Below are 129,075 nucleotides of genomic sequence, written 5' to 3' on the forward strand. Positions count from 1 at the left end.
GTGCTCCGGTGAGAGAGTGCCATTGCAGGTTTTCATGATCAGAGTGTCTGAAAAGGGGCTCAAAGGGGAGCGTTTTACTAATCTCTCACCTTCCTGATGTGTACCTTCTGTCTTAAAACAGGCACCATAAGAAAGCTCTGAGGAGCGTGGCCTACCACAAGCACTACCCTTTGTTTGCCTCAGGGTCAGATGATGGCAGTGTTGTCGTCTGTCACGGGATGGTGTACAAGTGAGTGTCTCGTCTCTTTCACTCATTCTTTGATATCTTTTGCTCCGTTGGTAATTCATCCTCTCTTTATCCCTTTCTCTCTTCTTCCTTATTCTGTCTGTTCACACACTGAGCTTGGATCCAGTGCATCCACAGAATCATGAGCAGGCAGGGATGAGAGTTTTCCGCTTTTCAGCGGATTTCTGCTTTTTCTGAGCGAAAATCGATATTATGCCAAATCTGTTGAGATGTTTTTTTTTCATTGAGGGGAGTTGGGGTATGTTCCTTCGTGATACTCAAGCGTACGACGATGTTACATGTTTACATTTTCGCTATCTTTAGTCTCGCTAAGTCTCATCTCATTATCTCTAGCCGCTTTATCCTGTTCTACAGGGTCGCAGGCAAGCTGGAGCCTATCCCAGCTGACTATGGGCGAAAGGCGGGGTACACCCTGGACAAGTCGCCAGGTCATCACAGGGCTGACACATAGACACAGACAACCATTCACACTCACATTCACACCTACGGTCAATTTAGAGTCACCAGTTAACCTAACCTGCATGTCTTTGGACTGTGGGGGAAACCGGAGCACCCGGAGGAAACCCACGCGAACACGGGGAGAACATGCAAACTCCACACAGAAAGGCCCTCGCCGGCCCCGGGGCTCGAACCCAGGACCTTCTTGCTGTGAGGCGACAGCGCTAACCACTACACCACCGTGCCGCCCTCGCTAAGTCTTGCAGTAGAATACGTGTTATCTACAATGTAATTGGCCAAAACATCGCTGGCGAGAGCATGATAGCCAATCATAACAGTTCTTACAAGAGTGTGGGAGAGAACAAAAGCCAATCATAACAGTTCTTACAAAAGTAAGAAACGTATCTGTTCTATTTTATTTAAACGTATCCCGCATCTGTTCTATTTTATCGAAACTTGCACATGTTCATCGTCGCTGCGCTTCAAAAATACGTTTCTGTTCTATTTTATCGAAACTTGCACATGTTCATCGTCGCTGCGCTTCAAAAATACGTTTCTCTTTCGTATCGGCTTTTTTACTCAAAATGCCAAATACAATTGACAAGCGAGACGAAGCGAAGGTACGTGAAATCGATGCTGGTATAAAAAAACAGAGAGAGGACTGACAAGCTCTTGTCTTTGGCCAAAAGGCTGAAGAAGTCGTCGAAATGATTAAATGAAAATGAGAAGTGACTGTGAACTATAAATAATTGTATAAAGTGTACATAGACATTATCCCATAAACTTAGCATTCGTTTGATTTAATACATTGAACATGTACATGATGGTCAGTAAATCTGAATTAATGCTGACAGTTTTGAAAACTTAAATATTTCAAAAGACTTTGAAATCATATGCAACTAATGAGGACATAGGGTGACTGACCTTTTCTCCCTAAGAAATTTTATTTAACATATGAACATTTTGATAATTTAATAAAACTTAAGTTTAATGTGAATTTAGTTTGTCATTTTTGTTGATCATAAATTATAACCATACCCTTGAATGTAGAATGTGATTTTATTTTGAATTCAAACAATACTCCTATTGATTTGAAACATATTTTCATGTAAATATATAAAAAAGACAACAGATTTTTTATCTACTACAGCTCAGATTGCAGGAAAAGTGGTTTGTAAGGCCTTATTTTTCAAAATTTTCCTGGGGGGGTATCACTCCCAGACCCCCGGCTTCGGGCGCCATCTTGTTTTCTGCTTTTTTGGTGACCACCCACTCTCATCCCTGAGCGGGAGAAATGGTCCTTGCATGCTTGAAGGCATCAGCTGGACTTTTAATAGACCTGTTTATACCCAGTCAGAGGGTTGAATGTTGGGGGCATCGTGGCTCAGGTGGATAAGGCGCCATACCATAAATCCGGGGACCTGGGTTCGATTCCGGCCCGAGGTCATTTCCCGATCCCTCCCCCTCTCTCTCTCTCCTGCTCATTTCCTGTCTCTACACTGTCCTATCCAATAAAGGTGCAAAAAGCCCAAAAAAAATCTAAAAAAAAAAAAAGAGGGTTGAATGTTGTGCTATTTTACCATCAAGTCTAGCTGTCAGTGATTTATACTGCAAACCATATTTCCAGTAATGTCGATTTTATTGTACTGATAAGCTTCTCAACCATCTCACTCCATATAAGGAAAGAAAACACTCACTCATGTCCTGTATTTTTGCACTAACCTCATGCTATCTGCGTTTTCCTTTTCTTTCCTCTCACAGTGACCTGTTGCAGAATCCCCTCATCGTCCCAGTGAAGGTTCTGAAAGGTCACACCATCACACACGACTTAGGGGTGCTTGACGTGGCTTTCCATCCTACCCAGCCCTGGGTCTTCTCCTCGGGAGCAGATGGAACAGTCCGTCTCTTTACCTAGTCACCACGTTTCGTCTCGGTGAATCCAGCTGGATTAAGAGTGAATGTGATGATGATTTTTTTTTTTTTTTTTTAAATCTTCATTTGTACGTTGTCATACATCTTCATCTTGTTACTCCCAGAAAATGTATTTGATCAGTATAATTTTCTTGCTTTGTTTGTCACTTTTTTTTTTTTTAAACAAAAGAAAGAAGAAAATATCATGCTAATTTCAGAGAGCCATGAGCTTGTTCACTGCGTAAAGCAGAAACGTGTGCGATTTCTACAACCTTCTCCGGAACAGCGAGTGGTCCGGAAGGCCTGTTCCCACACCGGACTGAGCAGCTGTCTCATGGTGAATCAAGACCGAACCACTAATCCTTGGACAAGGAGACATCTTGTGAAAAAATATAAGTTCAGCTGTTAGTCATGCCAAAAGAAACAACAAAGAACAAAGTTGAAGCTGTGAGCTTCAGGAGTCCCATCCTGCCCAAGCTCATTTTTCAATTAAACCCAAACTTGTTTTACATCCTGATTCTGAACTGCAGTTTCACTTATTTGCCAGTATTCGTGATCAGGCACGCTGCACTGAGTCATTAAACATGTTGAGTTGTGAAACGTTAACTGAGTGAAATTTCTGAGAAACGTTATTTTTAATTAAAACTGGTGTTCCTTGAAGGGCCTTTTTGGCATTTTCTTTTGCTGTCTTTTCTTCCTTCATATTGCCAGAGGTCAGTGAGGGTGATTTGAAAACTCCTGAAATATATGCAGCAGGAGACTGGGGAATGGGGCTCTTTTCCTGTGTGGGGAGGCCCAGACGTGAGCGATCAGAAGCCTGTGTGTATTATAGATCAGGTTTCACTCAGGCAGTCCACCTGCAGGCGTCTCTCTCCCCTCTCACCATGAGTCTCAAGTCTGCACCCCTGCCGATCTTCATGTAGGGGCAAACCTGTCAGCTTTTTTCAGACCCTTCACAATCAGAAACGCTGTACTTTAAAACTGAAATTTACATCTTCACTGATGTTTTGAAAATGTGTGTATCAAACCCATATATTGGGATCTGTCTGCACACTGTATCTAAGTAATGGCCCAAAAAATGGTATCTGGATGGTATATGGATGACTTCAGTTGTGTTTCTGCTCCCTGGACCTTGAAGCTCATTATACAGTGGTGCTTGAAAGTTTGTGAACCCGATATTTCTGCATAAATGCAACCTAAAACAATATCAGATTTTCACACAAGTCCTAAAAGTAGATAAAGAGAACCCAGTTAAACAAATGAGACAAAAATATTATACTTGGTCATTTATTTATTGAGGAAAATGATCCAGTATTACATATCTGTGAGTGGCAAAAGTATGTGAACCTTTGCTTTCAGTATCTGGTGTGACCCCCTTGTGCAGCAATAACTGCAACTAAACATTTCCGCTAACTCTTGATCAGTCCTGCACACCGGCTTGGAGGAATTTTAGCCCGTTCCTCCGTACAGAACAGCTTCAACTCCGGGATGTTGGTGGGTTTCCTCACATGAACTGCTCGCTTCAGGTCCCTCCACAACATTTCGATTGGATTAAGGTCAGGACTTTGACTTGGCCATTCCAAAACATTCACTTTATTCTTCTTTAACCATTCTTTGGTAGAACGACTTGTGTGCTTAGGGTCGTTGTCTTGTTGCATGACCCACCTTCTCTTGAGATTCAGTTCATGGACAGATGTCCTGACATTTTCCTTTAGAATTCGCTGGTATAATTCAGAATTCATTGTTCCAACAATGATGGCAAGCCGTCCTGGCCCAGATGCAGCAAAACAGGCCCAAACCATGATACTATCACCACCATGTTTCACAGATGGGATAAGGTTCTTATGCTGGAATGCAGTGTTTTCCTTTCTCCAAACATAACGCTTCTCATTTAAACCAAAAAGTTCTATTTTGGTCTCATCCGTCCACAAAACATTTTTCCAATAGCCTTCTGGCTTGTCCGCGTGATCTTTAGCAAACTGCAGACGAGCAGCAATGTTCTTTTTGGAGAGCAGTGGCTTTCTCCTTGCAACCCTGCCATGCACACCATTGTTGTTCAGTGTTCTCCTGATGGTGGACTCATTAACATTAGCCAATGTGAGAGAGGCCTTCAGTTGCTTAGAAGTTACTCTGGGGTCCTTTGTGACCTCGCCGACTATTACACGCCTTGCTCTTGGAGTGATCTTTGTTGGTCGACCACTCCTGGGGAGGGTAATAATGGTCTTGAATTTCCTCCATTTGTACACAATCTGTCTGACTGTGGATTGGTGGAGTCCAAACTCTTTAGAGATGGTTTTGTAACCTTTTCCAGCCTGATGAGCATCAACAACGCTTTTTCTGAGGTCCTCAGAAATCTCCTTTGTTCGTGCGATGATACACTTCCACAAACGTGTTGTGAAGATCAGACTTTGATAGATCCCTGTTCTTTAAATAAAACAGGGTGCCCACTCACACCTGATTTGTCATCCCATTGATTGAAAACACCTGACTCTAATTTCACCTTCAAATTAACTGCTAATCCTAGAGGTTCATATACTTTTGCCACTCACAGATATGTAATATTGGATCATTTTCCTCAATAAATAAATAACCAAGTATAATATTTTTCTCTCATTTGTTTAACTGGGTTCTCTTTATCTACTTTTAGGATTTGTGTAAAAATCTGATGATGTTTTAGGTCATATTTATGCAGAAATATAGAAAATTCTCAAGGGTTCACAAACTTTCAAGCACCACTGTGATTACACAAATAAAATGACATGTTCAGTTGAAGAGCAGGCTGTGGTGTCACAGGGAGGCTTCAGCAACCCTAGGAGATTTAGGATGATAATCCTGTCAATTATTGGGTGGCATGGTGGTGTAGTGGTTAGCACGGTCACCTCACAGCAAGAAGGTTCCGGGTTTGAACCCAGCAGCTGGCGAGGGCCTTTCTGTATGGAGTTTGCATGTTCTGTCTGTGTGGGTTTCCTCCAGGTGCTCCGGTTTCCCCCACAGTCCAAAGACATGCAGTTAGGTTAACGTGGGGCGGCCTTGGGCTGAAGTGTCCTTGAGCAAGGTACCTGACCCCTGACTGCTCCCCGGGCGCTCTGGGCTGCCCATTGCTCAGGGTGTGTGCACGCATGTGTTCACTGCTTCAGATGGGTTAAATGCAGAGGATGAATTTCACTGTGCTTGAAGTGTGCATGTGACAAATAAAGGGTTGTTTTTGTTTGGTTTTTTTTATACACATTGGTGCAGTGTTGATGTTTTCATTATTTAAGTGCGATTCTGTTAAACATGCTGCCAAATTTCCTTCTAAAAGAACATGCTTAGGAACGTATCCTTCACTTGTCACTGACCTCTTTAAAAAGTATGTTAGTGTGATGCTGAGAAGTTGTGTGTGGACGTAACCCTATACAGCGAAAACTACGTGGACACTTGACCATCACGTCTATATGTGTTTCTTCCCCAAACTCTTACCAACATGGTGGAAGTGCACAGTTGTATACAGTAGTATGTCTCTGTATGCTGTAGCATTGCCATTTCCCTTCACTGGAACTCAGGTTACAGTGGAAGAACTCGAGTGTCCTGCACAGAGCCCTGACTGAACTCAACCCCACTGAACACCTTTGGGATGAACTGGAGCCTCAACATCAGTGTCTGATCTCACTAATGGTCTGGGCACTGAATGAACACAAATCCCCACAGCCACGCCCCAAACTCTAGTGGAAAGGCTCTGGATCAGTGTTCCAGTAACAATATAAAAATACAATTCAACAATAATCATTAAGTATACGAGATGGATTCATCTTTCATTTTGTGACTCTGGAAGCGTTAAATATCTGGGGGAGGGTCACTGATGCGCATGATATGAGACTGCATATGGCAAATAGCAGCAGTGAAACGGTTGTTTTGTTTGTTTGTTTTTTTCCAAAATGAGGCAACATTTGCATAGAAAATCATGGATGTGCATCTGGACTAAAATGGTGAGACAAGCACTGAGTGTGGTGAAAAACAGGAGATCCAGTGCCTTGCAAAAGTATTCATCCGCCTTGGTGTTTGTCCTGTTTTGTTGCATTACAAGCTGGAATTAAAATGGATTTTTAGGGGGTTAGTACCATTTGATTAGGCCATTCCAAGACATTTTAAGTGTTTCCCTTTAAACCACTCCAGTGTAGCTTTAGCAGTACATTTTGGGTCATTGTTCTGCTAGACTGTAAACCTTTGTCCCAGTCTCAAACCTCTGGTTGACTCAAACAGGTTTTCCTCCAGAATTGCCCTGTATTTAGCGCCGTCCATCTTTCCTTCAGTCCTGACCAGCTTTCCTGTCCCTGCAGATGAAAAGCATCCCCACAGCATGATGCTGCCACCACCATGTTTCATTGTATGAATGGTGTTCTCAGGGTGTTGGGTTTGTGCCACACATAGTATTTCTCATGATGGCAAAAAGTTCAAATTTTGTCTCATTTGACCAGAGAATCATCTTCCATGTGTTTGGGGAGTCTGCCACATAGTGTTGGGCACATTCCAAACATGATTTTTTTTTTTAAGCAATGACTTTTTTTTTTCTGGCCGCTCTTCCATAAAGCCCCACTCTGTGGAGTGTACGGCTTAAAGTGGTCCTATGGACAGATACTCCCATCTCCGCTGTGGATCTTTGCAGCTCCTTCAGTGTCACCGTTGGTGTTTTTGTTGCATCTCTGATTAATGCCCTCCTTGCCCAGTCTGTGAGTTTTGGTGGGCGGCCTTCTCTTGTCAGGTTTGTACTGGTGACATATTCTTTCCATTTTGCTATAATGGATTTAATGGTGCTCTGTGGGATATTCAAAGTTTGGGATATTTTTTATAACCCAACCCTGATCCATACTTCTCCACAACTTTGACCTGTTTGGAGGCTCCTTGGTTTTCATGTTGCTTGCTTAGTAGTGTTGCAGAGTCAGGGTCCTTCCAGAACAGGTTGATTTATACAGACATCATGTGACAGATCATGTGGCACTTTGATTGCACACAGGTGGATCTTAATCAACTAATTATGTGACTTATGAAGTGAATTGGTTGGACCAGCTCTTATTTAGGGGTTTCATACTAAAGGGGGTGAATACTTATGCACACTGCAGATTTCTGTTTTTTCATCTTAATTATTGTTTGTGTCACAATAAAACAACAATGCGCACCTTTAAAGTGGTAGGCATGTTGTGTAAATCAAATGGTGCTAACCCTCCAAAAAAATTTTTTAATTCCAGCTTGTAATGCAACAAAACAGGACAGACACCAAGGGGGATGAATACTTTTGCAAGGCACTTTATTTCAGGCTGTACTTTTCTCAGAGGAGGACTGAGAAACAGCTGAAATAAAATCACAGAAAAGCACTGGTAAAAGTAGTAAATGACCCCATGTAATATAATCCCATCTGAATAGGGCTAATGATCGAATTTCATTAATCAGTTTCATCCAGGGACGCAGGCTGGTGGCACTGAACCCATTTCATCATTCCTTTTTTTTTAATTTTTTAAATAATTTTTTTTTTTTTTTGGGGGGGGGGATTTTCTCCATCTTTCTCCTTAATTTAGTCATGGCCAATTCCCAACCACCAGACAGCTCTCCCCGTCACACAACAGCGACGACCCAGGAAGGTTGAGGTGATCACTGATCTCACTAATGCTCTTACAGCTGAACGAATACAAATCCCCACAGCCATGCTGCAAAATCTAGTGGAAAGCCTTCGCAGAAATTGGAACTTATAATAAAGGGGGAATAAACCTGGAATGAGACATTTTTATGAGGTTTTTACTTTTATGTGGTGTGAGCTTGAGCAAAGTTCATCAGTGTGAGTCGGCCATGCACTATTCTTTTGTTTGTTTTGTAGCCTGACCTAAATGCTACTTACTGTGGCTCCAAAATAAAACTCTGTTTCTGTCATATTTCCGTATACCTGGCTCAGAATTCACACAAGATATGTACTTTTATTTACAGAGCCCCCACTCCATAGTGCCCACGAAGACCATGAGGCAGCATTTTTTTAAAAACATTTTTTAATTAGAAAATAATTAACTTGTATGTTGGTGGCACAGTGGTGTAGTGGTTAGCGCTGTTGCCTCACAGCAAGAAGGTCCGGGTTCGAGCGCCGTGGTCGGCGAGGGCCTTTCTGTGTGGAGTTTGCATGTTCTCCCCGTGTCCGCGTGGGTTTCCTCCGGGCGCTCCGGTTTCCCCCACAGTCCAAAGACATGCAGGTTAGGTTAACTGGTGACTCTAAATTGACCGTAGGTGTGAATGTGAGTGTGAATGGTTGTCTGTGTCTATGTGTCAGCCCTGTGATGACCTGGCGACTTGTCCAGGGTGTACCCCGCCTTTTGCCCGTAGTCAGCTGGGATAGGCTCCAGCTTGCCTGCGACCCTGTAGAACAGGATAAAGCGGCTACAGGTAATGGATGGATGAATGGCTAACATGTACATTCATTGCGTTTGTTTTTGTCACTCATACACAAATGGTTCTCCATCATTATTCAAAGAAAATCTTTTAACAGAAAAGTCAAAGTTATTATAATGAAATGCGAAAAGGACTCCATTTTGATTTGCAGCAGCACCGTGAGCTTTTCTGGTGTTTCTGTAACATAACAAGCCCAGAAAAATTTCCCAAAAAATTAAGAATACATATTATTATCTTATCTCATTATCTGTAGCCACTTTATCCTGTTCTACAGGGTCGCAGGCAAGCTGGAGCCTATCCCAGCTGACTACGGGCGAAAGGCGGGGTACACCCTGGACAAGTCGCCAGGTCATCACAGGGCTGACACATAGACACAGACAACCATTCACACTCACATTCACACCTACGGTCAATTTAGAGTCACCAGTTAACCTAACCTGCATGTCTTTGGACTGTGGGGGAAACCGGAGCACCCAGAGGAAACCCATGCGGACACGAGGAGAACATGCAAACTCCACACAGAAAGGCCCTCACCGACCACGGGGCTCGAACCTGGACCTTCTTGCTGTGAGGCGACAGCGCTAACCACTACACCACCACGCCGCCCCCATATTATTATTATTATTATTATTATAGTTCTGATTTGGGAAAGAACTCCTTGGTTCCCCAGCTGGCTCAGTCACGTTTGGTAGAAAGGTCCACAGGATGTCCGTGTGAGATCAACTGAACTTCTAGCTCCACTGAAGTAGTGACAGGAAAATAAAAATCACCCGGTGTTGCCACTAGCTTTGACCAATGTTTGTCTGACCATCAGAATACTGCCATATCTAAGATCAGATATCAATGTCATCCTAATAAAGTGTTTCAATATTGTGTCCATTTGCTGTGAAAGTGACACATATCTCTGTTTTTGGTCTTGAAAATCTAAGAGTTACTTCTATAATGAGAATCACTGAAGACTGGAGCCTTATGGCCACACCCCATCTATAGACCTTCATTAAAACATCCACATGTCAAATTATGATGCATGTTGTTATTAATATTGTGTCTTTTACGTCTGTTATTTCTTTGCTAAGGGTTAGTTTACATGTTTATGTATCCTCCTCCTCCTCTATGGGACCTCATTACTTATATTATGCAATATAATACTCACAGAGTTCAAAGGTCCTGTGAAGAAGGGTGGTGGTGGTGATGGTCAAGTCAGTTTATTTGTATAGCGCTTTTAACAACAGACATTGTCACAAAGCAGCTTTACAGAAAATTAAAGACTTTAAACATATGAGCTAATTTTATCCCTAATTTGTTCCTGATGAGCAAGCCTGTGGTGACAGTGGCAAGGAAAAACTCCCTCAGATGACATGAGGAAGAAACCTTCAGAGTAACCACACTCAAAACCTATCCTCATCTGGGTGATAACAGATAGTGTGATAATAAATAACTTGCTTCTATAACTGTGTCCTATGTAGTTACAAAGTATAACTGTGTAACCAGGAAATTAAGTATAGTTTTAGCCTGAAGTCTGTTTTGTTGAAGTTATAAACTGTTCATTGATGGAGACTTGAGTGCAAAACTGTTCATGATAACTGCAGTCCTAAAGTTATCATGGCAACTGTAGTCCTTAGCCATTGGAACAAGACTGTAAGTGTCCAGAGCTTCTTCCAAGTGTGACTTTTGACTGTCCATATGGGGCCGTCCTCCATAGGAGCAATGTGATGAGACTCCAGCCAGATGTAGGGCATCAGGATTGATCAGGCAGCTCCGAGGAGCAGAAGGGGGGGGATCTTGACGATGGTGGTGGTGATTAGTAGTGATGATGATGGTGATGTTAATGATGGTGATCGTGATGACGATGGTGTGGGTGGTGGTGATAGTGATGATAATGATGACGGTGATAGTGATATTAATGATAATGATGGTAGTGGTGGTGATGGTGATAGTGATATTAATGATAATGATGGTGGTGGTGATGGTGATATTAATGATAATGATGGTAGTGGTGATGGTGGTGATATTAATGATAATGGTGGTGATAGTGATATTGATGATAATGACAGTAGTAGTGGTGATGGTGGTGGTGATGATATTAATGATAATGGTGGTGGTGATATTGATGATAATGACTGTGGTGGGGGCGGCACGGTGGTGTAGTGGTTAGCACTGTCACCTCACAGGATCTTTCTGTGTGGAGTTTGTATGTTCTCCCCGTGTCTGCGTGGGTTTCCTCCGGGTGCTCTGGTTTCCCCCACAGTCCAAAGACATGCAGGTTAGGTTAATTGGTGGTTCTAAATTGATCATAGGTGTGAATGTGAGTGTGAATGGTTGTTTGTCTCTGTCAGCCCTGTGATGACCTGGCGACTTGTCCAGGTTGTACCCCGCCTCTCGCCCGTAGTCAGCTGGGATAGGCTCCAGCTTGCCTGCGACCCTGCACAGGATAAGCGGCTACAGGTAATGGATGGATGGATGATGGTGGTGATGATAGTGATATTGATGATAATGACAGTAGCGGTGATGATGTTGATGATGGTGGTGGTGATAGTGATCTTAATGACACTGATGGTGGTGGTGATCATGACGATAATGATGGTGGTGGTGATAGTGATATTGATAATGACAGTGGTGTTGGTGGTGATAGTGAGATTAATGATGATTGTGAATGTGATATTGGTAGTGATAATGATGGAGGTGGTGGTGATCGTGATATTGATGACGATAATGACGGTGGTGATAGTGATCTTAATGATGATAATGGTGGTGGTGATGCTGATGGTGAGGATAATGGTGGTGATATTGATGATAATGGTGGTGGTGAGGGTGTAGGATGTGAGGCTAATCTGGGCCCACTTCATTTTACCACAGGAAACTGCCGTTTTTATTATTAAATCAGTGCTTTAGGAGTTTGGTTGAATACGTAATATACAGAAACTTGAAAGCTTTAAAACATCTAATCGTCTATTGATTTGAATGTTTCATATAATAAAACTGAGTCACTGGTGCCTAAATTACAGTGCTGAAATCTGGAAAAATGGAGACGGGATGTCCAGACATGCTAGACACTCTTATTCAGACTGAAAATGGCACGAGACAGATTCCAGGGCAAAACTCTTGTCTGCAAGATGACATCGTAAGCGCTCAGAAAGATGTGGTGACCTCTTAATGACTTCCTGTAGTCAGCTTGTCTTTGCAGGCACAGCCAAACTATCAGAGGTACAGCTTGATGGGCCATCACAGATCCTTGTCCCAGTAGTAAAACTATTTTATTAGCTCTGCTAGACAGCGTACAGTGAATCGGGTTTTATTATATTCAGGGTTTTGTGCTGTTAAATACATAAGTTGCACCACATATTTTGCATCTCGCCTCTCCATGATTTGAGTATGACTTCAGACAGTGGCACTGAAACAGTCTGAAAAGAAACCCCTTTGGAGGCTTTGAATGTCTGTCATGGCCTGTCTCGCCCACAACGTGTGTGTGTGTGTGTGTGTGTGTGTGTGTGTGTGTGTGTACACACGTACCTGTGGTTTTCCTGTAAGTGAAACCCAATAACAGTCCCATTGCATCACTCTGAATACTTTTAGAGGAAAATGGATGCAATCTTGGCAGTCACTGAGTGTTTCCATTGCTTTTTCAAAATCTTTTTCCTCCTTTACTTACTTTCCCCACAGAGAGCGCGGTCAAAACAAACAGCAAATATGTGGTGTAGAGAGACTGGGCACAAGGAAAGCCACATTCCACTCTAAGTGGAAAAAATTAGAGTCCAATTCTACCCTGTCTGAGTTCTAAAGCTCCTAGCGATTTTGCTTCCATAAATTAATTTGGGAACGTTGCTAAGAGGTTGAGCATTTTAGACGGCTCATAATCGTGCTGTCAGCGTTTCTTTCACTGGAATACCCCCCTATAGGAGAAGCGTACAGAAAATGAGGACCAAGGCCCTACAAGTTGAGTAATCAGTAGGTTTGATGCATGACTGGGCCACATTCTGGTTAGAGACTGAACACACGGATTGACGTTTGGGATGTAGAAACAACTGGACAGCAGTGTGACGATTTTGTGTTGGAAATAGTAAAATGTAAGATGTTAATACATCCCACTATCAATCCCCTCGACTGATGTATCCGTTATAGATAGAGAAAAATCTTAACTTGTGGCCTTGTGTTTGGCAAAGTGAACAGGATCAAAAAATATACACAGCTGCAGTGTTGCTAGCAGAACACATCCCAGTACATCAACACAAACACTTCAAGAGTCAGTATGCAAAGTTTTAGTTGAGAAAAGGTTCATTATTAAGCGGAGACATTGATGAAATGTGTCTTCTGCAGAAGCGAGCGAGCGAGTGCCCTACTGAGCAGCACCGTGCTGTTACCTGTATAAATCCTATGATATATATATATATATTTTTTTTTTTTAACAACAACAGCAAAAAAGTCTACCATACAAGTGTTGCAAATCATTCATAATGGTCTGTTCTTGCACTGTATTCATTACTCACACAAGGGCTTTGGCAGAAGATACCTGTATCATACTCTCACTTTCCTCCAGAGGTCTTGGGCTTTTGAGCGTTCTAGTACATGGAGAAATGAAATAGTGCCTCAAAAGTGATTTGGCAGTTCAATAGGATTTTTTTTTTTGCTTCCATCCAAAAAGAAGCTTGTCTTTGTGGAAAAACACTCCAAGCCTTGAAGTATTTATTGTATTGTTTTCTGTCAAAATGTGATTTTTACTCAACATGCTAATGTGTGCGGTGTGAACACGATCAAATCTAACCACAGAAAGAACATGCAGATTTAACGGCGTGTCGTTCTGCTGCGTCTCTCACAGATGCCTGTATCTCGACACAAATTCATGTCTGACCAGAGATGAGGTAAATCTTCGACTGCAGCATTTTAACAACTATAATTTGCAGCTATATTTCCATCGTCATTATCTGTTCCATCAAGAATATCAGCAATAACACTAAACATGGTTTAAAAACTGTTTCTAGGCCGATAATAATAATTCTCATCTCATCTCTAGCTGCTTTAACCTGTTCTACAGGGTCGCAGGCAAGCTGGAGCCTATCCCAGCTGACTACGGGCGAAAGGCGGGGTACACCCTGGACAAGTCGCCAGGTCATCACAGGGCTGACACATAGACACAGACAACCATTCACACTCACATTCACACCTACGGCCAATTTAGAGTCACCAGTTAACCTAACCTGCATGTCTTTGGACTGTGGGGGAAACCGGAGCACCCGGAGGAAACCCACGCGGGCACGGGGAGAACATGCAAACTCCGCACAGAAAGGCCCTCGCCAGCCACGGGGCTCGAACCCGGACCTTCTTGCTATGAGGTGACAGCACTAACCACTACACCATCGTGCCGTCCACAATCATGTTCATTTGAGTTTCTAATATCAGTGGGCCTAATACATATTCTGTGCACTCCCCCTTACTTACATTTATAGCATAACTTAAAAAAAAAACCAAAAAGAATCTTGTGTGTATTTTGCGACAGTTAGAAATGCACTGTCATAATGCACTCTTTATTTAATCAATCACAGATTAAAATGACCCAACAAAACCCATGTTCCAGGCACTCACTGCAAAAAAAAAACAACCCACATCTCATCATGGAAAAACATCCTGAATATAGTCAAGTGTATTGTGTATTTTCTATTTTAAACAGACATTTTTACTTACTTCAAGCTTTAAAGGTAGACTGCCTTTCAGATTTTTCAAGTGTAGGTCATAAAAAGAATTTTCCCTGACACCCAGTTATTTTTGCTTAGTGGACTGAAAGCTTCTGAATTCAAATCACAGACTTCCAATTTTATTAGTTTTTTAAATAGAACAATTAATGAATTTAGGGCCATGTGGCCCTAAATTCTCTGCTATTTTTTCCTGCTTCACCATGACCCAATACAAGATACTACGTCATGCATCACGTGGTGAGCTTTCCCTGTTTACACAAGGCATTGTGGGATACAAATTTGAAACAGGAGAGAAAAATGGAGGACGTGAGTGTGCGAATGAAATGTGAAAGACCGAATACAATAACAGAAACCGAAAAGAAAATACATTGTTATATATGAAGGAAAGGAAAAGCAGGACCAAACTAATAAATATTGGCAGTCAGCGAGCACCTCGGTGTGATCAGCTGTTTGTTTAGCGACAGAAGGATGGAACTGTCAGCGCATGCTCAAAGGTAAACCTGTAGATGGCAGTAATGCAACACTGGATGCCAGCTGCCGTAAAACCCAAAAGAAGAAGACGGTAAACCTGCGCATGCGCACACGGACTTCCTCTGTCTGCTTGACTGCGCAAAGCGAGCGATTTCATGCACATTATTTGCTTTCATCCCCTCAAATTAAATAGCTTCCCAGCCACAGAATGGTCTGATTTTTTTTGTGTGAGATATTACAGAAATAAACGTATTTATTTTTTTCGCCGTGCTGTTTCCATCAAATCCTGCGCTCTGATTGGCTGGCGAGTGGGTCTGTATCCTACGATATGGACCCCGGTTACGGACATCTGGTGACCCGCTCGTTCACAACAACAAACAACTTGGTAGAATTTTTTGTCAACATTTATCTTTTTTTTTTTATAAGATTTATTTATAAGATTATTAAAAATCTTATAAATGTTTGCCAGCATTTCTCAGGAGAATAGCATTAATTTTACAGCATGGATAGCGATAACGACAGTGTTCACAGCGAAAGCGAGTTTTACTACCCTGAGGAAAAAGAAATAAAAGAAAACATTTCAGGAGAAAGCTAAAAACCTGTAACTGTTGCTAACGCCGAGCAAAAACATGGCTGAATCCTGAATGACTCCTATTTGTATAAATATGGGACTACATAGGCGGCAAAATGTAGTTTTTTTTCCTGCCATGGAAGTGCACTTGTATACCGAGGAGGAAGCAATTTGCATTACAGCCGTGAATGAGGATTCAAAATGGCGGCTCGGCTCGGTTTTCCCTTTCGGGCGCTCTCGTTTTCTGTTAGAATTTGGTAAAGAAAAAAATAAATATATTATTTACCAGCTTAAGGTCGGTCCGTATGGTGAAATACCATGACCTCGGCCTTGAATACTGACCTCGGCCCAGAGGGCCTCGCTCAGTACTTTCAAGACCTCGGTCACGGTATTTCACGATACAGACCTCCCAGCTGGTAAATAACATATCACAATTACCAAATTTCAGAGGGAACTAAATTTCACTGATTTTTATGAAATCGAAAGCCCTCCAGCTTTAAATTTTCTGGTTCTACTGGTATTTTGCTTCTTTGTAGAAATAAATACTCAAAATTGGGTTTAATAGTCTTGTAATGGGCTTACTGGAATCTTATAATATGAAACTAGATGTATTTTACTATATTCAAGATATTTTAACTTCCTGTCGTTTATTTCACAGCTCTGGTCTTCAGTCAACTGCAGAATTTAAACATTTATGCAACAGAAAACTGATCTCCTAAGAAATTCTCAGAAATGAAAATGGACTAGCATGATGTAGATGGATGTTCTTTGAGATAATTAAAATCACATTATATACAGCACAACCCTGCAGGAACGCGTGTTCATTCGTTAGTGTAGCTTTTAATTTCTACTATTAGGTGTTCACATTGGGCAGAAATGTAAACTGCACAAAAAACACAACTGCACAATGTTTCTGGCACTAGTTCTGTCTGGTTTCTTCTAAACCACGACCTAATGGTTAGAGAAGCAGTTTTGGAACCAAAAGGTTCCTGGTTCGATTGCCTGGACCCAGAGGACTGGCTGAAGTGCCTTTGAGCACAACACCTAACCTCCAACTGTTCCTCAGGGGTATGGTTATGTTGTACGTCGCTCTGGATAAGAGCGTCTGTTAAATACCTGTAATGTATGAATAAATTCAGTAAAATAAGTGCGACATTTATGATTACTGGCTATTTAACATGTTACTTGCTGTATGTTGGGTGATCTGTCAAAATCTGAGCTCCGACTCCTTAATAACTATAAAAAGAGAGCGCGATTTCTAATTTGGCTGTTTTGTGTTGTTTATAGAAAGGGTCACACTGCGAGGTTTTCCTATTTAAAACCGGGACCAGCTTTGTCTCCAGATACACCGACCAAACGCTTTCCTGGTGTGATGTATCCTTCAGTAATGCTGCATCCTACTACTATCCTACTGAGACGCATCAGCACACAGTCTGGATTTGGCATTGACTGAAGAGAACTTAAGGCCAACATCTCACTGCCAAGAGGCTGTTTTTTCTTTTCATTCCAAACGGTAGCAGCCAAGCACATTATTGACGTTGTGAGGGCACGTTAAAGTTATTTTCCTAGCATCACATTTGAAGAAGCCTTTGCCCTGCCCCCCCCCCCCCCCCCCCCCACACACACACACACACAGAGACTGTATCTCTCTAATCATAACCGCAGTCAAGAGATGAGGTTTTCACTGTGGAATCTGGATGACAGTAATTCCAAGACAATTATGGTTTTGAATGGGTCTGGGTCTAGGTTTACTGCGTATTAGACACAGTCACGCTTTTAGTATTAATGGATAAGCAAACGGACACAAATCTCTTCATAACCGCACTCCCCTGATAATACCACTAAGCTGCCTTTGCTTTTTTGATGCTGTGGACTTGTAGCAGATGACAGTCACCAATTTAGGCTCTGAATAATGTCTGAATAAGCAGCAGTCTGTAATCGCTTTCCTTCCAGTGGTGATAAAAGTTGTGATGATAAAAAAAAAGATGCTTTGAGTTGCACTTTTACATCTTCAGAGAGGATTTTAGATCATGGCTGGTGTTCAGACGCATCCTGTAGCTTCCTGCTTAGACGTACAGACGCACACGATCCAAACGCGCAAGGCTGCTGTCCCAGACGTTTAGGGACACTGTGGCCAACACAAGCTGAACACAGAGCACCAGAGGCAGGAGCAGGCCAACCTGCTCACTCACAGATCCTCAATCTTATTCTGTCTGACTCTGACTGTGTTGTCCTTCTTGACAATGGAGCCCTTCTTCAGCTTTGAAGACTTTGGCAGATGTCGCCCAAAAAAACCCACACTCCTGCATAACTGTCTGTTTTTTTCTACTTAGTTATGAATAGCCAAAAGGAACTGAAGCCCCTGTATGTCTTATTGAAATGGAGTATCATTTAGCGAAACGCAGTCAGGTTTGATACTCTTTGACCCCAATTTGGAGCACCTGCAAAAATCCAAACTTCGGCAGTTTACAATCTCTTAATTGGATGGAAAACGGTCCTGTGAACTTTTGGCAACTGGCTTAATTCAGATCTGTTACAAATTACTGCTAAATAGGGGAACCTTTTTTTTTTTTCCTCCCACCCCCCTCCACATGTGCTTACAACCCAGCAATGACATCATGGTGCTCTAGCTGTGCAGACGTTGGTGGAAGTGAAACCGCACCAAAATTGAGTTGCCTGAGCTAATTTAGAGAAAAGTAAAAGCCTGCTCTCTGGTTACTTTAAGCACCACATTTGATATGGAAGGGGTGGCTTTGAAGGAGAGGCCAGAGAGGCAGACTCCTGCCCTCCGTGTGCAGTAACGAGGACTGGCGGCACCCAGCAGCAGTCTTTTATTATCCGGACACACACGGACCTCTTCCAGTGTGTGTGTGTTAACAAAAGTTCCAGGACACCCTCACACCTACACTAGCACATGTCGTGCTGGTTTCTTGTGAGCGCAGGGACTGGGTTTGGGTTTGTTTTTGTATGATTCTAAGGCAGTACTCTTGGGCTTCTTACTGCTGATCTGGTAGGATCATTTTACTTATCACGTCCAGCTCTGTTCTGGTCAGTGATGGGTTTTATTTAAGAAAGGACTCAAAATACCAGCTTCATCGTGTCATTAACCACAACAGCTGAATACTGAATCGCTGATGGTTTGTTTGCCATGCTGACCCTTACACTATTCCCTTTTTTCCTGATTCCTCTAAACAGTAAAATGTAATTGCTGTTTATACTGTATATTGGCTTATGTCATACATTTATGTCATATCCTGTGTTATGCGTGGTACATGAGTAGATAATGCAGTGACACAGCACGCAGAAACATACTCTGGTTTTCCACTTTAGAGCTGACTCCCTTCCAATATTTGTATAAAAGTGGAAGCATGTTTGTGAATGTTTAGTAGATTAATAAGATTAATAACCCCATTTGGGTCGTACCTTGAACTCTTGATGACTCCGTGTGGGTTGTGAAGGATGTACTGGATGCAGGTGATTAAAATGCCTCAGTGCCCACGTCTGGGCATGTATCCTGTTCCACTACCATTTCTTTCTGAAGATTGACATCGGCATCTCTGAGCAGGATGAGAAAGTGTGCCAGCAAATGCTATTATACCCATTTCTCCTACTGCTTTTACGCTCTGGTGTTTCCACAGTGACGAGAAAAGAAAGGGGAAAGAGCCGAAAACGGAGACTTTTAAATGTACAGTAATGCGCACAAGGCTGAGGCCCTAATTTTTAATACAAACAATGTTTGGATATGTATAATATATATATACTGCATAAAGTTATTCCATGAAATCAAGTCATATATGAGTTGATAGCTGACGAGGCGTGTAGCACCAAGTCGGCTAGAATCCATGTACGACGAGATTGAGTGGAATAACGGTGAAAATCCACATTCACTGGATTTTGAGAAATGGAGCATTCTTATTTTTTGCAAATTTGATAAATAAAAACTTTATACAAAACATCCGAGAAAACCATTCCCGCTTAGAATGTAAACAAACCGACGAAATGACAGGAGCAATTTGTGAAAAATGTTAGAATAATGATTCTTGCGAAAAAAAGATATGTTCTTACCATCAAATACTTTCATTCCATATTTTGGGGTTTTTTTTTTATTTTTTGGGGGCTTGTTTTCGGGTAGAGTTTTTATTTCGTCCTCAGTTGGTTCAGCAACACCAACTGAGGACGAATTTTGTTTTTCTCTACTCACGGTATATGAGCTAATAGCCTCGTAGTAGAGTAGCCAATCAGAGTGTGCGATTGCTTATATCAAGTGAATGTGGATAGAATATATATAACTAAACTGCCTTTAAAAATGTCTATATACACAACCCTGATTCCAAAAAAGTTGGGACAAAGTACAAATTGTAAATAAAAACAGAATGCAATGATGTGGAAGTTTCTAAATTCCATATTTTATTCAGAATAGAACATAGATGACATATCAAATGTTTAAACTGAGAAAATGTATCATTTAAAGAGAAAAATCAGGTGATTTTAAATATCATGACAACAACACATCTCAAAAAAGTTGGGACAAGGCCATGTTTCCCACTGTGAGACATCCCCTTTTCTCTTTACAACAGTCTGTAAACGTCTGGGGACTGAGGAGACAAGTTGCTCAAGTTTAGGGATAGGAATGTTAACCCATTCTTGTCTAATGCAGGATTCTAGTTGCTCAACTGTCTTAGGTCTTTTTTGTCGTATCTTCCGTTTTATGATGCGCCAAATGTTTTCTATGGGTGAAAGATCTGGACTGCAGGCTGGCCAGTTCAGTACCCGGACCCTTCTTCTACGCAGCCATGATGCTGTAATTGATGCAGTATGTGGTTTGGCATTGTCATGTTGGAAAATGCAAGGTCTTCCCTGAAAGAGACGTCGTCTGGATGGGAACATATGTTGCTCTAGAACCTGGCTATACCTTTCAGCATTGATGGTGTCTTTCCAGATGTGTAAGCTGCCCATGCCACATGCACTAATGCAACCCCATACCATCAGAGATGCAGGCTTCTGAACTGAGCCCTGATAACAACTTGGGTCGTCCTTCTCCTCTTTAGTCCGAATGACACGGCGTCCCTGATTTCCATAAAGAACTTCAAATTTTGATTCGTCTGACCACAGAACAGTTTTCCACTTTGCCACAGTCCATTTTAAATGAGCCTTGGCCCAGAGAAGACGTCTGCGCTTCTGGATCATGTTTAGATACGGCTTCTTCTTTGAACTATAGAGTTTTAGCTGGCAACGGCGGATGGCACGGTGAATTGTGTTCACAGATAATGTTCTCTGGAAATATTCCTGAGCCCATTTTGTGATTTCCAATACAGAAGCATGCCTGTATGTGATGCAGTGCCGTCTAAGGGCCCGAAGATCACGGGCACCCAGTATGGTTTTCCGGCCTTGACCCTTACGCACAGAGATTCTTCCAGATTCTCTGAATCTTTTGATGATATTATGCACTGTAGATGATGATATGTTCAAACTCTTTGCAATTTTACACTGTTGAACTCCTTTCTGATATTGCTCCACTATTTGTCGGCGCAGGATTAGGGGGATTGGTGATCCTCTTCCCGTCTTGACTTCTGAGAGCCGCTGCCACTCCAAGATGCTTTTTTTATACCCAGTCATGTTAATGACCTATTGCCAATTGACCTAATGAGTTGCAATTTGGTCCTCCAGCTGTTCCTTTTTTGTACCTTTAACTTTTCCAGCCTCTTATTGCCCCTGTCCCAACTTTTTTGAGATGTGTTGCTGTCATGAAATTTCAAATGAGCCAATATTTGGCATGAAATTTCAAAATGTCTCACTTTCGACATTTGATATGTTATCTATGTTCTATTGTGAATACAATATCAGTTTTTGAGATTTGTAAATTACTGCATTCCGTTTTTATTTACAATTTGTACTTTGTCCCAACTTTTTTGGAATTGGGGTTGTGTATATATCATAGGGTGTTTCCAAAAAATGTGATATTATTTGAGATGTAAATAACCCAGAAACTACATAGTCTCAGCAAATGAAACTGAACAAGCTTAATGGTGAGCAATATGAGATTTATTCCTCAAAATTTGAATGAGAAATTCTAAGGTATATGGATTCCACCAACGATTTCACAAATCTTCAATATGCGCGCCACCTGAGACACAGGCACACGTCAAGTCGGTAGTCCAGCTCCTGCCAAACACCCTGCAGCATGTCTTTGATAACGGTCTCCAGTGCGGCAGTGATTCTCTTCTTGAGTTCCTCTGGGTTTGCAGGAAGAGGAGGGACTGTGAAATGTGGCCTCATCACTGAAAATAAAACATTCATCAAACTCATCTCTTTCAAATTTCTCTTGCATATCAACACAGAATTGTTTGTGCTTTTGCTTGTCATCTGCCCTTAAGGCCTGAACGAGCTGCAACTTGTAGGGTTTCATTTGCAAACGTTTCCTCATGACACGCCAAACTGTCATTGGAGAAATCTGGGTCTCCAGGCTTGATCTTCTTATGGACTTCTTGGGGTTTTGCGAGAGTTTTTCACAAACCTGCTTGACCGTCTCTCCTGATGCTGGTGCTCATCCAGATCCTTTTGCTCTGCACACACAGCCTTCCTCTTTGAACTTTTTGGGCCATGTCCAAATCTGCATTGCAGTTGGTACATTTTTAGAGAATTCTCCCATAAATGCACGCTGCACAGTCTTGTTCGACTGTGTTCAAGCGAACTCTAACATACACAGCACCTTTTCTTTTCCACAGGGTGGCACGGTGGTGTAGTGGTTAGCGCTGTCGCCTCACAGCAAGAAGGTTCCGGGTTCGTACCCAGCGGCCGGCGAGGGCCTTTCTGTGTGGAGTTTGCATGTTCTCCCCGTGTCTGCGTGGGTTTCCTCCGGGTGCTCCGGTTTCCCCCACAGTCCAAAGACATGCAGGTTAGGTTAATGTGGGGCGGCCTTGGGCTGAAGTGCCCTTGAGCAAGGTACCTGACTCCTGACTGCTCCCCAGGTGCTCTAGTGTGGCAGGCCAATGCTCTGGGTGTGTGTGCGTGTGTTCACTGCTTCAGCTGGGTTAAATGCAGCGGATGAATTTGCTTGAAGTGTGGATGAGACAAATAAAGGTTTCTTCAGTGAGTGGCATTTCTATACTTAAAAACATTAAATATAAAATTTTGACCTGTTTCCACACATGCTGTTAAAATTTGAGGTCAATTGAACAAGAATTGGTAAAGTTATTAGATTGTGAAATGATTTCAAATTTTTTTGAAACACCCTGTGGCTATTATTTTTAAAGGCAGTTTAGTTATTACTGGTTACTGCCCTTAGTAAAAAAATTTTTCAAGTAGAAGCATTTAATTTCATTATTTTTGAACACATCTTTGCTTTACAGCATTGCAAGACTTTGAACGGCATTGTATATGTTGACGTAAACATAGTCAACATTACATCCCACCAAATAAAAACTTCACTTTGCCATCTTGGCTCATCATGTCCGTCACTCTTCACCACAATTGTCGCATTTTTCAGTTTTTTGCTCATCTCTCTGTTCTGTTTCAGGTTTTTTTTTAGATGTTGTGAAACCACCTGATTTATTCCCACAAAAACCTTCCTGCCCTGACTCAGAGATAATCCCCGCCCCATCTGTGAGGTCCCCCTCCCCCGGCTATAAATCTAAGCCCCTAAATCCTTACCTGGATGTTATTCAGAAAGTGCACTTCGAACAGGAAGCTGGAGGAGGAAGACGGTTCAGAGAGCGGCGACGTGATCCCTGAGCTCCTCTCTCTGTGCAACACCATGTGGAATCCCAGCTGGGGAGATCACTTTAATGTACACATATAGCATTAACCAAGCTTCTCTTGCCTTCATGTCCTCTTATCCCGACGTGTTGATATTGTTCAGGAACCAACTCTTCATTCTGAGTGAGTCTCTATAGGCTTCAGTGGATTCTTAATGAATCATGCAGAGGGTCTGGAAGGACAGGAAGAAAGGTTTCTATGACATCCTTGCTGTTTGTTTGTTTTACTCTTGTGCTTTGGAACTCCTCTTTTGGGCTTTGCTGTATTTGACTAAAGGTCGTAACTCGTAATTCCTGATTACTGACCAGGAAAAATCTTACAAAACACCCCCTGAAGTCAGAATTCCTACTCGGGACCTCGGGATGGTCTCCTCAATTCCATGATATCAAATCAACAAGTCTGCTCACATCATGAACAGTAAACAAAGTAGTTTTTGTGTATATCCTGTACATGTATTTGCTTTAGATTGAGGTGTCCGGCTCTCCTCAAGAAGCATACTATGATCAATTCAATGTTTTCCTTTATTTTTATTAATTAAGTCACTTCATGCCTAAAAGGAATGATGGATGTCGTTTTTCTTTACTTAGTTGAGCGGTTCTTGACATAATACTGTATAGGTGACTACGATTGTAGAATAGGGCTATTTACTGTATTTTTATTCAAGATTCAAGATTTCTTTATGGTCACTGCACCGTACAATACAGTACAATACTATTAAGGACGGGGTCAGATCTGTACAAGATAAACATTCAAGTAAAAAACATAACAAATCTATCCAAGATAAATAGATTAGTCAATGGAAAAAAGATAAACATATGTATACAAGAACTACTTTAAGAAGAAGAAGCCTTTATTTGTCACATGCACACTTCAAGCACAGTGAAATTCATCCTCTGCATTTAACCCATCTGAAGCAGTGAACACACACACACACACACACACACACACACTCAGAACAGTGGGCAGCCACACCAGAGCGCCCGGGGAGCAGTCAGGGGTTAGATACCTTGCTCAAGGGCACCTCAGCCCAAGGCCGCCCCACGTCAACCTAACCTGCATGTCTTTGGATTGTGGGGGAAACAGGAGCACCCGGAGGAAACCCACGCAGACACAGGGAGAACATGCAAACTCCACACAGAAAGGCCCTCGCCGGCCGCTGGGTTTGAACCCGGAACCTTCTTGCTGTGAGGCGACAGCGCTAACCACTACACCACCGTAGTTCTATGTATCTAAGGTGTGTCCTATGATACACAGTAATAAGTGAATTTATTTTTTTCATGGTGCGGTTTCCATCAAATCCTGTGCTCTGATTGGCTAGCGAGCGGGTCCGTATCCTACGATACAGACCCCAATTATGGACCCCAGTTACGGACCTCTGGCGACTCGCTCGTTCATAACAACAACAAACATAGTAGTATTTTTTATCAACATTTATCTTTTTTTAAAAAAAAATAAGATTTATTAATCAGATTATCAAAAATCTTATAAATGTTTGCCAGCATTTCTCAGGAGAATAGCATTAATTTTACAGCATGGATAGTGATAACGACAGTGTTCACAGCAAAAGTGAGTTTTACTACCCTGAGGAAGAAGAAATAAAAGAAAACATTTCAGGAGAAAGATAAAAACCTGTAACTTGCTAACGCCGAGCAAAAACATGGCTGAATCCTGAATGACTCAGTTTTGTATAAATAGGGGACTACATAGGTGGCAAAATGTAGTTTTTTCCTGCTATGGAAGTGCACTTGTATACCGAGGAGGAAGCCATTTGCATTACAGCCGTGAATGAGGATTCAAAATGGCGGCTCGGCTCGGTTTTCCCTTTCGGGCGCTCTCGTTTTCTGTTAGAATTTGGTAAAGAAAAAATAAATATATTATTTACCACCTTAAGGTCGGTCCGTATGGTGAAATACCATGACCTCGGCCTTAAATACTGATCTCGGCCCAGAGGGCCTCGCTCAGTACTTTTCAAGACCTCGGTCACGGTATTTCACGATATGGACCTCCCAGCTGGTAAATAACATAAATGTATTGCACAATTAGGTGTGAGTATACTGAAAATATACTATTGGTTTACTTGTTACACACTTCTAGTCCACTTTTTAGTTTATAAAAGTATACTTTATAGCATATTCGAAATATACTATTAGTTACTGGTTATATACATCTCGTCCACTTTTTCATTTTGAAGTATACTGCAATTACCCTTCTAGGTATACTATTAGTTTTCTAACCCTTACCTCATGCACACTACCAGTAGACAACTTAAGTGTTTTGTACCTTAAGTTACAATGAAGTTATAAAGGTAAGAATTCAAAAAATAACAACAGATACTCAGGATTAAGAACACATTCATTTTCTTTAAAAATCAACATTTAAAGCGACATTGTATTAAATGCCAAAGTATAAAAACATGGCAATGAGAACTGAAATTGACATCCAAGCTCTAAAGACAAAGAAATACATAAACAATTTAATTATCCCACTCAGGAGAAATAAAAAAAAAAAAACTTATATGGAACCACAGACATACCTAAGAATCAACAATGCTGAAGCACAACTACAGGGCAAGTACACTTAAACATAACGCGCAAATATTTAATACTTTATTACACTTTTGTTAAGTATATCTTGATCAAAAGTATAACCTTAATATACACTCTAAAAAGGAATACTGCATATTCCAGTTCCCAAGAAGAACCAGCCCAGCGAGCTTGAACGACTTCCGACCAGTGGCACTCACTTCACATCTGATGAAGACATTGGAGCGGCTCTTCCTCAGCCTCCTCAGACCCCAGGTACAACATGCCCAGGACTGTCTGCAGTTTGCGTACCGGACAGGTGTTGGTGTGGAAGACACCATCCTCTACCTGCTACACCGAGCCCACTCGCATCTGGATAAGGGAAATGACACAGTGAGGATCCTCTTCTTGGACTTCTCGCGTGCCTTCAACACCATCCAGCCCCTTATGCTTCAGGAAAAACTGAATAGGATGTGAGTGGACCCCTGCCTGGTCACCTGGATCTCCAGCTACCTCACCGACAGGCCGCAGTACATCAGGCTGAAGGACATCACGTCTGACACTGTGATTAGCAGCACCAGAGCACCCCAGGGCATGGTGCTGGCCCCTCTTCTCTTCACCCTGTACACCGCGGACTTCTGCTACAACTCGGAGCTGTGTCACATTCAGAAGTTCGCCGATGACACAGCCATCGTTGGGTGTATCAGGGATGACACAGAGGATGAGTATAGGAGCCTGGTGAGGGACTTTGCCGTTTGGTGCAACAGGAACCATCTGCAGCTCAACACATCGAAGACCAAGGAGCTAGTCATTGACTTTGGGAGGTCCAGACCAAGGTCACCACCAGTTCTGATCAAGGGAGTCAAGGTGGAGGCTGTGGATTCCTACAAGTACCTCGGGCTGTGGCTGGACAGCAAGCTGGACTGGACTTGCAACACCAATCACTTATACAGGAAGGGACAGAGCAAGCTGTACTTCCTGAGGAGGCTGCGGTCCTTTAACATCTGCAGGAAACTCCTGTGGATGTTCTATCAGTCTGTGGTCGCCAGTGTCCTGTTTTACACCGTGGTGTGCTGGGGGGGCAGCACATCCAAGAAGGACACATCCAGGTTGGGCAAACTGATCAGGTGGGCCGACTCTGTGGTCGGCATGAAGCTGGACTCTCTGGTGACGGGAAGGAGCAGTAGCCTAGCCTGACAATAAGCAATACTGGACAATATGCAATATAAATGTGCAATACCTCTCCTGCTGGCTTTTTCCCCCCATATCTTATTCTTTTTTATATTTGTATATGTAAATACTTTAATTTAATTTAATTTAATTTATCGAGAAGTTTTTCTCTATTTTCTATTCTCTGTTTATCCTGTAATGATGCTGCTGGAATTTTAATTTCCCTAAGGGAACCCTCCCAAAGGGATCAATAAAGTTCTATCTAATCTAATCTCATCTCATCATCTCTAGCCGCTTTATCCTTCTACAGGGTCGCAGGCAAGCTGGAGCCTATCCCAGCTGACTACGAGCGAAAGGCGGGGTACACCCTGGACAAGTCACCAGGCTGACACATAGACACAGACAACCATTCACACCTACGGTCAATTTAGAGTCACCAGTTAACCTAACCTGCATGTCTTTGGACTGTGGGGGAAACCGGAGCACCCGGAGGAAACCCACGCGGACACGGGGAGAACATGCAAGCTCCACACAGAAGGGCCCTCGCCGGCCCCGGGGCTCGAACCCGGACCTTCTTGCTGTGAGGCGACAGCGCTAACCACTACACCACCGTGCCGCCCCCTAATCTAATCTACTTAATTCAATTAGTGAAACGCTTTTACACTTAAAAATATTGAGTTGATTTGAAAGCTTTCAAATCTGTTCAAACAAAACATGAGTCATGAGCAAATCTAAGTAATATTTTCAATTACGTCTGAATGAATTGACTTGCAAAAGTACTACATAAATTGAGTAAATGTAACAGAAATACTCTGTGAACCATATGGAAAACCTGAGTAGAAAGAACTAAAGAAACTGAGTAAATATAATTGAAAACATTTGTAGGAGATAACTGCAAATTTGCGAATGCCTTACTAAAAAAAATGTGTTATACTTACTGATTTTTTTAAACTTGATTCACTACATGCTGGATTTGATTTGAGAAAATTCAGTACTATAAACCAAGATCTCACAATACATGAAAACTTTATTTTAAAAAATTTTTCCCACAGAAAATTACATTTGTTTCCAGCATATGCACATACCAGCAGCAACATTATTTACGCTGTATAAGTAATAACCAAAAAGTGCATTTTAATAAGGATTTTTTTAAAAATACTTGGCTCGGCAATTTCTCCACAAGAACTGGAGCTATATCACAACAACAGAGGGGTTTCAACTGTGTTTTTCATCTGAATCATCACCAACTAACATTTAACTAATCAACATGTCAGTCTGGGCGGCACGGTGGTGTAGTGGTTAGCGCTGTCGCCTCACAGCAAGAAGGTCTTGGTTCGAGCCCCGTGGCCGGCGAGGGCCTTTCTGTGTGGAGTTTGCATGTTGTCCGCGTGGGTTTGCTCTGGTTTCCCCCACAGTCCAAAGACATGCAGGTTAGGTTAACTCTGAGGTGGGCAAACTACGGCCCGCGGGCCACATCCGGCCCGTTGGCGTTTTTAATCCGGCCCGCGGAAGACAATCATATAAACGCGATTGAGCAGATCTATAAACTATAAGCGTCAGTGTTATCACGTAGACAGGTGTTCTAGAGATCCGTCTTTCCAGTCAGTCGTATTCACGCGAGATTACATTTGCAGAGTGGTGCAGCGTGTGCCATGGAAGTCATTCTGGCGCCCGTGCCACTGATGATCTCGAGAACACAGGATAAAACTTTACAATGAGTGGTCCTAAAAAAAGAAAAGTGGACAGTGAGTGCAGGGTGTTCAATAAAGAATGGACAACTAAATATTTTTTGCTGAAGTCCGATCAAAGGCTGTATGCCTTATTTGCAAAGAAACCGTTGCAGTTTTAAAGGAATATAACATCAAACGGCACTTTTCCTCCAAGCATGCTAATTATGCTAACAACCAGTCAGCGCAAGCACGGACGAATACAGCTCAGCGGTTGCTGAGTGAATGTGAGTATTAACACTTTCTCTTTTTAAAACTATGTTGGAGCTGTAATAAGATGGTAGTCACATGTTTACAGACATAATAATATAAAAAGTGTAACTCTTAATAATTTTGGTTGTCGTGGGTGGCTGCTGTAGTGCTGGTGTTTGTTTTTAAAGCCTAGGTCACAACCGGCCGTACGTGCTCCTACGGCCGGTCTACGTGCAAAAAACGCAAGAAACGTACGGAGGGCGCGCGTGTGACGTGCTGATTTTCGAGCCGTAGACTGGCCGCAGACCGGCTGCAGAGGTTCTTTGTCATGTCAAACAAACTCTATGGGCGCTTATGTTTTTTTCAGGTTGCAAGACAAACTTGCAGCCAACGCGCGTCTTTCTCCACGAACAAAACAAAAAAAAATCGCACGCCCAAAAAATCGTACGTCCGGTTGTGACCTAGGCTTAAGTACCATGTGCTTTTGGGTGTCGGCTCCGCCCCTCATTTATGTCCCTGTCTATTATGAGCAGCTGACCTTGCTTCTGCTTATATCTGTTCCTGGACTTTTGCCTGTGGAGGTTATTCTGATCTATGAGTGGCCTTTTGGAATATGAAAACCTGTTTGGAACCTGTGTTTTGATTTTTTGAGGACTGGAAATATTTCAGTGAGTGACTTTGAACCTGAAAACCAGTTTGGAGTTTTTTGCTTTCTTGAGCTGTTTTGTTTGATTTTGTGGGCTGGATGGATCCAGTGCCAAACCACTGAACTGCAAACATTTTGGAATGGTGTGGTACCTCTCCTACTAATGGTGGTTGGTTGGACTGGCAGGCTGGAAGTGGATGGTTAAAAAAAAAACACTCAGGTGTAAATCTACGAGTTCAGTGAAATGTACAAAAATGATATGTACTGATATGTAATTTAGTTCAATTTAATGATATGCAATTTAGTTGTATGTATAAAATGATACAAATATACAAATACACTGGCATCCTACTCATCCTGGCAGCTCAAAGATGTAATTTAAGAATTAAGTGTGCTACTTTTCTTACTGTCACGTGTGTGCGTGTGTGTGTGTGTGTGTATTACTTTTCTGGATGGATCCAGTGCCAATCTATTGAACTGCAAGCATTTTTCTGCTCTGTCTTTGTTGACTGAGAACTAAAATAAATGTCAATCTGATCTGCATTTGGGTCTCTGTCAGTGAAGGCCTTACAATAACACTAAAGCTTTTCCGGTTTATGTTCGATATGTATGAATTTGGTGCTGGCCCGGCCCGCCTGGCAAATTTCAAAAGTCAATGTGGCCAAGGAGCCAAAAAGTTTGCCCACCCCTGGTGACTCTAAATTGACCGTAGGTGTGAATGTGAGTGTGAATGGTTGTCTATGTGTCAGCCCTGTGATGACCTGGCGACTTGTCCAGGGTGTACCCCGCCTTTCACCCGTAGTCAGCTGGGATAGGCTCCAGCTCGCCTGCGACCCTGTAGAACAGGATAAAGCGGCTACAGATAATGAGATGAGATGAACATGTCAGTCTGTCTTACCACCCAAGTGTGGACACAACCTACAGCAGCACACTCGAAGCTGTTACAGGAAAAGCAACTCAGGATACCCAAGATCAAATGCCTCTGAATTAAAATGCTTCTTGCTAAATGGCCATAAGATGCATATTAATGCAAGGTGTAATCTAGTAGCTAAGCCTATCACAATCTGTAACATAAGGGCAAAAATCATCTCCACAGCAAATTTGGCTTCACGTTTAGATAGAACAATACACTGGTCAACTCGTATCCTTTTATAAAAACCTGCATTTCTCACAATTACAGATAATCCAAATTGAAAATACACAAACTACTTTCTTCTTTAGAAGTACAACATTTAAGTCACTTCTGGTGAAACTGCCTTGAAACTCGAAATTAAAAATTGGATGCCTCATGCCTCACAGGAATGATCTCATCTCATCTCATCTCATTATCTCTAGCCGCTTTATCCTTCTACAGGGTCGCAGGCAAGCTGGAGCCTATCCCAGCTGACTACGGGCGAAAGGCGGGGTACACCCTGGACAAGTCGCCAGGTCATCACAGGGCTGACACATAGACACAGACAACCATTCACACTCACATTCACACCTACGGTCAATTTAGAGTCACCAGTTAGCCTAACCTGCATGTCTTTGGACTGTGGGGGAAACCGGAGCACCCGGAGGAAACCCACGCGGACACGGGGAGAACATGCAAACTCCACACAGAAAGGCCCTCGCCGGCCCCGGGGCTCGAACCCAGGACCTTCTTGCTGTGAGGCGACAGCGCTAACCACTACACCACCGTGCCGCCCCACAGGAATGATCAAAGAAAAAAAACTAAAACGCATATTAATGCAAAATGTACAATCAAAAAAAACCATCAGATCGCATGATGTTCAGAGTCAGACAACAGCTGGAGATGTTTTGATGTAATAAAGCCATAGATTGTCCAAGTTTCTGCCCAGAAGAACCTCACTAATTACTGAGGGTACAGTCTGTTTTTTGCCTTACACGCATGGTCCAGTTGGGCATGAGTCTCATCTGTGCTCATCTACCCTACAGCCAACTATATCATTACATTGTTTTTCAGTCTTTGCACCTTTGTTGACAGGTTTCCAGCATCCATTTCAACAAGCATCTTTTGAAATACTTCAAAAGTGTATTTTAGAGTTTTGGGGTATTTAAGGTCCAAGGCAGAAGTTAGTCCAAGCAAGTAGCAGCAGGCTCTGCTGAGATCCCCAAGGTGGTTGAAGACGATGGAACCCTCAACGACGAGCCCTACATCTGTGACTTGTCCACTTTCATTATGCACAAGGTACAGGGCCAACATCTCTGCTGCCAGCTCTTCTTCCACATTGATGGGTGAATCATGAACATTCTGTAGACAGTGTAAAGGAAACTGGCTATAACAGGCAGGATGTCACCAAAATAAAATAAATTACCAAACTAACAACTATTATCTTAACTAGCATACATATAACAAATTTGAATGATGTGAACAGACACATGCAAATCACAATAATAATGACTTCACCACTAATGAAGGTATTCATATCGAAACACCATACGTTTCAACAGGACTCATTCAGCGGAAACTCGTTCAAATTTACAGATTACTGTAGGGAGAACACTGAAAGCCATTTATTGCACTCACCTCAAACTCCTTGATTAAGGCACCCACACACATCTTCACCCAGGTAATCAATGAGACATCGGATGACAACTTCTCTGGTTTTCTCAATGGGAATTCCACTCTGTTAAGGAGAAAATGTATTCAAACAGCTGACAAGATACAGCAGTCACTCTCCTCAGTGCACATTTTGGCCCTTTTACTTTAAATATTATAACAGGTTTGACCACACTGAAAAAATGAAACAGAATTTAGTGAAGCAGTTGTTAAAACATTGCAATTTCTATTAAAATTCATGATATAATTCAGCCCTTATCTGGAGTGATCACCGCAACCTTGGAGTCATGTTTGCCATGTGATATATTTTTTAAAACTCCACTCAGAATATACTCACACTGAAACAGAGGAAAAAGGAATGAAAGATAAAACATTCTGGTAGGCAGATGGTTAGAGGAACAATAATGTGGAGAGTGTACACTACCGTTCAAAAGTTTGGGGTCACTTTGAAATGTCCTTATTTTTGAAAGAAAAGCACTGTTCTTTTCAATGAAGATCACTTTAAACTAATCAGAAATACACTCTATACATTGCTAATGTGGTAAATGACTATTCTAGCTAAATTCTACTAAATGTCTGGTTTTTGGTGCAATATCTCCATAGGTGTATAGAGGCCCTGCAGATGAGCAGCCTCTATAGAGTCCCATTAGAGTCAGGTGTTTTCAATCAATGGGATGACAATCAGGTGTGAGTGGGCACCCTGTTTTATTTAAAGAACAGGGATCTATCAAAGTCTGATCTTCACAACACATGTTTGTGGAAGTGTATCATGGCACAAACAAAGGAGATTTCTGAGGACCTCAGAAAAAGCATTGTTGATGCTCATCAGGCTGGGAAAGGTTACAAAACCATCTCTAAAGAGTTTGGACTCCACCAATCCACAGTCAGACAGATTGTGTACAAATGGAGGAAATTCAAGACCATTGTTACCCTCCCCAGGAGTGGTCGACCAACAAAGATCACTCCAAGAGCAAGGCGTGTAATAGTTGGCGAGGTCACAAAGGACCCCAGGGTAACTTCTAAGCAACTGAAGGCCTGTCTCACATTGGCTAATGTTCATGAGTCCACCATCAGGAGAACACTGAACAACAATGGTGTGCATGGCAGGGTTGCAAGGAGAAAGCCACTGCTCTCCAAAAAGAACATTGCTGCTCATCTGCAGTTTGCTAAAGATCATGTGGACAAGCCAGAAGGCTATTGGAAAAATGTTTTGTGGATGGATGAGACCAAAATAGAACTTTTTGGTTTAAGCAAGAAGCATTATGTTTGGAGAAAGGAAAACACTGCATTCCAGCATAAGAACCTTATCCCATCTGTGAAACATGGTGGCAGTAGTATCATAGTTTGGGCCTGTTTTGCTGCATCTGGGCCAGGACGGCTTGCCATCATTGATGGAACAATGAATTCTGAATTATACCAGCGAATTCTAAAGGAAAATGTCAGGACATCTGTTCATGAACTGAATCTCAAGAGAAGGTGGGTCATGCAGCAAGACAACGACCCTAAGCACACAAGTCGTTCTAGCAAAGAATGGTTAAAGAAGAATAAAGTGAATGTTTTGGAATGGCCAAGTCAAAGTCCTGACCTTAATCCAATCGAAATGTTGTGGAAGGACCTGAAGCGAGCAGTTCATGTGAGGAAATCCACCAACATCCCAGAGTTGAAGCTGTTCTGTACGGAGGAATGGGCTAAAATTCCTCCAAGCCGGTGTGCAGGACTGATCAACAGTTAGCGGAAATGTTTAGTTGCAGTTATTGCTGCACAAGGGGGTCACACCAGATACTGAAAGCAAAGGTTCACATACTTTTGCCACTCACAGATATGTAATATTGGATCATTTTCCTCAATAAATAAATGACCAAGTATCATATTTTTGTCTCATTTGTTTAACTGGGTTCTTTAAGGACTTGTGTGAAAATCTGATGATGTTTTAGGTCATATTCATGCAGAAATATAGAAAATTCTAAAGGGTTCACAAACTTTCAAGCATCACTGTATGTATAACTTTATTAAGTATATCTCTCATAAGTAAATAAAAAGTAAACTAAAAGCATACTCTCTTATTTTTATTAATTAAAAGAAGTATACTGGAAGCACACTTGAATAAACTTCTTTTTTGTAAGGGAAGCAATGGAACATGAGCTTGTGTGCGCTGTACAATAGCAGTCGCAACGCTATGGATCTGTGAAAGTGCTGAGAAGGCGTGTACTGTTGGTCATTTCAGTACCGTATTATTTTTCCAAGTTCACGTGGGTTGAATAAAACAAGGCTGCAGTTAGCTGGCTAGCTTGTTGCTAACAAAAGGCAAACATGGAAGCTATGTTCATGTTTTTTCCCGCACTTTGTTGCTCGAATGCATGGAGGTCGAAAAATACATGATTCCCACTTTCTGAGGTAAGTGGATTGTAGTATCTGACTCAGCGCTGGTGCACACTCAAAGAGCATCACATCAGTGACAGGTTGCAGCCTTCAGGACCAGCACTTGGATCACAAAAATAAACTGGGAGAAAAGTGGAGCATGTTTTTGAGGACCAGGCACGGCTCATCTGTTGCACATTAACTGGAGTGGAGCAAACTAACAGTTTAATTTCCAACTGACTATAATTATAGGACTGGTGAGGAAAAGGCCCATTTCACCCCATCATGACTGAGTTTGTGGGAGTTGATCACTGAAGTCGTAAGGTTGTAAGACCATGTAACCAACTATCAAATTTGTGTCTCCAATGGGAAAAGAAGGTCTAATGATGTTCCAGATATATGGGTTCTCTATGACATGATGTAGTACCATGAGGATTACTGTTAATCCTGCAGTTAAATGGATTTAACTGTCTAATGTAAAAACACTCTTCTAATTTATAACCCCTCGCCGGTTCATTACTTAAATGTCGCAATTACTATCATTTACATTTTCCTAAATCCCTTAATGCAATCCAACCTAATCAAGTCATGAAGTGTATTATTTTACTACTGAAGTATTAGCACACATGGGGAAAAATATATTTTGTATAATTTTTTTAACATTTGTAATATATAAAATGACTATAATTTTATTTTTATTACAAAATGTTTAATCACCTCCAAGTCTGAGGCCGGAAAACGGTGGAGTGCTCCCTCCGGGCTGGGAGTGAGTTGCTGCCCCAAGTGAAGGAGTTCAAGTATCTCAGGGTCTTGATGGTAAAATGGAGCATGAGATGGACAGGCGGATTGGGGCGGCGTCAGCAGTAATGTGAGTGTTGTACCGATCCGTTGTGGTGAAGAGGGAGCCAAGCCAGAAGGCAAAGCTTTCGATTTACCAGTCAAACCACGTTCCAACCCTCACCTATGGTCATGAGCTTTGGGTAGTGACCGAAAGGATGAGATCACGGATACAGGCAACTGAAATGAGTTTTCTCTGTAGCATAGCTGGGCTCACCCTTAGAGATAGGGTGAGGAGCTCAGACATCCGGAGGGATCTCGGAGTAGAGCCGCTGCTCCTTCAGGTCGAAAGGAGTCAGCTGAGGTGATTCGGACATCTGATTAGGATGCCTCCTGGGTGCCTTCCTTTGGAGGTTTTCCAGGCACGTCCAACTGGGAGGAGACCTCGGGGTAGACCCAGAACACGCTGGAGAGATTATATGTCTCATCTGGCCTGGGAGTGCCTTGGGATCCCTCAGGAGGAACTGGAAAGCATTGCTGGGGAGAGGGACACCTGGAATACCCTGCTTAGCCTGCTGCTACCACAACCCAACTTTGAATAAGCAGAAGAAAATGGATGGATGGATGGATGGATGGATGGATTAAACATTTTTCAATAATACTGACTAGTTGTCTAAAACAATTTCTCATCAAATCTCTTCATAGGCATTATCCATTAATCCTACCAGTGTAAATGAACAATGAGATGATTGTTAATTGAAGTTCTTCAAATAATTTGAAGGACACCTGTGTATTGTTATCAACTTTGAGACGGAGGGGGTTTAGTCTGAAAGAACAAAAACAGAGAACAATAAATTGACGGGATTAAAATAAATATGAGCCAGAGCAATGAGAGCAAGAGAACGCTCAACAATTATAGAAATTTATTACAGTCATAAACCTTTATGGAAATCCAACACCTGATGTATGGCTAAATGAAATACAGTTCATATCGAAGGCAATCAATCTGGCCATCTTAAGAGAGTCATGAGGCCTATGCTGAAACGAGCCCTGCTCTGGAGGCCTCTCGAGGGCTTTTAAACTGAGTATCACACCCGAGGTGGTCTGCTTGAAGGCTATGTGCTAAATGGGAGGCAGATGCTTGTCTGTGACCACACGTCCCGCTTGTTCCCTCCAAGCATTCTCAGATACGACTCATGCTAAAGCTGTCACTGTCCCACACTTCTCTGATAAGTCACTGTGCATGTCACACCGGTTCCTGCTGTGAACATGATGCTGGAATACGGACCTTTGCTCCCGTGAGAAGCTCTTCATTCACAGATCAGGTTTTATCACTTCTGTGGAACGTATTGGACACATTATATGAAATAAAATCCTTGAATAATAAAATTCAATGACTAGAAATAACAGTCCAGTTCCTTCTCAGTTTCTAGACGGAAGGTTATGTGCTGTCCATCCATTCGGACTGGAGCTCAGGTGACTGACACGGACGACAGGTCAGGATGAGGGGAAGTGGTCCAGGTGTCTGAAGATCAGTTCTCTCCTTCAACTTCTGTCACTGAACTTCCGCTCACTGTTCCACACCAGATATCTTGGGCTGGTCTGAAAGGGACACTGACCCCCACACCTACCCCCGCCCCTTTCCATTTAAGAGTGAATCTCCAATGTCACAAGGAATGTCATAAATGGAAGTTTCTTGGCCCTTCTACAGCACCACTGGGTTTAATAATGTCAATTACTTTTGCTTGCCCTCACATTGACCCTCCCAGTGTAGCTGACCCTCAATCTGTCAACACACTCAGTGACCAAACAGCTTACATATTAAACCAGTGCTGTGGTGCAGATAGCGGACCAGCAGCGTTATCATCAGCTTGATTGAGACACGTACTAATGCACAGTTCCTAGCTTTATCTTGGAAGCAATATACAGTTTATTTACCTGCACTTCTGGAAAAATACTCTTGAGTGGTTTGGCCATTTGGTATTGAACATAACATAACACGGCTTTTTCGAGACAGCTTCTAAAAGTTAACTTCGGGTCGTGGGAATAGAGGAAACACAGGGACGGCTTTTCTGCTCACTCGACTCAATTTAATGTCCACCACAACCGTAGGACAAATGACAACTCAACAACAGACCTCCTTACCTTACACCATATCACTCCGCCAACCTTAACCATCACTAACCTCACAGACAAGGTGTACCATATTAAGTAGTTCCTGATCTAAACAAAGGAACAGAACAGAAGCTCGTATGCAGTGTGCTGTAATTACCATTAAAGGTCCCATGGCATGAAATTTTCACTTTCTGAGGTTTTTTAATGTTAAAATGAGTTCCTCTGACCTTAAGTCACCCCAGTGGCTAGAAATTTCATAATGTGTAAACCAAACTATGCCCAACATTTGAGAATGGCGCGTCAAAACGGGGCGTTGATAAGCTCTTCCCTTTACTACGTCAGCAAGGGAGATGATCCCCACGCCCCCCCTCTGGATTCCCACCCACTGTATGAATTGCCCACCCAGTTGTAGTGAGGAGACCATAGAGGGAGGACACAACAACATGGCATCACCTAAGCGAGCAAAACATGGAAATTGCGCTGTACATGGATTTGACAACACAGAAAGGAGTCTGTTTTTACTGCCGACGGGAGAGCCCCTGAACACGCAGTGGCTTAATTTTATTTACTCCAATAATACGCCGTCGAGTCTACCTAAGACGGTGTATGTTTGTCGGAAGCATTTTCCTGAGGAATGTTTCCACAACTTGGGACAGTACAGGGCAGGTTTTGCACATCAACTGTCACTGAAGCCTGGGTCCGTACCAAGCATCCCTGCCGCATCAGCCACAAACACCGAACAAGTAAGTGTAGAACTGTTAAGTCGTTTTGCCGTGTTTTAAAATCGGTGCCACGTTAGCCTTGCAATGGCTACATTAGCTGTGCAGCTAACCGCTTCCTGCAGTTAGCCAGGTAATCTGTGCTACAAAACCAAAAAGCATGCAGCATGCTCTGTTAAACTGAGTTTAGTCTGGAAATTGACTGTAACTTATGAGCTTATGTTTTGCCATGTCTTAAAATCGGTGCCACGTTAGCCTTGCAATGGCTACATTAGCTGTGCAGCTAACCGCTTCCTGCAGTTAGCCAGGTAATCTGTGCTACAAAACCAAAAAGCATGCAGCATGCTCTGTTAAACTGAGTTTAGTCTGGAAATTGACTGTAACTTATGAGCTTATGTTTTGCCGTGTCTTAAAATCGGTGCCACGTTAGCCTTGCAATGGCTACATTAGCTGTGCAGCTAACCGCTTCCTGCAGTTAGCCAGGTACTCTGCGCTACAAAACCAAAAAGCATGCAGCATGCTCTGTTATAATAGCCAATCAAAACAGTTTTTACAAAGACACCCACATTCTTTTTTTAAAGTCACTCGTTCATTTTATTTGTTTGTTTGTTCAGTAAAAACCCAAACATTTGTTGAATTTATTTTATTTCCTCACGTCGCACCTTAATGACGTCAGCGCGCGGTATTTTTCCCTTCGCAGTTTGTTCCTTCTCTCTCGCCATAGTAAGACACCCACATCCGCTTGTTCTGACCCACTGGAGGTAGCGTCACAGTGCTGTTAACCAATCAGCGGTAACACGTTTACATGTCATGAATATTAATGATAAGACCCGCCCCCACCCTCTACCCTTCCCTGCCTCCTGCTTCTCATTAGCAAAACGACGCACTGGGAAAAGTGCTGAAATGGGGCTTTCTCCCAGGAGGCTATATCTATGTGCCGAGGGTTCATTTCGAGAAAGGCTGCGGATATAACATCCGGAAACCTCCACGAGCCCATTTAAAGCATCAACAAACCGCCATGCCATGGGTCCTTTAATGAAATTATACCAGCTCTTTCATTAAAAGAGGAAAATTAGATAATTCACTAAACAAAAATAAATATCATCTTACAATAAAGAAGAAGAAGAACAACATTTTTATTCATCGCACGTACACTTGTGAAATTCCTCTCTGCATTTAACCCATCTGAAGCAGTGAACACACACACTTACCCAGAGCGGTAGGCAGCCATGTTAACAGTGCCCAGGGAGCAATTGGGGGTTAGGTGCCTTGCTCAAGGGGACCTCAGCCTCAGGCCACCCCATGTTAACCTAAATGCATGTCTTTGGGGGAAACCCACGCAGACACGGGGAGAACACGCAAACTCCACACAGAAAGACCCCCGTCGGCCACTGGGCTCGAACCCAGAACCTTCTTGCTGTGAGGCGACAGTGCTAACCACTGTTATGCCTGAGCCATGATTGATTTTATTCATTAATGCACTCATTTACAGTGTAGCCTCCATCAGTCAGAAGAATACAGTTGGTAGAAGAACCTATTTTATTCTTCATCTCCCCCAGTGTGTTAACTGAACACAAGAAATGCCATATTGTCATACAGATGTTAAAGGAAGGTTTACATTTGACTGTAGTGAATAAGAAAAAAAATAGGCAGGAAGGCTGAACCTTTGGGGTTACAGGATTATCCAAATCAATGTGCTTGTGTGATTGCCAGAGGTAGCCATGGAGCTATTTGGCAGAGGCCCACAGAGCAAGAAACAGGAGCTCTATCTTCAAGTCCAAACACCGCTGTTTCCATGATTTATGAACGGCAAATTTTATGATATGGGACGTGTCGAATGTAGGTCAAATGTGAAAGCGAATTGAGAAATACATCACCTATTGTGGTTGCATGAAATTTTTTTTTAAGTTCACATAGGATGCTGAATTTAGAAATCCAGCTTTCCGAGAACAAAATCCGCTGCCGTATAGCTGAAAAATCTATACTGCTGTGTAAATGGCTCTCTTTAACGTCATGGGAGCATGTTGGGAAAAGTAAGTATATTTCAAAGCAAAAGTTATTATGATAATGTCACACAATGAAAATTTGTTACAGATCAAGTGATCAAGTGCAACTGCCGGTGTGCATTTTTATAAGATTTATACAGCATCAGTGAGTAATTACTCGTAATGTCTATAGTGTAGAGGTGCTCCTCAGAGGCTTGGAGCAGTGCGGGTGTACAATTTACATGATGGATAGCAAATTAAAGGAAACACTGGTGGCTTCGTTGTGCTGTGGGGTCATGGTGTAGGTTCACTTGTTCACTTCGAGGGAAGAGTCACTGCCAATCAGTCCAAAGTTATTCTCACTGATCATCTTTATCCTGTCCAACGTTTCAATCCTGATGCGAGTGGCCTCTTCCAAAAAATGGTTTGATGAGGATGAAAATAATGCCGTCACAGTCATCGGTCATCATGTCAACCCAAGTGAACGGCTATGGGAGATCATGAGTGATGTGTCAGACAGCTTCTCCACCAAATGAAGGAATATCTTTCGGAAGAACGATGTTTATCTCTCCAGTGCACTTCCAGAGAACTAATCTGTGCCAAGACACACTGAAGCTGTTCTGGTAACTCATGGTGGTCCAAGACATTACTAAGACACTTTAGTAAGTGTTGATTTTTCCTTTAATTTGTCACCTGTCTGTATGCACTTATGGAAAAAAAAAAGTCACACGTACCTTTATTGTGATTAATAGGTGGGCTGGGTAGAGGCTGCATCAGCATGGTGGAGTTTTGCTAGCTTTGGCAAGCCAGGTGACTGCTGTGTGGGCTTCTTATTTGTTCGTTAAAGAGCTCTATTCCTTGCAACAGCTCTGTATAAACCTTTTACAAGTAAAGGCTTCACACAGAACCTTGGTGGTATGACAACACAGAGTCTGTGGTCTGCACATGTATAAGTTAGGCCTATATGCACATGGAGATATATAGATATATATAGATATATATAGATATATATATACGCTTGACATATATAGTTTGGATTCATATAGTTTTTCTCTCCATGGACTATCCCAGAGTATTTTAGGGAACCTCTTTTGCAGTGTAAGACGAATATCAAAGACCTGTTCAGATCTGTTGATATGTGACGATCCGTCAGCCGGACGTTTATTTAAGCAGTAGCTTGATTTTGGCTGATTTCACATAATTTGTTTTTCTTCCTCATTTAGGCTGCCCTGCTGTATGAAGCGTAGGAGGCTGTTTCCAGTGGCCCAGGTCCATCTGGTTTCCGTGTGCTTCCTGGTTAATACTCTTACCACCTGTTCGACATCGTGCCTCCCCACACAGTGCACACCAGAGCACCTAATCAAACAAGAAGGTGTACTTTTAAACTCTACAATCCTTCAGCAATGAACCGTCAGAGGAAGTAATATTACCTGGCACACATGTGACTTCACTGAGAAATGGGATAGAAGAACTGATTTTTTTCATTGTTTTCAAAGCTCATTTACAACTCCATCAGTCAGAAGATGGAGAGAGAAAAGAGAGAGACTGTTTCTGTTCTTTAGCAGTCAGAAGGATAGAGACACAGCCTTTATTTAGTCATAGTATTCTTCATTATGTATCTAAAGAAGCGTAATGGAGATTGTGGGTTTTATCCAAGATAAAGACAGAGTTTGTCTACTAAGGAGGGGCTTTTGAGATGAATGAGTTCATTTAAAATAATTAACCAAATCCACAAATAACTATGGAAATGACCTCGTGTTTCCCAATTCGTGTGAACCATTCTCCTTCCCCTCTGCTAAATGACTGGGGTGGGGTAAAGGGGCTCAAGGGCAGAACTCCACCGCCTTTGGTTTTTGTGAACCAGAAGATGAGCTGATGTCCAGTACTATAAAGTCATTTGTTCATCTTCAATAGCTGCTTTCTCATGGGAACTCTGGGCGTGAGCTGAGAATACACCCTGAATACCCTGGAACCAGTCGTTAAAATTCATACCCTGGGGCAATTTATGCTCACCAATCTCAGGAATAACACAAGTGTCAGCTGAAGCGAAACCCAAATTTGTAATGCTTGAAGAAAAAAGTTTCAGTGTGATAAAAAAAAAAAAAAATATATATATATATATATATATATATATATATATATATATATATATATAGGTGAACATTAAGATATCTGAATATATTAGGTCTGAATTCAACTATCTGAAATTTTGGTCTTGAATTTAGGTTTAAAAAATCAGTATGAATTCACATTTTAAAAAAATCCAACCTCTTGAAAATTCAGGTTAAAGGTCGACTGTCTTTCAGATTTTTCAAGTGTAGGTCATTAAAAAGAATTTTCCCTGACACCCAGTTATTTTTGTTTAGTGGACCGAAAGCTACAGAATTTGTAGTAGTATCAAACACGAGAGGCAGCAAGGCAGCCACAGCGCAGCGCCATCTTCCAATTTTATTACGTTTTTTTTTTTTAAATAGAACAATTAACCTCCTAAGGCCCAAGCTGTTTTTTTTACATGCATTTTTTTATTTCTCTTTGCTATTTGGGCTTATTAGAACCTGATTAGAATAAAAACTAAGCATCATCTTTTGATAAGATGTACTTTTAGAGAAAAAGTATGTCCACATATGTGGATTCTTGTTCCGAATTTCTAAAAAGTGCTGTCCACGCATGTGACCGCTAAGCCCTAGGAGGTTAATGAATTTAGGGCCACGTGGCCTTAAATTCTCCACTATTTTTTCCTGCTCCACCATGACCCAATTCAAGATACTATGTCATGTATCATGTGGTGGGCTTTCTTCATTCACACAAGGCAATGTGGGATACAAATTTGAAACAGGAGAGAAAAATGGAGGATGCGAATGGAACGTGAAAGAGCGACTACAGTAACGGAAAGAGAGAAGAAAAGACGTTATGTTATATACGACTGAAAGGAAACGCAGGACCAAACTAATAAATATCGGCGGTCAGCGAGCACCTCGGTGTGATCAACTGTTCATTTAGTGACAGAATGATGGAACTGTGAGTGCACGCTCAAAGGTAAACCTGTAGATGGCAATAATGCAACACTGTGGCTGCCAGTTGCCGTAAAACCCAAAAGAAGAAGAAAGTAAATCTGCGCATGCGCATACGGACTTCCTCTGTCTGCTTGACTGTGCAAAGCGAGCAATTTCATGCACATTATTTGCTTGGGAATCCCCTCGAATTAAATAACTTCCCAGCCACAGAATGGCCTGATATTTTTTAGATATTACAGAAATAAAAATATATCACAATGACCAAATTTCAGAGGGAACTAAATTTCACTGATTTTATGAAATCGAAAGGCCGTCTCATATTAAAATCAGTAGAACTCGATGCCTCCACCACCAACACATCTGTTTCTTCTTGTGAAATTATACGCCTCAAAGATCCTTACAATATACTTCAGTCAGGGAGAAAGCTATTAAATAAAAAACTATTTCAGACATAATAATAATAATCTCATCTCATTATCTCTAGCCGCTTTATCCTGTTCTACAGGGTCGCAGGCAAGCTGGAGTCTATCCCAGCTGACTACGGGCGAAAGGCGGGGTACACCCTGGACAAGTCGCCAGGTCATCACAGGGCTGACACATAGACACAGACAACCATTCACACTCACGGTCAATTTAGAGTCACCAGTTAACCTAACCTGCATGACTTTGGACTGTGGGGGAAACCGGAGCACCCGGAGGAAACCCACGCGGACACTGGGAGAACATGCAAACTCCACACAGAAAGGCCCTCGCCGGCCACGGGGCTCGAACCCGGACCTTCTTGCTGTGAGGCGACAGCGCTAACCACTACACCACCATGCCGCCCCAATAATAATAATAATATGGCTTTAGGAGCACCACACTGAGTCTCAGTGCTCTTACAAGCATAAAAATAAAAGAAACTCAAATCAGCAGTATTTTACAAACAGAAATGTTTTGAGCAGAGATTTAAAGTTGTTTCAACTCTCCGCACTGCGAGAGAGTGCACACCATACCGAGACTGATCTTGTCATGTCGCTTGTACCTGTACATAAGATGGAGAACCTCAGTTTTGTCAGGGTTACACATGAGAGCATTTGCAGTACACCAGATGACAATATCCTTCTTGCACAATTCAATAGCTGAAGGTGTTGTCGGATGACATGCTTGGTGTCGGTGGAAATATATAGCTGAGTATCATCTGCGTACATCACACATTTAAGACCGTGAGTAGTGATTACTTCTTCCAAGGGAGCATAAAAAGAGCGAAAACAGAAGCGGGCCTAGGATAGAGCCCTGAGGAACACCACAAATCAATGTTCTGTCAGGCGACATAACATCAAGTTTCACTGACTGGGTGCGGTTAAGAAGGTAAGATTGAAACCATTGAAATATTGTACCACACATTCTGAAACAGTCATGTAGTCTTTACAATAACAATGAGTGGTCAATTGTATCAAAATATTTAATTTAGCCTTGCTGTGACCTTGACCCTGTTTGGATTCATTCCAAAATCTAATCAGTTCATCTGCTGGATACGTGATAATTCCATATAAATCAGACAAAATTTCAACCTGTCATTCTTGAGATATCAAAAAATCAATCCCATACCAGTCCACCTACCTGCATGTTCTGGAGGAACAGTAAGAGGAAACAAGAGAACATGGAGGAAACCCTTGCAAACATGAGGAGAACACGTGAAACTCCACACAGATGGCAAGCTGAGGGACCCTGGAGCTGTGAGGCACCAACGCTAACCTCTGCGCCGCTCACTCTGAATGAATGGAAATGTAAATTATAGCATGCCATAATGATAATAATGATTCTGTCATTCACACTGATTTAAAGGCTTTCATTTCAAAATGGTAAAATGTCTTTATTCAGTCAAGGCAATTGTTCCCTGCTGTGTTTGCATTTGATCAGAACAATATGTACCGTATGCCTACATGCTTGTCTTGGCTTTCCTTTCCTTCCTTTTCCAGAAAAGGATCAGAATATATTTCTGACACCAAACAGCTGATAAACAAGGAAAACTGAAATCTTAAAGTCAGACCACCCAATAGGAGAAGCCAAAAGAAGCACTTGTGACAGGGCTTTTATTGAAAAAAATAATAATAATGAATTATATCAACTATCCAGGCTACTAATACACCCTACATTAAATTACAGGACTGTTCCTACATTTTTGGCAATGAAGACAGTAGCAGAAGCAGCGTCCATGACCTGATCACATGAAACATATCTCACTCTGAGTGAAATAAACTTATGGAGACATTTTGGGCTTGAATATAGGGCCAAAGAAAACAGCTTCTTCTATCTATTATCATCATCTTCAGGAAGGACAGGAAATAAAATAGATGTTCACTGAAAATAGATTGAGGCCTTCTGTGTTAGAACCGGATGTCATGCAAGGAAAGCACAACTCTCTCCAATGATTTTCTCAGAGGTCATCTTTTTGCGCCGGAAACCTAACCGCTCGTATCGGCTACTGTTCCAAACCGCATTCTCGCAGTCCGATGATAATTGGTTTTTTGACAGCTCCAAACCGCCTCCTTCAGCTGCTGTCAAAAGAATATATTAGCCAGCCATATCCCTCAAAAACTTTAAGATCTCTCTAGGTAATTTCCCCTTTTCGACCGCTGGAAAGTCTTCCGCTGAGGGATCGCAGCCGTTGCTGAAAGCAGCCTGAAGATTAACTGTACCTGTCAGTTATACGCTGAAAGGCTCCAGAGCCAGTAGGTTCCTAATCGCCACACTTTAAAACAAACTGTCACTTTGTCTGGTGTTTCAGTGCCAAAGAAAACACACAGTGTGGTGATATGAATGATGTGATGTCGTGTACCTGCAGCAAGTCTGTGTTCCATGCTTCTTCTTTCTTTAACCTGGTTGTTGTCACGTGCGAGTGCCGTTCGATCTGTTTTCCCTGCCAGCTGCCCTTCAGTGCGTGAGGAAGCGCTGCGTCGTACCACGCAGGCCTCGGGGAAGGCCAGGCTTTTACACATGTAATTACAACTAATCATGTAAATGTTTTAAGGACGATTGGAAATTCTGTTTTCCATCTCCTGGATATTTTAACTCGATTCGTGTTTGTTTGATGTCATCCTCCTCGAACGAGGGACATTTCAAAAGCCTACATGCAGGTCTTTGCTCCAAGGTGGTCATGACATTAAGGCGCTGTTGTGTTTCGCGCTCATGTTGAGAGCAGCCATGTTGATTTGACATTACTTGCTGAACTCAGAGGTGAAATTCCTCCAAAAATTGTGAGAGGAGTTTATTTCAGAAGGTGAGTACCTTTCCCAGGACAGACGGATGGACGGACATCGCCACGACATAATCCCCTTCGGGCCTTTCGGCCAGCGGGGGATAAAAATTGCGAGGGAAGTTGATTTTAGAAAGCAAGCACACCTTGATGAAATTGCCAAAGTACAAGTTTGTTAATAATCAAGGGCATAACTCTGGGAAAATTTTGCCCAAATTGAGTGAAATTTCAATATGTGTATCACGGTCATATACCAAGACCTTTTGCCAAGTTTGGGGAAATTCCTCCACAAACTGTGAGAGGAGTTGATGTCAGAAGGCAAGTACACCTTCATGAAATTGTGAAAGTCCAAGGTTGTTAATCAAGGGCTGTAACTCTGGTAAAATGCGACCGAATTTAAAGAAATTAGAACACGCGTATTACTGACATCTAACAAAGAATCCTGCCAAGTTTCGTGAAATTCCTTCACAAATTGTGAGAGAAGTTGATTTCAGAAGGAAAACACACACTCATGAAATTGTCAAATTATAATTTTGTTAATCAAGGGCTGTAACTCTGGTAAAATGTGACCTAATTTAACAAAATTAGAAGATGTATATTACCGACATATAACAAAGAATCCTGCCAATTTTTGTGAAATTCCTCCAAAAATTGTGAGAGGAGTTGATTTCAGAAGGTGAGCACCCTTCCCAGGATGGATGGATGGATGGATGGAAATCGCCATGACATAATCCCCCTTTGGGCCAGCAGGGGATAAAAAGTGTTCAGCAACAAATCCGATGTATGCTACATGCATGTTCTCTACACTGATACTAGGATTTTACTTTTTTATTCACTTCACAAAGAGATAAGAAATTTTGGGTCCAGCAGATAGCAGTAGTAAGTGAATGTCATGGTGTCGTCATGTTATGCAGTAAGAGTCTTCAGGTGTATCTCTTTTAAATAACTGAATATACCTGAGCACACCATCTTATTCTCCCCATTAACACACCTTTACACTGTGAAATGCCATTAACTATCATCTTCCCAAGCAGATGTAATGCAGTGGTAACGTTGAGAAGCCCATTAATAATGTTCATAACAGGTCTCTGCAGCTGAAGTGGTAAATGGTGTCCACATCACAAAAACTGACGTCACAGTCAAGATGGACTGAAAGGGATTTTAATATAAAATGTTGATGTTATTAAATCTGTGTACAAAAAAAACCAACACCCCATCACTCCACAGCTGATATTCTCATTAGTCTCTTGTCATCCAGACCCAGTTTTCTCCTAAAACGAACGAGGTGTATCATAAAGACATGCCTTTTAATCAACATTATCCACTTTACAAGCTCATGTAATATTAAACCAGCCAGGACCGAAACTTTAACAACAGGAATTCGTTTTTGGATGATGGGGTTACAGAATTGACTCATTAGGAATCAGTGATGTGTGTGAGATGTGTGTGTGGTGTCCATGGTGCTGGCCGTTCATCATTCCAGCCCTTCTGGAGTTGAGTTGCGACACTTCTCACTTTCCACTCGGAGCAGCTCTTGTTGCTCTTTCTCAATCTGCTCCTGCTCTTTGGCATCCAAATCCTTCAGCTTCTGCTCAACGTCCTCAGGAATCTCCACCTCCATTAGGTTCTCCATCCCTTCCTCCGGCTCGTCTCCGATCAAAACCTGCCCATACCCACAAACGTCATGAGTAAGTCTGACATCATGGACGGAGCGCAGTAGAACCCGATTAATGAGCTTCCAGACACCAGTTAAGTTTTATAAGACTGCCATTAATTAATCAACTTAACAAGACACTGCAATTGTGTAACACAAAGCCAGGAATCCGAAGTAAATATTCGGTTTATACTGAGAGTCGCACGCTGAATGGTTTACGATGGTGATTAAAACAATTGGGTAGAAACCTAAAATGGCTCCAGTTCTGTTTGTGGATTGAGATCAAAAGGGATCTCCCACATATTATGGAGTACACCAAGCTTTATGAGAAGACCTTGTGACATTTTTTCCATGGAATTATGCTCTCGTGTTAGTACTGTCATCGTGCCACAGTGACAAAACCAGGAGTTTTCCACTGAATTTGTGCATCCTGTCTATTTTTAGCTTCCAGTTAAGCCAATAAATCTGGTTGGTGTAATTCCATCTGCCTGCTGTCTGGGGTCATAGCAAGAACAACAACCAGACAGGAACCTGTTGGCACGCTCGTCAGGTAAAGTTCACCCACAGGAAGGGGAAACTCGTTTCACACTGTATGATTTTTTTTCAGAGGTCAGAAATAACAAGAACAAATACGTCCTTACTGTACTTCAGTAGAGTTTTCAGATGGCTGTACTTTACTTGAGTTTATTTTTCTGACAACTTTTTACTTTTACTCCCTACATTTTACATTCCATTACGTTAATGGTCTTTAGCAGACGCTCTTATCCAGAGCAATGTACAACAAACCCAGAGCAGCCTGGGGGGCAGTTAGGGGTTAGGTCCCATCCTCAACGGAACTTCAGCCATTCCCCTGCTGGTCCAGGGAATCAAACCGGCAACCTTTTGGTCCCAAAACTGCTTCTCTAGCCATTAGGCCATGACTTCCCCAGATTTTAACACACACTTTCTACTGTGTACTTTCTACTCCTTACATTTTCAAATCAGACTCGTGAGTTTAGTTTTAATGCACTTGAGGGGAATTATCGATCTCATCTCATCTCATTATCTCTAGCCGCTTTATCCTGTTCTACAGGGTCGCAGGCAAGCTGGAGCCTATCCCAGCTGACTACGGGTGAAAGGCGGGGTACACCCCGGACAAGTCGCCAGGTCATCACAGGGCTGACACATAGACACAGACAACCATTCACACTCACATTCACACCTACGGTCAATTTAGAGTCACCAGTTAACCTAACCTGCATGTCTTTGGACTGTGGGGGAAACCGGAGCACCCGGAGGAAACCCACGCGGACACGGGGAGAACATGCAAAATCCGCACAGAAAGGCCCTCGCCGGCTACAGGGCTCGAACCCGGACCTTCTTGCTGTGAGGCGACAGCGCTAACCACTACACCACCGTGCCGCCCCCAGAGTTATCGATTTCGTTTTTAATTTTGCGTCATTGCTCACTTTCCCACCATCGAGACTGATTTCAGTCTGAATATCTGGAAATAATTAACACACAGAAAAGAAGGTACTGATTAAACCATCCCTGACTCTGACTCCGCATGATCTGTGTTCACGTTCCGCAAACTGAGGAACAGGTTTTGAACTTGTAAAGGTTTTTGTGTAAACGTATCGAATTGTTTGGTTTAAATATCTTGTGCTTTAGCTTGGGGGGGTGGCACAGTGGTGTAGTGGTTAGCACTGTCGCCTCACAGCAAGAAGGTTCTGGGTTCAAGCCCAGCGGCTGACGGGTGACTTTCTGCATGGAGTTTGCATGTTCTCCCTCTATCTGTGTGGGTTTCCTCCGGGTGCTCCGGTTTCCCCCACAGTCCAAAGACATGCAGGTTAGGTTAACTGGTGGCTCTAAATTGACTGTAGGCGTGAATGGTTGTCTGTGTCTATGTGCCAGTCCTGCGATGACCTGGTGACTTGTCCAGACTGTACCCTGCCTCTCGCCCATAGTCAGCTGGGATAGGCTCCATCTTGCCCATGACCCTGCACAGGATAAGCGGTTACGGATAATGGATGGATGCTTTAGCTGTATATGATGTTCGCTCTTCAAAGAATTCATTATTAAGCATATGAGGAGCCGAAGGTAAGGAGAGCTATAAATTACTGTTAGATACAGCTGAGGAGTCGATCAGCACACTGTACATCGGTAATCAATATCCACGGCATGGGAAAGTGGATTATTTATTCATTCACTCACAAAACACTTGGCAATTAAAATATTTGCAATGGATCCCCTTATATATAATCAATCAATCTATCTAAGTTTGTTTCTCTCCTGAAGGAGGAACCTCTCCCCACACTGCCTCCAGCCATCCTGATTGGTCTCCCTCTTGGTCTTGTCCATCTCCTTGGTGTCCGTTCTGTCGCTTTAGCAGTCCACCTGTTATCTGGCTATGTGTCCTGCCCAGCAGTGTAATGATGCGGTCTACCACTCCTGCTTTGTGTCATCCGTGTGTTGCTTTTCTTGTCTCTTAGCGTTATCCCTAACATAATGGGTTCCATCTTTCTTTGTGCTACTGCCAGCATCTCCATTTGAGCGTTTGTTTGGGCCCAAGTTGCGCTACCGAAGGTCATCACAGGTAGGATGGATTCGTTCAAAGCTTTTCTTTTTCTTATCATAGTTGCTTTTGATTTTTCATGATGTTATTCATGGGAGGAGACCTCGGGGTAGACCCAGAACATGCTGGAGAGATTATATATCTCATCTGGCCTGGGAGCACCTTGGGATCCCCCAGGAGGAACTGGAAAGCGTTGCTGGGAAGAGGGATGCCAGGAATACCCCGCTTAGCCTGCTGCCACCACGACCTGACCTCGGATAAGTGGAAGAAAATGGATGGATGGATGGATGGATGGATGGATGGATTATTCACTTTGCCAAAAGCTGCCCAACCTAGTACGATTTGTCTCTTGATTTCAGGTAAAAAAAAAATCTCCATTTCTTGTTCTAGTCTTTCCCAGGTATACATATCTGTCTACTAATTCTATAATTGAGTTGTTCACAATAACATCAGCCCTATTGGCATTATCATTAATCATCCCATTGGTCTTTCCAGTGTGCACGTCGAGTCCGATTTTCTTGCTGGTGTTGCAAATATGGAGTTTGGATGGTGAGTGAGCTGTTAAAAGAATATCATCAGCAAAGATCAGGTGGGACAGGTACTCGCCATCAATGTTTATTCCTTTCTTTTCCCAGCAGATGTTGTTGATTATCGCATCTTGGAGACATAATTGAGGCAATATGTTGTCTCCTTTGATTTTTTTCACCGTCTTTTATATACAATATTATTTAATAATTTAAGAAAGTGTGGATTCGCCTCCTTCCACAAACACACATACACGCTGACCCTCCTGATTATATTATTGTGGCAGCGGAGGCGTGGTCAAGCGTTGGTCTGTGAACAGAGGGCGGAGTCAAGGAAGGTAAGTAGCAGAATCACTGCACCTGATGGGAATTAACCTGTGTTTGTGTGTCTTCCCCAGTGACCGCGCCCTACAAGAGGAGAGGGAGAGCAGAGGAAGGGAGCTCTCTCCAACCTGGACACTTGTGTGCGAAATAAGATGCTGAAAAGCGCAAATAAAAGTTTTGTGAGAACTCAGTTCTGGCCTGCCGTGCTTCTGTTCTCCACCCACCTTCAACGATTCCTACAATTATATTGTTATATTATTATTATGTGATGAACCTTTGCACAGAAACAGCAGTAGAAATGTCCTTCAAAGGGCTACTTTTAGCTTTTGAGTCCATTTCAGAGCCTGTAGTTTTGCACTTGAGTAAATAAGCTGAATCAGTACTTCTACTGTCACCAAAGTATTTTCTTTACACAAGTATCTGCACTTCTACTTAAAGGTAGACTGCCTTTCAGATTTTTCAAGTGTAGGTCATAAAAAGAATTTCCCCGACACCTAATTATTTTTGTTTAGTGGACCGAAAGCTACTGAATTCGAATCACAGACTTCCAATTTTATGAGTTTTTTAAAATAGAACAATTAATGAATTTAGGGCCACGTGGCCCTAAATTCTCTGCTATTTTTTCCTGCTTCACCATGACCCAATACAAGATACTACATCATGCATGACATGGTGGGCTTTCCCCGTTTGCACAAGGCATTGTGGGATACAAATTTGAAACAGGAGAGAAAAATGGAGGACGTGAGTGTACGAATGAAACATGAAAGACCAACTACAGTAACGGAAAGCGAGAAGAAAAGACATTATGTTATATACGAAGGAAAGGAAACGCAGGACCAAACTAATAAATATCGGCGGTCAGCGAGCACCTCGGTGTGATCAGCTGTTTGTTTAGCGACAGAATGATGGAACTGTCAGTGCACGCTCAAAGGTAAACCTGCGCATGCGCACACGGACTTCCTCTGTCTGCTTGACTGCACAAAAAGAGTGATTTCATGCACATTATTTGCTCGGGAATCCCTTCAAATTAAATAACTTCCCAGCCACAGAATGGCCTGATATTTTTTAGATATTACAGAAATAAACATGTTTATTTTTTTCGTGGTCCGGTTTCCATCAAATCCTGCGCTCTGACTGGCTGGCGAGCGGGTCCGTATCCAGTTACGGACCTCTGGCGACTCACTCGTTCACAACAACAGACATAGTAGCAATTTTTGTCAACATTTATCTTTTTTTTTTAAATGAGAATTATTTATAAGATTTTTATCAAAAATCTTAGAAATGTTTGCCAGCATTTCTCAGGAGAATAGCATTAATTTTACAGCATGGATAGCGATAACGACCGTGTTCACAGTGAAAGCGAGCTTTACTACCCTGAGGAAGAAGAAATAAAAGAAAACATTTCAGGAGAAAGCTAAAACCCTCTAACTGTTGCCAATGCCGAGCAAAAACATGGCTGAATCCTGAATGACTCAATTTTGTATAAATAGGGGACTACATAGGCGGCAAAATGTAGTTTTTTTTCCCCTGCCATGGAAGTGCACTTGTATACCGAGGAGGAAGCAATTTGCATTACAGCCGTGAATGAGGATTCAAAATGGCGTCTCGGCTCGGTTTTCCCTTTCGGGCGCTCTCGTTTTCTGTTAGAATTTGGTAAAGAAAAAAATAAATATATTACAACCCCAATTCCAAAAAAGTTGGGACAAAGTACAAATTGTAAATAAAAACAGAATGCAATGATGTGGAAGTTTCAAAATTCCATATTTTATTCAGAATAGAACATAGATGACATATCAAATGTTTAAACTGAGAAAATGTATCATTTAAAGAGAAAAATTAGGTGATTTTAAATTTCATGACAACAACACATCTCAAAAAAGTTGGGACAAGGCCATGTTTACCACTGTGGGACATCCCCTTTTCTCTTTACAACAGTCTGTAAACGTCTGGGGACTGAGGAGACAAGTTGCTCAAGTTTAGGGATAGGAATGTTAACCCATTCTTGTCTAATGTAGGATTCTAGTTGCTCAACTGTCTTAGGTCTTTTTTGTCGTATCTTCCATTTTATGATGCGCCAAATGTTTTCTATGGGTGAAAGATCTGGACTGCAGGCTGGCCAGTTCAGTACCCGGACCCTTCTTCTACGCAGCCATGATGCTGTAATTGATGCAGTATGTGGTTTGGCATTGTCATGTTGGAAAATGCAAGGTCTTCCCTGAAAGAGACGTCGTCTGGATGGGAGCATATGTTGCTCTAGAACCTGGATATACCTTTCAGCATTGATGGGGTCTTTCCAGATGTGTAAGCTGCCCATGCCACACGCACTAATGCAACCCCATACCATCAGAGATGCAGGCTTCTGAACTGAGCGCTGAGAACAACTCGGGTCGTCCTTCTCCTCTTTAGTCCGAATGACACGGTGTCCCTGATTTCCATAAAGAACTTCAAATTTTGATTCGTCTGACCACAGAACAGTTTTCCACTTTGCCACAGTCCATTTTAAATGAGCCTTGGCCCAGAGAAGACGTCTGCGCTTCTGGATCATGTTTAGATACGGCTTCTTCTTTGAACTATAGAGTTTCAGCTGGCAACGGCGGATGGCACGGTGAATTGTGTTCACAGATAATGTTCTCTGGAAATATTCCTGAGCCCATTTTGTGATTTCCAATACAGAAGCATGCCTGTATGTGATGCAGTGCCGTCTAAGGGCCCGAAGATCACGGGCACCCAGTATGGTTTTCCGGCCTTGACCCTTACGCACAGAGATTCTTCCAGATTCTCTGAATCTTTTGATATTATGCACTGTAGATGATGATATGTTCAAACTCTTTGCAATTTTACACTGTCGAACTCCTTTCTGATATTGCTCCACTATTTGTCGGCGCAGAATTAAGGGGATTGGTGATCCTCTTCCCATCTTTACTTCTGAGAGCTGCTGTCACTCCAAGATGCTCTTTTTATACCCAGTCATGTTAATGACCTATTGCCAATTGACCTAATGAGTTGCAATTTGGTCCTCCAGCTGTTCCTTTTTTGTACCTTTAACTTTTCCAGCCTCTTATTGCCCCTGTCCCAACTTTTTTGAGATGTGTTGCTGTCATGAAATTTCAAATGAGCCAATATTTGGCATGAAATTTCAAAATGTCTCACTTTCGACATTTGATATGTTGTCTATGTTCTATTGTGAATACAATATCAGTTTTTGAGATTTGTAAATTATTGCATTCCGTTTTTATTTACAATTTGTACTTTGTCCCAACTTTTTTGGAATTGGGGTTGTATTTACCAGCTTAAGGTAAGTACTTTCAAGACCTCGGTCACGGTATTTCACGATACAGACCTCCCAGCTGGTAAATAACATATATATCTCAATGACCGAATTTCAGAGGGAACTAAATTTCACTGATTTTATAAAATCGAAAGGCCGTCTACTTTTAAGTAAAGAACGTGTGCACTTTTTTGACCTCTGACGACTTTCTGAAGTCAAATGTAAGACTCCACTGGCACACCGTGACTAAACACTGTACACTTCAAATGTTATAACACGACAGAACTTCAAACCTATTTTAATTTTTTGAAGATGTGAGTCTATACCTGAACAAGCTTTTCACATGCAGAAACCACTTGTGGCTCCTTCTCCCACTTATGAAACTCCCGCATAATGGGATAAACATTTTTCTTCTTCATAATCTGCCGTCCCACTCTGGTGGCTGTAAGCTGGAGCAAATCAGACAAACGGATTGACGTTCACAGCAGTTCAACATGAAATGGGAACATGCAGTTAAATCACACCAAACAGACAAACAATTATGAAAACAATTTCTTACCAGCAATAGTGTCTCTATAAGCATCTTGCGGATGTCGGGGTCTTCCTCTCTTGTTTTGTCTTCTGGAAGGTACTGCAGATCCACAGGTAAACCTTCACGCAAACATACAATCCAGCAATCAGCACACTACATGCTAACATGCCTTTGGACCATGCTTACCGGAAACAGTATTGCCATGACAACACTGCTACATCATACAGTTGTGGTCAGAAGTGTACATACAGTGACATGAATGTCATCTTGGATATGAAGGTCATGGCAGTATTTGGGCTTTCAGTAATTTCTTTGAACTGTGCTTTTTCTGTGGCAGAATGTACAACAGGCATTTTTAATAATAAAAAAACACTAGAATTTGGTGCACAAGTTTTAATTTTCTTTGGGTTTTCTGAAATCAACACAGGGCCAAAATTATACATACAGGGTCAAAAGTTTACATACAGCACACCTAACATTTGGGTAAAATGTCTCTTCGCAAGATTCACCTCGACCAAACGTTGTTTACCATGAACAAGCTTCTGGCAGAATTCTGGTTGGATATTTCACGACTCTTCATGGTAGAATTGGTAAAGTTCAATTAAATTTGTTTTTTTTTCTTGGCATAGACTTGACTTATAAGCACGATCCATATATTTTCAATAGGGTTGAAGTCAGGACTTGTTTTAAGTTTAATGTTAACCTGCTTTATCCTCCACAACCAGCTCTGATGCGTGTTTGGGTTCACTGTCCTGTTGTAACTCCCAAGTCGTGTTCAAGTTTCTGATGGTTTATGCTGAAGAATTCTGAGGTAGTCCTCCTTGTTCATTATTCCATCCACTTTGTGCAATGAACCAGTTCCACTGGCAGCAAAACAGCCCCAGAGCATGATGATCCTACCACCACCACCAGCTGGTACAGTGTCCCTCTGTACATGGTGGTCACTGTGGCTAAACAACTCCAATCTTTGTCTCATCTGACCATACAGATTTCCTCCAGAAGGCTTTTTCTTTGTCCGTGTGGTCAGCTTCAAACTTTAGTTAATCTTGAAGGTGCCGATTTTGGAGCAGGGGGTTATTTCTTGGATAGCAGCCTCTTAGTCCATGGTGATCTGAACTGTAGACAGTGATCCATCAGCTTCCAGTTCATGGCAGGGCTGTGCCATGGTGGTTCCCAGGTTGTTCCTGACCATCCAAACCAATTTCCTTTCAGTTGAGGGTCACAGTTTGGGTCAAAGACATGCGGTTAGGCCAAATAAAAAAAATAGTATGTTTCCGGTAACCCGACCGACCAAGAATTTCGGCGGCGAAATTGCAGACCGTAAAGTTTTTATTACAAATTTCCCTCGATATTTTAGTGTAAGCGGTGTTAGTTTGTCATAATTTTTTGTGTCAACGCATTCAAGTTGTGAAAGAAACGATAAAAAGTAAAATGTTTCGCCATTTCTGTCAGCCCTCCTGCATAAACATGGAAGCGCACTTGTATACTGAAGGAGGAAGGGAAAACTGAGCCGAGCCGCCATTTTGAAACCTCATTCAAGGCTGTAATGCAAATTGCTTCCTCTTCAGTATACAAGTGCACTTCCATGGCAGGGAAAAACACTACATTTTGCCGCCTATGTAGTCCCCTATTTATACAAATAGGAGTCATTCAGGATTCAGCCATGTTTTTGCTCGGTGTTTTTGCTCGACCCAAGTTCTACAGTAGGCTAGGCGAGGCCGTCTGCTTTTAATGGAAGTAGCCTAGCCTAGGACGTTATTTTCACGTTATTTCTTGATAAGGTGTTTTCATGTTATTACATGAAAATATCATGAAATAACGTGATAATTTTGTATCATGAAATTACGTGATGTTATGTTATTACATGATAAATATATTGTAAAAACGTGATAACTTTGTTAACAATATCTTTTCACGTAATTACTTGATTCTAAGCCAATTTTTTTTTGAGTGTGGCAGCAATACGCTTCCGTAGATCTTAACTCGAACTCTTGCGATATTTATTTTTTATTCATTTAAAGATTTGAAACACTTTTATTTTATTATGATGTGTGGTATAAAGGATTCTGTGCCAAAATACTATTTTGTAAGATGTTTACTTGTGTTAATTTTTTCGAACAAAATAAAAAAAAAATTAAGAAAAAAATAATTTCCTACCTACCGACCTTATTTTAGTATTTCATGTTACCTGAAACACACTATCTTTTTTTTTGGCCTTAGGTTAATACGGGATGGCCTTGGGCTGTGGTGCCCTTGAGCGAGGCACCTAACTCCCAACTGCTCCCCGGGCGCTGTTAGCATGGCTGCTCACTGCTCTGGGTATGTGTGTGTGCTCATTGCTCACATGTATGTGCATGTGTGTGTTCACTGCTTCAGATGGGTTAAATGCAGAGAGGAATTTCACAAGTGTGTGAGGAATAAAGTTGCGCTTTCTTTCTTTGCTTTCTTTCTTTCTTGAAGCAAAGTGGCTTGGCAAAGTGATTACACCTCACAATAACTTGGATACAATTGTTTGAACTGATCTTGGAATTTGCAGTTGTTTAGAAATGGCTCCAAGAGACATTCCGGAGTTGTGCACATCTGCGATCCTCTTTCTCAGATCTGCACTGAGCTCCTTGGACTTTCCCATTTTACTGTGAGTTGGTCCATCCAATGAGTGCTGTAAACAAACCTTTTTTATGAAGGCACAGAGAAGCTACCAGCTGTAGTCAATCATGATCACTAACAGGAAGTTAAGAGACCTCGGCCTTGGCAAGACAAGAGATATTTTGGAAGTTTCAGCACTTCTGAATTAATAATCTAAGTGAGCGTATGTAAATTTTGGACCATATATGTATAATTTTGGCCCTGTGTTGATTTCAGAAAACTCAAAGAAAATTAAAACTTGTGCACCAAATTCTAATTTTTTTTTAATTAAAGATGTATGCAGTACAATCATTCTGCCACAGAAAAAGAACAGTTTAAAGAAATTACTGAAAGCCTAAATACTACCAAAACATTCATGTCACTGTATGTAAACGTCTGATCACAGCTGTATGTCCTTTTTGAGCATCTCATTCCAGATTTACTCCTCTTTTACTGTTATAATGAGCTCCACTCTTCTCTTCTGGTAAGACTTTCCACTAGATTTTGGGGCGTGGCTGTGGGGATGTGTGTTCATTCAGCTCCAAGAGCATTAGTGCGATCAGACACTGACGTGACATGAGGTCTGAGGAGCAATCAGTGCTAGCAGTTTTTTTTTTTTGAATAAACACATATTCCATCTGACTGTAACATCACATGACTATATCACTGAATAACACGTCATGTTTATTACAGGGTGTAAAGCATTAAGGAACCATCCATCCATTATCTCTAGCCGCTTTATCTTGTTCTACAGGGTCGCAGGCAAGCTGGAGCCTATCCCAGCTGACTACGGGCGAAAGGCGGGGTACACCCTGGACAAGTCGCCAGGTCATCACAGGGCTGACACATAGACACAGACAACCATTCACACTCACATTCACACCTACGGTCAATTTAGAGTCACCAGTTAACCTAACCTGCATGTCTTTGGACTGTGGGGGAAACCGGAGCACCCGGAGGAAACCCACGCGGACACGGGGAGAACATGCAAACTCCGCACAGAAAGGCCCTCGCCGGCCCCGGGGCTCAAACCCAGAACCTTCTTGCTGTGAGGTGACAGTGCTAACCACTACACTACTGTACCGCCCAGCGTTGAATATGGTTTATGATATTGCATGGTTGTCAAGACAACATGACGTCACATGTTGGAGACGTAAAACTTCTGCGCTAGCGAGTGACTGTGACAATTTGTAAACAAACATGGTCGCCAGGTTTGCTTCGTTAAATACGGAAGATTTTAAGAGGATTTTGAAAGAGAAAATGTACTATACATACATCAAATGTGTATCTATAATAATAATAATGGCTGGATTTTTTTGTGGTATATCAGATATATTCCATCCACTTGATATATTCGACTTGTTCAATATCATGCTAGCCGAATAAAGTATATCTGATATACCACTCAACGCCAGCCAATAATATTTGAATGTTCCACAAAGGCATTGTATAAAAATTATACAAACGGACTGGTGACAACATCCACATCTTTCATTCTGTGTTCGAATCTATTTAATATTTCTGGCTATTTTTATGAAACAATTCTGCTCTGAAAGCAAACTCCACCCTGAAATATTTGTGATCCGTGGGTTGGTTCTGTATTTTCATTTTCTCCATGAGACGTTCGCTGTGTGCTGCGCTGATGTCACAACAGGACAGTGTTACAGCATTACAGCACACTTCAGTGGTGTTTAATAAGAGAAAAACATCAACAACAATCTCGCACAGGTCATATCTTTAATTTCCTAAAACCAAAAGAGCAAAAGCTTCTTTTCTTGTACACCATTTTCCAGCGATGTTCAGAGTGATAACAGCAAACGCTGGACTCAGCGTCCCACAGTGCACTGCGACTAGCTGTGCTGAGTTATGGCAGAGACTCTGCTCGGCTAGTTAGCAATCTACAAGAAGACCAGCACCATGGTACTGACAGGGTGTTATCATGAAAGTTCAAGCTTCAGAAGGCGTTCTGTTTGAGCAGAGTGTACAGATGAGGAGGTGAGAGGACTAAAGGACTAAAGTGCTGCTGCATCGGTCTCTTTAGGGAGACATGGCACAACATGTTAATGAAAGAAGTTTAAGCTAAATAAAGTTAACTGAGAATTTCTTTACAAAATAAAACTTGGACACTACTGAAGATCACATGTTAATGATCAAGAAATCTGTTCAAGTCTGCAGTGTGGGTTTGCAGTTCAATAGACAGTGTACTAGGGAGTTACTTAATTAACACTGCCCTCTACTGGCAAATATAAGCAACTGGTCTAGGACAGGAAAGGAAAGGAAAAGAAAATAAAAAAGGAAGGAAAGGAAAGAGGAAAGGAAAGGGAAAAGGAAAGGAAAGGGAAAGGAAAAATGAAAGGAAAAGAATAGAAAAGAAAGGAAAAGGAAAGGGAAAATGAAAGGAAAAGAAAGGAAAGGGAAAGGAAAAATGAAAGGAAAAGAATAGAATAGAAAAGAAAGGAAAAGAAAGGGAAAATGAAAGGAAAGGAATACAAAAGAAAGGAAAGGGCCGGCAAGGTGGTGTAGTGGTTAGCGCTGTCGCCTCCCAGCAAGAAGGTCCGGGTTCGAGCCCCGTGGCCGGCGAGGGCCTTTCTGTGTGGAGTTTGCATGTTCTCCCCGTGTCCGCGTGGGTTTCCTCCGGGTGCTCCAGTTTCCCCCACAGTCCAAAGACATGCAGGTTAGGTTAACTGGTGACTCTAAATTGAGCGTAGGTGTGAATGTGAGTGTGAATGGTTGTCTGTGTCTATGTGTCAGCCCTGTGATGACCTGGCGACTTGTCCAGGGTGTACCCCGCCTTTCGCCCGTAGTCAGCTGGGATAGGCTCCAGCTTGCCTGCAACCCTGCGGAGCAGGATGGAGAGGCTAGAGATAATGAGATGAGATGAGATGAGATGAGGAAAAGGAAAGGGAAAATGAAAGGAAAGGAAACGAAAGGAAGAGAAAGGAAAGGAAAAGGAAAGGAATAGAAAAGAAAGGAAAGGAAAGGGAAAATGAAAGGAAAAGAAAGGGAAAGGAAAAATGAAAGGAAAGGAAAAGAAAGGGAAAGGAAAAATGAAAGGAAAAGAAGGAAAATGAAAGGAAAGGAATAGAAAAGAAAGGAAAGGGAAAATGAAAGGAAGAGAAAGGAAAGGAAGAGAAAAGAAAGGAAAGGAAAAGGAATAGAAAAGAGGAAAAGAAAGGAAAGGGAAAATGAAAGGAAAAATGAAAGGAAAAGAAAGGAAAGGGAAAAGGAAAGGAAAAGGAATAGAAAAGAAAGGAAAAGGAAAGGAATAGGAAAGGGAAAAGGAAAGGGAAAGGAAAGGAAAAGAAAGGAAAGAAAAGAATACAGTTGTGCTAAAAAAACTACTAGTGCTATTATGTGTCTTATGGTAAGGCCTGATAAACAACTGAACACCTCAAACCCATCGGGGACCGTTTTACTCTTCTGTGACAGTCTGAATGTTGTCATGCTGCAGTTCATTAGTGTTAAAAGGAGAACCGTTACCTTCATTCTCCTCTTCAGATAGCTCCTCTGGACCAGCCAACGGCAAGAGCAGGAAGGGCAAAATATCCACTGCGTCACTTAGCAACCACTCATGATGGGCTGCGACACAAACACAGATGAAATGTCCTGAGGGTTAGAACTACTTTATCTACAAGATCACGAGCTCCAAGAAGTGTTAGTGTTCTACACACATTATGTTTACTTCATCAGGCTTTCGTTTTTCTCTGAAGGTTGTAGACATTAGGGTGTACGTACACTGCCAATCAGCAGAGTTTGAACTCTTGAAGGTTCTTATTTTATTAGTTTAAGCCCTTTTAGTGTCGCAGGCAAAACAATAATGAGGTGCTGCATCACAAAAGGCTGCTGCGTAAGTATTAAACCGGTGAGTACAGGATGCCACTGAAGGACCTGTTTTAGATCCATCAAAATGCTTAAAAAATACCATAATGCTATCGCCACCATGCTTCACTGTTGCTGTTATACACCACATTCCTCCAGCTCACTGATTTGACGCCTCAGTAAAGATTTCCAAAGGGCTACAAAAGTGTTGTTGAAGTGGACAATTTCTTATTGTTCACCTCATTCAGCTCTACAATGTAGAGACCTTTATGAACTTGTACTCAAATTTTAACAGCTGCAAGAGTGGGGGGGTTTTTTGTTTGTTTTGTTTTAAACAGGATAAGCTACAGTGCCCAAAAATACTTCTAGGAATTTCTGTAATCTTTTATTCATCACAGTAATATTGAATATCGGTGTACCGAGCGATGTTGTCCGGCGGCTGTGCAGGCGGTGTGGGATTTATCTTTATGCACCTTTGGTGGGACTGAGGTAGCTATGCCATTGGATCCTCTTTTGGTGGACTCTTTTTTTTTTGGTTTGTTTTTAAATATTTTTTTCCCCGAATTGTAAAGCGACCTTGGGTGTGAGAAAGGCACTATATAAATTGAACTTAATAATAATAATAATAATAATAATATTATTATTATGCCATTACCATGTGAATAGTCTTTTATGAATGCGTAAGTGGGCGCTCAGTGCTCTGACTCCGATGTGACTGAGTAAGGTTACAAGTTTTATGTTTCATCTAATTTAGGTCATTTAAAAACTATAATAATTATTTGGCAGTGGGCACATAGGAAAGTGTAAAGCAGTGTTTCCCAACCTTTCTTGAGCCACGGCACATATTTTACATTTGAAAAATCCCATGGCACACCAGCAAACAAAAATATCCCCAAAATATCCCCAGGGTAACTTCTAAGCAGCTGAAAGCCTCTCTCACATTGGCTAATGTTAATGTTCATGAGTCCACCATCAGGAGAACACTGAACAACAATGGTGTGCATGGCAGGGTTGGAAGGAGAAAGCCACTGCTCTCCAAAAAGAACATTGCTGTTCGTCTGCAGTTTGCTAAAGATCACGTGGACAAGCCAGAAGGCTATTGGGAAAATGTTTTGTGGACGGATGAGACCAAAATAGAACTTTTTGGTTTAAATGAGAAGTGTTATGTTTGGAGAAAGGAAAACACTGCATTCCAGCATAAGAACCTTATCCCATCTGTGAAACATGGTGGTGGTAGTATCATGGTTTGGGCCTGCTTTGCTGCATCTGGGCCAGGACGGCTTGCCATCATTGATGGAACAATGAATTCTGAATTATACCAGCGAATTCTAAAGGAAAATGTCAGGACATCTGTCCATGAACTGAATCTCAAGAGAAGGTGGGTCATGCAGCAAGACAACGACCCTAATCACACAAGTCGTTCTACCAAAGAATGGCTAAAGAAGGATAAAGTTAATGTTTTGGAATGGCCAAGTCAAAGTCCTGACCTTAATCCAATCGAAATGTTGTGGAAGGACCTGAAGCGAGCAGTTCATGTGAGGAAACCCACCAACATCCCAGAGTTGAAGCTGTTCTGTATGCAGGAATGGGCTAAAATTCCTCCAAGCCGGTGTGCAGGACTGATCAACAGTTACTGGAAATGTTTAGCTGCAGTTATTGCTGCACAAGGGGGTCACACCAGATACTGAAAGCAAAGGTTCACATACTTTTGCCACTCACAGATATGTAATATTGGATCATTTTCCTCAATAAATAAATGACCAAGTATAATATTTTTGTCTCATTTGTTTAACTGGGTTCTCTTTATCTACTTTTAGGACTTGTGTGAAAATCTGATGATGTTTTAGGTCATATTTATGCAGAAATATAGAAAATTCTAAAGGGTTCACAAACTTCCAAGCACCACTGTACGTTTTGAGTTACATCGGGAACAGACAAACAAACAGAGGTGAAAACATAAGGTAATAATTATACGGGTATAATGTCGTCTGCTACATGAACTTGATTAGATCTGACCATGTCCAATTAGAGTCAAATCTTTACCAATTCAGTAAAGAGTCACAAATATTTCTCAATTCACTTATACCTATTCTTTACTTGAGTTTACTTATTTATTGATATTTACTTATTAATTAGACATTAAACCTGACATTTAACCAAACACAATAAAACTGAACTGTAGGGTGTTCAGAATCTGCCTTAGAGCAACTCTTACTCCATAATAGAAATGGAAATATATCTCAGAAAGTCACAAAATATGATAAGGGCTCAAGCGTACTGTAGTCAAAGCAGCAGTTTCGGAGCGTGCCCACAACTCCACCACGTCTGGTGACTGACGCCTCATACTGGGTGTAGGGAAGAAGCCTCTGTATCACACACCTGCAGCAAAAAGAAAAAAAAAAAACAAGACTGATGTTCATATTGGTTGTTAACACAGTTCAGGCTTTTGTCTGTGAAAATTCTTCCTCTACCAAATTCTACTGGCTTCCTGGAACAGGACTGACCTTTCTTTGTCCAGGATAAAGTGCCTGGCCTCGGGTAACTGGCTGAGGTTGGACAGCAGTGGCCCCAGGTAATGCAGTGATGCTTTCTTATTAAAGCCCTCGGTGCAGAAGATCTCGACGAGTTTGGCCAAGCCGATCTGCTGCTCCTGCAGCTCGTGTAACACGTCCACACATGTCCTTTCATGCCTAGACAGGTTGGTGAGGATGGAGCAGATGCGGTCAGAGAACTCGTACTCTGGGTCAAGGAGGTGGTTCAGCAGCACGGGTAAAATGCCCGCCTCCTTCACCAAGGGCTTGTGCAGTGTTTCTTCAGCCGAGAGGTTGACCAGGGCATGGTAGCAGTCCTTCACAATGGCGATAGAGACATCTGCTGTGAGCGTGACCAGAGCCTTGAGGAAGTCAGGCTTTGTCCGTAGGTAGCGGCAGCCATCTCGCGTCCCTGTCAGACCGAGGATGTACTCCGTAGCCTGGCCCTTAACGTCTGCCCTCGTGTCCAGTTGGAGGAAAGAGAGGAGCTCTTGAGCTTCTGTGTCACTTAGCATCGTGTGTTCACAGGCTACAAGGGCTTCAATAAACACTTGGTGTCTACAAAACTAAAGACAGACACATGATAAGATAACAGTGGAACATCTACGAACAAACAAGGACTGTAAGGAACAACAGGGACGGTGGAGTCATGGTGCAGTTTGGGGCCGCATCCTGTTTGAACACTACAGGCAGCGTTGCCCACAGCAGCTGTTAAACGAGTTGAGAGAGCAGCTTCACTCAACTTACCGCCAGTGTGTGACGTCTGACTGAGCTGTACTTGTGTAAACCTGTATTCCCAACGTCCACTCACTGACCACTACCTGTCTACCTGTTTGTCCTACCTGTGCACTTCTTTGTTCTTCATTTTAAAGTCTCTTCTTAACCATGTTTACAATGAAATAAAAGGATCTGGATGTACTCCCTTTGTGTCTGTTTCCCGGAGGACTCATGACCTCTGCTTCATTTTGTCTGAACACTTGATAGAAATTATAATATTTCGAAAATATGTAATATTTTCTGCTGCCATGACCAAACACGTATCCTTTCGATAAGAAAAACTAAAAATCTCTTATCTTCTATTCTGATGAAACTCTATCATGTAACAGGTTTTGATAATGATGTCATCTGGTGACTTTTTGAGAATGTATTAGTTACTTTCACCTGAAAAGAGCTGACAACACTGAAAACAAATGGTAGCAGAGGTAGTGGTGGTAGTAGTAATAGTAATAGTGATAGCAGTAGTGGTGATGGCAGTAGAGGTGGTATTAGTAATGGAGATGGTAGTAATAGTAGTAATAGTGATGGTAGTAGTGGTGATATTAGTAACAGTGATGGTAGTAATGGTGATGGTAGTAGTAATAATAACAGTGTTGGTAGTAGTGGTGATGGTAGCAGTAATAATGATGGTAGTAGTGGTGGTATTAGTAATAGTGATAGTAGTAATGGTGATGTAGTCGTAATAGTAACGGTGATGGGAGTAGTGGTGATGATAGTAGTGGTGATGGTACTAGAGGTGGTATTAGTAATCGTCATGGTAGTAGCAGTGATGGTATTATTGGTCATGCTATTAGTAATAGTGATGATAGTAATAGAGATGGTAGTAGTAGTGATGGTGTTAGTGGTGATGCTATTAGTAATAGTGATGATAGTAATAGAGATGGTAGTAGTGGTGAGGGTAGTAGAGGTGATATTAGTAATAGTGATGGTAGTAATAGTGGTGATGTTATTAGTAATAGTGATGATAGTAATAGAGATGGTAGTAGAAGTGTTGGTGTTAGTGGTGATGCTATTAGTAATAGTGATGATAGTAATAGAGATGGTAGTAGTGGTGAGGGTAGTAGAGGTGGTATTAGTAATAGTGATGGTAGTAATAGTGGTGATGGTATTAGTAATAATAATAAAATAATATAAATAGTGATGGTAGTAATAGTGGTGATGCTATTAGTAATAATGATGATAGTAATAGAGATGGTAGTAGTGGTGAGGGTAGTAGAGGTGGTATTAGTAATAGTGATGGTAGTAATAGTGATGGTATTAGTAATAGTAATAATATAATATAACAGTGATGGTAGTAATAGTGATGCTATTAGTAATAATGATGATAGTAATAGAGATGGTAGTAGAAGTGTTGGTGTTAGTGGTGATGGTATTAGTAATAGTGATGATAGTAATAGAGATGGTAGTAGTAGTGATGGTGTTAGTGGTGATGCTATTAGTAATAGTGATGATAGTAATAGAGATGGTAGTAGAGGTGGTATTAGTAATAGTGATGGTAGTAATAGTGATGGTATTAGTAATAGTAATAATATAATATAACAGTGATGGTAGTAATAGTGATGATGTTATTAGTAATAATGATCATAGTAATAGAGATGGTAGTAGTGGTGAGGGTAGTAGAGGTGATATTAGTAATAGTGATGGTAGTAATAGTGATGGTATTAGTAATAGTAATAAAATAATATAATAGTGATGGTAGTAATAGTGGTGATGCTATTAGTAATAATGTAACAGTGATGGTATTAATAATAGTGATGGTAGTAATAGTGGTGATGTTATTAGTAATAGTAATAATATAATATACAGTGATGGTATTAATAGTGATGGTAGTAGTACTAGTAATCTTGCTGAGCTCATTTAACTTCAAAACGGGTTATCTCTCCCAACATGCAACGCGATGTTGCTCACCTCTAGTCTTTATTAAAGTTATTCAATAAACTTTACTCTTCCATCACCATGGAGTTTTTGAAATCAATTTCGCAGTGACGTCATCAGATCAGCTCACAAGGCGAGATCATCATGTTACAGAAATGAAAATAACAAACAGCGAAATGACTCTCACCTGGAAACAGGGAACACAACTAACGCTGATCAGTTTAAACGATTCATTAAGTTAAACGCACCTACCTACTTCTGGACCAAAACACATGTCGCGTCTGATAGAAACCGACTTCTTCCCTGTTTGGGTGCTGAGTGACTGCGGCACTTCACTGCCACCTGCAGGTGTGGAGAGGCATCAGTGCTGCAGCTCCAATATCACTCAGACCCTGTGGAGGAAGTGGGCGTGTCCTGAGCAGGGCTGCAGTCAGCATCAGTTCATTTGTAGTAAGAGATGCAGCTGTAGTTTCCATAACCAAAGGTTTTATTTTTATTCAGACTTTTTAAATCAATAAAATAATCCAGTTACTAAAAGACAATTTGCTGTGGTTTCATCACAGATTTGAAATGAAGGATAAAAGATGTTTTTTTTCCCTGTAAAGTCAATGATAACAGGTCAAATATACAGTCAAAAACACGTTTTATGATTGTATATTTGAGGCTATAAAGAGATTTTGGAAAGCTGTACATATCTGGGTAACAACACCCCCCTCCCCCCCAGCTCTTTTTAGAGCCTTTCATAATGATAAAGTATTTTAGTCAATTCCTTTAAAATATACAAAAGCACAGTGGAATGAAACTTTTTTTTGTCAAGTTTGTGAATTAAAATTATTTGATTTCAATTTGTTTTCCTCGTGTTTCTGTTATTCTTTCCTGCTCAGGACGCCTTAAGCACATTTGCACATTTTGTATGCTTTATACCTTTTGTATGCCTTTGATACATTATAATAATATTTGCAAAATAAAAAAGGTTAACATACATTAAGGGCATTTTTAGCAGATGCTCTTATCCTAAGCGACCTACATTACACCCAGAGCAGCCTGGGGAGCAGTTGGGTTTAAAGGTCATAGGCAAGGGTCGGAGGTGAAACACAGAATATCAACTTTACTGTCTAGAAGAACAACCCAAAAAGTGAATTCAATCTTCCTGGTGTCTAATTTGCACCCTAAAATTGAATAAAACGGTTAAAATATACAGTACTGTTTTGCCTATTTTCCAAAGGTTTGTTTACATCTCACTTATGTGCACTTTCACCGCCAGGGGCCCGTCATCGTGACGTCATTCAAGGCAAACAGACTGGGAGCAGTCCTGTGTTTACTTGCGAACCGAGCACACGTGTACGGACTTTGGTTGTGAGAGGTTGTGTAAAACGTCTGAAAGCGATAGCGATTTTGAAGTAGGAACTCTCCAAATTAAATATCGAGAGGTGAAACCATATATGTAGGAACCTATGGCTGTTGTGAAGCAATCAGTGAATGTGGCTCACTGGTTTGACCGTGCGGCCTCGGAATCGGACAGCGACTCGGCCGACTCTGATCGCGGTGACCCCAGACCTCAACAAGACTCGCGCCCAAACGCTTTATCCTGGTAGTTATGATAAATTCCTACTTTCATCGTAATACTAAATAAGAGCCCTTTTGAAGAATAATTAAACCGCCCTCCCTAGTGGATAGAGGGAACAATGACTGGACAGTGCGCCCGTAGGCCACATTAGCCTGCCATCCACGGCATTATACTATTTATAGCCGACTCTAAGTGAGGAAATATCCCTTTGTCTCATTTCCACAATGATTGTACAGGATCCCTCAGGATTCTTGACTTGTCAATTGCAAGCAAAAGTAAAAATGTTTACCTCCAAATCTTCTCCTTTTTGCTTGAGCATTGCTGCTCTGTTTCTTCTTTGACTGCTTGATTTTGTTTCACATGCACAATCCACTCTCTCTGCCTCTTCTCCTTTTTCAGAAAAAAAACAACCCTCTGGCTTCACACGCACAATCCACTCTCTCTGCCTCTTCTCCTCTTTCGGAAAAAGCCAACCCTCTCGTTCCACCTTTTCTCCTCTTCCAGAAAAAGGTAAAAACTTCTTCCTGAACCGGTCCCGTTATTACAGTTCACTGCACAACAATAAGGCATGGGGTTTTTTCTTTGGAAATTCCTGAACGCACGTCTGCACTCAAGTCGAACGGCAATGTAAGTAAACGGAAGTGGACTCAACTCAAGTGGTTTGCTTGTCTTAAATGACGTCATGCGCCGAGTGGTCATAAAAATAGCTGAACAGAAATTCGCCACGATCTGCACTAACTTCATCTCATCTCATTATCTCTAGCCGCTTTATCCTTCTACAGGGTCGCAGGCAAGCTGGAGCCTATCCCAGCTGACTACGGGCGAAAGGCAGGGTACACCCTGGACAAGTCGCCAGGTCATCGCAGGGCTGACACATAGACACAGACAACCATTCACACTCACATTCACACCTACGGTCAATTTAGAGTCACCAGTTAACCTAACCTGCATGTCTTTGGACTGTGGGGGAAACCGGAGCACCCGGAGGAAACCCACGCGGACACGGGGAGAACATGCAAACTCCACACAGAAAGGCCCTCACCGGCCCCGGGGCTCGAACCCAGGACCTTCTTGCTGTGAGGCGACAGTGCTAACCACTACACCACCGTGCCGCCCCCTGCACTAACTTATTTTAATTATTACTTATTAATAATACTTCTTGGGACCAGAAGAAAATTACAGAGGGTTTTTAACATATAAAGTTTCAAATGTGTATAAATTTAAAACCATTGCCTATGAGTTTTAAGTGCCTTGCTCAAGGGCACTTTAGTCATTCCTGCTGGTCCAGGGAATCGAACCAGTGACCTTTTGGTCCCAAAGCTGCTTCTCTAACCTTTAGGTTATGTAAATGTAATAAATATTTACATAAAGTGTATGAGTTATTTCAGAATGTCATAAAACGTGCTGTACAAATCATCAGATAGATTTATTTATTTGATTGATTGATTGATTGATTGATTGATTGATTGATTGATTGATTATATATTATGATATATAATTTGATATGAATTTGTCCTGTCCCCATCATCTGTGTGTAAAAGTACCTTATGTAAATCTAAAACACTATTTAACAAGTCAACAGCGTTCATCTTATTATTTATTGTTCATCTTGCTTAATTTTTTTTCAATCAAACTAAAATTAAAAGAAAATTACAAGGAAGAAAAGATTCAAAATAATAATCACAACAATAATCATGCAACCATTATAACAAAATAATATATATCAAATGCACAGATGTCAGTGAAACTTTACGGATATAAAATAAAATATGTATATTAAATTAATTTTAAAAAGTTTGTGTTGATCCCACTGTTCTACATTTAAATATTACTGGCTGGCGTTGAGTGGTATATCAAATATATTCCATTCAGTTAGCATGATATTGAACGAGTCGAAGACGAGTGAATGGAATGGAATATCTCTGATATACCACAAAAAGCCAGCCTATATTATTATTATTATTATTATTATTATTATTATTATGCATACACATTCCTTTTAGGTGTTCAATGCGTCTTTCTTTTTCAAAATTCCCTCAAAATCTTCTGTATTTACCAAAGCAAATCTGGCAGCCATGTTTGCTTACAAATTGTCGGTTGCTCACTAACGTGGAAGTTTTACGTCTCCGACGTGTGATGTCATGTTGTCTTGACTACCATACAATATCGTAAACCATATTCAAATAAAACTAAAGTAGTCTCATTCAAGTTGCTCAATAGATTTTACCTCACAAAAGTGTTTTTACATCGTTTTAAGTGTGACATCGAGGTGAATTGTTCTTTTTGTGAACGGCATCCTGAAACTGTCTCTCATTTATTTTGGTCTTGTGAATTTACTCATAAACTTTGGAAAGACATTAACTTCATTATTACCTCCGCCAAGGAGGTTATGTTTTCGGTAGCGTTGGTTTAATTGTTTGTTTGTTGGTTGGTTTGTCTGTTAGCAACATTACGGAAAAAGTAATGAACAGATTGCTCTGGAATTTTTTCCAGAGGTGTGACTGGGCACAAGTAACAATCCATTAAATTTTGGCGGTGATCCGGATCACCTTCTGGATCCTGGATTTTTTTAAAGGATTCTTGGCGGAGGTCTGCGCTTTCCGAGTGCTTTTCTAGTTATTAACAATGTTTTCTCTGACTTTATTCTTTACTATAGAAATGTTATATTTGGTTGTTATGATCACAGTAATAAGGACAATAATGCATTTTTCCTCATCAATTTGATCTAACTTCTTGCCAAATTTCACATTCATAAATGCAAATTCTCAAACAAAAAGCCTCATTCCTTGGTGTTCAAGAAAGAACTGGAGCCGTACATTGCAACAATTTCCCCTGTACAAAACAAAAAAGCAGCTAACAATTAATATATGCACTGTGTTTAACGTCTTTACTTGACTTTTTTATTAATTAACCCTGCATTTACTGTTTTATTTTTTGTATTATTATCATGTGTTTATTATTATTATTATTATTATTATTATTATTATCTGTTTATTTATTTTATCTTTTTCTTTATTTCATTTAATTTGTCTCTTTTGTCTCTCTTGTTAATGATTTTCAACCTTTGCCTCTGAATATAAGCGATTTCATGTCTACCTTTGTCAGTATTCACTGACTGTTTGAAATAAAGTTGTCCAAAAAAAGATATCGTAAACCATATTCAACGCTGGGTGGCACGGTGGTGTAGTGGTTAGTACTGTTGCCTCACAGCAAGAAGGTCTGGGTTCGAGCCCCGTGGCCGACGAGGGCCTTTCTGTGTGGAGTTTGCATGTTCTCCCCGTGTCCGTGTGGGTTTCCTCCGGGTGCTCCGGTTTCCCCCACAGTCCAAAGACATGCAGGTTAGGTTAACTGGTGACTCTAAATTGACCGTAGGTGTGAATGTGAGTGTGAATGGTTGTTTGTCTCTATGTCAGCCCTGCGATGACCTGGTGACTTGTCCAGGGTGTACCCTGCCTCTCACCCATAGTAGAATAGAATAGAATGCCTTTATTGTCACTATACACATGTACAATGAGATTAAAGCATCTCCAAAAACAGTGCAAAACAGCGTGTAGAGTGAGAGTGAGAGAGAGGAAGGGGGGAGAAAAAAGGGGGGGAGGAGTGTGTCAGGGGGGTAAGGTGCACAGTCCTGAGGTGTATGTGTTGTGTTACACATTATGGAGTGAGGTATTGCTCATTGCACATATTAATTATTGCACAGAGAGAGTCACATTATAAAATAAAATAAAATATTACACATTTATGAAGTATTGCAAGGTAAGGTAGGTGCACAGACTTGAGGTGTGTGTAAGGTGCACAGTCCTAAGGTGTATGTGTTGTGTGTAAGGTGCACAGTCAGCTGGGATAGGCTCCAGCTTGCCTGCAACCCTGTCGAACAGGATAAGCGGCTACAGATAATGGATGGATTCAACGCGGGGCGGCACGGTGGTGTAGTGGTTAGCACTGTTGCCTCACAGCAAGAAGGTCCGGGTTCGAGCCCAGTGGCTGGCGAGGGCCTTTCTGTGCGGAGTTTGCATGTTCTCCCCGTGGGTTTCCTCCGGGTGCTCCGGTTTCCCCCACAGTCCAAAGACATGCAGGTTAGGTTAACTGGTGACTCTAAATTGACCGTAGGTGTGAATGTGAGTGTGAATGGTTGTCTGTGTCTATGTGTCAGCCCTGTGATGACCTGGCGACTTGTCCAGGGTGTACCCCGCCTTTCGCCCGTAGTCAGCTGGGATAGGCTCCAGCTTGCCTGCGACCCTGTAGAACAGGATAAAGCAGCTACAGATAATGGATGGATATTCAACGCTCATTCTCCATTGGGTAGAATGACGTAATACACATAGGATAAGCGATATACTAACAATATTGCATGCTATGAAACCTGCTAGAAGGGAATAGAAGACATGTTTTTATTCCATGGGAAATGTGTCCTGTATGTATAATAATTATGAATATGTTGCCCTAGAATTCATAAGAGCTTCACTGTAAGTCAGAACCAGCAGCTGCCTTTAATTTAATCAGTCTGCAGGATGTGTTGAACAGTAAAGCTTCATCTCTTTAAATAAGTCTAAGGATTCTTCTTTTCTTTCACGTCATTATTTAAAGAAAACCTGTGCTTTATCATCGCCACTCCACTGGTTTTTTAATTTATTTTTAGTGATATTATTGTTAATAATAATAATAATAATAATAATCTTTATTGAAAATAACAGCAACAAACTACAAATACGGTTATTAATACACACAAAAACAACAAGAGTCTGGGGGAGTTTTCAAATAAAGACATTAAATAATGAGCACAAATGAAAAGTTTTAGCAGCTTTCTTGTTTTTTTAGAGTCAGGGATGATTTTGTTATACTGTTTTAGCCTGGCAAACCAGACTAAATCCGTAGACGTTTCCGAAGCGGGTAGGAGGAACAAACCGCTGTCTTTCAAACTGTCTCCAACGCTCTGACCAATCAGCGCAACAGTGACTGTGACGTAGTCAGAGCGACAGAAAGCAGTGGGGGAGGCCTTGAAATAAATAATTTTTCAAAATGCGTATTAATTAATAAACAGGTTCTAGATATTAAGAAGTTTGGAGTCTGTACCACATACACTCATTTTTTTCCCAAGGGTTTGCTTAAACTGTTTGAGTTTTTATTTAGTGGTGTTTGGTGAAATAATTTCCCTTAAATTTAAAATAACGGGAAAATAAGAAACAATCAAAAAGTAATGTTTCAAAGCTGTTTATTAATTCTTCGTACTGCACAAACTAGCCCCATCCTTTTGGCTACGAGCGGAGCCAGCTGGTAGATCAGACTTTTGCCATAGCCGGTCGGCAAAACAGCGAAAACGTACTGCAAATACTGCTCATTGTGTAGTTATGATTGTCTTTAGGTTTGCCATCCTTCCACTTGCAAGTAGTAAATGATATGCGCACAGCGGCTCAGTCCCGAATCACTGCTTGTGCACTTCACTCGCGCGCTGTGTGAGCTGCGCAGGGCCGGAGTGCGCACCCTCCAGAGGGCACTCGCTGTTCAGGGTGGAGTGATTTGGAGCGCAGGATGCCTGCGGAGCCGAGCGTATCCGTGTATTGGCGTTGCTGTGTGCACGCTAATCGTTTTAAAAACGTTAATCTGATGATCCGCTGATACGGTCTAATGTAAACATGGGCTAATTCTTCTAAAACTGATTCCAAAGCGGAGTCAAACGCGCGCTGTTCACTAGCGGTAGCCATCTTTCCTGTTGTGCTTTCTCCAGCGTCGCGCAGCTTTGTCGTCACTCCTGCAAAAGCCCGCCCAAAGAATCCAAACAAAAACCTTGCGTTGTGATTGGCGGGCACGATTTGATGCCCGGGGTGTTTTTGTTTATATGGTGTGAGGCTAGTCCCACTCGCTAGGCAAAAATATTTTTGGCCGCTAGGCGGGTGGGTCTAGTTTACTCGGCTAATAATGTTTAGCTTCCTTTTAGAAGGCTATAAATGAAAGTTTTGAGCGACTTTTATGACTATGGTATTTTCCTATAATCTACTATACTGCAGCCCAGCCCGCCCTGTTTAGTCCTCAGCATAAACTCGGCGCTTTTTGATGACGTTGTCAGTGATGGTTGAATTTTAAACGAGTCTACAGTGCCTGTATAAGTGCACTACATAGTCGGGGAAATACCAGCTCGCGCGCACTATATAGTGCACTGTATGTGTGATCGGCAGCCATTTTGTTTTGAGCCTCCGAGCTCTGGGGAGTTTAAACATGGCGACTATACAAGTTAGCGAAGCGGAGAAAGTGTATATTATGCACGGAGTGCGGGTAAGTGAACATATATAACTACTAAACTACACTCTCGGGTTACTTTACTAGCCCTGGTTTAAACATAAATGCTGTATATCCTCTTCAGCATACATCCGTTTATAGTACTAGCTACTGTTAGCTGAGTCCCTGGTGCTCATGAGGTGTGTGTGTGTGTGTGTGGCAGGATGATTTAAGGGTGGATGGCCGTGGGTGCGAGGACTACAGGCACATGGAGATCGAGACAGACGTGGTGTCCAACACAGATGGATCTGCTAAAGTCAGCCTGGTAAAAACAGCTTCTTCTCTTCCAGCTGTGTGTTCAGACTAAAGGGCGCACAATGTGCTGCACTGAACAGACCACAGGTCATCTGAGGTCATCTTATATTTATTAAGCTCTCTCTCTCACACACACACACACACACACTCCTTTGCATTTCCCAAAGCATCAGTAGACCTCTCGACCTGCTGCTGTAATCGTAAAGCCTGCGCTGTGCTGATCTCAGGACGCTGTGTTAGGAAAATCTGAGCTCTGTGTATTGGACCATGTCATGGTTGTTGGTTTAAATATTTCAGAAACTTCACCTGCCCGGGTTGCGTGAGCCTGTGCTCACCTCAGTAGCCTCAGATTCCTCTTCCTGGCTGACCAGCGTGGAGTCCGAGGTCATTCTGAGATGCTTTTCTGCTCATCGTGGTTATAAAGCGTGATGATTACTGGAGTCTTCCAGTCAGAGCGACCAGTCTGGTCATTCTTTTCTGATCTCTCTCAACAACTGGATGGCTTTCTTTCTTTCGGGCTTGACATTAAACCCACTTGCCCCCTATTTTGCGAGTACTAATTTTCTCATCTCATCTCATTATCTCTCACCGCTTTATCCTGTTCTACAGGGTCGCAGGCAAGCTGGAGCCTATCCCAGCTGACTACGGGCGAAAGGCGGGGTACACCCTGGACAAGTCGCCAGGTCATCACAGGGCTGACACACAGACACAGACAACCACTCACATTCACACCTACGGTCAATTTAGAGTCACCAGTTAACCTAACCTGCATGTCTTTGGACTGTGGGGGAAACCGGAGCACCCGGAGGAAACCCACGCGGACACGGGGAGAACATGCAAACTCCGCACAGAAAGGCCCTCGCCGGCCACGGGGCTCGAACCCGGACCTTCTTGTTGTGAGGCGACAGCGCTAACCTCTACACCACCGTGCCGCCCAGTACTAATTTTATTTATTTATTTTTAGGAAAAGCATAGAATAGTTGTGAATTGCCACATAAAATGAAGATCACACATTGAGTTGAAGTTTGGTTATCGATTACTTTTTACTTGTAATGGACAACAACAATTTTATCCAAAATAGTTTTTCCTGCCTTAGTTGATTTTATTTCCATTTCACATGCATGCAGCTGTTGTAAAGTTCAGTGTGTTTTGTGTAGAACTCTCTCTCACTGTAGTTTTATTACTCGATAATGTAGAAATCTATAATAAAACTTGTATGAAGAAAACAATAAGGTGACAAGACTTTTGAACTGTACTGTGTTTGAGTATATATATATATATATATATATATATATATATATATATATATACTTATTTATTTTTTATTTTTTATTTTTTTTTCGTTTTTTAAAATATATATCATCCGCCTCTAGGTTTAAAAAAAACAAAACCAAAAAGCCCCCAGTGCTGCATCATGACAGACAGGATAATGTTTGAGTTTAAAATTGTTTAGTGTGTATGTTGTGTTTTTTTTTTTTTTTTTAATATATAGACCTGGCAACCCGTAACTGAATCAGTGCAGCCGCTCTGTCATGACACAGCACGGGTAGGTTTTTTTTTTTAATAAACCTCGAGGTGGATGATATAAAAAAAAGAGAGATAAATATTTTGCACAGGACTGAGTTCCCCTGATAACAGAAACAAAACTCCAGCTCTCTCTGCTCTTAATCTGTTCTTTCAGAATTTATCGCACATGTTGCTCCTCGTTGAGGTTGTTTTTTTTTTTTAAATGCCCGAGTTGTTTGAAACCAATCTGGGTTTTCTGTGTCGAATAAGAAAGCAGCTTCACCTTTAAGAAACTCGAACACTTTCATGAAGGAGCTGACTCGAACGCGAGCAGAAAATAATAAAACGAGATTCTTAAGCAAACTCGTCCATCCTCACTTCTGACTTTCTGTTTTTGTAAAATACGTTTTAAATACAATCGTGAATTTTTTTCTGGAGTCTTCAAGCTGAGCTCCTCTCGTCGTATTCTTTAACCACTCATTTCCTTGTTGTTTTTGAAGCATTTGCTTCTACTTGTTAATATTTTTCTTGATCGCAGGGAGACGGTAACGCCTTTTATCCATTTCTCTGTTTTGAACAAGCAAACACAGCACAAAAATGAACCATACTGAAGACACATTAAGCTGCTTGCATGAAAGACGGTGTCTGTCTGACCCCAGCTGTAATTATCACGTGATGTGTGGAATTATCACGTGATGCACAAGGGGTCTATAAACAGTACGTGTACCATACTACAACAGTGGGGGTATATAAAATAACTTGCAAAGCAGTACATTTAAATGGAGAGTAAGAAAACAGCCAAGACATAATGGTGGATACATAGTGAGGGATGCTTTTAGGAACTGAAATAAAAGATCAAAAAACTTAATTTTTGTGGTGCTAGTTTGTAATATATGCTCTTTCCAACTTGCCTGGTTAGGCATGTCGGGGGCATATCCCACTTGCCTGAATGCATGTTTCACTTGACCCGGGCAATCGGGCGGTCCTTAATGTCGAGCCCTGTTCTTTCTTTCTGTGTAAATCTGAGAGACTGTTGTGTGTGTGTGTGTGTGTGAGAAAATCCCAGGAGATCAGCAATTTCTGATTAACTCAAACGAGCCCATTTGGCACCATCAACCACACCACGGTGAAAGTCACAGACGTCAGATATTTTCTTCATTCTGATGTTTGATGTGAACATTAACTGAAGCTCTTTGTGTTTCCACATGATTGGATAACTGCACGGATGTGCATGTGTTCCTCATAAAGTGGTCAGGGTGCACGTGCGCATATATATAAAATAACACATACACAGTCCTAAGCTTTATTGTACAGCACGTTTGTCCGCAGAGGTTCCCTTACTGTGTTGTGGAAGTCTGTACCTCAAAAGTAGCCAAAAAAAATATATACTTGGACAAAAGAAGTTGCCTTAAACTCTCTTTTTATTGCACAGAAACGATGCAAGTGGGACTGATTCCCGGAAAAACACTGAAGTCCAAGTTTCTTCCATTAGTTTTTAAGTCGGGTCCCTTTTTGGGAGACCCGCCCTAGGACCGCGCCAAACAAAATGGGAGCGCCTGTTAAAATCATTGTAAAAGAACTTTTTGTTTGAGAAACAGACTTCTGATTGGCTAAAACATATTTCCTGCTATTTTTCAAAAGAAAACAGACATACTAGCATTTACCGTCTGGCATTTTAAGGGTTTTAGTACTTAATGACGATTCTGTGTTTGGGTCCTCTAAACCAGTGATTCCCAACCACTGTGCCATGGCACACTGAGAGATCATCAGGTGTACCGTGGGAAATTATCCAAGGTCACTTAATTCTTCCGAAAATTATTTATTTACTGCAAATGATTTGTCTTCGTTCGTCTATGCCAGCGACATATAGTGACAGGCAGAACAATGAAATACTCTTCCACTAGATGGCAGCAGGTAGCTAATTAACCTGTGTATCTATCTGTTGCCATTCAAACAATAGAATTCGTAATGCTTTGGGTGTGACAGCGGTGATAGCAATGGATAATAAATATCTGAAAAGAAAAAGTGCACAATCCAAACTGGGTCCTGGAGAAAATTCTGACCCAGATGAAGGCCCTAGTATGAGTAGAGGTCAGAAGAAAGCAAAAAAGGTGATTTTCCACAACCTATCTATGCGCACTGGTCTTTTCAAGCATGACTGCTATAAAAACTAAAAAAAGGAGAGAGACTCAGAGCTGTTGAGGAAGATCTTTGTGTATGTCTTTCTTCAATTCCTGCGAGTATATCAGCTTTGTGTTCAATTAAACAAGCCCAGGTTTCACACTGAGTAAGTACATTGAGACTAGATGATCGTTTTTATTTATATATATATATATATAAAAAATATATACACACACACTTTTTGTGACATTTTTGTTTGGTGGTGTGCCGTGGGATTTTTCGAATGTAAAATATGTGCCGTGGCTCAAGAAAGGTTGGGAAACACTGCTCTAAACACTTAAACTCCATGTACTTAAGCTCAGCTTGATGTTAAAATACCTCCCAAGTATAACACTCACTATGACCTCAGAAATAATTGTAGTAAGCTAAGACAGTTTGTGTGTGAGAAGTGGGGCAGGGCAATGTGGCATTATATATCATTTTTAATATTCTAACACGACTATCGTTCGCATTTTAGGTTGCTGTAGAGTTTTTGCTAATAAACTAAACTTTGATGAAGTGTCCCAAAGATTTGTCTGTTGTTCCAGGGACAGACGGACATTCTTGTGGGAATAAAAGCTGAGATCGGGAGGCCGAGGCCCATGGTGCCAGATGAGGGTTATCTGGAGTTCTTTGTCGACTGGTGAGTAAATATTTAGATCACAAGATGAACTTGATCACCTTTGGCTGTTCAGATGCAGCTGAAGTTGAAACCTTCATTAGATGTTCTGAAAATAGAGGAGTCACTAAGTGGGTGTTTGTGACACTGTGGTTGTTCGTACTGCAGGCTACAAATCTCACTAACCTGCACGTGTTCTCAGTAGGGGAAATAGGGGCCATATGAGCAAGCCATCATAACGTACGCTGTTTTCCCTCTGTTTCAGCTCGGCAAACGCCACACCCGAGTTTGAAGGCCGTGGCGGCGAGGAGCTCGGAGTGGAGCTGAGTAACAATCTGTATAAAGTCTTTAATAACAGGCACAGTCTGGACCTGCGCAGCCTGTGTATCTGCCCCAGAGAGCACTGCTGGGTTCTGTACGTGGACGTGCTGGTGAGCAGTTACACTTCATAAAAACCACCTGGCGTTTTAGGACATGCACTGTAAATTCAACACGTTACAAATTCGAACACAGACGCAGTTTCCAAAAAGAGTGGAACTGCAGATTCTCGATGGTCCTCATCTGAACCTGATCTGTGATGGGAGACTGACGACTTAGTTTGACATTGTGAAGGAAATTTAGTAGATGAACATTTCTATTCTGCGTTTGTGTCCTTGGCTCAGCGGCTGGTGATGAGCAGGCTGCCTTGTTTGTTTCATGTTATGTTATGCCTAACCACGTATCCGCTGCGCATCTCAGAGCACACCAGGTGCATGCCCTAACAAAGAACCAATGTTTAGCTTTAAGGGCGAGCCTCGAGCCAATCACGTGCAGACGCGAGCAGTAAGCGAATGCTTTTAGAGTATAATAGATAACAGCCACTAAAGCCTAGGTCACAACCGGACGTACGATTTTTTGGCCGTGCGATTTTTGGCGTTTCTCAAATCGCTGTGTTGTTTTTTTTTTTTTTTTTTTTGTTCATGGAGAAAGATGCATGTTGGCCGTAAGTTTGTCTTGCAACCTGAAAAAAACGTAAGCGCCCGTAGAGTTTGTTTGACATGACAAAGAACCTCTGCAGCCGGTCTGCGGCCAGTCTACGGCTCGAAAATCAGCACATCACACGCGCGCCCTCTGTGTGTTTCTTGCGTTACGTAGGAGCACGTACGGCCGGTTGTGACCGAGGCATAAGACACGACTCGGGAGTGCGCACTCTCGGCATCACCTGAGGTGGTGTCTTCTTTTTCTTTTCCTGTTTTATAAGATCTACTATAATAAATAACCGAAAAGACAACTGCTAAGCATTCTGAAGTGTTTATTGGAAGTTTCCATTACAACGTTTGTACATGTGTAATAAATATCTCGCAAACACTGGAGGTGTATAACTCACTGTAGAGGAGTGAGAGCCATACATCTGTCCATCGTAAGCACTTCTTACCGGTCAAGGTCCAGAATCTCTCCTGGGAAAACTGGAAATGAACACACCTAGTTTATACCATTTTAACTAACGTAAATCCCATTCCGAACTAAAATTCCTGACGGATATTTGGGTCGGATTATAACCAAGCAGCAGGTTCTCGGGGTGTTTTCTTTTTGTTCACGAACACTGAAGCAGTCTCTACACCACTGATCAGTGATGTACACGTCTGCAGCCAGCACTTCAAACCAAAAGACTATAAGAGATTTGAAAGTGGTGTTTCTGGGGCTTCTGCCAAATAAGACACAAAAAGGAACCGGCGATCCTGTCTGCGTTTTAGTACAAAACGGAGCGGAGAAGCTCCAGGTCCAGGAAGAAGGTAGGATATCGAGTTAATCTCCGCTAGCAAAGGCTCGTCTTCACCCAGAATTTGCAGCAAGACTTTCTCCAGAAGTGTAAGGAAAGGTGTGGTGGTTATTAGATTAGATTAGATTCAGCTTCGTCATTGCACATGTCACAGGTACAAGGCAACGAAATGCAGATTGCATCTAACCAGAAGTGCATAGCAGTGAATAACACAAGTGTAATATACAAATATAAATGTACAGGAATTACAGGCTATGGAATGGTATAATCATATGATATTTACAATATGTACAAAATGTGCAGTATGAATGAACTATAGTGCAATGGTATGTGATATAGATATTTGCAGTACAACCCCAATTCCAAAAAAGTTGGGACAAAGTATAAATTGTAAATAAAAACGGAATGCAATGATGTGGAAGTTTCAAAATTCCATATTTTATTCAGAATAGAACATAGATGACATCAAATGTTTAAACTGAGAAAATGTATCATTTAAAGAGAAAAATTAGGTGATTTTAAATTTCATGACAACAACACATCTCAAAAAAGTTGGGACAAGGCCATGTTTACCACTGTGAGACATCCCCTTTTCTCTTTACAACAGTCTGTAAACGTCTGGGGACTGAGGAGACAAGTTGCTCAAGTTTAGGGATAGGAATGTTAACCCATTCTTGTCTAATGTAGGATTCTAGTTGCTCAACTGTCTTAGGTCTTTTTTGTCGTATCTTCCGTTTTATGATGCGCTAAATGTTTTCTATGGGTGAAAGATCTGGACTGCAGGCTGGCCAGTTCAGTACCCGGACCCTTCTTCTACGCAGCCATGATGCTGTAATTGATGCAGTATGTGTTTTGGCATTGTCATGTTGGAAAATGCAAGGTCTTCCCTGAAAGAGACGTCGTCTGGATGGGAGCATATGTTGCTTTAGAACCTGGATATACCTTTCAGCATTGATGGTGTCTTTCCAGATGTGTAAGCTGCCCATGCCACACGCACTAATGCAACCCCATACCATCAGAGATGCAGGCTTCTGAACTGAGCGCTGATAACAACTTGGGTCGTCCTTCTCCTCTTTAGTCCGAATGACACGGCGTCCCTGATTTCCATAAAGAACTTCACATTTTGATTCGTCTGACCACAGAACAGTTTTCCACTTTGCCACAGTCCATTTTAAATGAGCCTTGGCCCAGAGAAGACGTCTGCGCTTCTGGATCATGTTTAGATACGGCTTCTTCTTTGAACTATAGAGTTTTAGCTGGCAACGGCGGATGGCACGGTGAATTGTGTTCACAGATAATGTTCTCTGGAAATATTCCTGAGCCCATTTTGTGATTTCCAATACAGAAGCATGCCTGTATGTGATGCAGTGCCGTCTAAGGGCCCGAAGATCACGGGCACCCAGTATGGTTTTCCAGCCTTGATCCTTACGCACAGAGATTCTTCCAGATTCTCTGAATCTTTTGATATTATGCACTGTAGCTGATGATATGTTCAAACTCTTTGCAATTTTACACTGTCGAACTCCTTTCTGATATTGCTCCACTATTTGTCGGCGCAGAATTAGGGGGATTGGTGATCATCTTCCCATCTTTACTTCTGAGAGCCGTTGTCAATCCAAGATGCTCTTTTTATACCCAGTCATGTTAATGACCTATTGCCAATTGACCTAATGAGTTGCAATTTGGTCCTCCAGCTGTTCCTTTTTTGTACCTTTAACTTTTCCAGCCTCTTATTGCCCCTGTCCCAACTTTTTTGAGATGTTGCTGTCATGAAATAGAGGTCTGCGCGGGTCGAATTTTTCAGTCCCGCTCCCGCCCGCATTGTGCAGTCCCACTCCCGCCTGCGCCTGCAAAGAATTATGATTTTCAGTCCCGCTCCTGCCCGCGCCCCCGCCTGCCATATTTTGTCCCGCTCCCGCCCGCAAATCCCGCATGATGCAGACATTCGCGTTATTTCTCAGGAAAGTTCTTGTCTTGACACAGTGTGATGGTGCCCTGCCCCCTACTCTGAGTGGATTTCAGCATAAATATCTACAGCTCACGTTGTTATTATTTACCTTGTTTTGGAACTCGGCATGTACTGTCTCTAATAATAATAATTAGTGCTGTCAAACGATTAAAATATTTCATCGCAAATCATACATTTTTATCATATGAGAAACCATTGTAATTCTTTGATCAGCATAAAAAAGTGAATGGGCTTGCTTTGTACCAATGGGCTTTTTTTTTATTACAAAGCAGAGCTAGTAAGAGAAGTGAATTGATTTACTGCTTGAGTTAGTCTACAACTTTAGTCAGAGAGACATGTTACACAGTGATGGTAGGCTTGACTCAATGCTATCCCAGAAATCCTTCCTGTAATATGCAAATTTGGCCGCCTCTGATTGGACAGCCAAATTTGCATATTACAGGAAGGATTTCTGGGATAGCATTGAGTCAAGCCTACCGTCACTGTGTAACATGTCTCTCGGACTAAAGTTGTAGACTAACACAAGCCGTAAATCACCTCACTCATGGTTCTCTTGCTAGCTGGGTATGAATTGCGAGTCATTAGAGTGATCAAAGGATTTCTTGTAAGGGTGTTCAATGGTAAATTTAAGATGCTATTTCTCTGGCAATCTCACTCTCTGTAAATTTAGGCATCTTAAAATGTTTTTATTAATGCCAAATAAAATATCCAGCACAAATTATATATGATAGACAAATTAATTTATACATTTTATTTCAAACACATTTTTAGTTAGCGGGACTGCAGCTTATCACCGCTCCCGCCCGCGCCACATATGTGTGCTCCCGCCCGCGCGCGCATATGTGCACTTCCGGTCCCGCCCGCAATGAGCTTTCAAAATTTGTCCCGCGCTGCACTGCTTTGCGGCGGGTCCCGCGGGACTCCCGCGGGAGTGCAGGGCTCTATCATGAAATTTCAAATGAGCCAATATTTGGCATGAAATTTCAAAATGTCTCACTTTCGACATTTGATATGTTGTCTATGTTCTACTGTGAATACAATATCAGTTTTTGAGATTTGTAAATTATTGCATTCCATTTTTATTTACAATTTGTACTTTGTCCCAACTTTTTTGGAATCGGGGTTGTGTATACAAAACACGGTATGAATCAACAGTAGTGCAAATGGTGATAGTGCAGTGAAGTCAATTCAGTTTGTTGGCGAGTGTGTGAACCTGAAGCCGACTGAAAAACTGGATGGTCTGAAATGAAGACAAGTTCACATGCGCAGACCTAAGAACATAAAGTGCACCAGGAACGGACTAAGATTACGTTCAATCGAAATCTGATTGTAGCACGTCTGAACAGCTAAAAATCACAAGATCTGATTTTTACACATTTGTTTCAAACCACGTTCGTATTCACGTGTCACATTTTGCAAATCTATTTAGTTTTGACTGCCCTGATCAGATTTCAGGTGTGTGGGTTTTTTTGTGGGTTTTTTTGTTTTGACACCATGTAAATTCATGTTTACGTCACATGTACAGGAAACATGCTAGTTTGGTGGTGCATGGGGGGAAAGTATCTCTGATGCTGTCTCATTTTATTGCTATATGGTAAATCAGCAAGAACATTTCATCACCCTCCAATTGGGTTTAACCAGCGTGAAGAAGACTGAAAACGAGGATGGACACACAGATCGGCTCTGATCACATGCAGTATATAATGTGGCCAGTTAATCAGGAAGATCAGATATACACCAAAAAAAAAAAATCAGATTTGGACGGACTATGCGATCCTAGCCTAAGCTCCCTCTGTAATCCTGTTAGATGTTACAGAAGAGATTCCGAGTCACCAGATCTCACCCGACAGTCATCAGAACACCAGCTGAGAGAAGATCTTTTTGGAAAGATGGGGTTCCCAAAAGTCTCGTGATGCTCCGAGCATCTTAACTAGTAGAGAGAGCGTTCATTGTGCTGCTCTTGCTACCGTTTAACGATGACCTTTGTGCCGCAATGGTTTTGGGAAACTCAGACCAGTTCAGTAGTTTCACAACGTTGGAATAGAATCTGTGCCAAGGTGCACTGAAGCTGTTCGGGCAGCTTGTGGTGGCTCAAGGCCGTACATCATGTCTGGCTCCCCTTTTTTTTTTTTTTTTTTTTTTAAAATCCCCTGCTGGCCGAAAGGGGGATGTCGTGGCGATGTCCGTCCCGGGAAGGATGCTCGCCTTCTGGAATCAACTCCTCTCACAGTTTTTGAAGGAATTTCACAAAACTTGGCAGGATTCTTTGTTATATGTCGGTAATATGCATATTGTAATTTCATTCAGTTCAGTCACATTTTACCAGAGTTACAGCCCTTGATTAACAAAACTATAATTTGACAATTTCATGACTGTGTTTTCCTTCTGAAATCAACTCTTAATTTTTGGACGAATTTCTCGAAGCTTGGCAAAAGGCCTTGTTATATGACGGTAATACACACATCGCGATTTAATTTCGTGTGTGAAATTTTTCCCAGAGTTTTGACCCTTGATTAAATAACTTGTACTTGGACAATTTCATGAGGGTGTACGTTCTTCTGAAATCAACTCCTCTCACAATTTGTGGAGGAATTTCACCAAACTTGGCAAAAGGCTTCGTTATATGACAGTTATACGCATATTGAAATTTCATTTAATTTGGGCAAATTTTCCCAGAGTTATGCCCTTGATTATTAACAAACTTGTACTTTGACAATTTCATCAAGGTGTGCTTGCTTTCTGAAATCAACTTCCTTCACAAATTTTTGAGGAATTTCACAAAACTTGACAGAATTCTTTATATGTCGATAATACGCATATTGCAATTTCATTCAGTTCAGTCGCATTTTACCAGAGTTCCAGCCCTTGATTGATAAAATTATACTTTGACAATCTCATGAGTGTGTTTTTTTCCTTCTGAAGTCAACTCAATTTTTGGAGGATTTTCACAAAACTTTGCAAAAGGCTTTGTTATATGACAGTAACTTGCATATTGAAATTTTGTTTAATTTGGGCAAATTTTCCCAGTTATACTCTTGATTGTTAACAAACTTGTACTTTGGCAATTTCATCAAGGTGTGCTTGCTTTCTGAAATCAACTCCCCTCAATTTTTATCCCCCGCTGGCTGAAAGGCCCGAAAGGAGGATTATGTCGTAGCGATGTCCGTCCCAGGAAGGGTACTCGCCTTCTGAAATCAACTCCTCTCAGGATTTTTGGAGGAATTTCACGAGACTTGACAGAATTCTTTGTCAGTATTACGCATATTGTAATTTCATTCAATTCAGTCGCGTTATGGCAGAGTTGCCAGTGGGAGATATTGTGCTCTCAGAGCACTCGTTTCCCTTTTCTTTTCTTATATAGAGGGATTTCACTGATGTCACCCAAAACCGGAAGTAAACAGACCCTGCGCCATTTTGGAAGACCAACAAACTCGTGATTAGGGGGAAATAACGGCAGCGGTATGTGAACCCATGAGAATAAAGTGGAGTGGCAAACAACTTAAACAAACAAATCTGAGCTGTTTTATTTATGATTTATTGGCCCAACAGTAGACTTGAAAGAAACCTGTGTGAGACTTGGCAAAAAACTGTGGATATAATGGATAAGTCTGTGCATGATCTGCGGACACTTTGAGGTAAGCAAACGCAAGAAATTCAGATTTAAAACATGCTAAAGTGGCCTCAAGTTGATAACTGGATGAGGAGCAAGCCTCCCAGACTTCTACAATTTAATAATAATAATAATTTAGGATGGTTTGGGGCTTGCTCTCCCTCCTATTATATAAATAAAGCATGGTTGTGTAGGCATATATCATAAATACATACAGTTGAACTCAAAATTATTAGCCCCCCTTAAATTTTGGAACATTTTCCCAAATATCCTCCAAATGTTTAAAGCATTGATAAAAATTGATATACACAAACAATCACCAGTACTATTCAGATGTTTGTGGTGCATTTTGGAATATGAAATTAGTTTTAGGCTGTCTTTATATGAAATATGGTAAAAATGAGTTGGTCAAAAATATTAGCCCCCATGTGGATTCTTGCTTTTAAAACACAGTTAATTAACCAATCAGCTTTTAAACAACAGCTGTGCAATCAATTGGCTTCCTAGCAACACCTGTAGTCAATTGGCTCCATTCAACAGTTTAAAAGGACTCCAAGGAACAGGGCATTTGAATGAATGAGGAGGATTACTATTTGTCACAATGCCGAAGACTAAAGAAATAAGTCTTGAACTCCGACAAAAGATTGTGGAGGCTCATGACAAGGGCCAAGGCTACACTGCCATTTCGAAGAGGTTTACAGTCTCCAGAACTGCAGTTCGGTGCATCATTGCCAAGTACAAGGAGACAAATTCGGTCAAGAACAAACCTGGTCGTGGACGCAAGTGTAAGATCTCAAGAACTCTGGAAAGAAAAATTGTCAGAGATGTCCGTAAAGAGTCCCGTACATCTGCAAAGGAAATTGTTGCTGACCTGGCCTCTTCTGGAGTTTGTGTGTCAAGGCACACTGTTGTGAGGGCTCTTCATCGGAATGGGCTTCGGGGCTATCGTCCCAGAAGAACCCCCTTACTAAAACATCGTCACATCAAAGCCCGACTAAAGTTTGCCCGTGAGTACTTGAAAAAGAAAGATGAGTTTTGGAAGTCTGTGCTTTGGTCAGATGAGACGAAATTGGAGCTGTTTGGGCATATGGACATTGCCTATGTATGGCGAAGAAAGGGAGAGGCCTTCAACCCTGTGAACACAGTTCCCACAGTTAAACATGGTGGTGGCAGCATCATGCTGTGGAGCTGTTTTGCAGCCTCAGGTACAGGCAGTCTGGTTCGGGTGCATGGCACCATGAAAAAGGAAGATTACCTAAAAATACTGAAGGAAAACATGCAGAAGTCTGCTCTCACTTTGCGCTTAGGTTGTCGTTGGGTCTTCCAGCAAGATAACGACCCAATAACGACCCAAAGCATACATCTAAAATAGTCCAGCAATACTTCAAGGATACCAAGACCAACGTCATACAGTGGCCTGCACAGAGCCCAGATCTCAATCCAATAGAAAACCTGTGGCAAGTGCTGAAAAAGAACGTCCATGCACGAAAACCATCCAATTTGGGCCAGTTGGAACAGTTTGCAATGGAGGAATGGGCCAAAATTCCTCAGGAGACCTGTGCCAACCTAGTGAAAAACTATTCCAAGAGGTTGTTGTCAGTTGTGGGTCAAAAAGGGTACACAATTGACTACTAATGGTCAGGGGGCTAATAATTTTGAACATCTCACTTTTGCTGTTTTTGGTTGAAACTCAGTGTGATAAGATATCGTAATGAAACTTGTTGGACAATGTCTTCATAGTGCATTTATTTCAAGAATAAAAACATTTGTTGTCAATGGTCATTTTCATGGAGAAATCAAGAATTATGTTCAATTCCACAAGGGGGGCTAATAATTTTGAGTTCAACTGTATGTATAATTTGGATAAATTAACCTAAATTATGGATACCTTAATAGTAACAAAGTATTAATTTTTCAACTGAAGATATATTATTAAAAGATATCAACAAGATTACCTTGGCCATAACTATGTGTAGGTTATTCTTAACAACAGCTGTAATATCACGAACCAAGCTGCTAACAACATAATTGTAAGCCTGTAGCCCTTTGGAGGCCTTCAAGTCATCAGCAGTGTAGGCACTGGGTGTAAACAACAAATAATTTACAATGTCTGGGTAGCAAACAGATGGCAGAATTGGTGTCCGGTCCTCCTTATGTTTCCATTCTCCCTTGCCACGAGTCTCAAGGCCTCTGCATGCTCTTGCGACAAGGCTTTCGCAGATAGCTTTTCGCAGACAGTTGTAATTTATTGTTGAGCGGGGAGTAATAGGCGTGCGCGATGTTATTCACCAGCACAACGCAAGGGGGCGCGAAGTCGCTAGGAGTAGTTGGTGGGTGTGGTTAGTGGAGTGTTTATCCTCCGGTTACTTATAATGACTAGAACATTTTTTTTTTTTTATAATGACTAGAACTGGAGTCGTATAGATGTACGTACTTCCTCAATCAACCGCTCTTCGTGCTGCTCCATCTTCGCTTGTGTTTTTAAAAATGCCGGTCGTGAAAACAAAACAAACCGGGAAAGTAGGGAAGCGGAAGTGCATGTACAGCGGATGTAGAGTGGACCAATCAGCGCCCTCTTGTCTGCGAGGCTTCTGCGGTGGTCACAATTTTTGGGAGGTGTGCGCAGAGCGTCTGCGAAGGTGGGGGTGGGGGTGGGGGGGCTACGCAGACGCTATCTGCGACACCGTCTGCGAGGACTGGGTTGTCAGCATAAATTGGTCAAACCCATCAATCACAGCGAGTTTCTCCACATACCGTGCCCTTTCTGCAGCTGGTAATGTACTCACATAACCAGAATTATCAGCCATCGTGTCACTTTACTCTCGCTTGTACTTTGTTTTATATTGTGAGTGCATGTACTTGGTCTTCCAATATGGCGCCTAACAAAATCTTGCGGCGCGGTGACGTCATGCGCTAGCCCTCTATATGAGGCTGACTAACATTACGTGCACGTGTCCTTTGGCCTGTTTTTCTAGTCGGAAAAGTGTATCAGTCCTGGTATATACACCTTCAGTGAGTTTGATATTTATTTCCTGAGCGCTGGCCAGAGAAACATGAATGTAGTGTATAGTAAAAAAAAAATCTACCTTCTCTGTCAGAAAATGTCCAGTGCAGCTCTCTTCTGAGTCCCTAAACAACGTTCCCACAGTGCCGAGAGTTTGCAGCTCTTCTGAAGCTGTGTGTTCAGGATCGACCGCAGATTTGATGACTGTTTTGAGATGCTGTGTGTGATAAGTGGAGCTGCGCCACAGGAATCCTAACTTTTACACTCCGATCTGTCCGTTTCCAGCTCCTCCAGTGTGATGGAAACCTGTTCGACGCAATGTCCATCGCCATAAAAGCAGCTCTCTTCAACACACGGTATACACCACCACCACCACTTTCTGTTAAATGTCTGAGTCCTCTAATAACTTGGCTGACCAGGAATAGAGATTCGTGCTGGTGTAATTACAGCCTTTAAGTATCTAAATACCAATCAGGTTCTCTGACGCTGTACACAGCCCTGAAAGAGCAATACAGGATCAATAAGAGCAAGAATGCCTGGACACCTCACAATTCAGTCCTACTTTTATTCATCATGATCATTTATAAAGCCAAAAGCATTTCTTTTCTTCAAGTATCAACATGTGCTGCTTTTGAAACGCATTTGTCCATCATGAAAAGCACGACCATTTATCAGACATCTTTGGTACTGATAACGTTTCGTTAATTAACGTGCACACAAGAAAGCCTGATTATGATGTAATGCAAATCTCTACAGCGCATCAGTTCCACACCCCATCGACTCCTGAATATCGTGTGGAAATGAGATATTTTCATGCAGTTTGAATGAAGAAAAAAAATGGCTTGTTAACGCTAAATGGACATTAAAGTTAGAAATATTCACTGAATCAGATCAAACACATCAGTAGTAGAGGTGCACATCAGGGGTTAAATTGGGCCGGGGCTGTCCGGGGCTGAGCCCCGGCACATAAGCTCGGAGCGGATGGCATATGATCACGCACACATCAAAAGCAACAAACCCTTTTCACGATTTTCAGTTCTGAATAATTAAATATCGTTTTATTAATCAATAAACCCATGACTTTTATGAGATGGATCATAGTTTTCCTGATAAGACGACCTGTCAAAGCTATTTAGAACAGAACTTGCGATCAGAGATTCTGGAACACTGCGTGGGTTGCCAATTCCGCTTTTTATAAGCGACTTTGGGGTTTCTTTTTTTGTGAGCTCGCTTTAAAAAAAAAATCAGAAGTCGTGGTTTGTGGGTTTTTGGGCTTGTGTTTCAGCGTTGTGACTTGTTTATAATTTTCTCTGTACACCGTCTCCCCTTTTACCTGCATACGATCCTAATCCATCAGAGGTGCTTGAACGAACTGTCTGTGCATTTGGCGAGTTCAATTTCCATAGTCCCCAGTTATCGACAGAAATTAACCAGGGGGAAGATGTCAGTTCATTATCATATTTTTTATTATTAAAAACAAAATATCAAATAATACTGAAGAGGGGAAAAAATAATACTGATCTAAATATGTTGTGTTTTTATTTTTAGACAGTATGTGTTTAGCAAAACACATACTGTCTAAAAATAAAAACAACATATTTAGATCAGTATTTTTTCCCCTCTTCAGTATTATTTGATATTTTGTTTTTAATAATAAAAAATATGATAATGATTATGTTCACTGTATTATTATTAGTGTTATTAATGTTAATTTATTATTTATTGTTAATATTAGTGTAATTATTGTTATGTATTCAATTATTTGGCATGTGGTGCTTTTTGTATTGTCTAGAACATACATAAGATGAGCATATTATAGCAGCAAAATAGAAGCACAATCATTTGAATGCAGCAAAACTTTTGCTGCATTCAAATGATTGTGCTTCTATTTTGCTGCTATAATATGCTCATCTTGTGTTCTAGACAATACAAAAAGCACCACATGCCAAATAAATAATTGAATACATAATAATAACAATAATAATAAATGCTTCCAATGTTATAGTGTTGTTTGTATTTGGTTGCATTCACTGCATGAATATATTTGATTGACAATTTGACTGACAGTGTTTTGGCATATTTAACATTTATCCTCCAAAATAAGTCAACTGTTTTGGTTTAAGATTGTGCAAGCCTTCAAATTTTCTCACTGAACATTTCTCCTTCACATTTTTCACCTGTAGGCATGTGACAAGATTTAACATGATATTGCTCAACCTACCTCTGTAAAGTCAGCTAAGAACTTATTAAAATGCACCAGAATTCAGCAAATAACATGTATGATAATAAAAAACTTCTGGGGGAGGACCCCCAGACCCCCCACTAATCATTTCCTTCAAACCAATGTACAACAACCTGTACAATCTGTTACATTGGCCAACCAATCTACATTCAAACTGCCATAATGTGTAGGGGGGCACTACAAGACACACATAGGCCTACAACACACAGATAAGGTGTATATCTCTGTGCAATATGATATGGTTATCAAATTAGAGGGTTATTTTCCAAAAAGTATATTGGGGCAGGGCGGCAGGGGCGGGTACGAGGTAGAGCCCCCCCACATAACCAATCCCAATTTAACCCCTGCACATCATCATCCTGTAACGCTCGTGTGTTTCTTTGCGTATGGATCGACGCCTTTCGGCAAACAGGATTCCCAAAGTCCACATATCGGAGGACGAGGAAGGGGGGAAAGAGATCGAGTTGTCTGATGATCCTTATGACTGCATGCGTCTCGATGTGGAAAACGTGCCCTGCATCGTGACCTTGTGTAAGGTACGTATGTCTCAAAGCCTACTACTGTTCAGTTTTTCGTGATGGCCAGGATGCATTACTGCAGGACAGGACAGCACACCGTCCCGGTCCTGGAGCACCTCAAGTCCTGCACTGTTCACTCTAGTCAAAGGGTGTAACGATACTCTGGCCATGATACAATTCACTTTGAATCACAATACTGGCTTCACGATTCAATTCGATTCTCCAAATATCTTGAACAAAATATTTAATAATAATTTATGACTGAAGACACTCATTTCCGTCTCCTAAAACAACGTGCATTACTATAAACGGATGTTTAAAGGGGAACTGAAGTCATTTTTAAACTCGCTTTATTTCTTAACGTGTTATTCAATTGCGTTTTCGGTTTTATTAACCTTATGACTTGTATTGGCATATTATATTACACTTATCAGCCTTTTCGGTTTTTAGCCATGTTGAATGTAGTTTGTTTGGTCCACGGCAGGCGTCGCTTATCCGCGCGATCTTCACGAGACTTCAAACATGAAGCGTCAACGCCGCCATTTTGAAAACTGTTTACGCAGCAGCCAGATCAGTTTCGAGATTTGCCAGCTTCATCAGTGATGGAGATTATTCCATACGACTTCCAACCAATGTGGAGTAGAGTCTGAAAGACGACAGGATAAGGACTCATCCATCGCGCTGGTATTTACGTCATTACTGTCGCACAATTAAAACGTGCCAGATCAGGCGGTTGGTGGGTTTTCAGAATAATAAATACATTATACTGAGTGCATTTCTCACATAATCCTCACTAAGATTTCAGACAGCACTACAAAACGGCGTCCACGCTATATAGTGAGTAGGATGCGATTTCGGACACAGGGAAAACTTCCGGCTTGATTACATCAGCGTTCAAAGGAGGGTACGTGTCTTTTGACAATGTCGGCCACTTTGATTTCTGCTGTACGTTTTACTTCCGTCCTACGATGTCTCGTACAGGTCTCAACGAATCTCGTTTACGGCCATTGCTTTGACATACAGACGGATATATTACAGAGCATATTTCAAACACTCATAACTTGCTACAGCAGCGACAAAATAGCTGTCAAATGCATTCCTATATTTAATAAAATGAGAAATAGAATTTATAAGTTTGCCTTCAGTTTTCCTTTAATACTGTAAACAAAATTGTCTCCAGGTTCACGATCAGTTAATTTGTAAATTCTCCCAGCGATTTCATTGAATAAACAAGCAAATTCTTTCAAAACGATGCACAGCAATACACTACCGTTCAAAAGTTTGGGGTCACCCAGACAATTTTGTGTTTTCCATGAAAAGTCACACTTTTATTGACCACCATAAGTTGTAAAATGAATAGAAAATATAGTCGACATTTTTCTGGCCATTTTGAGCATTTAATCGACCCCACAAATGTGATGCTCCAGAAACTCAATCTGCTCAAAGGAAGGTCAGTTTTATAGCTTCTCTAAAGAGCTCAACTGTTTTCAGCTGTGCTAACATGATTGTACAAGGGTTTTCTAATCATCCATTAGCCTTCTGAGGCAATGAGCAAACACATTGTACCATTAGAACACTGGAGTGAGAGTTGCTGGAAATGGGCCTCTATACACCTATGGAGATATTGCACCAAAAACCACACATTTGCAGAAGAGTCATTTACCACATTAGCAATGTATAGAGTGCATTTCTGATTAGTTTAAAGTGATCTTCATTGAAAAGAACAGTGCTTTTCTTTCAAAAATAACGACATTTCAAAGTGACCCCAAACTTTTGAACGGTAGTGTATAACCAGAGCGTCAAGGACGTAGCAGCTCATCTAGCCCGTCATCAAAACAAACAGAACCGAAATGTGACTGTGTGAGAGAGGACCAACCTCCATGACTGTTTACAACAGGAGAATCAACAAAGGACTAGATTTTGTTCCCCAAGGGAAGATCTACCCAAAACATCGATCGCAGCTGAATTTGAATGATAAATGAGAAAGGAGATACAATTCTAGTCAGAAGAAAATGTATTAAGTTGACCTAATTACTAATTTGTTAGCAAAAAATTGACAATACAGGGGCGGCACGGTGGTGTAGTGGTTAGCGCTGTCGCCTCACAGCAAGAAGGTCCTGGGTTCGAGCCCCGTGGCCGGCGAGGGCCTTTCTATGTGGAGTTTGCATGTTCTCCCCGTGTCCGCATGGGTTTCCTCCGGGTGCTCCGGTTTCCCCCACAGTCCAAAGACATGCAGGTTAGGTTAACTGGTGACTCTAAATTGACCGTAGGTGTGAATGTGAGTGTGAATGGTTGTCTGTGTCTATGTGTCAGCCCTGTGATGACCTGGCGACTTGTCCAGGGTGTACCCCGCCTTTCGCCCGTAGTCAGCTGGGATAGGATCCAGCTTGCCTGCGACCCTGTAGAAGGATAAAGCGGCTAGAGATAATGAGATGAGAAATTGACAATACAATGAGCAAGTGTTGTGCAGAAGGTCGAGTTCTTTCAAATAAAACAAATCAGAACTGAATCCCATTGAGAACTGACGGAGGGAGGAGACACGATTTAACTGAAAATAAACAAACTCTTTTTACAAGAAAATCAACAAAAGGACCAAGTTTTGTTCAAGGGAAGATCTACCCAGAACAGAAATCGGATGAGAAACGAGAGAGGAGATACAATTCTCGCAAGAGGCCTGGCCAAATGAATGAATTTTCCTAATTACTAACTTGTTAGCAAAAAAAAATTGACAAAACAACAACTGGGTTTTGTGCAGAGCGATGAGTTATTTCAAACAAAACAATCAGAACGGAAATCCGTGGAGAATTAACGGAGAAGGTATGATTTAACTGAATTGTGGATGCCAAATGAGCTCTGGAGCAGTGCCTGAAGCGTCATTTCACTGTAAAACAGGAGCTCTAAAGTCAGACAAAATGCCCGACTTCCATGCCACGATGCATCGTTACACCCCTAGCGTAATGCTCGAATGCTGCAATCCATTGTACGTCCAGAGTTCCAATCTAAAATCTTCCAGGACTTCAGCTCGGAAAACACACGGCTCCTGAGAGCAAGGTCATACAGTATTCGTATGGCTCGTCTCTACAGAAATCTTTGCTGATAAACGTCACAATGGTCTCGTGTTTGTAAAATGGGGCCAAAATCAGCGGACTTGTTATAAATCTAACCTAACCAAGGCTGTTAACACGTTTTCATGACAAGTTCTAAATCAAGCATATCCTTGACTTGCAAGTAACGTCAAAGCAAAACAGAAACCCGGATGTTGGCCATGTTGGTGGATATACAAACGCGGGGTCGAGCGACATTCCATACAAAACAGTCACGCGTGCGCAACTCTGCTTTTCCGCTGCTTTAAGCGTTCTTTTAGCTCTGCCATATCGTTGTGCTGTATATGGTTGTCGTCACAACAGTACTCGTGACCGTGACGCGTTCCGATTTTTTAGAATTCCGTCTGCGATTCGGAAAGAGGGCGAGGAAACTGAGGCAAGTACGGAGAGGAGACGAGCACGGCTGAACAACATCAGCAGGGCTGATCTAACGGGCTAAAACCAAAACAGCTTGTGTTTGCAGTAATCATTTTTATCTCCGGTGAGATTCCAAAGCTTTCTCGATCATCTCATTATCTGTAGCTGCTTTATCCTGTTCTACAGGGTCGCAGGCAAGCTGGAGCCTATCCCAGCTGACTACGGGCGAAAGGCGGGGTACACCCTGGACAAGTCGCCAGGTCATCACAGGGCTGACACATAGACACAGACAACCATTCACACTCACATTCACACCTACGGTCAATTTAGAGTCACCAGTTAACCTAACCTGCATGTCTTTGGACTGTGGGGGAAACCGGAGCACCCGGAGGAAACCCACGCGGACACGGGGAGAACATGCAAACTCCACACAGAAAGGCCCTCGCCGGCCACGGGGCTCGAACCCGGACCTTCTTGCTGTGAGGCGACAGTGCTAACCACTACACCACCGTGCCGCCTGCTTTCTCGATAATATCATGGAGAATTTTATTTCGTGTTGCTAGAATTTTGCTATAAAATGAGCGTTCTCTTCTTGTGGTTCACTCAGTTGTTATTTTAACATGCTTCTAGGAGCGCCAGCAAAATTATACGATAGAAACAATCCAGACTGGGCGCCCACTCAGAACATGATATCTGGGTACTCGATGGTCAGTAGAAGAGTCTTTCTGAAAAGTCTGTTTTTTTTTTTTTTAAATATGAAATCAAAACCACACGTATCTTCGCTCGACCGTTCAAATCATGGTAATACTGAGAAAACTCAGCATTGTTTACAGACATGCTTTCAGCACCTGCCATCCAAGTTGCTTTGTATATCCACCATCACCGCGGCCGCTCATGACGTAGCACGTTTTGATCACAAGTCATCTATAGTGATGAAGGGAAATCTGTTTACGTCGGAGAGCTTGGGCTAGGTGGACGCTGACCAAATTCCCAGTTGAACGACGGTTATGTTACACTTTCCTGCCCCCGAGGTCGGGCTTCTCAGAGTTCTGAGTGCAATGGATCGCAGCAGAGCACATCAGCTTCAACACAGGAAGGCCTGTTCATTATGGAGATCACTACAGTGGGCAGAGCAGAAGGTACTTCAGGACCAGGATTGGGAACCTTCTGATGTGCGTATGTGTGTCTGTAACAGATCGGCCACAGGCACGTCGTGGACGCAACCTTGCAGGAGAAGTCCTGCTCAGTGGCCAGTCTGCTGATTTCAGTCACCCACAAAGGAACGGTGACTTGTGTACGGAAGTTTGGAGGAGGCAGTCTGGACCCAGACAGTATCTTTGAAATGACTGAGGTGGGCAGATTAAGAGACACTGAACACGAAGAACGATTTTCCTAAAAATACATTAGATTTCTCATTTATCTGCTTCATTTGAGAACTCCTTTATTAAAGCTTTGGACTCGATTCTAATCAGTACTGTCGTATGTGTGTTTGATTTAGACGGGGAAGCGAGTTGGGAAGATGCTTCATGCACCACTGATGGAGCTGCTGCAAAAAGAAGAAAGGCTTGGAAGAGAGAGAACAAAAGTGGGCTTCCTGGCATAGTGTTTTTTTTTTTTTTCTTTCTAATGTCAAATAAATGTTTTTCCATTTTTAAAAAATCATCTTTCATGTGAATATCTTTGCTGTCCACTGATGAAGGAAACAGTATGTGTGCGTGCTTTGAAAAGAGGTTCTGAAAAGGTCTGTACAGTTTCGCTGCTGATCTTCCTTCATCTTTTCAAAAGAGCACACACTGCTCAGGGAACTGCTACTTTCAGACCAAGATGATTAGCTGTGAAAATGCCCTTTGACACGTCTGCTTTAAAAAGTTAAAATTTATTATTTAAAAAAAAAACGTGAAAAGGAGACAACCTTAAAATATTTGAAAATAATAAATTTGGATTCAGGTATACAAACGTCTTCAGATGAAGTTTTGCAGTAGATAAACCGTTAGCAAATAAAAAGTTTCGAACATATTACAGGAAAAAAAAATAATTCCTGGGTCAGAATTTCTTCTGAATAACTAGCAAAGCGTAACCATTCACAAGCTTCTCAAGTCTCGTCTTCCCATTACACACAACATATTAACCTGCAAGCAGGTTAAATATCCCCAAAACATTGGATTAAAAAAAAAAATTAGACAAAAGACTGAGGTTTTACAGAAGCTCAAAAGTTCTGCTTAGTTTCTCTGTAAAACGTGCATAGAGAACAGTGCGCGCGCACACACGCACGTCTTGACTGACCATACTGTTGTGGTTCAGTAGTCAGGTAAATGTTTGCTTTTATAAACCGAGTTCCTGAGCAGCAGGACGGCCCTCTCTTGCAGCATTGCATCAGAACTTGACGTACTTGGTTTGAGATCAACTTTCCACCCTTGAGTCACATGGTTTACTTTTCCACTGCATGCTACTTCGCCTCTTCATATTCTCCCTCAGGCTCTGGCTCTACAGCAGAGAGGTTGATTGGATTTGGTTCAGCCGAGGTTTTGAACGTTTGCAGGACTTGATCCACCATCCTGCGGTCCTCATAGTCCAACGAGTCCACATGAGCCAGTGGAGTGCGAGGCCTGGAAGGGATAAAAGTGTCGGCTGGAGCCAGGAAAGGACCGTACGCGTTCTGGTCAGGTCCTCTCCCCATATTCTGCTCATATCCAGCATGTTTAATCGTCTCGTCCATGGGGGTGTGATAGCTGTCCACTTGATTGCCGTTGAAATGGCCGGGACCACTCCTGTCCTGCGACGAAAAGTGGCCAAACGGCCCCATGTCGTCATCAATGGTGGCGTACACACCGGACTCGTTTTGGGCTCGTGTTTTTGGGAAACTGGCATCACCAGGAAGCAAAGGAATCCCCCTGGGAATGACTATGGACGACCTGTGGTTCGTGTGCTGCTTCTTTTTTCTGTTGGTAAGACAGTAGTCAGGTGATGTTTGGCATAACCAGTTTTGTACAACAAAACATCTAGTCTGCACACATTACACAGTTTATTCATACAAGAGGTATTCGTGAAAATCCTACTCATGCTCTTGTGTGTGTAGATTTACGCAGCAGAGGACTCACTAAAGTAAACCTCGACTGATCAGCTTCAAATTATAAATGGAGATGAGTTTCTGTATTTTTATATATACTCTATCAAGTTTTGGGGAAGCCAAAGGGTTGGCGAAACAGCTTTGGGACCAAAAAGTCACTGGTTCGATTCCCTGAACCAGCAGGACTGGCTTAAGTATCCTTAAGCAAGGCACCTAACCCCCAACTGCTCCGGCAAGAAACTGATGTGATTCAGTTCGAGCAAGAACCTGACCATAACCATGAAGTTCGTCGGGATTTCAATTACGCACCTATTTAGTGAAGTGTGAATATCTACTTCCTTACGACACGGTATGAGGGAGACTGTGGGTCACTGAGACTTTTTTTTTGTGCGCGTGTTGGTCATATGGAGAGTTGTGGATACGCCTGGTAACCTATAGGTGACTTGCATTCATTAACAAGTGCGTATGGAGAAAATTAACATTTCCAAAACTTTTGGAAATCTGGTGGACGTCTTCAAGTCGGTTTGGCCTACCCAAACATTTACACACAACTTTATTAAAAAGGTTAATAAACAAGATCAACATAGTACACACGTCCCGATTGGACTACTCCAACAGCATCCTCTATGGTACGTCGTCCAAAGTCCTCAATACATTCAGAACTCTGCTGCGATTACATCACCCCCCCCGTCCTTCAAAAACTTCACTGGCTGCCTGTACCACGACAGATTCAATTCAAAATGATTCTTTTCACCTCCGTAAGCAGGCCCCCTTCTTTCTCACTGATCTGCTCCACTATTGTCCTTCTGATGCCAAACTCCTATCCATACCTCTCAGGACCAAGCAGCGGACTTGGGCCGACAGAGCCTTCTCCGTTGCTGCTCCTTCCCTCTGGAACTCCCTCCCCAAACACATTCGTGACTGCACCGACCTGCGGTGGGTTTCCCAAAAACCTCTTAATGCCGAGAGCGCTACCATTTAACGATGATCTTTGGGAAACCCACCCCTGTCCAGTTTCAAATAATGTTTAAAAACTCACCTTTTCAGAACTGCATCCAACCTATAGATTCAATAAAAAGGTGCACAATCGGACAGACAGAACCTCTGAATTACCTCACACAGACTACAATAAGAACGATGATCAAGATGGCCAACAGTGCTCCAATCACACCCAAAATGATGCCCAGTAGGTCTCCTACGTGATAAATAAGCAGTGTTAATAGGATCAATATTCACTTAAATCTCAAAATGTTCCTGTCTTAAGTGAAATCTATAGTTTAACTGTAAGAACTTACCAGGCTTTTCCTGCAAGGAGATCTGGCTGAGAAGAGCAAATTTGCCTTTCTCGTTTTCACAGTTGGACACGTTAAGATAGAAACTCCTCAAAATGTTCCGTGCAAGAGGCAACTGCACGTCCTTGCTGTAGCTCGTCACTGAATTGGAGTTGAGCTCCTGAATTTTAACTTCGGTGCGATTGGCGTGGCACTGTGGCCAGCTGACACTGCTGAAGTTCAAATGAGCACTGTACTCCTCTGGAACGTTTACCATCCAGGACACGGTGGAGCCCGGCTGCATTGGCCCAGGCCAGTCAGGTGTCACGAGGAATGCCGGAATTGACAAAAGTGGAGAGACTGTGTAGATCAAGGTCTCTGAGGAACACAGTGAGGTGTTATTTATGGTCATTATAAGATCATACCGAGTGATCAGTGAGCTCAAACCTACCTGTCGTCTCTGAACTAAAGGACACAGTGAAGACAGGTGCTTTCTCTTGTCTGAGGTCCTTATCCCCATCTGCAGTGGCAGTGACGGTGACGTTGGAGGAGATCTGAACTCTCTGAATGATGCCTGTGTTAGTGGAGCAGAAACGGCCGACGTCGACACCCTTGGCCGCAGTGACGTGCGCAGACAGCAGGCCATCGCCACACTCCTGCACTTCAGGTATTAACTGATGCAGGCTGCCCTGAGGTGAGCCGAGCGCCACAGTGCCCTGCTCAGGACCGTTCAAGACCCAGCTGACCTGGCTCAGTGAAGGGGGCAGGCAGGAGTCTAAAAAGGGGACAGTGAGGAGAGTCCCAGCTACTGGACACAAGGATAAACTCTGGCACTCTGAAAGATAATGAAAAGAAAAAAGGGTCAATGTGAAGCAAAACCCCATGTCACTGCATCAATTTATGATACTGGGCCTTACTAAAATCACTCGACACATTTCTTTCATTTGAACGACTGCAACTGCTACAGTTTTGCACTCAAGTCTCCATTACGGAAGTCCATAGCTGATTGCGTCAACACACGAGAAGAAAACTAGAATTCAGAAATATGACAAGTGCAGGGCGGCACAGTGGTTAGCTCTGTCGCCTCACAGCAAGAAGGTCCTGGGTTCGAGCCCAGCAGCTGGCGAGGGCCTTTCTGTGCGGAGGTTGCATGTTCTCCCCATGTCCGCATGGGTTTCCTCCGGGTGCTCCGGTTTCCCCCACAGTCCAAAGACATGCAGGTTAGGCTAACTGGTGACTCTAAATTGACCGTAGGTGTGAATGTGAATGGTTGTCTGTGATGACCTGGCGACTTGTCCAGGGTGTACCCCCCTCTCGCCCGTAGTCAGCTGGGATAGGCTCCAGCTTGCCTGCGACTCTGTAGGACAGGATAAAGTGGCTACAGATAATGGATGGATGGACTGATGTGCAGACTCCTAGATGAGGATGGGTTCCCCTTTGAGTCTATATTTCCATCAATCTGCTTTGTACTGATTAGCCACTGAATCACAGCTGTAATGATACTCAGTACAGCAGCAATCCCGCTCGTGTGATGATAAAAAAAAAAACTAGTTTTTCAAACTTGGAAAATAAATTTACTTTTGTGGAAATTAAGTAAATTGAACCTTTTTTTAAATGGAACACTACCGTTGGCTGGCAGCTTGTGAGGAAACTCATATGTCATGCTACGCATCATGTTTTTAAGAATATTATAATCCATCCATAACCACTTATCCTGTGCAGAGTCGCAGGCAAGCTGGAGCCTATCCCAGCTAATTATGGGTGAGAGGCGGGGGTACACCCTGGACAAGTCGTCAGATCATCGCAGGGCTGACACAGAGACACACAACCATTCACACTCACGTTCACACCTACAATCAATTTAGAGTCACCAGTTAACCTAACCTGCATGTCTTTGGACTGTGGGGGAAACCGGAGCACCCGGAGGAAACCCACGCGGACACGGGGAGAACATGCAAACTCCGCACAGAAAGGCCCTCGCCGGCCACGGGGCTCGAACCCGGACCTTCTTGCTGCGAGGCGACAGCGCTAACCACTGCACCGCCCTTTTGCCTATTATTATTATTATTATTATTATTATATTGCCCAAACCTATTCAGCATTATTTTAATTATGGCCCACAGTGCCACTTGGCCTGGATAACATTACAAACAAAGCAGGTAAAAATGAGAAAACTCAGAGTGTGACATCTTTAAACATTTTCTAGCTTGTTTACGGTCGCTACTGACTGTAAAAACACTTTCCGTCACTGCTGAAACTGAATAAGATGATACTAATGGTTACCAATGGTCTTAGTGGCTGTGAGAAGAAGCTCGTCCTTAGGGCAGTCCAAGAAATACAGGACAACTTTGGATCCTGCTGGCACTACAATCTTCTCCTGCACCACTTCATCCATACGCATCTCGCACAAAGTGTCCAGATTCTTCTTCTTTATTTGAAGACTCAGCCCTTTATCTTTCTCAAGATCCACCGTGCACAAATCTGAACAGGACAAAATGACAACAACGAGCAACAGTCACATGCACCATGCTCAGCTAAAAGCACTGCATTTAATCTCAGAGTCGCTTGGTAATTCCACAAGCAACACATTTTTACCAAATATCCAGCCAGATAAATGATATACCGCAAGGACAGATATTGATTCTGACTGATTAAACCCATTTCAACAAGTCGTTTTGCATTTACACATGAAAGTATTTTCCTACCTGGAACTCCACCCCTAAACACAGAGACCCGAAAGTTGAGGAAGAGCCCAGGAACACGAGGACCCCCACCACTCTCTAGATCACAATTTGTCAGGGACAAGCTGAAGCTTCCCTTATAATTCTCAGGTTGCTGATCCGCCAGCGTGTTTGTAACGGAAGGCATGTCAGCCAGCTTGTATGACACTTTAGCTGTTTTGCTTTGGCATTTTGGCTCGGTGTAGTTCAAGAAATGAACTGTGAAGTTATGCTTGGGTGGTAAAACAAAGTTCCACATCATTGTATAATCCGAAGAGATGCGAGTGGCACTGTAGAAGTCGGTGTCTGTTTTGCCATGAGGTAGGACGGCATCTATAGCCAACTCCGACCCTGCAGAAAAGAGATGATGGTACTGAAAATTTGGATCCAAACATTGATTGAATGAATAAAAACAATCTGCTGTGTGTCGAGAAGCAACTGGTTTGAGTTTTTTTATTAATTAGGCAAAATGTGTGTAAAAATGTATACACAGTACCAGTTAAAAGTTTGTACCCCTACTCACACAAAGTTTTTTGGTATTTCGACCATTTTCTACATTGTTGAACAATACTGAAAAACTAAGAAATGACATGGAACATCCTTGCGCATCTCCAAAAATTAGATTATTATGAAAAAAAGTTCAATATTTTCCATCAGTTATTTAAGAAAGTGGAAATTTAATATATTCTCGAGTCATTACAAATAAACTAAAATGTTTCAAGCATTTTTCCATTTTAAATTTTGATAATTATGGCCTACAGCACAAAAAAAAAAAACTCAATATTAGAGTATTTCATTTTGAGCTGAGTAAAACAGTATAAATGCCGTGGATCTCTCGGTGTAGTTCAGTACATGCAACCACAATCATGGGAAAGACTCCTGACTTGACAGTTGTCCAGAAGACGATCGTCGACCCCCTCCACAAAGAGGGTAAGCCACAAAAGGTCATTGCTGAAAAGGGTGGCTGGAAAAGGTGCACAAGCAACAGGGATGATTACAGCCTTGAGAGGATTGGCAAGAAAAGTCGATTCAAGAACTTGGAAGAGCTTCACAAGGAGTGGACTGAGGCTGGTGTCACTGCATCAAGAGCCACCACACAGACGTCTTCAGGAAAAGGGCCACAACTGTCATGTTCCTAATATCAAGCTACTCCTGAACCAGAACCATCATCAGAAGCATCTTACCGGAGCTAAGGACAGAAAGAACTGGATTGTTGTTCAGTGGTCCAAACTCCTCTTTTCAGATGAAAGCAAATTTTGCATTTTATTTGGAAATCACGGTTCTAGAGTCTGGAGGAAGAGTGGAGAGGCACAGAATCCAAGGTGTTCGAAGTCCAGTGTGAAGTTTCCACAGTCTGTGATGATTTGTGGTACCAGGTCATCTGCTGGTGTTGGTCCACTGTGTTTTATCAAGTCCAAAGTCAACGCAGCCGTCTACCAGGAGATTTTAGAGCATGTCATGCTTCCATCTGCTGACGAGCTTTATGGAAATGCCAATTTCCTTTTCCAGGAGGACTTAGCACCTGCTCACAGTGCCAAAACTACTACCAAATGGTTAGCTGACCATGATATTACTGTGCTTGATTGGCCAGCCAACTCGCCTGACCTGAACCCCATAGAGAATCTACACAGCACATTCCCCAGTGTTAACACCAAGTTCATTTGTGTCCAATTGGATATACATAAACATTCTGGGTGTTAATTCAACTCTGGGGATTTTGCTGTGTATGGGGGTATTGTCACGAGGAAGTTGAGAAACACCCAATCCAAAAATACAAACGAGCTGAAGGGCACCATCAAAGCAACCTGGGCTTCAATAACACCTCAGGAGTGCCACAGACTGATCACCTCCATGCCACACCGCACTGATACAGTAATTAGCGGTAAAGGAGCCCCAACTAAGTATTGAGTGTATAAATGAGCATACTTTTCAGAAGTTGAACATTTCTGTATTGTAAATCCTTTTTTGACTGATCTTAGGAAATATTCAAATACTTTGAGATGCTGGATTTCTGATTTTCATGAGTTTTATGTCAATCATCAAAATTAAAGGTCTCCTTGCATCGTTTTTCATTAATTGTGCGGTGGTCTCTAGTATGAATGAATGCTCTGTGAGCCGGTTTTGGTGAAAAAAAAAATGCTGTGGTTCTCCTGTTTCAGGCTGTTCTAGTTTGGTGGAGGAGTGGGTGGTGGGAGAACGACAGGATTAATATTCATGACATGTAAACGTGTTACCTCTGATTGGCTAACAGCACTGTGACGCTGCCTCCAGTGGGTCAGAACAAGCAGATGTGGGTGTCTTTGTAAAAACTGTTTTGATTGGCTATTATGGTCTCGACATCGATGTTTTGACCATTAACAATGTAGATAACACGAATTTTACATCACATTCAACGAGATTTAAACAAGACTAAAGATGGTGACTTACAAATAATGTGTAAACATCGTTGGAGTTAAGGGTTGTTTTACAATCAGGGTCCGCAAGCCAAAAATCACATTTAACACTTATTATCTTCAATATCAAAAGGCTTGACTAAATGAACTTGGTTGTTTATTGTAGCCCTGTGATCGCTCTATTTACCATGCAAAAAAAAATTGGTGATAATGTTATTTTTGGTGAATGTATGGCAATATGTGTCATATTTAGCAAAATTACTCGTGTCATTTAGAAAAAGTGCTTTTTTTGACCACAGGTAGCTCCAAAAGGGATGCACTTAAATCATTCTTTATACCATAAAACAAATATTTGGTTCCATATCATTGGAAACATAGTTAAGTTTTAATGTTGAATGCCAGTAAGTTTTCAGACTATTTTGATCAAATTAGTATGTAATTGTGGCAAAAAAAATGTCCTCTCCGAGACAGCTAATTTTTCAATATAAAATAACATATCTAAAATGATTATTTTCATCTTAAAATGTGGTCAAGATATTGGGACATAAATATTAGAGACAACTAACACAAAGCTTACAGCCTTATATTTAAAAGCACTATGGAAGTAGTGGATTCTGAATTGTCCAAAAGAAAAAAAAAGTCCTCTCTGAGAATCACTTCATTTGTTTCTCCCAGCCCTGCTTAAAGCTACACTTAATCTTTATCTTATAGCAGATTACACAAAACTACCATACACACATGTCAAAAGATTACCTGAAATCTGTTCTTTAACTTGTCCTTCACTTAAAAATTGGTACAAGAACCAGTTTGAATCAATTTGAATTTTGGACCCCTGTGACACAAACTTTGTACCCTGATTGTAAAACAACCCTTAATAAAGTTTGAACAGCATGAAGGAACATACCCCAACCCCCCGAAATTAATTTAAAAAAAAATTCTCAGCGGATTTGGCATAATATAAAATGGTCGTTTTTTACTCAGAAAAAGTGGAAAACTCTCATCCCTGCCTAGCTTGCGACCATGTCATGCATGCTAACATGGAGAATATGAACATGCTATTTTGTAACAAAAACCTTCGAACAAAAAGTTTGTGTTTTACTTACAGCTTGTGAGCTGGTGGTCGATCGTCTTGACGGCACAGATCCAGGGATTAAATGCAACCTCGAAGCAAAACCACTACTGAAGGCACCGAAGTTTGAAAAGTCACTGTGGTTGAAATGATCAGAACACAGTACTAACGCTGCATTATACTTCACTGGTGGTGTTCCGAAGATAAATTCAAACCATTTCTTCTTCATCTCTTCTATCTTGGGCAAGAAATGCAACGTCGATGTGTTACTGCTGCAAATAACACAGGCATGAACTTGTTCAGCCATGTTTTCAACTTGCTGTTAGGTCCTCTTCGGTAGCTACTGACGAGATGGGCTCTGCTATCTCTCCTCGCGCTTAAATCCGAGCTTTCTTCCCGTGGGCGGTCGCAAGCCAAGGTGGGCGAGGCCATGAACACTAATTTTCGAAGTGACGCAAGTTCGTAGGGCTTTTTCAGATTTGCTCGTTTTTCCGACTATTTTCTTTCATAAGCTAATACAGGGAATGGGGGTAGAATTACATTTTCACATGCAGCATGCATATGCAACTCGGAGTGAACTATGGTATTTCAAAAAGAACCAGTATTAAACATTTTTGGTGGAAGGGCACCTTTAAAAAAAAAAAAAAAACTTGAAATATTTTACTCTACATGTAATGAATATAGAATATATGAAAGTTTACATTTTCGAATTAAATTATGAAAAAAAAATTAACTTTCTTGATATTCCATTTTTTGGAGATGCACTAGTATATGGAATTGTGCGAAATTAAATAAGTGTTCAAAAAAACAAAACGTTTGATATTTTAGTTTCTTCAAAGTAGCGAGCATTTACCTTGATGCTCTGCACACTATCGGCATTACCTTAACCAGCTTCCTGAGGTCGTCACCTGGAATGCTTTTCAATTAAGAGGTGTGTCTCGTCAGAAGTTAATTAGTGGACGAGTTTCTTTCCTTCTTAATGTGTTTGCGATCAAACAGTAAATAGTAAATAATAAAAATACAGTAAATAGCCCTATTCCACAACTGTAGTAATCCATATTATATCAAGAACCGCTCAACTAAGTAAAGAGAAACGACAGCCATCATTACTTTAAGACATGAAGTGACTTAATTAATAAAAAAATAAAGAAAAACCATTGGATTAGAAGGTGTGTCCAGAGTTTTGACTGGTACTGTGTTACAAATCAAATAAACCTCATTTAAAAAAAAAAAGTTCCATACCATAGGCAGGAAGATAAATAATACTTGACCACTGACTAACTCTTTAAAGGAGCCACTGCATTGTGAATATTCAAACTAAGGCTACATCCACACGACAACGGCAACGAGATTTTTTTTTAGCGGGTAAAAAAAAAAAATATCCCGTCCACATGGGCAACGGATCAGTAAAATATCAGGTTGATATGGCAACGCAACGCTTGCTGAAAACGATGCAATACACATGCCACATCTCTACGTGCACTGTAAGACGGTCCCATTGGAGACACCAGAACAATAGAAGAAGTAGACGCATGCGCATAAACCCCTTCTTCTAGTCATGTGGTTGTGACGTCATCGTAAACAAATCCGTTCTACTCATCCAGACGACTTCGCAATGGCGCCGTTGCCAGATTTTTCCACTCTGGAAACCGTTCTCAAAAAATATCGTTTTGGGGCACCCAAAACGCCGGTGCCATGTGGACGCCAGGCCGAAACGATAAACAATTTTATCGGATTCACCTGAATCCGTTGCCGTGTGGACAGGGCCTAAAATGGCATCCATTCCCACCTCTCACACAGCGTTCTTGGGATCGGCTTCGGATCCACTGCGACCCTGACCAGGATAAAGTGGTTACCAAGTGTGAGTGAATGAGTGGACTTTTGTTCCTTACCAGTAGCCTTCGAGTATCTGAAAGAAAAGGAGCCCAGGGTTGTTTCTTTGGGAACCTTCAGAGACAGGCGCCCTTGCCAAAGAAACTGGATGCGAGTGATCGTACCGTTTTCACAAAACGTGCCAAGGTTCATCGGTCCTTTGCGTACATACATTACGAGTGAGTAGGTGTGTTTGTCGGGACATTGTTCTGATGACGGGATCTGCCTCATTCCTGCAGCTGGAAACTCGAATTGAAAGGACTCGAGGACTGAAGAGACTCTAATGTACCAAACAAATTCTCTGTCGAAATCTTGGAAGAAGGACCAGTTGGCTTGTATGGAACCATTGCACTTCACTGAACAATCTAAGAGGAACAAAATATACTCAGTGTTAGATCATGAAGAAATGTGTCAAGTATGCGAAAAAGGGGCTTTTAATATAAAAGGAGTCTCTTTGATCGGAGCAAGTTCTAAAGTTCGTGTGCACAAACCACCAGAAGGGACAAGAAAATTGGCATTTATTACCCACTGTACACAATAAACGTTGATAAATACCACACACGAAGTTGCTCTGCTGTACACAGCCACGCTCATTTGCATAAAGAAACAGCCCTAATCACCATATATGGGAAACAACTTTCCTTTGTTCACTACTTGGTCAAAAGGTCTATGTTGATGAACTTCTAGGGTTTTAAGCCATAGGCACCTTTCAAAGAGAAGGTGGAGCCAGGTTTGGCATTTCGCAACCGACTATGAGCCAGTGAATGGCACATCTTCCATGCACCGATATTGCTCACACTGCAATACAAAACAATACAGAAAGGCACCAATAATGAGGAATTTCTTCAATGTAATTGTGGTAATAGTAGGCACCAGTGTTGTAGTCGAGTCACTAAACCTTGAGTCCGAGTCCAAGTCCAGCATGGCCAGTGTTTACGGAAGTAAAACCGCCCGGTTGCGGTATGACCCATCCAATCTAGCTTGAATAGCTGCATCCCCCCAAATGGAAATCAGCTCCCTAACCTCTGCGTCCTTCCATTGAGAAGATTCAGAACCTTCACAGCCCGAAGCGTCCCTCGCATTGATGTCATGCGCAGGGGCGCAGATACGTTTTTTGAACTGGGGGGGACAAAAAACTGGGGGGGACAAAGCTGCCAGCAAACCAACCCCAACCCCGATATGCCTGTCAAACTTGTTGTGGGTTACCATAGCAACCAAGCTCGAGCTCGCAACCTGTGCAGTCTGCGCACCTCAACCAACCGAATATCAGTCTTTGTTTTATGTGAGTTGTTGCAACTACATCTGTACTGCTGTGCACCTCAATAAACCGAATGGTAATTAGTCTTTTGATTTTTCCGTAGGTTTGCCTTATGCAAAGAAAGACAGCATAGACGTTTTTTCCTCCCTATAAGTGGGGGGACCGAACGAGGTGAATTTAAATCTGGGTGGGACGAGTCCCCCCCTCTATCTGCGCCCGTGATTATGCGCCATGTTGTTGTAACTTTTTTTGAGAGACCCGCCGCCTACTTCAGCGCAGAATAGTGACGTTTATGGCTTGTTGATGACGTGTAAGTCGGATGAATGCGACCTGGCGGTTCAGACTGAAGTCGCATATGAAAAGAGCGGATAGGAATCGGAATTAGGACCACATATCCAAACGGCCTGGGTTGGATTTGAAAAAATCGGATCTGTGTCGTTCATATTGTCAATAAAAGATCGGATACAGGTCACATATGGGCGAAAAGATCGGATTTGAGTCACTTCAGCCTGCAGTGTGAACGTAGCCCAAGTGTGTTTTCACAGTTTTTATATTGGTGTGCTGACTGCACCTTAATCCTGTGCAGGTCGTTTACAGCACGCATGCAAACGAGAGTCCGCAGTGCGCTGGAGAGTCAAACTGATGTGCCCGCCAAAGCACGCAGGTGTGACACTCTTGCATGAAATTAGTACAGAAATTAATGTAGATATAAATATCTTAGGGCGGCATGGTGGTGTAGTGGTTAGCGCTGTCACCTCACAGCAAGAAGGTCCGGGTTCGAGCCCCATGGCCGGCGAGGGCCTTTCTGTGTGGAGTTTGCATGTTCTCCCCGTGTCCGCGTGGGTTTCCTCCGGGTGCTCCGGTTTCCCCCACAGTCCAAAGACATGCAGGTTAGGTTAACTGGTGACTCTAAATTGACCGTAGGTGTGAATGTGAGTGTGAATGGTTGTCTGTGTCTATGTGTCAGCCCTGTGATGACCTGGCGACTTGTCCAGGGTGTACCCCGCCTTTCGCCCGTAGTCAGCTGGGATAGGCTCCAGCTTGCCTGCGACCCTGTAGAACAGGATAAAGCGGCTACAGATAATGAGATGAGATGTTACAAAAATAAATAAATAAATCAGAGTCCCCGTCTCCAATTTACGAGTCTGAATGCAGTTAATGCACAAGTCCGAGTCAAGTCACGAGTCCTTAAAATTAGGGCTCGAGTCCAAGTCCTGGACTCGAGTGCTGCAAGCCTGGTAGGCACACATACCCACAATACCTAAAAACACATCTCTTTATGCAAATAAGAGTGGCCATGTATTTACATTGTAGCCTCACTCACACATCACCCCTGTCCTCCTGTACCTCTGCTGGCTCCCTGTTCTAGATCACATTCAATATCAAATTATTCTGTTCACAGTTAAAAGCACTCCATGGCTACACTCCTCAATATCTAATGGAATTACCTCAACCCGACTCTCCCATTCACAACCTCACATCTTCATCTTCTGGTCTGTTGGCTGTCCACAAATTTAAACTACCCACTATGGGTACCATGGTATTCACTCTCGCAGCCCCCAAACTGTGGAATTCTCTCCCTCAGGGTCTTCATGATTGTACATATCTCCCCAAACTCAAAACTCAACCTGAGTTTTCTATCTTCTCTCCTGATCACTGACTGTTCATTCTTTTCCATGCGTTGAGCTCATCTACTGTCTTTACGCTCATGTTAATTGTGATTTCCTCGTGCGTCTTATCAGGAATGACTTCATTTGTTTGTTGTTGTGCCATTACTCTGAAAAGTGTCCTTGGGTTGGTGAAAGTTGCTTTATAAATTTGTTTGGCTTGAGCAGAACCCAATGCTGTAAATGCCATGCAGAGCATTTTAGAATGTGTGGGATTTATCAACATCCATAAAATACAGTTGTTGCATACACACGTGATAATTGAACAAAGAAATGGGGATTTAACATGTTTCCCCCCCCCAGTATGAATACTTGGATTAGCATCTCAGGCTAATAACGGGACAGAACAGTACATAATGGCGAACTTGCATTCAGCTAACGCTAGTTGGCTTACGTAGCTAGCTGGCAATTTTCTACCATTCTGACCGTGAGCAAGTAGGTCAACAAGTTATCCATCTGTATATTTTAATTTATTCTATCCACATTCACTGGATATGAGCAATCGCATGCTCCGATTGGCTACTCTACTACTAGGCTATCAGCTCATATACCGCGAGTAGAGAAAAACAAAATGGCGAAGCGGGTTCCTGAACCAACAGAGGACGAAATAAAAACTCTACTCGAAAACAAAACCCCCTCAAAAAAAAGCAAGAAAATATGGAATAAAAGTATTTGATGGTAAGAATGTCACCTTTTTTTTCAAGAATTATTGCATTTTCCACAAATTGCTACTGTCGATTTGTTTACACTAAGCGGAAATTATTTTGTCAGATGTTTTGTATAAAGTTTTTAATTTAGCGAATTTGCAAAAAAAAAAAAAGCTCAGTTTCTCAAAATCCAGTGAATGTGGATAGAATAAAACCGTTATTCCACTCAATCCCATCGTACATAGCTTATAGCTGACTCGGTGCTACGCGCCTCGTCGGCCATCAGCTCATGTACGACTCGATTTAGTGGAATAACGGTTAAATTACAAGGTCATTAGTTACGGTAAGCTCAGTTTACTTTGTTGAGACTAGTAGATATATTACAGGGTCTCCCACGATGTGAGAGATCACATCACCACTTCATTCAGCCAATGACAGACAGAATTATACATACGTGTCCATGGAATCAGTTTGAACTAGAAATACCTAACACCAAAAACAAACCTAGTCATAAACCAAAGCTGAACAGTCCCTCTGGGCATTCGGAATGAAACATCTACCAACTAGCAAGCTCCTCTGTTGTCACTTACCAAAGTCCCTCGTAATCTCAATAGTGAAGATGTCCTGCGGTCTGCTGCAGGTGAAGTTCACCTGAGTGGTTTTCCCTTCAGTAATCTTAGATTCTGTACCACAGACCTGTGAGGGGCCTTCACCCACACACACAGAACAGTTAGGGCCCTCTGGCGATCTTCTTATGGTCACTGTGGTGTCCTCCTGAGTGGTCACAATTACTGCATTTCCCTCTGGAAGAACATAAAGGGATGCACTTTAAGCTGGACTGCTCCATTAAATTATACACGGTACTGTGCAAACGTCTGAAGCACGCTATTTTTTTCCCCCTTCATGCAAACTTTGTTACAGATTTCTATTTTATATGACTTCTACATTATCGAGTCAGTACAAAAACATTTTAGAGTCCAAATGTTCGGGGGTGTTCCAGCGCAAAATTAAATGTTAGAGGGAAAAATAAAGTTTGTATCTGAGCAGCATATTACGCAAGAGAGCACTTTTCAGATTAAAAAAAGAAAACGTAATGAAGGCTGCTGGGTTTTGGTGCAAAATGAAGAAGCGAGTGTGACAGTCAAAGTGTCCAGAAGAACTGGGGCTGGTTCTGTAAGATGCTCAGTAAAACCTACAGCTCATTTCCGCATAAAACTGCACTCACTGTACCGGAGACTACTATTTTTTTTTTTTTAAAGCAAAGGATCATCTCACACCAGATATTGACTTTGTTTCATTCATTGTAGCTTACTGCTGTTTACAGTATTTAAATGTTGAAACATTTAATTATTTAATCCATTTTTGGTCGACAGCATTTCTTTACACATGCCTAAGACTTTTGCACCATACTGAATTATTATTATTATTATTATTATTATTAAAGTGCCCCATCATTGCTAATTAGATAACAACTGCACAATTTGGATATTCACATAATTCCCCTATAAAGAATAGCAGAACCAATTCTTTACAGATTACACAGACACCCGATGGTTAACATAATAATTCATAAAATGTGCTCCTGGAAAATGGTTGTATCTGGAATTAGACTAAAAGTTGATATTGAACTTTCACCATTACAGGAACAAAAAAAAAAAACACTAATATATACTTTCTAAAATGTACTTTGACTCGTATTTCATTGCAAACAGAATGACCCCAAAATATTTCATGTTTTCTTGGTCAAATTCATTTCGTTTGTTAATATACATCCATTCCTGTATTTCAGGTCTACAACACATTCCAAAAAAAGTTGGGACGGGCGAATTTAGGGCTAGTAATGAGGTAAAACAATTAAATGATGCGATTTGAAACCGGTGAGGTCAACATGTGACTGTAATAATGATTTAGAACGAAATCAGGAAAGGCCGAGTCTTTGAGGAGAAAAATGGGCCGAGGATCTCCAGTTTATCAACAAATGCGTGAGAAAATTATTGAAAATATGTTTAAAAAACAAACAATGTTTCTCAAAGAATGATAGGAAGGGATTTGGATATATATTTCACCCTCTACAGTGCATATCATTAAACGGTTCAAGGAATCTGGAGGAATTTCGATTTGTAAAGGGCAAGGGCTCAAGCCTAAGCTGAACACCCGTGATCTCGGATCCTTCAGACGGCACTGCATCGAGAACCGTCATTCATCTATAGCTGACAGAACCACATGGGCTCGGGATTACTTTAGCAAACCTTTGTCAAGCACTACAATATGGAGTTACATCCAGAAATACCAGTTAAAACTTGACTGTGCAAAAGAGAAGCCTTATGTTAACTGTGTCCAGAAGCGCCGTTGACTTCTCTGGGCTCGGATGCATCTGGGATGGACCATCACACAGTGGAAATCTGTATTGTAGTCAGACAAATCAGCATTCCAGGTCTTTTCTGTAAGAAATGGACACCGTGTGCTCTGGACCAAAGACAAAACGGACCATCCAGACTGTTCCCAGCAACAAGTCCAAAAGCCAGGGTGCATCATGGTATGGGGTTGTGTCAGTGCCCTCGGCAAAGGTAACTTACACTTCTGTGATGGAGCATTAATGCAGAAAAGTACACTGAGATTTTGGAGCAACATGCGCTGCCTTGAAGACGACATCTTTTCCAGGGAGATTTCAACCAGACAATGCAAAACCACATTCTGCACACATTACAAAGGCGTGGCTGTGGAAGAAGAGGACGTGTCCGCTCTGTCCCCAATAGAGAATGTGTGGAGAATTTTGAAATGAAAAGATATGACAGTGACGACCCCGTACTGTTGCACACCTTAAGGCCTGTTTGCAGGAAGAATGGGACAAAAATAACACCTGAAACGCTTCATCACTCGGTGTCTTGAGACAATAAACATCTTTTTAAGGTGTGGTGAGAAGGAATGGAAACATTATAAAGTCGTCAATGCTTTACTGTTTTTTTGAAATGTGTTACAAGAATCAAAATTGAAATAATGTTTATTTTGAGAGGGGGAAAAAAAACAGAACACGCACAAACTCGAAGCTTTTCTACGTCATGAGAACGTACAGCAAACATCTCAGACCCTGATACACTCAAACGACAGTCGGAGCTGCGTGCAGTGGCTTACGCCATAAGGAACAGTTTAACTGCGTGACATTTAAGAGTACAACTATTTGTTGTACCCACACAGTTGCAGTTATGGGCATTCCAGTCTGACAACTTCCTGATGCAGGATTTTCTCTCTCTCTCACACACACACACACACACACACACACACACAAATCTCAAATGCAGCATCAGAAACATTTGAACAGGGATTATTTCATATTACTTATTTTAATGGTGATGTATGTATTTCGTTAGTAAACCTACCTTGTACGGTATCGGACATTTTATCAGCTAAACCTACCATATCGATGCACTTTGTCGGTAATTGCTGTCCTGACTGTAACACACCTTTTGCTATGCCCAATTTTCAATAATGGACAGTTATCATTCAGATTGTCTTTTTAAGCAGTGTGTATCCCTTTAGTTGGAGGTTTTATTCGACACACCTACCTTTTAGAGACTAGAACACCTCTTTTCCCTCCTCCTTATCCTTCAAGTCTACTTACAACCCTGACAATCCAAGCTCATGGAGAATAATGTGTTCAGTGCAATTCTGCACGTAGCCTTCTTAAGCCTTTAACTTGCTGTTTTTAAAATATTTATATTTTATTAGTCACTCATCGTCGTTATGTAAACTTACTTTCAAGTGCATGTCCGCAGTGATCGGTTTCAGCTGTTGTGGTTTTCTTGTTTAAATTAAGTTCATTTACTTTAAGGCAAAGCTAAATAAACTAAAATCTACGGAAGGAGTGTTTTCTTTTCCCTGAGCCTTTCAGCAGTCTGTTTCTGGTTGCAAGGCGGTCGGTCGTGCTTGCTGGACTATTCTCCCCCCAGCAGTGTTTATAAATCTCAGCATCATTACTGTGTATGGGTCATACACTCGTACCAGTACCGTTCCAGTGAAGTGGTGTGTTGGTGGACAATGAAAAGAAAGAAAGCACAACTTTATTCATCACACACTTGTGAAATTCCTCTCTGCATTTAACCCATCTGAAGCAGTGAACACACACACACACACACACACACCCAAAGCAATGGACAGCCATGTTAACAGCGCCTGGGGAGCTAGGTGCCTCGCTCAAGGCCACCTCAGCCCAAGGCCGTCCCATATTAACCTAACTACATGTCTTTGGTCTGTAGGGGAAACCGGAGCACCCGGAGAACATGCAAACTCCACACAGAAAGGCCCTCACCGGCTGCTAGGTTCGAACCCAGAACCTTCTTGCTGTGAGGCGACCGTGCTAACCACTACACCAACGTACCACCTCATTGATCATATATGATGATAATGATTGAACAATGTGCTCAGTGGACTATCTGAACATTTCACACCACTTCTACAGCTGGAGCTGGTTGCAGGAATAGATCATTTGGATTGATTTTTTTTTTTTTTTTTTAATTATAACCACACACAGGGTGGCATGGTGGTGTAGTGGTTAGCGCTGTCGCCTCACAGCAAGAAGGTCCGGGTTCGAGCCCCGTGGCCGGCGAGGGCCTTTCTGTGTGGAGTTTGCATGTTCTCCCCGTGTCCGCGTGGGTTTCCTCTGGGTGCTCCGGTTTCCCCCACAGTCCAAAGACATGCAGGTTAGGTTAACTGGTGACTCTAAATTGACCGTAGGTGTGAATGTGAGTGTGAATGGTTGTCTGTGTCTATGTGTCAGCCCTGTGATGACCTGGCGACTTGTCCAGGGTGTACCCCGCCTTTCGCCCGTAGTCAGCTGGGATAGGCTCCAGCTTGCCTGCGACCCTGTAGAACAGGATAAAGCGGCTACAGATGATGAGATGAGATGAGATGAAAGACAGAAGGAACCACTGAACCAACCTGATGGTCCATTAGTATGGACAAGCTGCTTGAAATAAAATAAAAACTACAACAAGGCGTCTCATTTTCATAAATCTAACCCAAGCTATCTTTGGCTCAAGAAAAGTCATTTTAAAAGGGGTTCTCAAAACACTCCAAACATGTCAAGAATAAGAAAAGAAGTTGTCCAGTCCAGAATGGTTTAATTTCTGTGTGCAATTAAATGCTTGCAGAAGAAAACAAGACATTTATATTTACACTTTTCCTGATAATAGCTGAATTCCTGAGAAGCCCAGAGCTGGCGGAGTGAGGGAGGGAGGGAGTGAGTGAGCTCGGTGTGTTTGACTCACCTGAGGTGTGTACAGTCAGAGCCAGGAGCAGTCCGAAAAACACCCAACTCATTTTGTTTAATCCACCATCCGAAACGCAAGAAGAAAAAAATAAATAAATATTCCGGCTGTCTAAAATTTCTGAGCGCTCATATTGGTTAAAACACTGCAGGTTAGTGGGCTCTTCTGTAGCCGAGTTGCACCGCCACTTCCGGGTTGACTCACCTGCTTGGGCGTGTCCCAGCTACCTGCCCAAACCTGACATGGCGGGGCGGGGCTCAGCACACAGCTCTCTCTGCAGCAAGGTCATGTGGAAATGTTTTTAAATTAACGTGACCAAGTTCCTGAGCAGCAAACTGAGGACGTTTTTGGTTCGGTGGTAAAAATATCTCATCTCATTATCTCTAGCCGCTTTATCCTGTTCTACAGGGTCACAGGCAAGCTGGAGCCTATCCCAGCTGACTACGGGTGAAAGGTGGGGTACACCCTGGACAAGTCGCCAGGTCATCACAGGGCTGACACATAGACACAGACAACCATTCACACTCACATTCACACCTACGCTCAATTTAGAGTCACCAGTTAACCTAACCTGCATGTCTTTGGACTGTGGGGGAAACCGGAGCACCCAGAGGAAACCAACGCGGACACGGGGAGAACATGCAAACTCCACACAGAAAGGCCCTCGCCGGCCACAGGGCTCGAACCCGGACCTTCTTGCTGTGAGGCGACAGCGCTAACCACTACACCACCGTGCCGCCCGTTAATAAATCTAATATAGTAATTTTTACAATTAAAGTGATTTATATACTGTAGGTAGCGGTTTGAGTGAATGACCTTGATGTCCGTAATGTCACCGCAGGAAGTCTATCGGTCTCATCGCCATTTCCACTATACTAAAACACAGAGCTGATTTAGTAACGAAATACATTTACAGATACGCACAGCCATGGCCTCACTTTTCGTTTATAAACACCTTGAGACCTCAAGAATGGCACAGGAATAGTTTTAAGCATGAATAAATCTCATCTCATCTCATCTCATCTCATCTCATTATCTCTAGCCGCTTTATCCTTCTACAGGGTCGCAGGCAATCTGGAGCCTATCCCAGCTGACTACGGGCGAAAGGCGGGGTACACCCTGGACAAGTCGCCAGGTCATCACAGGGCTGACACATAGACACAGACAACCATTCACACTCACATTCACACCTACGCTCAATTTAGAGTCGTGAATAAATCTAATATAGTAATTTTTACGACTAAAGTGATTTATATAGGTCGCGGTCTGAGTGAATGACCTTGACGTCCGTAATGTCACCGCAGGAAGTCTATCGGTCTCATCACCATTTCCGCTATACTAAAACACAGAGCTGACTGCAACTCTGATCCTCCATTTTGAGCTAATTTATCGCCATGCCATGTAGATGTGTTGCTGGCCATACAGCACGACGACAGAAGGTGGATTTACGTTGCATTCATGGCCCAAGAATGTTCAAACTGCAAAGATTTGGACACGTTTTGAGAATTGTTCACAGGCACATTGGGCGCCTACGAAGTGGTCTCTCTTCTGCTCTGCACATTTTACTGAAGACTCCTAAGAGACCTCTGATCTGTTGAGGAGCGTTGGCTATAAGCCCGTATTGAAAGAGAGTGCAGTACCAACAATTAAAGGAAAAGAAAACTACAAGAAAAGGAAAGTATTTATTTTATTTATTTATTTTTTTAAAAAAGGAAAGTTCAGTTGCACCAGTTCTCCTGGAGTGAGCCGAGGGTTGTTGGTAAAACCGAACGGGACGTGACATATCGCTTGGGCAGTGACCTCCCTGCGGTTGTTGCTAAAACCGGTGACGTTCCGCTCCGTCCCGGGTTTTAGTAATTGCCTGAGCAGAGCAGTAATGGCGGAGTACTCAGTATGGAGAAAATAGAGAAAGAGTGGAGCAGCCGTCTGATTTCTAAACTGGATATCTTACATGGAAGAAGCGAATGAACAGAGAACTGAACGAACAACTGAAAGTCAGATTGTTTCAAAACAATCGGCCACAAGATCAGCCTTCAAGAAGTGAGAACGCAGACGGGTAAGCTCCGACTCTCATTTGGATACAAAACAACACGTTGTTTACCTGCATTTAGATTAATACATGTAACTTGTATTGTGTGTTTAAAGTAGCGGTATAAGATTATTTAATTTGCTTCAGAATGTGATTGTCTCAGTTCATCTGATTATTTAATTAGCCTTTTACGTTTTATCAGTGAAAATGCATGCATGTACATGTATGCTGCATAAGTTATAACGCCCATCCTGTTTTAATGAGAGTCAACCCACAATCAATGAAGTCAAGTCAGTCTTAGTTGAGCATGTCGGTAACGGGATTTCTTACTTTCACCATAAATTTTTATTTATATGACTTTGGTCTATAGCTGTCAAAGACCTCTGCCTTAAAACCGGTTATCGCTGTGATGTCACGCACTCAGGGCTGGCTGGCTCAGCGGGGCAGCTCGAATGCCAACTTTGCGGTCGATTTTAACTCTCAAAAATATATATTTTTTAAAATTCGCATTTATGCAGCATACAAGAGTCAATGATGGAGATACTATCCACTCAGAAATTTATTTAAAAATAAAGATTCTGCGTATCTCCTTTTAAGTACACTTTTTGAGTGTCTGTACTCTACTTCGGTATTATTTTTTTGGAAATTTATGACTTTAACTTCTCTACATTTGAAAGACAAATACAGTGGTGCTTGAAAGTTTGTGAACCCTTTAGAATTTTCTATATTTCTGCATAAATATGACCCAAAATATCATCAGATTTTCACACACGTCCTAAAAGTAGATAAAGAGAACCCAGTTAAACAAAGGAGACACAAATATTATACTTGCTCGTTTATTTATTGAGGAAAATGATCCAATATTACATATCTCTGAGTGGCAAAAGTATGTGAACCTCTAGGATTAGCAGTTAATTTGAAGGTGAAATTAGAGTCAGGTGTTTTCAATCAATGGGATGACAATCAGGTGTGAGTGGGCACCTTGTTTTATTTAAAGAACAGGGATCTATCAAAGTCTGATCTTCACAACACATGTTTGTGGAAGTGTATCATGGTACGAACAAAGGAGATTTCTGAGGACCTCAGAAAAAGCGTTGTTGATGCTCATCAGGCTGGAAAAGGTTACAAAACCATCTCTAAAGAGTTTGGACTCCACCAATCCACAGTCAGACAGATTGTGTACAAATGGAGGAAATTCAAGACTGTTGTTACCCTCCCCAGGAGTGGTCAACCAACAAAGATCACTCGAGCAAGGCATGTAATAGTTGGTGAGATCACAAACGACCCCAGGGTAACTTCTACGCATCTGAAGGCCTCTCTCACATTGGCTAATGTTAATGGTCATGAGTCCCCCATCAGGAGAACACTGAACAACAATGGTGTGCATGGCAGGGTTGCAAGGAGAAAGCCACTGCTCTCCAAAAAGAACATTGCTGCTTGTCTGCAGTTTGCTAAAGATCACTTGGACAAGCCAGAAGGCTGTTGGAAAAATGTTTTGTGGATGGATGAGAGCAAAATAGAAATTTTTGGTTTAAATGAGAAGTGTTATGTTTGGAGAAAGGAAAACACTGCATTCCAGCATAAGAACCTTATCCCATCTGTGAAACACGGTGGTGATAGTATCATGGTTTGGGCCTGTTTTGCTGCATCTGGGCCAGGACGGCTTGCCATCATTGATGGAACAATGAACTCTGAATTATACCAGCGAATTCTATAGGAAAATGTCAGGACATCTGTCCATGAACTGAATCTCAAGAGAAGGTGTGTCATGCAACAAGACAACGACCCTAAGCACACAAGTCGTTCTACCAAAGAATGGTTAAAGAAGAATAAAGTGAATGTTTTGGAATGGCCAAGTCAAAGTCCTGACCTTAATCCAATGGAAATGTTGTGGAAGGACCTGAAGCGAGCAGTTCATGTGAGGAAACCCACCAACATCCCAGAGTTGAAGCTGTTCTGTACGGAGGAATGGGCTAAAATTCCTCCAAGCCGGTGTGCAGGACTGATCAACAGTTACCGGAAACGTTTAGTTGCAGTTATTGCTGCACAAGGGGGTCACACCAGATACTGAAAGCAAAGGTTCACATACTTTTGCCACTCACAGATATGTAATATTGGATCATTTTCCTCAATAAATAAATGACCAAGTATAATATTTTTGTCTCATTTGTTTAACTGGGTTCTCTTTGTCTACTTTTAGGACTTGTGTGAAAATTTGATGATGTTTTAGGTCATATTTATGCAGAAACATAGAAAATTCTAATGGGTTCATAAACTTTCAAGCACCACTGTATACTTTTCACTCCACTACATTTCTGTCAAGGTCCTCGTTACTCGTTACTATGAAGCACCTTTGAAAGTGGATGTATTTTTCTTTTCTAAAACGATTGTTTTTTTTTTCACAGGTGACACTGAGACAGTCTATCAGTAATCACGAGGGTCACGTCACGTCCATAGACTGGATAAAATCAAGTTCAATGGTTTATCAGCAGTGTTATTTGAAAACGATCAGTTGATGGCAGAATGGAAGGAGGCGGTTCTTCTGGGGAATGCACACACCCATGGCTTTACCTGGAACCCATGTTTCAGTTTTCTGAAAGGATTAAAGATTTGTTTCATTTTAAATGTTTGCTTTGTTTGCCAAAAACGAACCACATCACGGCCTTCAAAAACTCACCGTCCGACCTGCGGAAGCATTGAGGTGTGTAAACATTTTATTCCAAGAGAAAGCTGGGTCATTCCATGTCAATTCACACAAATGCCCAAAACCTCCCCAGTGACACCTCTTCAATTTGCCTTATTTTAATTTTCTTAGTGCCTTATGATGTCAAATGAAAGAATCCAAAATTTTAGCTTCCTAGCTCGAACGTTTTTTGAGTTATGGCCCTTCAAAGTTTGGGTGCCACGCCCACTTTTGGGGTCCGGGAATTGTACACTTAATTTGCAAGCATTTTTGGAGGTCCATATCTTTTGTTCTAAGGGGAATATAAACCTGTAAATTGCTATCTCTATGTATTCTGGCCCTGTCTATCTGATTCTGCACCTAAAAATAGCACAAGTTTACTAACTTTAGAGATATTAACCCCTTAAAAGTGGATTTTTTTTAATGACAATTTTTTTTTTACATTTCGGGGGTCAGGGCGGCACGGTGGTGTAGTGGTTAGCGCTGTCGCCTCACAGCAAGAAGGTCCTGGGTTCGAGCCCCGGGGCTGGCGAGGGCCTTTCTGTGTGGAGTTTGCATGTTCTCCCCGTGTCCGCGTGGGTTTCCTCCGGGTGCTCCGGTTTCCCCCACAGTCCAAAGACATGCAGGTTAGGTTAACTGGTGACTCTAAATTGACCGTAGGTGTGAATGTGAGTGTGAATGGTTGTCTGTGTCTATGTGTCAGCCCTGTGATGACCTGGCGACTTGTCCAGGGTGTACCCCGCCTTTCGCCCGTAGTCAGCTGGGATAGGCTCCAGCTTGCCTGCGACCCTGTAGAAGGATAAAGCGGCTAGAGATAATGAGATGAGATGAGATTTCGGGGGTCCATATCTTGGAAAGTTTTTGTGTTGATAGGGTTTAAACTGATTTATCATCATATTTGGGAACTCTACTGTGTATGTAGAGTGTTTCAGGGCACTCAGAGCTTTGGTGGGGGTACAGGAAGGCCCCAAATATGGCTTCGGGACAAAATTACCATTTGGTACGTCCTACTTCAGGCCATTAGTTGGCCATGTGGGCACATGATGACTGGAATGAGCCTTTAACCCTATCAACAGACACCTTTTATCAAACTTTTAAGCCAATAAAAACTTTGATTATCCAACTCTTTCAATATAAACTAAGCATTTGTATATGGTGCTATTTTTGCATATTTTCTGAAAAATCCTAAGTCCGGAAAGTAGGTCAACTGTTGTTTTGACTGCCTGTTCATGTTTAAGGTAGTAAAAGCACACCCATATAGTGATTTTAATCTATGGGAAGATTATTTATACCCAATACCCCATTAGTTATATTGACAATTACAAGGGATAAACCCTTTCCCGGCTGTTTCACGATGCTGGTTTTTTTTACATTTGACACCTTTCCCTGTATCCAACCAAACTCTGACCACTATACACTTAATAGTTAAATGCATCTTTCAAACAGGAAAGGGAAAGATGCAAACAAGGGGATGATCCCAAGAAAAACATCCTGGTTGCTTTACTACATTTGTTCCGACATCCGATCTGGAAGTTAAACCTAGACTCATCAGGGTTTTTTTTTTCAAGAAAAGGGGAAGGGACCCCTAGCCACTCATGTGGGGAAAATTAGCATATCAATTAGTAAAAAGGGGAAATACAGTACTAATTGATATGCTAATTTTCCCCACATGAGTGGCTAGGGACCCCTTCCCCTTTTCTTGAAAAAAAAAAAAACCAAAAAACCTGATGAGTCTAAGTTTAACTTCCAGATCGGATGTCAGAACAAATGTAGTAAAGCAACCAGGATGTTTTTCTTGGGATCATCCCCTTGTTTGCATCTTTCCCTTTCCTGTTTGAAAGATGCATTTATATTGAAGGAGTTGGATAATCAAAGTTTTTATTTTAAGATTTTTTTGGGGGCTTTTTTCCACCTTTATTGTTGGATAGGACAGTGTAGAGACAGGAAATGAGCAGGAGAGAGACAGGGAGGGATCGGGAAATGACCTCGGGCCGGAATCAAACCCGGGTCGCCCGGATTTATGGTATGGCGCCTTATCCACCTGAGCCACGACGCCCCAATCAAAGTTTTTATTGACTTAAAAGTTTGATAAAAGGTGTCTGTTGATAGGGTTAAAGGCTCATTCCAGTCACCATGTGCCCACATGGCCAACTAATGGCCTGAAGTAGGACGTACCAAATGGTAATTTTGTCCCGAAGCCATATTTGGGGCCCTCCTGTACCCCCACCAAAGCTCTGAGTGCCCTGAAACACTCTACGTACACAGTAGAGTTCCCAAATATGATGATAAATCAGTTTAAACCCTATCAACACAAAAACTTTCCAAGATATGGACCCCTGAAATGTCAAAAAAAAATTTTCATTAAAAAAAATCCACTTTTAAGGGATTAATATCTCTAAAGTTAGTAAACTTGTGCTATTTTTAGGTGCAGAATCAGATAGACAGGGCCAGAATACATAGATATAGCAATTTACAGGTTTATATTCCCCTTAGAACAAAAGATATGGGCCTCCAAAAATGCTTGCAAGTTAAGTGTACAATTCCCAGACCCCAAAAGTGGGCGTGGCACCCAAACTTTGAAGGGCCAAAATTCAAAAACCGTTCCAGCTAGGAAGCTAAAATTTTGGATTCTTTCTTTTGACATCATAAGGCACTAATAAAATAAATATCAGGCAAATTGAAGAGGTGTCACTGGGGAGGGTGTGTGAATTGACATGGAATGACCCAGCTTGCAATAAAGCTGTCTGTGCATTCAGAGCTAGTGATAACGTTGCAATAGCTATGCAGTCTGGTTAGTCAAATGACTTTCTATGGATTTGCCTGCCAAGTTGCCATCACCTTGTCCACGGCTAACGTTTACATGTGACCAGTTAACTTGGACACTGTTAGCATGTAAAAATGGAGTTATGCTAACATGAATAATGCTAACTTATCTGAAGTCCTTACAGAAATATGTTTTAGCATAATCTTGCCAAACAAACAGAATGTAGAAATCTTTCTTTTCTAGTAGCGTTAGCTACCCAATATGATTTCAAGTTTGAAAATCGTTTGCTAGCATGTCAGGAGCTTCACTGACTAGCGAGTTTAGCAAAAAACCACCATGATGACACAGCATGCGTTCATTTTGTGAATTCACATTTCTGTCTTTGGTATTGTTAACACTGTAGCTTTTGTGACCTTGAATAATTCCTATAGCTACTACGCATTTTTTACCAGTAGCCAAAGAGAAAAACTAGCTAGCATCTTATTGATGATTCTGACACTGCCAGAGCTGTATCAGAACACTACCATGCTGCTTTGTGGGGGTGGGTAAGAGTGTTAAAATAAAATAAAGAAAGAAAATCACAATGGATCTTTTTATTTTTTTGCCAATTCAGTTGTTTCATTCTGTAACATTCTACCAGGCGTTTATTCTACAGGTTCTACAAGTTAGTCAGTAAATCCAGTCGGTTGCTTCAGAGGCATTAGGTTTTGTAAGCGTTGTGGCAATAATACAACAGTGCGTTGACAGAAAATGTACTTTTAGTACTTAAGTATTTTTAAAAGAAAATACTTCAGTACTTAAGTAAAAATTTGACTGGACAACTTTCAACTGTATCGGAGTAACATTTGACCAGTGGGGTCTGTACTTTGACTTAAGTAATGAACTTAGATACTTTGTCCACCTCTGATTTATACAGTCTTAAATTGTAGGCTAGCTGAAATGGACGTTTTAGACCCCTGAAAGTAAATACAGGGTGTTTCAAAAAAATCTGATATTATTTGAGATGTAAATATCCCAGAAACTACATAGTCTAGGAAAATGAAACTGAACAGGCTTAATGTTGAGCAAGATAAGATTTATTCCTCAAAATTTGAATGAGAAATTCAAAGGTATGTGGATTCCGTGAACGATTTCACAAATTTTCATCTTGTTCGACTGTGTTCGAGTGTACTCTAACACACACAACACCTTTTCTTTACCTATGGCATTTCTATACCTAAAAAAATAAAAACGAAACACATTAAGCATAAAATGTTGACCTGTTTCCACACATGCTGATAAAATTTGAGGTCAAGTGAACGAGAATTGGCAAAGTTATTAACTTGCCCGCTATGAAGTAAGCGGGGTGAAGTATTGTTTTCGGTCGGGCTTCTTTGTTTTTTTTTTTGCAAACGATATTACGGGAAAATGGCTGGATCAATCTTCATGAAAAACTTTCAGGATAGATGGGCATTGGTCTCAAATAGAACTGCCAACATTTTGAGGGTCATCCGGTCAAGGTCACCAAAAAGGTCAAAATCGTTTTTGTGTCTACTGCCTTATATAGAGGCGCTAGCCACTACATCATCGTGCTGTAAGAATGTAAGAGTATAACAATCGTGCACTGCGCATGCGCATACACGTGTTCTGATTATGATGGCCGGTGAGTGTATATAATTCAGTTCACTATTCAAAATAAATGGACTAGACTAAAGAAATCGTTTTCAGACATGTTTATGCTTATTACAGAGGGAAAGTGCATTCCACTGAGCTCTAGCGCCGGGCCATTTCCAGGAAATAAGAGTTTCGGTCATGGTGACAGCTTGTGTATGTCAGCCTCGGTTCAGAGGTTTCAGTTTTGAAAACTGTAAGAGGTAAGAGTAGAATAATATAAAGTACAGACACTTAATATATTTTACTTCTGTGATTTTTAAATTGTTCATTTTTGGATTACGCTTCATTTTTGTGGCTACTGCCTCATAGAATAAATATATATGCTATATTTACTGTATGGACATGGGATCAGAAAACTATTTTATTTATAAGCAGTAGCCACATGGACCCATAGGGTACCTATTTTTTTCACGATATCTTCCTTCATATTCATCATAAGTGCTACCGGGCGAGGTTTGTTTTGCCTGGCAACACTTGTTAGATTGTGAAATGATATCAAATTTTTTGAAACACCCTGTATATTAAATTAATTACCATATATGACACTACTAATGGACAATGTATTTAAAAATATACAAAACAGACAACACAATGTAAATAAACAGTTTACTTCAATCCAAGCAATTTCAATGTATGGTAACATTATTGCTATTATTATTATTATTATTATTATAACCCACATGGGTCTGTACAAGGCACCTTCCAAACACACACACACACACATCAGCAAGCCTCAACCAAATTAATGTAAATCTCCAACCACTATTGAACAGGTATTACCAGTTTCACATTATGCATCATTTCCGACTTGGAAAAACAAAAAGAAATGCCCCCTCAACTTGGAACTCCTATCTCGAGCTCAGGACGGTCTCAGATTCAAGGCTTGAGAGGATGCAGTAACTCCAGCAGTGTTTCCTGGCCTTACAGCTGGGCTCCAGACTCGTCCCTGCATGTTCATCTTCATCTTTACTGTAACTGATATCTACATTAAAAATAACATATAACACATCAGATGGCCCGCGTTTGTATTCCTTTAAAAAATATTAATGAAACTAGGACTATGTTTACAAATTCATATCTGTAAAATTGACCTCTGGAATGTATATATTTCTGTAAGGCTGCTTTGTGACGATATCCTTTGTTGAAACTGTTCAACAAATAAACTTTAAATAACTCGAGCATATTCATAACGTAATAATGTAAAGTGCTTGTTCAGTGGCTTCCATTTTTTTGTTACTTGGAGATACATTTGTGTGAAATGCATTCTGGGATATTTTTCTGCATAATGCTGCATTCAAAATGGAACTTGTAAGCTCGTGATTACAATGTCTTGCAAAAGTATTCATCCCCCTTGGTGTTTTTCCTGTTTTGTTTTATTACAAGCTGGAATTAAAATGGATTTTTGAGGGGTTAGCACCATTTGATTTACACAACATGTCTACCACTTTAAAGGTGCAAATTGTTGTTGTTGGTTTTTTTTATTGTGACACAAACAATAATTAAGATGAAAAAACAGAAATCTGGAGTGTGCATAAGTATTCACCCCCTTTCATATGAAACCCCTAAATAAGAGCTGCTCCAACCAATTCACTTCATAAGTTACATAATTAGTTGATTAAGATCCACCTGTGTGCAATCAAAGTGTCACATGATCTGTCACATGATGTCTGTATAAAATCAGCCTGTTCTGGAAGGACCCTGACTCTGCAACACTACTAAGCAAGCAACATAAAAACCAAGGAGCCTCCAAACAGGTCAGAGACAAAGTTGTAGAGAAGTATAGCTCAGGGTTGGGTTATAAAAAAATATCCCAAACTTTGAATATCCCAGGGAGCACCATTAAATCCATTATAGCAAAATGGAAAGAATATGGCACCACTACAAATCTGACAAGAGAAGGCCGCTCACCAAAACTCACAGACCGGGCAAGGAGGGCATTAATCAGAGATGCAACAAAGACACCAAAGATAACACTGAAGGAGCTGCAAAGATCCATAGCGGATATGGGAGTATCTGTCCATAGGACCACTTTAAGCCGTACACTCCACAGAGTGGGGCTTTATGGAAGAGCGGCCAGAAAAAAGTCATTGCTTAAGAAAACACATTTGGAGTTTGCCCAACAGCATGTGGCAGACTCCCCAAACACATGGAAGAAGATTCTCTGGTCAAATGAGACTAAAATTGATCTTTTTGGCCATCATGGGAAATAACATGTGTGGCGCAAACCCAACACCCTGAGAACACCATTCCTACAGTGAAGCATGGTGGTGGCAGCATCATGTTGTGGGGATATTTTTCATCTGCAGGGACAGGAAAGCTGGTCAGGACTGAAGGAAAGATGGATGGCACTAAATACAGGGCACGTCTGGAGGAAAACCTGTTTGAGTCAGCCAGAGGTTTGAGACTGGGATGAAGGTTCGTGTTCCAGCAGGACAACGACCCTAAACATACTACTAAAGCCACACTAGAGTGGTTTAAAGGGGAACATTTAAATGTATTGGAATGGCCTAATCAAAGCCCAGACCTCAATCCAATTGAGTATCTGTGGCATAACTTGAAGGTTGCTGAACACCAACGCAACCCATCTAACTGGAAGGACTTGGAGCAGTTTTGCCTTGAGGAGTGGGCAAAAATCCCAGTGGCTGGATGTGCTAAGCTAATAGAGACATACTCCAAGAGACTTGCAGCTATAATTGTAGCAAAAGGTGGCTCTACAAAGTATTGACTTTTTTGGGGGGGGATACCTATGCACACTCCAGATTTCTGTTTTTTCATCTGAAT

The 129,075-nt window shown here is 41.7% G+C and overlaps 4 protein-coding genes across 7 annotated transcripts in view; 2 read left to right on the forward strand and 2 right to left on the reverse strand.

The window, feature by feature from the left end:
* Positions 1–3,202, forward strand: part of bop1 (BOP1 ribosomal biogenesis factor) — a 137,562-nt gene extending 134,360 nt beyond the window's left edge. The window contains exons 14-16 of the mRNA XM_060943161.1: positions 1–8; positions 122–229; positions 2,447–3,202. The exon at positions 1–8 is cut by the window's left edge and continues 77 nt beyond it. Of these exons, the coding sequence (XP_060799144.1) occupies positions 1–8; positions 122–229; positions 2,447–2,600 (270 nt within the window). The 3' untranslated portion in view covers positions 2,601–3,202. The remainder of the gene's footprint in view (positions 9–121; positions 230–2,446) is intronic.
* Positions 3,203–47,650: 44,448 nt separating this feature from the next.
* Positions 47,651–67,332, reverse strand: hgh1 (HGH1 homolog (S. cerevisiae)). Of its 4 annotated transcripts, none has more exons than XM_060942141.1 (7): positions 67,247–67,332; positions 64,316–64,908; positions 64,090–64,190; positions 61,473–61,571; positions 55,395–55,486; positions 55,162–55,284; positions 47,651–48,174 (listed from the first exon to the last, which is right to left on the reverse strand). In XM_060942141.1, exons 2-7 carry the CDS (start codon positions 64,855–64,857, stop codon positions 47,986–47,988), a joined length of 1,146 nt encoding a protein of 381 aa, XP_060798124.1. In that variant the 5' UTR covers positions 64,858–64,908; positions 67,247–67,332; the 3' UTR covers positions 47,651–47,985. The 4 variants fall into 4 exon arrangements, with proteins under 4 accessions (XP_060798124.1, XP_060798123.1, XP_060798125.1 ...); XM_060942140.1 differs by having other exon boundaries at positions 67,251–67,330; XM_060942142.1 differs by having other exon boundaries at positions 67,243–67,310.
* A 7,333-nt stretch (positions 67,333–74,665) lies between these two features.
* Positions 74,666–97,596, forward strand: exosc7 (exosome component 7). Its single transcript, XM_060943169.1, has 8 exons — positions 74,666–74,831; positions 74,998–75,099; positions 79,304–79,398; positions 79,640–79,805; positions 90,002–90,072; positions 92,371–92,494; positions 97,133–97,288; positions 97,436–97,596. Exons 1-8 carry the CDS (start codon positions 74,775–74,777, stop codon positions 97,538–97,540), a joined length of 876 nt encoding a protein of 291 aa, XP_060799152.1. The 5' UTR covers positions 74,666–74,774; the 3' UTR covers positions 97,541–97,596.
* A 201-nt stretch (positions 97,597–97,797) lies between these two features.
* Positions 97,798–117,382, reverse strand: cdcp1b (CUB domain containing protein 1b). Its single transcript, XM_060943168.1, has 9 exons — positions 117,166–117,382; positions 112,492–112,704; positions 108,350–108,694; positions 102,981–103,346; positions 102,559–102,756; positions 100,727–101,110; positions 100,300–100,653; positions 100,118–100,199; positions 97,798–98,876 (listed from the first exon to the last, which is right to left on the reverse strand). The coding sequence occupies exons 1-9, from the start codon at positions 117,215–117,217 to the stop codon at positions 98,384–98,386; spliced, it is 2,487 nt and encodes an 828-aa protein (XP_060799151.1). The 5' UTR covers positions 117,218–117,382; the 3' UTR covers positions 97,798–98,383.
* Positions 117,383–129,075: the final 11,693 nt, after the last annotated feature.

Source organism: Neoarius graeffei, chromosome 16 (genome assembly GCF_027579695.1).
Source record: "Neoarius graeffei isolate fNeoGra1 chromosome 16, fNeoGra1.pri, whole genome shotgun sequence".
In the NCBI taxonomy this organism is placed as follows: domain Eukaryota; kingdom Metazoa; phylum Chordata; class Actinopteri; order Siluriformes; family Ariidae; genus Neoarius; species Neoarius graeffei.

Excerpts from the sequence above, each read along its gene's own strand:
- hgh1 (XM_060942140.1), bottom strand. Across the intron at positions 61,572-64,089 it reads AAACTGCTGCTTTGACTACA|CCCATCATGAGTGGTTGCTA; the intron begins GTACGCTTGAGC and ends TTTGTGTCGCAG. Across the intron at positions 55,285-55,394 it reads TTATAGAGACACTATTGCTG|CTTACAGCCACCAGAGTGGG; the intron begins GTAAGAAATTGT and ends GATTTGCTCCAG.
- cdcp1b (XM_060943168.1), bottom strand. The coding sequence starts at position 117,217 with ATGAGTTGGGTGTTTTTCGGACTGCTCCTGGCTCTGACTGTACACACC. Across the intron at positions 112,705-117,165 it reads TCTGACTGTACACACCTCAG|AGGGAAATGCAGTAATTGTG; the intron begins GTGAGTCAAACA and ends ATGTTCTTCCAG. Across the intron at positions 102,757-102,980 it reads GTTTAGGGGTGGAGTTCCAG|ATTTGTGCACGGTGGATCTT; the intron begins GTAGGAAAATAC and ends TGTCCTGTTCAG.
- exosc7 (XM_060943169.1), top strand. The coding sequence starts at position 74,775 with ATGGCGACTATACAAGTTAGCGAAGCGGAGAAAGTGTATATTATGCAC. Across the intron at positions 75,100-79,303 it reads GATCTGCTAAAGTCAGCCTG|GGACAGACGGACATTCTTGT; the intron begins GTAAAAACAGCT and ends CTGTTGTTCCAG. Across the intron at positions 97,289-97,435 it reads GTATCTTTGAAATGACTGAG|ACGGGGAAGCGAGTTGGGAA; the intron begins GTGGGCAGATTA and ends TGTTTGATTTAG.